Source organism: Hemiscyllium ocellatum, chromosome 45 (genome assembly GCF_020745735.1).
Source record: "Hemiscyllium ocellatum isolate sHemOce1 chromosome 45, sHemOce1.pat.X.cur, whole genome shotgun sequence".
Taxonomy (NCBI): Eukaryota; Metazoa; Chordata; class Chondrichthyes; order Orectolobiformes; family Hemiscylliidae; genus Hemiscyllium; species Hemiscyllium ocellatum.
Window position 1 is genome coordinate 2,692,054 of NC_083445.1, and position 112,779 is coordinate 2,804,832.

At 46.6% G+C, this 112,779-nt stretch overlaps 3 protein-coding genes and 1 pseudogene across 7 annotated transcripts in view; 2 read left to right on the forward strand and 2 right to left on the reverse strand.

Moving 5' to 3' along the window:
- Positions 1–18,119: 18,119 nt before the first annotated feature.
- Positions 18,120–46,811, forward strand: LOC132836064 (mitochondrial adenyl nucleotide antiporter SLC25A24-like). The gene is made up of 10 exons (XM_060855312.1): positions 18,120–18,609; positions 35,068–35,194; positions 36,568–36,655; positions 37,724–37,835; positions 39,897–40,055; positions 40,291–40,440; positions 42,148–42,255; positions 44,728–44,895; positions 45,524–45,674; positions 46,033–46,811. Exons 1-10 carry the CDS (start codon positions 18,412–18,414, stop codon positions 46,215–46,217), a joined length of 1,446 nt encoding a protein of 481 aa, XP_060711295.1. The 5' UTR covers positions 18,120–18,411; the 3' UTR covers positions 46,218–46,811.
- A 3,477-nt stretch (positions 46,812–50,288) lies between these two features.
- On the forward strand, positions 50,289–96,206 carry khsrp (KH-type splicing regulatory protein). Of its 3 annotated transcripts, XM_060855283.1 has the most exons (22): positions 50,289–50,668; positions 62,376–62,472; positions 68,670–68,708; positions 70,356–70,392; positions 71,066–71,115; positions 72,591–72,662; positions 73,655–73,669; positions 74,344–74,401; positions 75,011–75,182; positions 76,176–76,274; positions 77,852–77,959; positions 79,601–79,703; positions 80,708–80,808; positions 83,130–83,277; positions 84,549–84,709; positions 84,889–84,989; positions 86,678–86,775; positions 87,930–88,046; positions 88,462–88,545; positions 89,767–89,847; positions 93,166–93,353; positions 95,738–96,206. In XM_060855283.1, the coding sequence occupies exons 1-22, from the start codon at positions 50,528–50,530 to the stop codon at positions 95,744–95,746; spliced, it is 2,079 nt and encodes a 692-aa protein (XP_060711266.1). In that variant the 5' UTR covers positions 50,289–50,527; the 3' UTR covers positions 95,747–96,206. The 3 variants fall into 3 exon arrangements, with proteins under 3 accessions (XP_060711266.1, XP_060711263.1, XP_060711264.1); XM_060855280.1 differs by having other exon boundaries at positions 93,166–96,206; XM_060855281.1 differs by lacking the exon at positions 73,655–73,669 and having other exon boundaries at positions 93,166–96,206.
- LOC132836046 (large ribosomal subunit protein eL42-like) lies at positions 58,371–58,689 on the reverse strand (annotated as a pseudogene).
- A 6,925-nt stretch (positions 96,207–103,131) lies between the features above and the next one.
- Positions 103,132–112,779, reverse strand: part of LOC132835900 (adenylate kinase isoenzyme 5-like) — an 88,574-nt gene continuing 78,926 nt past the window's right edge. For 2 of the 3 annotated variants that reach the window (XM_060854996.1, XM_060854997.1), the window contains exons 11-14: positions 111,690–111,853; positions 107,483–107,599; positions 104,269–104,460; positions 103,132–103,389 (exon numbers count right to left, since the gene is read on the reverse strand). In XM_060854996.1, coding sequence (XP_060710979.1) covers positions 103,324–103,389; positions 104,269–104,460; positions 107,483–107,599; positions 111,690–111,853 — 539 coding nt within the window. In that variant the 3' untranslated portion in view covers positions 103,132–103,323. Of the gene's footprint in view, positions 103,390–104,268; positions 104,461–107,482; positions 107,600–111,689; positions 111,854–112,779 lie in introns of those variants that run through there. The other variant, XM_060854998.1, reaches the window with a different exon arrangement.

A 112,779-nucleotide genomic window follows, 5' to 3' on the forward strand; every position in this document is an offset into this window, starting at 1 on the left:
TGTGTGTGAGTGGGAGATGGTGATCAGGGATTGTGTGAGTGTGAGATGGTGATCAGGGATTGTGTGTGAGTGGGAGATGGTGATCAGGGATTGTGTGAGTGGGACATGGTGACCAGGGATTGTGTGTGTGTGTGTGAAATGGTGATCAGGGATTGTGTGTGAGTGTGAGATGGTGATCAGGGATTGTGTGTGTGTGTGAAATGGTGATCCGGGATTGTGTGTGAGTGTGAGACAGTGATCAGGGATTGTGCGAGTGTAAGACAGTGATCAGGGAGTGTGTGAGTGTGAGATGGTGATCAGGGATTGTATGTGAGTGTGAGATGGTGATCAGGGATTTTGTGTGTGTGTGTGTGTGTGTGTGAAATGGTGATCCGGGATTGTGTGCGGGTGTGAGACGGTGATCATGGAGTGTGTGAGTGGGAGATGGTGATCAGGGATTGTGTTTGTGGGTAAGTTGGTGATCAGAGATTGTGTGTGAGTGTAAGATAGTGATCAGGGAGTGTGTGTGTGTGAGATGGTGATCAGGGATAGTGTGTGTGTGTGGGATGGTGATCATGGATTGTGTGTGGTAGTGCAGGATGGTGATCAGGGATTGTGTGTGAGTGTCAGATGGTGATCAGGGAGTGTGTGTGAGTGTCAGATGGTGATCAGGGATTGTGTGTGAGTGCAGGATAGTAATCAGGGATTATGTGTGAGTGCGAGATGGTGATCAGGGATTGTGTATGAGTGTGAGATGATTATCACCATCTCGCCCTCACACACAATCCCTGATCACCATCTTCGACTCACACACAATCCCTGATCACCATCTCACACTCATACACAATCCCTGATCACCGTCTCGCACTCACACACAATCCCTGATCACCATCTCACACTCACACACAATCCCTGAACACCATCTCACACACACCAACACACACACACACACACACTTATCACCGTCTAACGCTCACACACAATCCCTGATCACCATTTCACGCTCACACACAATCCCTGATCACCATCTCATACAATCCCTGATCACCATCTCACACATACACACAATCCCTGATCACCATCTTGGACTCACACCCTATCCCTGATCACCATCTCACACTCACACAATCTCTGATCACCATCTCCCACTCACACACAATCCCTGATCACCATCTTGCACTCACACAATTCCTGATCACCATCTCACACTCATACACAATCCCAGATCACCTTCTCCCACTCACACACAATCCGTGATCACCAATTCACACACACACACACAATCCCTGATCACAATCCTGCACTCACACAAAATCCCTGATCACCATCCCACACTCACACACAATCTCTGATCACCGTCTCACACTCGCACACAATCACTGATCACCATCCTGCACTTACACACAATCCCTGATCACCATCTTGGACTCTCACACAATCCCCGAACACCATCTCACACACAACACACACACACACACCCTTATCACCGTCTCACACTCACACACAATCTCTGATCACCATCCTTCACTCACACACAATCCCTGATCACCATCTCACACTCATACACAATCCCAGATCACCATCCCGTAGTCACACAAATCTCTGATCACCATCTCACACCAACACACAAACCCTGATCATCATCTCACACTCATACACAATCCCTGATCACCATCTCGCACTCACACACAATCCCTGATTACCATCTCAGACTTACACACAATCTCTGATCACCATCCTGCACTCACACGAAATCCCTGATCACCATCTCACACTCACACACACAATCCCTGGTCACCATGTCCCACTCACACACAATCCCTGATCACCATCCTGCACTCACACTCACACACGATCCCTGAATACTATCTCACACTCACACACAATCCCTGATCACTATCTCACACTGACACACAATCCCTGATCACAATCTCACACACACACACCCTTATCACCGTCTCACACTCACACACAATCCTTCATCAGCATCTAACACTCACACGCAACCCCTGATCACCATCTCATACTCATACACAATCCCTGATCACCATCTCACACTCATACACAATCCCTGATCACCATCTCACACCGACACCATCCCTGTTCAACATCTTCAACTCACACACAATCCCTGATCACCATCTCACACTCACACACACTCCCTCATCACCATCTCACACTCACACACAATCCCTGATCACCATCCTGCAGGTGTGTGACTGCAGGATGGTGATCAGGGATTGTGTGGGATTGCGAGATGGTAATCAGGGAATGTGTGTCAGTGTGAGATAGTAATCAGGGATTGTATGAGATGGTGATCAGGGATTGTGTGTGAGTGCAGGATGGTGATCAGGGATTGTGTGTGAGTGGGAGATGTCGATCAGGGATTGTGTGTGAGTGTGAGATGGTGATCAGGGATTGTGTGTGAGTGCAGGATGGTGATCAGGGATTGTGTGTGAGTGCGAGATTGTGATCAGGGATTGTGTATGAGTGTGAGATGGTGATCTGGGATTGTGTGTGAGTGTGAGATGGTGATCAGGGATTGTATGTGAGTATAAGATGATGATCATGGTTTGTGTGTCGGTGTGAGATGGTGACCTGGAATTATGTGTTAGTGTTAGATGGTGATCAGGGGTTGTGTGTGAGTGTTAGATGTTGATGAAGGATTGTGTGTGTGTGTGAGATGGTAATCAGGGATTGTGTGTGAGTGCAGGATGGTGATCAGGGATTGTGTGTGAGTGTGAGATGGTGCTCTGGGATTGTGTGTGAGTGCAGGATGGTGATCTGGGATTGTGTGTGAGTGTAAGATGGTGATCAGGGATTGTGTGTGAGTGCAAGATGGTGATCAGGGATTGTGTGTGAGTGGGACATGGTGATCAGGGATTGTGTGAGAGTGAGATGGTGATCAGGGATTGTGTGTGGGTGTGAGATGGTAATCAGGGATTGTGTGTGAGTGCGAGATGGTGATCAGGGATTGTGTGTGAGTGCAGGATGGTGATCAGGGATTGTGTGTGAGTGGGAGATGTCGATCAGGGATTGTGTGTGAGTGTGAGATGGTGATCAGGGATTGTGTGTGAGTGCAGGATAGTAATCAGGGATTATGTGTGAGTGCGAGATGGTGATCAGGGATTGTGTATGAGTGTGAGATGATTATCACCATCTCGCCCTCACACACAATCCCTGATCACCATCTTCGACTCACACACAATCCCTGATCACCATCTCACACTCATACACAATCCCTGATCACCGTCTCGCACTCACACACAATCCCTGATCACCATCTCACACTCACACACAATCCCTGATCACCATCCCATACTCACACACAATCCCTGATCACCATCTCACACTCGCACACAATCCCTGATCACCATTCTGCACTTACACACAATTCCTGATCACCATCTTGGACTCTCACACAATCCCTGAACACCATCTCACACACACCAACACACACACACACACACACTTATCACCGTCTAACGCTCACACACAATCCCTGATCACCATTTCACGCTCACACACAATCCCTGATCACCATCTCATACAATCCCTGATCACCATCTCACACATACACACAATCCCTGATCACCATCTTGGACTCACACCCTATCCCTGATCACCATCTCACACTCACACAATCTCTGATCACCATCTCCCACTCACACACAATCCCTGATCACCATCTTGCACTCACACAATTCCTGATCACCATCTCACACTCATACACAATCCCAGATCACCTTCTCCCACTCACACACAATCCGTGATCACCAATTCACACACACACACAATCCCTGATCACAATCCTGCACTCACACAAAATCCCTGATCACCATCCCACACTCACACACAATCTCTGATCACCGTCTCACACTCGCACACAATCACTGATCACCATCCTGCACTTACACACAATCCCTGATCACCATCTTGGACTCTCACACAATCCCCGAACACCATCTCACACACAACACACACACACACACCCTTATCACCGTCTCACACTCACACACAATCTCTGATCACCATCCTTCACTCACACACAATCCCTGATCACCATCTCACACTCATACACAATCCCAGATCACCATCCCGTAGTCACACACAATCTCTGATCACCATCTCACACCAACACACAAACCCTGATCATCATCTCACACTCATACACAATCCCTGATCACCATCTCGCACTCACACACAATCCCTGATTACCATCTCAGACTTACACACAATCTCTGATCACCATCCTGCACTCACACGAAATCCCTGATCACCATCTCACACTCACACACACAATCCCTGGTCACCATGTCCCACTCACACACAATCCCTGATCACCATCCTGCACTCACACTCACACACGATCCCTGAATACTATCTCACACTCACACACAATCCCTGATCACTATCTCACACTGACACACAATCCCTGATCACAATCTCACACACACACACCCTTATCACCGTCTCACACTCACACACAATCCTTCATCAGCATCTAACACTCACACGCAACCCCTGATCACCATCTCATACTCATACACAATCCCTGATCACCATCTCACACTCATACACAATCCCTGATCACCATCTCACACCGACACCATCCCTGTTCAACATCTTCAACTCACACACAATCCCTGATCACCATCTCACACTCACACACACTCCCTCATCACCATCTCACACTCACACACAATCCCTGATCACCATCCTGCAGGTGTGTGACTGCAGGATGGTGATCAGGGATTGTGTGGGATTGCGAGATGGTAATCAGGGAATGTGTGTCAGTGTGAGATAGTAATCAGGGATTGTATGAGATGGTGATCAGGGATTGTGTGTGAGTGCAGGATGGTGATCAGGGATTGTGTGTGAGTGGGAGATGTCGATCAGGGATTGTGTGTGAGTGTGAGATGGTGATCAGGGATTGTGTGTGAGTGCAGGATGGTGATCAGGGATTGTGTGTGAGTGCGAGATTGTGATCAGGGATTGTGTATGAGTGTGAGATGGTGATCTGGGATTGTGTGTGAGTGTGAGATGGTGATCAGGGATTGTATGTGAGTATAAGATGATGATCATGGTTTGTGTGTCGGTGTGAGATGGTGACCTGGAATTATGTGTTAGTGTTAGATGGTGATCAGGGGTTGTGTGTGAGTGTTAGATGTTGATGAAGGATTGTGTGTGTGTGTGAGATGGTAATCAGGGATTGTGTGTGAGTGCAGGATGGTGATCAGGGATTGTGTGTGAGTGTGAGATGGTGATCTGGGATTGTGTGTGAGTGCAGGATGGTGATCTGGGATTGTGTGTGAGTGTAAGATGGTGATCAGGGATTGTGTGTGAGTGCAAGATGGTGATCAGGGATTGTGTGTGAGTGGGACATGGTGATCAGGGATTGTGTGAGAGTGAGATGGTGATCAGGGATTGTGTGTAGGTGTGAGATGGTAATCAGGGATTGTGTGTGAGTGCGAGATGGTGATCAGGGATTGTGTGTGAGTGCAGGATGGTGATCAGGGATTGTGTGTGAGTGGGAGATGTCGATCAGGGATTGTGTGTGAGTGTGAGATGGTGATCAGGGATTGTGTGTGAGTGCAGGATAGTAATCAGGGATTATGTGTGAGTGCGAGATGGTGATCAGGGATTGTGTATGAGTGTGAGATGATTATCACCATCTCGCCCTCACACACAATCCCTGATCACCATCTTCGACTCACACACAATCCCTGATCACCATCTCACACTCATACACAATCCCTGATCACCGTCTCGCACTCACACACAATCCCTGATCACCATCTCACACTCACACACAATCCCTGATCACCATCCCATACTCACACACAATCCCTGATCACCATCTCACACTCGCACACAATCCCTGATCACCATTCTGCACTTACACACAATTCCTGATCACCATCTTGGACTCTCACACAATCCCTGAACACCATCTCACACACACCAACACACACACACACACACACTTATCACCGTCTAACGCTCACACACAATCCCTGATCACCATTTCACGCTCACACACAATCCCTGATCACCATCTCATACAATCCCTGATCACCATCTCACACATACACACAATCCCTGATCACCATCTTGGACTCACACCCTATCCCTGATCACCATCTCACACTCACACAATCTCTGATCACCATCTCCCACTCACACACAATCCCTGATCACCATCTTGCACTCACACAATTCCTGATCACCATCTCACACTCATACACAATCCCAGATCACCTTCTCCCACTCACACACAATCCGTGATCACCAATTCACACACACACACACAATCCCTGATCACAATCCTGCACTCACACAAAATCCCTGATCACCATCCCACACTCACACACAATCTCTGATCACCGTCTCACACTCGCACACAATCACTGATCACCATCCTGCACTTACACACAATCCCTGATCACCATCTTGGACTCTCACACAATCCCCGAACACCATCTCACACACAACACACACACACACACCCTTATCACCGTCTCACACTCACACACAATCTCTGATCACCATCCTTCACTCACACACAATCCCTGATCACCATCTCACACTCATACACAATCCCAGATCACCATCCCGTAGTCACACAAATCTCTGATCACCATCTCACACCAACACACAAACCCTGATCATCATCTCACACTCATACACAATCCCTGATCACCATCTCGCACTCACACACAATCCCTGATTACCATCTCAGACTTACACACAATCTCTGATCACCATCCTGCACTCACACGAAATCCCTGATCACCATCTCACACTCACACACACAATCCCTGGTCACCATGTCCCACTCACACACAATCCCTGATCACCATCCTGCACTCACACTCACACACGATCCCTGAATACTATCTCACACTCACACACAATCCCTGATCACTATCTCACACTGACACACAATCCCTGATCACAATCTCACACACACACACCCTTATCACCGTCTCACACTCACACACAATCCTTCATCAGCATCTAACACTCACACGCAACCCCTGATCACCATCTCATACTCATACACAATCCCTGATCACCATCTCACACTCATACACAATCCCTGATCACCATCTCACACCGACACCATCCCTGTTCAACATCTTCAACTCACACACAATCCCTGATCACCATCTCACACTCACACACACTCCCTCATCACCATCTCACACTCACACACAATCCCTGATCACCATCCTGCAGGTGTGTGACTGCAGGATGGTGATCAGGGATTGTGTGGGATTGCGAGATGGTAATCAGGGAATGTGTGTCAGTGTGAGATAGTAATCAGGGATTGTATGAGATGGTGATCAGGGATTGTGTGTGAGTGCAGGATGGTGATCAGGGATTGTGTGTGAGTGGGAGATGTCGATCAGGGATTGTGTGTGAGTGTGAGATGGTGATCAGGGATTGTGTGTGAGTGCAGGATGGTGATCAGGGATTGTGTGTGAGTGCGAGATTGTGATCAGGGATTGTGTATGAGTGTGAGATGGTGATCTGGGATTGTGTGTGAGTGTGAGATGGTGATCAGGGATTGTATGTGAGTATAAGATGATGATCATGGTTTGTGTGTCGGTGTGAGATGGTGACCTGGAATTATGTGTTAGTGTTAGATGGTGATCAGGGGTTGTGTGTGAGTGTTAGATGTTGATGAAGGATTGTGTGTGTGTGTGAGATGGTAATCAGGGATTGTGTGTGAGTGCAGGATGGTGATCAGGGATTGTGTGTGAGTGTGAGATGGTGATCTGGGATTGTGTGTGAGTGCAGGATGGTGATCTGGGATTGTGTGTGAGTGTATGATGGTGATCAGGGATTGTGTGTGAGTGCAAGATGGTGATCAGGGATTGTGTGTGAGTGGGACATGGTGATCAGGGATTGTGTGAGAGTGAGATGGTGATCAGGGATTGTGTGTAGGTGTGAGATGGTAATCAGGGATTGTGTGTGAGTGCGAGATGGTGATCAGGGATTGTGTGTGAGTGCAGGATGGTGATCAGGGATTGTGTGTGAGTGGGAGATGTCGATCAGGGATTGTGTGTGAGTGTGAGATGGTGATCAGGGATTGTGTGTGAGTGCAGGATAGTAATCAGGGATTATGTGTGAGTGCGAGATGGTGATCAGGGATTGTGTATGAGTGTGAGATGATTATCACCATCTCGCCCTCACACACAATCCCTGATCACCATCTTCGACTCACACACAATCCCTGATCACCATCTCACACTCATACACAATCCCTGATCACCGTCTCGCACTCACACACAATCCCTGATCACCATCTCACACTCACACACAATCCCTGATCACCATCCCATACTCACACACAATCCCTGATCACCATCTCACACTCGCACACAATCCCTGATCACCATTCTGCACTTACACACAATTCCTGATCACCATCTTGGACTCTCACACAATCCCTGAACACCATCTCACACACACCAACACACACACACACACACACTTATCACCGTCTAACGCTCACACACAATCCCTGATCACCATTTCACGCTCACACACAATCCCTGATCACCATCTCATACAATCCCTGATCACCATCTCACACATACACACAATCCCTGATCACCATCTTGGACTCACACCCTATCCCTGATCACCATCTCACACTCACACAATCTCTGATCACCATCTCCCACTCACACACAATCCCTGATCACCATCTTGCACTCACACAATTCCTGATCACCATCTCACACTCATACACAATCCCAGATCACCTTCTCCCACTCACACACAATCCGTGATCACCAATTCACACACACACACACAATCCCTGATCACAATCCTGCACTCACACAAAATCCCTGATCACCATCCCACACTCACACACAATCTCTGATCACCGTCTCACACTCGCACACAATCACTGATCACCATCCTGCACTTACACACAATCCCTGATCACCATCTTGGACTCTCACACAATCCCCGAACACCATCTCACACACAACACACACCCTTATCACCGTCTCACACTCACACACAATCTCTGATCACCATCCTTCACTCACACACAATCCCTGATCACCATCTCACACTCATACACAATCCCAGATCACCATCCCGTAGTCACACAAATCTCTGATCACCATCTCACACCAACACACAAACCCTGATCATCATCTCACACTCATACACAATCCCTGATCACCATCTCGCACTCACACACAATCCCTGATTACCATCTCAGACTTACACACAATCTCTGATCACCATCCTGCACTCACACAAAATCCCTGATCACCATCTCACACTCACACACACAATCCCTGGTCACCATGTCCCACTCACACACAATCCCTGATCACCATCCTGCACTCACACTCACACACGATCCCTGAATACTATCTCACACTCACACACAATCCCTGATCACTATCTCACACTGACACACAATCCCTGATCACAATCTCACACACACACACCCTTATCACCGTCTCACACTCACACACAATCCTTCATCAGCATCTAACACTCACACGCAACCCCTGATCACCATCTCATACTCATACACAATCCCTGATCACCATCTCACACTCATACACAATCCCTGATCACCATCTCACACCGACACCATCCCTGTTCAACATCTTCAACTCACACACAATCCCTGATCACCATCTCACACTCACACACACTCCCTCATCACCATCTCACACTCACACACAATCCCTGATCACCATCCTGCAGGTGTGTGACTGCAGGATGGTGATCAGGGATTGTGTGGGATTGCGAGATGGTAATCAGGGAATGTGTGTCAGTGTGAGATAGTAATCAGGGATTGTATGAGATGGTGATCAGGGATTGTGTGTGAGTGCAGGATGGTGATCAGGGATTGTGTGTGAGTGGGAGATGTCGATCAGGGATTGTGTGTGAGTGTGAGATGGTGATCAGGGATTGTGTGTGAGTGCAGGATGGTGATCAGGGATTGTGTGTGAGTGCGAGATTGTGATCAGGGATTGTGTATGAGTGTGAGATGGTGATCTGGGATTGTGTGTGAGTGTGAGATGGTGATCAGGGATTGTATGTGAGTATAAGATGATGATCATGGTTTGTGTGTCGGTGTGAGATGGTGACCTGGAATTATGTGTTAGTGTTAGATGGTGATCAGGGGTTGTGTGTGAGTGTTAGATGTTGATGAAGGATTGTGTGTGTGTGTGAGATGGTAATCAGGGATTGTGTGTGAGTGCAGGATGGTGATCAGGGATTGTGTGTTAGTGTGAGATGGTGATCTGGGATTGTGTGTGAGTGCAGGATGGTGATCTGGGATTGTGTGTGAGTGTAAGATGGTGATCAGGGATTGTGTGTGAGTGCAAGATGGTGATCAGGGATTGTGTGTGAGTGGGACATGGTGATCAGGGATTGTGTGAGAGTGAGATGGTGATCAGGGATTGTGTGTAGGTGTGAGATGGTAATCAGGGATTGTGTGTGAGTGCGAGATGGTGATCAGGGATTGTGTGTGAGTGCGAGATGGTGATCAGGGATTGTGTGTTGGTGTGAGATGGTGATCAGAGATTGTGTGTTATTATGGGATGGTGATCTGGGATTGTGTGAGTGTGAGATGGTGATCAGGGATTGTATGTGAGTTCGGGATGGTGATCAGGGTTTATGTGTTAGTGTTAGATGGTGATCAGGGGTTGTGTGTGAATGCAGGATGGTGATCAGAGAATGTGTGTGAGTGTCAATTGGTGATCAGGGATTGTGTGTGAGTGTGAGATGGTGATCAGGGATTGTGTGTGAGTGCAGGATGGTGATCTAGGATTGTGTGTGAGTGGGACATGGTGATCAGGGATTGTGTGTGAGTGCGAGATGGTGATCAGGGATTGTGTGTGAGTGTGAGATGCCGATCAGGGGTTGTGTGTGAGTGTGAGATGGTGATCAGGGATTGTGTGAGTGTGAGATGGTGATCAGGGTTTGTGTGTGAGTTCGGGATGGTGATCAGGGATTATGTGTTAGTGTTAGATGGTGATCAGGGGTTGTGTGTGAATGCAGGATGGTGATCAGAGAATGTGTGTGAGTGTGAATTGGTGATCAGGGATTGTGTGTGAGTGCGAGATGGTGATCAGTGATTGTGTGTGAGTGCAGGATGGTGATCAGGGATTATGTGGGATTGCGAGATGGTGATCAGGGATTGTGTGTGAGTGTAAGATGGTGATCAGGGATTGTGTGAGAGTCCAAGATGGTGATCAGGGATTGTGTGTAAGTGCAGGATAGTGATCAGGGATTGTGTGTCAGTGTGAGATAGTAATCAGGGATTGTGTGTCTGTGCAGGATGGTGATCAGGGATTGTGTGTGAGTGGGAGATGGTGATCAGGGATTGTGTGTGAGTGTGAGATGTCGATCAGGGTTTGTGTGTGAGTGGGAGATGGTGATCAGGGATTGTGTGTTGGTGTGAGATGGTGATCAGGGATTGTGTGTGAGTGTGAGACGGTGATCAGGGATTGTGTCTGAGTGCAGTATTGTGTGTGGATGTCAGATGGTGATCAGGGAGCGTGTGTGAGTGTGAGATGTCAATCAGGGATTATGTGTGAGTGCGAGATGGTGATCAGGTATTGTGTGTGAGTGCAGGATGGTGATCAGAGATTGTGTGTGAGTGTGAGATGTCAATCCGGGATTGTGTGTAAGTGTGAGATGGTAATCAGGGATTGTGTGTGAGTGCGAGATGGTGATCAGGGATTGTGTATGATTGTGAGATGATGATCAGGTATTGTGTGTGAGTGTGAGATGGTGATCAGGGTTTGTGTGTTGGTGTGAGATGGTGATCAGAGATTGTGTGTGACTACGGGATGGTGATCAGGGATTGTGTATGAGTGTGAGATGTCAAACAGGGATTGTGTATGAGTGTGAGATGATGATCAGGGATTGTGTGTGAGTGCAGGATGGTGATCAGGGATTGTGTGTGACTGTGGGATGGTGATCTGGGATTGTGTGTGGATGTCAGATGGTGATCAGGGATTGTGTATGCGTGTGAGATGGTGATCAGGGATTGTGTGAGTGTGAGATGGTGATCAGGGATAGTGTGTGAGTGTGAAATGGTGATCAAGGATTGTGTGTGAGTGTTAGATAATGATCTGGGATTTTGTGTGAGTGCAGGATGGTGATCAGGGATTGTGTGTGAGTCCAAGATGGTGATCAGGAATTGTGTGTGAGTGTAAGATTGTGATCAGGGATTGTGTGTGAGTGCAGGATGGTGATCAGGGATTGTGTGTGAGTGCGGGATGGTGATCATGGATTGTGTGTGAGTGCAGGATGGTGATCAGGGATTGTGTGTGAGTTTCAGATGGTGATCAGGGAGTGTGTGTGATGTCAGCCGGGATTATGTGTGAATGTGAGAACGTAATCAGGGATTGTGTGAGTGTGAGATTGTGATTAGGGTTTGTGTGTGAGTTTGGGATGGTGATCAGGGATTATGTGTTAGTGTTAGATGGTGATCAGGGGTTGTGTGTGAATGCAGGATGATGATCAGAGAATGTGTGTGAGTGTGAATTGGTGATCAGGGATTGTGTGTGAGTGCAGAATGGTGATCAGGGATTGTGTGTGAGTGTGAGATGATGATCAGGGATTGTGTGAGAGTCCAAGATGGTGATCAGGGATTGTGTGTGAGTGTGAGATTGTGATCAGGATTATGTGTGAGTGTTAGATGCTGATGAAGGATTGTGTGTGAGTGTGAGACGGTGATAAGGGTGTGTGTGTGTTGTGTGTGAGATGGTGATCTGGGATTGTGTGTTGATGTCAGATGGTGATCAGGGATTGTGTGTAAGTGCAGGATGGTGATCAGGGATTGTGTGTCGGTGTGAGATGGTAATCAGGGATTGTGTGTGAGTGTGAGATGGTGATCAGGGATAGTGTGTGAGTGTTAGATAATGATCTGGGATTTGTGTGAGTGCAGGATGGTGATCAGGAATTGTGTGTGAGTGTGAGACTGTGATCAAGGATTGTGTGTGAGTGTTAGATGTTGATGAAGGATTGTGTGTGAGTGCGATATGGTGATCAGGGATTTTGTGTGAGTGCAGGATGGTGATCAGGATTGTGTGTGAGTGTGGGATGGTGATCAGGGGTTGTGTGTGAGTGCACGATGATGATTAGAGATTGTGTGTGAGTGTGAGATGTCAATCAGGGATTGTGTGTAAGTGTGAGATGGTAATAAGGGATTGTTTGTGAGTGCAAGATTGTGTATGAGTGTGAGATGATGATCAGGTATTGCGTGTGAGTGTGAGATGGTGATCAGGGTTTGTGTGTTAGTGTGAGATGGTGATCAGAGATTGTGTGTGACTACGTGATGGTGATCTGGGATTGTGTATGAGTGTGAGATGGTGATCAGGGATTGTGTGTGAGTGCAGGATGGTGATCAGAGATTGTGTGTGAGTGTAAGATGATGATCAGGGATTGTGTGTTGGTGTGAGATGGTGATCAGAGATTGTGTGTGAGTGTGGGATAGTGATCATGGATAGTGTGTGAGTGCAGGATGGTGATCAGGAATTGTGTGTGTGTGTGAGATGTCAATCAGGGATTATGTGTGAGTGCGAGATGGTGATCAGGGATTGTGTATGAGTGTGAGATGGTGATCAGGGATTGTGTGTGAGTGCAGGATGGTGATCACGGATTGTGTGTGAGTGTGAGATGTCAATCAGGGATTGTGTGTAAGTGTGAGATGGCAATCAGGGATTGTGTGTGAGTGCAGGATGGTGATCAGGGAGTGTGTGTGTGTGTGTGTGAGATGTCAATCAGGGATTATGTGTGAGTGTGAGATGGTGATCAGGGATTATGTGTTAGTGTTAGATGGTGATCAGGGGTTGTGTGTGAATGCAGGATGGTGATCAGAGAATGTGTGTGCGTGTGAATTGGTGATCAGGGATTGTGTGTGAGTGTGAGATGGTGATCAGGGGTTGTGTGTGAGTGTTAGATGTTGATGAAGGATTGTGTGTGAGTGGGAGATGGTGATCAGGGATTGTGAATGTAAGATGGTGGTCAGGGATTGTGTGTGAGTGCAGGATGGTGAGCAGGGATTGTGTGTGAGCATGAAATGGTGATCAGGGATTGTGTGTGAGTGTGAATTGGTGATCAGGGATTGTGTGTGAGTGGGAGATGGTGATCCGGGAATGTGTGTGGGTGGAGGATGGTGATCAGGGATTGTGTGTGGATGTCAGATGGTGATCAGGGATTGTGTGTGAGTGTGAGATGGTGATCAGGGATTGTGAATGTAAAATGGTGGTCAGGGATTGTGTGTGAGTGCAGGATGGTGAGCAGGGATTGTGTGTGAGTGTGAATGTCAATCGGGGATTGTGTATGAGTGTGAGATGAATTTCACGGATTGTGTGAGTGTAAGATGGTGATCAGGGTTTGTGTGTTGGTGTGAGATGGTGATCAGAGATTGTGTGTGTGACTGCGGGATGGTGATCTGGGATTGTGTATGAGTGTGAGATGGTGATCAGGGATTGTGTGTGAGTCGAAGATGGTGATCAGGTATTGTGTGTTGGTGTGAGATGGTGATGAGGGATTGTGTGTGAGTGCAGGATGGTGATCAGGGAATGTGTGTGAGTGAGGGATGGTGATCAGGGATTGTGTGTGGATGTCAGATGGTGATCAGGGATTGTGTGTGAGTGTGATATGTCAATCAGGGATTGTGTGTGAGTGGGAGATGGTGATCAGGGATTGTGTGTGAGTGTGAGTTGGTGATCAGGGATTGTGAATGTAAGATGGTCAGGGATTGTGTGTGAGTACAGGATGGTGAGCAGGGATTGTGTGTGAGTGTGAATGTTGATCGGGGATTGTGTCTGACTGTGAGATGATGATCACGGATTGTGTGAGTGTAAGATGGTGATCAGGGTTTGTGTGTTGGTGTGAGATGGTGATCAGAGATTGTGTGTGAGTGTGGGATAGTGATCATGGATTGTGTGTGAGTGCAGGATGGTGATCAGGAATTGTGTGTGTGTGTGAGATGTCAATCAGGGATTATGTGTGAGTGCGAGATGGTGATCAGGGATTGTGTGTGAGTGCAGGATGGTGATCACGGATTGTGTGTGAGTGTGAGATGTCAATCAGGGATTGTGTGTAAGTGTGAGATGGCAATCAGGGATTGTGTGTGAGTGCAGGATGGTGATCAGGGAGTGTGTGTGTGTGAGATGTCAATCAGGGATTATGTGTGAGTGTGAGATGGTGATCAGGGATTATGTGTTAGTGTTAGATGGTGATCAGGGGTTGTGTGTGAATGCAGGATGGTGATCAGAGAATGTGTGTGCGTGTGAATTGGTGATCAGGGATTGTGTGTGAGTGTGAGATGGTGATCAGTGATTGTGTGTGAGTTCGGGATGGTGACCTGGGATTATGTGTTAGTGTTAGATGGTGATCAGGGGTTGTGTGTGAGTGTTAGATGTTGATGTAGGATTGTGTGTGAGTGGGAGATGGTGATCAGGGATTGTGAATGTAAGATGGTGGTCAGGGATTGTGTGTGAGTGCAGGATGGTGAGCAGGGATTGTGTGTGAGTGTGAATGTCAATCGGGGATTGTGTATGAGTGTGAGATGAATTTCACGGATTGTGTGAGTGTAAGATGGTGATCAGAGTTTGTGTGTTGGTGTGAGATGGTGATCAGAGATTGTGTGTGTGACTGCGGGATGGTGATCTGGGATTGTGTATGAGTGTGAGATGGTGATCAGGGATTGTGTGTGAGTCGAAGATGGTGATCAGGTATTGTGTGTTGGTGTGAGATGGTGATGAGGGATTGTGTGTGAGTGCAGGATGGTGATCAGGGATTGTGTGTGAGTGAGGGATGGTGATCAGGGATTGTGTGTGGATGTCAGATGGTGATCAGGGATTGTGTGTGAGTGTGATATGTCAATCAGGGATTGTGTATGAGTGGGAGATGGTGATCAGGGATTGTGTGTGAGTGTGAGTTGGTGATCAGGGATTGTGAATGTAAGATGGTCAGGGATTGTGTGTGAGTGCAGGATGGTGAGCAGGGATTGTGTGTGAGTGTGAATGTCGATCGGGGATTGTGTCTGACTGTGAGATGATGATCACGGATTGTGTGAGTGTAAGATGGTGATCAGGGTTTGTGTGTTGGTGTGAGATGGTGATCAGAGATTGTGTGTGTGACTGCGGGATGGTGATCTGGGATTGTGTATGAGTGTAAGATGGTGATCAGGGATTGTGTGTCGGTGTGAGATGTCGATCAGGGATTGTGTGTGAGTGTGAGATGATGATCAGGTATTGTGTGAGTGTGAGATGGTGATCAGGGATTGTGTGTGAGTGTGGGATAGTGATCATGGATTGTGTGTGAGTGTGATCAGGGATTGTGTGTGAGTGTGAGATGGTGATCAGGGATTGTGTGTGAGTGCAGGATGGTGATCATGGATTGTGTGTGAGTGCGAGATGGTGATCAGGGAGTGTGTGTGAGTGTGAGATGTCAATCAGGGATTGTCTGTGAGTGTGAGTTGGTAATCAGGGATTGTGTGAGTGTGAGATGGTGATCAGGGTTTGTGTGTCGGTGTGAGATGGTGATCAGGGATTATGTGTTAGTGTTAGATGGTGATCAGGGGTTGTGTGTGAATGCAGGATGGTGATCAGAGAATGTGTGTGAGTGTGAATTGGTGATCAGGGATTGTGTGTGAGTGCAGGATGGTGATCAGGGATTTTGTGGGATTGCGAGATGGCGATCAGGGATTGTGTGAGTGTAAGATGGTGATCAGGGATTGTGTGTGTGTGTGTGTGAAGTCCGTTGTGTAATGGACTATCCCTGACTGAGAGCTGCTGACTCTGTGGCACAGACACCCTGCCCAGTGATGTTGGGGACCCTGCAGCCAATCTGCGATTCTGGGAGAATGTCTCACCATGTTAATGTATTCAGGCCAGGAGGCAGACTGGTCTGTGGACAGACCCCCAATTCTTTCTGTCTTGGTCACCTGGCCAGGAGGTATGTGTCTGTTCACAGCCATCCAGATTCAGCATTCATCCCTTCTCAATTCAGGCATTTCTCCCGAAATCAGTCCAGTCCTGAAGCTGATGATTAGCTCCAAGATTCCTCTTAAACTGCTTCGAGTTATCCAGCACGGAAACAATCCTTTCCATTCAACTCATCCATGCTGATCAGATATCCTACCCATTCACCAGCACCCGGCCCATATCCCTCCAAACCCTTCTGATTTATATCCCCATCCAGATGCCTTTTTAAATGTTGCAATTGTACCAGCCTCCACCACTTCCTCTAGCAGCTCATTCCATACACGTACCACCCTCTATGTGAGAAAGCTGACCTTTTAAAATCTTTCCCCTCTCACCTGAAACTTATGCCCTCTACGTTGGGACTCCTCTCCCCTGGGGAAAAGACTTTGCCTATTTACCCTATCCATGCCCCTCATGATTTTATAAACCTCTATAAGGTCACCCCTCAGCCTCTGATGCTCCAGGGAAAACAGCCCCAGCCTGTTCAGCCTTTCCCTATCGCTCAAACCCACCAGCCCTGCAACATTATTGTAAATCTTTTCTGAACCCTTTTAAGTTTCCCAACACCTTTTCGATAGGACCAGTGCCCTGTACACACGTAACATGGCCTCGCAACTCCTGTACTCTGTGCACCGACCAATAAAGACAAGCACCTTCTCTACCCTGTCTACCTGCAACCCCTGTTTCCAGGAACCGTGAAGCTGCACTCCAAGGTCTCTTTGTTCAGCAATACTCCCCTGGACCTTCCCATTAAGTCCTGCCCTGATCTGCCTTCCCAAATTGCAATCCTTTATCTTCATTCAGACTTTGGTTCACTGTTCATTCAGCTTCTGGGAGTGAATTAGTTTGATCCCTTCCCCTTCGCTGTCTGGAGCCTCCTGACTGCTCCCATTCCCCTGTCCAGCCTCCCCCCCCCCCCGTCCCTCGCCATCTCAGGACCCTCCTCCCTCCCACCCACACGCCCAATTCCTTTCCAGTCCAAATCCTTGCCCTTCTCGCCTGCCTTTGCTGTCTGTATTTTTTTTCCCCAAACATGGGGATCTTTGATGAAACCATCAGTGGCTCAAGGTGGTTGTCCACAACAGGTGCAGGCTGTCTGCCCTGAGAGGGTGAAGCTGGAAGCTGATGTTGTGTGGTGTGTTTGAAATGAAGCAGGTGGTGACATGAAACAGCAGATTGAGAGCTGAGCATTCCCGGCTGGTGTTTTAACTGGACACACGCAGCTCTCTCCCGCGGACTGAGCAGTATTTGGTAGCTCCAGTGCAGGGTGTGAATCTTTGTCAGATGGATGTGCTTTTGCTCTGATCATGCCTGTCGGGGCTGAGGGGGAGCCGGGACCCTTCTCATGTGAAAGCGGAGAGCTTCCCTGTTGAATGCGGATTCTGCCCCAGCGTTCAGCTGCAGAGCTGTGAGCAGCTGCACCCCCGCCAACATGAAGAAACCTTCCTGCCGGTGGGCAGCAGTGTCTACAGAAGGGGCCGGACAGGAGGAGCAAGAGGAGGACAGGGAACAGAAATGGGCAGAGCTGTTTCGGCAGTTTGACACCAACAGGGACGGGCGTGTGGACGTGACTGAGCTGGGAGAAGGGCTCCGATCAATGGGCCTCTTAACACAGGCTGACACTGAGAAGGCACGGTAGATTTCACTTTGCTTTCCTGTTCCTCCCCTCTGCCATGCACTTTCACCCCACACCATCGGCCTGACCTTTCTATTCCCTTGTGGAGACCCCTCTGTCAGTGTCAGGAACCTGCTCAGTGTTTGATCAGAAGCAGAGGCAGTGGGGACATGCCCACACCAGGGCTGGGCTGGTAAACACCCCGGCTTCCTGCCCAACCTCCCACCTATTTACCCAAATCCCACTCCCTAACTGACACCAAGCCCTGCTCACACATCAGCTGCTTCCCTGAGTCCAGGAAGACCGCTGTCCCCGTGTCTGGAACCACCTCCAGGAGACAGATTTCACCCCCCCCCACCATTCTTCCCTGAAACTCTCTGCCCACTTCCCCGCCCTCAGAAACTCCTTGAATCCTAGCCCTTTCACCAATCCTTGCACAGCTGTCTTCCTCACTTCCCCACATGTCTCAGTGTCAGGTTGTAATGGCTAACTCTTCCGTGAAGCCCTTTGACATGTTTAATCCAGTAAAAATACAATATCAATGGCCCACCTTGGTGCTGGACCCTGACATCTCGCCGGGCTGAACGATAGACAGTGAATGGGTGAGAGATACAGAGGGTGGGTCATTCTCTGGGTCCTTACTAACCTGCCTCAGATACCTGCATCTCCATCAGCACAGCTCACAGGACAGCACTGAAATCTGTTCATCATCAACACAACGCTCACCTTCTCACTGAGTCAACTCACTGTCCTCACTAACGGGGCAAAGGTTTGAGAGAAAGTGCTCTCCTGAGTTCAAAACAACAGGTCGATGTTGCATTTCCAATTAATTGGTTATGGAAATCAATGCAATTGCCCATCGCAGATCTGAAAGGAACTCCCACTGAGGGATTCAATACAGAGGGTGAGTGCTGAGGGAGTGCCACACTGTCAGAGGGTTACTGCTGAGGGAGTGCCATACTGTCGGAGGGTCAGTGCTGGGAGAGTGCTGCACTGTCGGAGGGTCAGTGCTGAGGGAGTGCCACACTGTCGGAGGGTCAGTGCTGAGGGAGTGCCGCAATGTTGGAGGGTCAGTGCTGAGGGAGTGCCACACTGTCGGAGGGCCAGTGCTGAGGGAGGGCCGCACTGTCAGAGGGTCAGTGCTGAGGGAGTGCTGCACTGTCAGAGGGTCAGTGCTGAGGGAGTGCCACACTGTCAGAGGGTCAGTGCTGAGGGAGTGCCGCAATGTTGGAGGGTCAGTGCTGAGGGAGTGCCACACTGTCGGAGGGCCAGTGCTGAGGGAGGGCCGCACTGTCAGAGGGTCAGTGCTGAGGGAGGGCTGCACTGTCAGAGGGTCAGTGCTGAGGGAGTGCTGCACTGTCAGAGGGTCAGTGCTGAGGGAGTGCCGCAATGTTGGAGGGTCAGAGCTGAGGGAGTGCCGCACTGTCAGAGGGTCAGTGCTGAGGGAGTGCCGCGCTGTTGGAGGGTCAGTGCTGAGGGAGTGCCGCGCTGTCGGAGGGTCAGTACTGAGGGAGTGCCGCACTGTCAGAGGGTCAGTGCTGAGGGAGTGCCGCACTGTCGGAGGGTCAGTGCTGAGGTAGCACCGCACTGTCGGAGGGTCAGTGCTGAGGTAGTGCCACACTATCGGAGGGTCAGTGCTGAGGGAGTGCCGCACTGTCAGAGGGTCAGTGCTGAGGGAGTGCCGCACTGTCGGAGGGTCAGTGCTGAGGGAGCACCGCACTGTCGGAGGGTCAGTGCTGAGGGAGTGCCGCACTGTCGGAGGGTCAGTGCTGAGGGAGCACCGCACTGTCGGAGGGTCAGTGCTGAGGGAGTGCCGCACTGTCGGAGGGTCAGTGCTGAGGGAGCACCGCACTGTCGGAGGGTCAGTGCTGAGGGAGTGTTGCACTGTTCGGAGGGTCAGTGCTGAGGGAGTGCCGCACTGTCGGAGGGTCAGTGCTGAGGGAGTGCCGCACTGTCGGAGGGTCAGTGCTGAGGGAGCGCCGCACTGTCGGAGGGTCAGTGCTGAGGGAGCACCGCACTGTCGGAGGGTCAGTGCTGAGGGAGTGTTGCACTGTTCGGAGGGTCAGTGCTGAGGGAGTGCTGAGTTGAAAAATGTGGTGCTGGAAAGACACAGCAGGTCAGGCAGCCTCCGAGAAGCAGGAGAATCGACATTTCGTGCATAAGCCCTTCTTCAGGAATGAGCCTGGTGTGCCAAGCAGGCTGAGATAAAAAGGTGTGGGGGGGGGGCGCTGGCAATACGATAGGTGCAAGGAGGTGAGGGTGATAGGCCGGAGTGAGGGTGGGGGCGGAGAGATTGGGAAGAAGATTGCAGGTCAAGAGGGTGGTACTGAATCCGGGGGTTGGGACTGAGATAAGGTGGGGGAAGGGGAAATGAGGAAGCTGGAGAAATCTACATTCATCCCGTGTGGTTAGAGGGTTCCGAGGCGGAAGATGAGGCGCTCTTCCTCCAGGTGTCGTGTGGTCAGTGTCTGGCGATGGAGGAGGCCAAGGACCTGCATGTCCTTGGCCGAGTGGGAGAGGGAGTTAATGTGTTCAGCCATGGGGCGGTTGCCAATGTTGGAGGATCAGTGCTGAGTGAGTGCTGCAATATCGGACAGTCAGTGCTGATGGAGTGCCGCACTGTTGGAGGGTCAGTGTCGAGGGATGGCAGAACTCCTGAAGTTTTGGCCAGGATTATTGTGCTCTGGGCTGAATAAGAACATTCTGACTTAGAGAGGGTTAACTCCTGAGCCACAACTAAACCTATCTGAACATTCAGCTGTGGACGGATCTGAAGTGAAGTGAGGGTTAATTAATTAAGGGGGATGTGTTTGGTGAAAGGGCCCTAAGTGTCTGACAGACAATGGTAATGTTGCTTCAAGTAGTTGCTGTAATCTCAGAGATTGGCAGAGTGACAATAACAGGAAGAGAATCACTTTACTGCCACTCTTATTTTAGCTCTTACCAATGACTGACTGAATGCTATCAATGTTTAGTTGCCAGTCCTGAAGTGTTCCTGAGATTTGGAAATGTCAGACAATGTGGTGGGCCATGTCAGACCTTGTGCCATTATCTGGGCAGGCAGTATAACTGCAGTCCATGGTGCAACAGCAGCGAGTGTTCACTGACACAGGCACCATCTTAAACACAAACATCGACAAGGTCTCTGCCTGCCCTCAGTGTCATGTTCCTAACCACAGGGATGGATCTTCATACCGAACAAGACACCCAAGGATTGTCCAACTCTGCTTTCTGAAATCAGGCTGCTGGGAGGCTGCTGGGAGGCTGAGCAGGCGGACTGTTTGGAATGTTCCACTTTGTTAGAATCGTGTTCGACCTGGAGTTGCTCAGCAACCCTCCGGACCCACCCATCCTCCCCTCCTGAGCTCCTCCCCTTTGTATTGCCACACTCCCAACCCGTTTCTCTCCCCCTTTATCCAGGTCACACCAACCAAGCCTTCCCACTGCTGTCAGGCTGTCCCAAACGTTTCCATAATGTGATGGCAGGTCCAACCACCTCAATTCCTGTTCATTCGTAACCCCTCTCTCATAGCCAGGGCTGCTCAGGGGAGGGGGATACACAGAAACCACTCCCAGTGTGGGAAACTGGGCAGCCTCAGAGGATCACTCACACCCACACAGGACAGTGAGGCGGGAGGGGGGGGGGAGGGTATCACACCCACACTGGACAGTCAGTCAGACGGGAGGGGGAGGTATCACACCCACACTGGACAGTCAGCCAGACGGGAGGGGGAGGTATCACACCCACACTGGACAGTCAGCCAGAAGGGGTCACCACTCCTGAAAGGTCAGCACTCTCTGCTCAGGTACTGACCCAACTCACTGACAATCCAACTACTCTCCTTAGTCCTGAGTTACACCAAACAGATTGTCAAATGGAATAGTTTGGATTGAAACATATCAACATTAGAAATGAAACATCAAGTAGGTTAATCTACACAAAGCATTAAGATTCCTGGAGGAGTTGCTCGATTGATGTGGAGAGAGCGTTTCCCCATTGTGGGACAGTCGAGAACTAGAGGGAATATTCTCAGAATAATGGATCACCCAGTTAGGACAGAGATGGGGAGGGATTTCTTCTCTCAGAGTGGGGTGGGGGGGGGGGGGCAGGGGGGGAGGGAATCTGTGAAACACCTTTCTGTTGAGAATAGATCAGTGAATACATTCAAGGCCAAGATAGGCAGGTGTTTAACCAGTAAGGGATTCATGGGTTATAGGGAAAAGGCAGGAAACTTGAGTTGCGATGATCGGATCAGCCATGCTGATCTTACTGAATGGTGGAACAGAATTGATGGGCCGAATGGCCCACTACTGTTCTGATGGCTTATGGCTTTAAAAATAAGACAGGATTGCCCTCTGGTGGCTCCTTCAGTAACAGCAGAGTCTATTTCAGAAAAGTGTTGCAGCCACCAACACCCAACAGCAGTCATCGAATCAGAGAGGTATACAACACAGAAACAGACACTTCGATCCAACCCGTCCATGCTGACCAGATATCCTCAATTAATTAGTTCCTTTGCCAGCACTTGGTCCATATCCCTCCAAATCTTTCCTATTCGAATACCCATCCAGATGCCTTTTTAAATGTTGCAATTGTACCAGCCTCCATCACTTCCTCTGGCAGCTCATTCCATACACGTGCCACCCTCTGAGTGAAAAGGTTGCCCCTTAGGTCTCTTTTATATCTTTCCCCTCTCACCCTAAACCTATGCCCTCTAGTCCTGGACTCCCCACCGCAGGGATAAGACTTTGCCGATTTACCCTATCCATGCCCCTCATGATTTTATAAATCTGAAAGGTCACCCCTCGGCCTCTGACGCTCCAGGGAAAACAGCCCCAGCCTGCTCAGCCTCTCCCTATAGCTCAAATCCTCCAACCCTGGCAACATCCTTGTAAATCTTTTTCTGAACCCTTTCAAGTTTCACAATATCTTTCCAATAGGAAGGAGACCAGAATTGCACACAATATTCCAACAGTGGCCTAACCAATGTCCTGTACAGCCACAACATGACCTCCCAACTCCTGTACTCAATACTCTGACCAATAAAGGAAAGCATACCAAACGCGTTCTTCACTATCCTATCTACCTGTGACTCCACTTTCAAGGAGCTATGAACCTGCACTCCAAAGTCTCTTTGTTCAGCAACACTTCCTTGGACATTATCATTAAGTGTATAAGTCCTGCTAAGATTTGCTTTCCAAAATGGAGCACCTCTCATTTATCTGAATTAAACTCCATCTGCCACTTCCCAGCCCATTGGCTCATTTGATCAAGATCCCGTTGTAATCTGAGGTAATCCTCTTCGCTGTCCACTACACCTCCAATTTTGGTGTCCTCTGCAAATTTACTAACCAGACTCCTATATTCACATCCCTTTAGCTTCATAACTGTTAATCATATAACGTGATTCAGAGTCAATGAATCCCTCGAAATAGCAGCAACTGTTGCAATGTACGAAGTTAAATTAAATCATGTAATTGTGGAAAAATTAAATCAAAGCAGAAAATGCTGTGAATTCACAGGCAGACGATGTCACCAAGGAGAAAGTGTTAGTTTAGCATTCCATTTTGACCAACCACAGGAGAGATGGGAAGTTTAGTGAACGATTTATCTCCTGTTTATGATGGGGCTGCTGCAGGGCACACACTCCCAGTCAGTCTCTGGGCAAAAGGTGAAGCAAATTACAGGAATGGACAGGATGAGCAAAACAGGGAAGGGGAACCCACCGTCTGGAAATAAGCTAACTACTCAGTGCAGAAGTGAACCCTAAATTAATACTGAGGCTGTTTTGCAGTGACAGATGGTGAGGGCTGAGGGTCACAGGCAGGCAGTGTGGGGGTGGGAGGTTGGAGGGGGGGGGGGGTAGGGCACCAAAGGTGACAATGAGAACTAAAGGACACTGTGTACTGACCTGGTTTTACACTGCAGCCTCAGGCTCACTGCTGTTGTATTGAGTTAAACACCAGGTTACAGTCCAACAGGTTTACTTGGAAGCACACTAGCTTTCAGAGCATTGCTCTTTCATCAGGTGATAGCGGAGAGCTCAATCCTAACACACAGAATTTATAGCAACAATTTACAGTGTGATGTACCTGAAATTATACATTGAAAAATTGATTGTCTGTTAACCCTTTCATCTGTTAGAATACAGTGATAGTTTCACTTCTTTCATGTGTAAATCACAAAACCTGTTTTTAAAAAGTTGCATTCTCGGGTTAGCTGATAACAATGGGTGATAGCTAGACAATATGTTGAAGGTGTTAGCCCCCTGTGTTCTCTGTCTATGCCATGATGTTTAGATTGATTCTAATCTAAAAAGTGAGATCACGGAGTTTTACATAAATTCATCCAGTTTTTGAGCTCAGAGTTCGACATGAATGTATGCAGTTTTTGAGCAAAGTACAATGTAACTCTGCAAGTACAAATTCACCCCACACAATGTATGTGTGTGTATATCGGTCTTTGTCTGTGTGTGTGTGTGTCTGTCTGGGGTGGGGGTTGTGAGTGTGAGAGAGTGTATGTGTGTGTGTGCAGTGAGTCTTAAGTCTGTGAGGGGGTGCATGTGGGAGTGTGTGTATCTGTAAGGGTGTGTGTGGGTGTCTGTGTGCGCGTCTGTTACAGTGTCCATGTGTATGTGTGTATAGGAGTGCCTGTGTGTGTGTAGGAGTATCTGTGTGTGTGTATGTGTGTAGGAATGCCTCTGTGTGTGTGTGTAGTGCAATGGTGATCACCTGTAATGTGACATGAACCTAAGGTCCCGGTTGAGGCCCTCCCTATGGGGACCGAACTTAGCTATCAGCCTCTGCTCGGCCACTTTCCTCTGCTGCCTGTCCCGATGTCTGCCTTGGAGGATGGTCACCCGAAGGTCCGAGACTGAATGTCCTGGACCACTGAAGTGTTCCCCAACTGGGAGGGAGCCCTCCTGTCTGTTGATTGTTGTGCGGTGTCCATTCATCCATTGTCGTAGCCTTTGCTCGGTTTCCCCAATGTACCATGCCTCTGGGCATCCTTAGACAACGTTGGCTGAGTCACATGAGGACCTGCCATGTACAAGGTGGGAGGTGTCCCCATGCCTAATAGTGGTATCTATGTCCACAATCTGACACGTCTTGCAGTGCCCACCGTGACAGGGTTGGATGGAGTTGTCCTGAGAGCCGGGCAGCTTGCTATGAACAATGATCTGTTTGAGGTTTGGCGGTTGTTTAAAGGCAAGTAGTGGAGGTGTGGGGAAGGTCTTGGTGAGGTGCTCGTCCTCATTGATAATGTGTTGCAGGTCACGAAGAACATGGCATAGTTTTTCAGCTTCTGGGAAATACTGAACAACGAAGGGTACCCTGTCAGTTGCAGCACGTGTCTGTCTCCTGAGGAGGTCATTACGGTTCCTTGCTGTGGCACGTCAGAACTGGCGGTCGATGAGTTGGGCATCGTACCCTGTTCTTGTGAGGGCATCCCTGAGTACTTCCAGGTGTCCGTCACGTTCCTCCTCATCTGACCCATGGCGAGGAGTCACTGATAAAACTACACAATGACATCAACAAGTTTCATCCCACCATCAAACTCACCATGGACTACTCTCGACTGTCTGTCTCATTCTTGGACACATGCATCTCCATCAAGGATGGACACCTCAGCAACACACTCTACCGCAAACCCACAGACAACCTCACAATTCTACACTTCTCCAGCTTCTAACCAAAACATATCAAAACAGCCATCCCCTATGGACAAGCCCTACGTGTACACCGGATCTGCTCAGATGAGGAGGAACGTGACGGACACCTGGAAGTACTCAGGGATGCCCTCACAAGAACGGGGTACGATGCCCAACTCATCGACCGCCAGTTCTGACGTGCCACAGTGAGGAACCGTAATGACCTCCTCAGGAGACAGACACGTGCTGCAACTGACAGGGTACCCTTCGTTGTTCAGTATTTCCCAGGGGCTGAAAACTTACACTATGTTCTTTGTGACCTGCAACACATTATCAATGAGGATGAGCACCTCACCAAGACCTTCCCCACACCTCCACTACTTGCCTTTAAACAACCGCCAAACCTCAAACAGATCATTGTTCGTAGCAAGCTGCCCGGCGCTCAGGACAACTCCATCCAACCCTGTCACGGTGTCAGATTGTGGACATAGATACCACTATTAGGCATGGGGACACCTCCCACCTTGTACATGGCAGGTACTCATGTGACTCAGCCAACGTTGTCTATCTTATACATTGCAGGCAAGGATGCCCTGAGGCATGGTACATTGGGGAAACCGAGCAAAGGCTACGACAATGGATGAATGGGCACCGCACAACAATCAACAGACAGGAGGGGTCCCTCCCAGTTGGGGAACACTTCAGTGGTCCAGGACATTCAGCCTCAGACCTTCGGGTGACCATCCTCCAAGGTGGACTTCGGGACAGGCAGCAGAGGAAAGTGGCCGAGCAGAGGCTGATAGCTAAGTTCGGTCCCCATAGGGAGGGCCACAACCGGGACCTTAGGTTCATGTCACATTACAGGTGACCACCATTATACTACACACACACACAGATATTCCTACACACACACACACACACACACAGGCACTCTCTCTCTCTCTCTCACACACACACACACAGAGGCATTCCTACACACATACGCACAGGCACTCCTACACACACACACACACACACACACACACACACAGATACTCCTACACACGCGCACACACACAGGCACTCCTATACACACATACACATGGACACACATATAGACAGACGCGCACACAGACACCCACACACACCCTTACAGACACACACACTCCCACATGCACCCCCTCACAGACTTAAGACTCTCTGCACTCACTGCACACACACACACATACACTCTCTCACACTCACAACCCCCACCCCAGACAGACAGACACACACACAGACAAAGACCGATATACACACACATATATTGTGTGGGGTGAATTTGTACTTGCAGAGTTACATTGTACTTTGCTCAAAAACTGCATACATTCATGTCGAACTCTGAGCTCAAAAACTGGATGAATTTATGTAAAACTCCGTGATCTCACTTTTTAGATTAGAATCAATCTAAACATCATGGCATAGACAGAGAACACAGGGGGCTAACACCTTCAACATATTGTCTAGCTATCACCCATTGTTAACAGCTAACCCGAGAATGCAAATTTTAAAAAAAAGGTTTTGTGATTTACACATGAAAGAAGGAAACTATCACTGTATTCTAACAGATGAAAGGGTTAACAGACAATCAATTTTTCAATGTATAATTTCAGTTACATCACACAGTAAATTTTTGCTATAAATTTTGTGTGTTAGGATTGAGCCCTCCACTATCACCTGATGAAGGAGCGTCGCTCCGAAAGCTAGTGTGCTTCCAATTAAACCTGTTGGACTATAACCTGGTGTTGTGTGAATTTTAACTTTGTACACCCCAGTCTAACACCGGCATCTCCAAATCAGTGCTGCTGTATTGGTTACACTGGGAGCACAGACAGCACCAGCTAGGGGAAGAAATCCTGATTACAGCCACACACAGGACACAGGCATTGCACCGAGGGGTGGGAAAACTGGGATGGCAAGTCTTTCAGTGACTGCGGAAAGCTTTTTGGGAAGGCAGCAACGAATGGCTGGGCTGAATATCTCTGGGAAATCCACAATACTGCAGGAGAGAATATCCAGTTTTGCGTAACATTCAAACTTGGTGTTCCATCCCACAAACCTTCATCACCCAGACAGATACGAAAGGGAGAGAAAGGGTGATTTATCTTTGCTGCTTTCTGTGCATCAGATGTTGAGAGAAGGAGAGAATACGGTTGGAAAACTACCTAACCATAATGACCAGTATTAAGCTCCCAATGAGTTTCAGCTTATAACTACAAGGGTTCAGTAAAGGGTTATGTAACCATTCTTCTGAAAGGGAACCAGATAAACACTGATTCATCACTCAGGCGAGACATCAGAATTATGTTCGCATCTCCTGAGCAACTTCACAGACAATCTCCTTCACTTTCTAACTGGGTTTCTCAAAGACAGGGTCAGCAAGTTCCATCTGGGCAGTGAGTTACAGAGACCACAGTGACAGGGCAGTGAGTTACAGAGACCACAGTGACAGGGCAGTGAGTTACAGAGACCACAGTGACAGGGCAGTGAGTTACAGAGACCACAGTGACAGGGCAGTGAGTTACAGAGACCACAGTGACAGGGCAGTGAGTTACAGACACCACAGTGACAGGGCAGTGAGTTACAGAGACCACAGTGACAGGGCAGTGAGTTACAGACACCACAGTGACAGGGCAGTGAGTTACAGAGACCACAGTGACAGGGCAGTGAGTTACAGACACCACAGTGTTAGGGCAGTGGGTTACAGAGACCACAGTGACAGGGCAGTGAGTTACAGAGACCACAGTGACAGGGCAGTGAGTTACAGAGACCACAGTGTTAGGGCAGTGGGTTACAGAGACCACAGTGACAGGGCAGTGAGTTACAGAGACCACAGTGACAGGGCAGTGAGTTACAGAGACCACAGTGACAGGGCAGTGAGTTACAGACACCACAGTGTTAGGGCAGTGGGTTACAGAGACCACAGTGACAGGGCAGTGAGTTACAGAGACCACAGTGTCAGGGCAGTGAGTTACAGAGACCACAGTGACAGGGCAGTGAGTTACAGAGACCACAGTGACAGGGCAGTGAGTTACAGAGACCACAGTGACAGGGCAGTGAGTTACAGACACCACAGTGACAGGGCAGTGAGTTACAGACACCACAGTGACAGGGCAGTGAGTTACAGAGACCACAGTGTCAGGGCAGTGAGTTACAGAGACCACAGTGTTAGGGCAGTGAGTTACAGAGACCACAGTGTTAGGGCAGTGAGTTTTAGAGACCACAGTGTCAGGGCAGTGAGTTACAGAGACCACAGTGTCAGGGCAGTGAGTTACAGAGACCACAGTGTTAGGGCAGTGAGTTACAGAGACCACAGTGACAGGGCAGTGAGTTACACACACCACAGTGTTAGGGCAGTGAGTTTTAGAGACCACAGTGTCAGGGCAGTGAGTTACAGAGACCACAGTGACAGGGCAGTGAGTTACAGAGACCACAGTGACAGGGCAGTGAGTTACAGACACCACAGTGACAGGGCAGTGAGTTACAGAGACCACAGTGTCAGGGCAGTGAGTTACAGAGACCACAGTGTTAGGGCAGTGAGTTTTAGAGACCACAGTGACAGGGCAGTGAGTTACAGAGACCACAGTGTCAGGGCAGTGGGTTACAGAGACCACAGTGTCAGGGCAGTGAGTTACAGAGACCACAGTGACAGGGCAGTGAGTTACAGAGACCACAGTGTCAGGGCAGTGAGTTACAGAGACCACAGTGACAGGGCAGTGAGTTACAGAGACCACAGTGACAGGGCAGTGAGTTACACACACCACAGTGACAGGGCAGTGGGTTACAGAGACCACAGTGTTAGGGCAGTGAGTTTTAGAGACCACAGTGTCAGGGCAGTGAGTTACAGAGATCACAATCACCAGGTCAGTGAGTTACAGACACCACAGTGACAGGGCAGTGGGTTACAGAGACCACAGTGACAGGGCAGTAGGTTACAGAGACCACAGTGACAGGGCAGTGGGTTACAGAGACCACAGTGACAGGGCAGTAGGTTACAGAGACCACAGTGTCAGGGCAGTGAGTTACAGAGACCACAGTGACAGGGCAGTGAGTTACAGAGACCACAGTGACAGGGCAGTAGGTTACAGAGACCACAGTGTTAGGGCAGTGAGTTTTAGAGACCACAGTGTCAGGGCAGTGAGTTACAGAGATCACAATCACCAGGTCAGTGAGTTACAGACACCACAGTGACAGGGCAGTGGGTTACAGAGACCACAGTGACAGGGCAGTAGGTTACAGAGACCACAGTGACAGGGCAGTGGGTTACAGAGACCACAGTGACAGGGCAGTAGGTTACAGAGACCACAGTGTCAGGGCAGTGAGTTACAGAGACCACAGTGACAGGGCAGTGAGTTACAGAGACCACAGTGACAGGGCAGTAGGTTACAGAGACCACAGTGTCAGGGCAGTGAGTTACAGAGACCACAGTGACAGGGCAGTGAGTTACAGAGACCACAGTGTCAGGGCAGTGGGTTACAGAGACCACAGTGTCAGGGCAGTGGGTTACAGAGACCACAGTGACAGGGCAGTGAGTTACAATAACTTGTGCGAAGCCCCATGTCCATCACACCCACACACCAGCACTCGCTGTGAAATAACTTGAGACAGGCCGGTATGCTGTCACCAAGTCTGCCTTTCTTTCCACGGGGAGAGTATATGGCACTGACCCGGCTGGCACCGAGGCAGCTCCAACACTGACCAGAACCCTCGAGCCTTCTGTTTGTGTTTGCCAGCCAGGGCTTCCTGATTGGACCCAGGTAACAGCCCCAGTCAGGGAACTCTGACTCTATCAGGTCCACCTGGCTGACATTGTACCATTCACTGCAGCCCTCCTGGGTTGAAATCCTGGAGCATCGGCCCTTGCTTGTTCCTGTAACTTCTGGGGAGTTTTTGCCCCAGGCCTGGTTTCTCCAACTCTGGCCTGGATCATGGCCGTATGCCGACTGCCTCTTGCCCCACAGCGTCTCACCAGAAATTCTCAGCAAGTAACAGCCTACATGTCTATCTCAGACTGTGAGGTGTCTTTAACTCTCAGCACAGGTTCGGACAGCCTTGCTGGATGTTGTGAGGGCTCGGGTACATTTTGCTCCTGCCCCATCTGCGGATTATAGCTTTCATGCGGTCTCTCCTACCCGCACTCTTTCCATCCCGGGACCTGACCTCACGTCGACCATGCCTCTCACCCATGTCGGGCCACCCCCGTGGTTTCTACAGCAATCTTTGACCCCTGAAGTGAACGGCTTCTCTTGCCTAGAGGAGTCTTGTGTCCAGCATTGGCATTCCTGATGCCGTTTCAGCCTCTCCCCTAGGTCTGGGAGGATTGGGTTTAACTTGGGGTGGAGTCATCTCCCCATTAACAACTCTGCTGGAGTAGCCCCTGTAGTGGTGTGAGGGGTGTTTCAATAATCAAACAGAAACTGGGCCAGTTTGGTACCAAGTGAAGCTGGAGGCTGTTTCTTTAAGCCTGCCTTCAAAGTTTGGACTGCTCTTTCCGCCAGATTGTATGGACAATGGATAGTATGGAGTTGTCCTTACATGCTGAATGCTGACTGACTTTAGAAAATAATTCAATTCCCTGCAGGTAAACCATGGCCCATTGTTTGTGCCAACTCCCCCGGGAGTCTGTGTATTGCAAAAGATGTTTGCAGCTTTTCAATTGTCATCCCCATGTTTGACAAATGTGCTCTTTGCACACCCAACCATTTTGAATAGATTTCACAATGACTAAGAATATAGACCCCATGAAAGGACTGGTGAAGTCGACGAGTAACAGAGTCCATTCTCATGAATGTGGGGGAGCTGCTGGTATTAATTCTTGTCTTTGTTGGTACTTTGGGCACTGCCCCACCATTGCAGCTATGTTGGCATCCAATTCTGGCCACCAGACATAACTTCTTGCTGACATCTTCATTTTGGAAACCTCTGGATAATCTGAATTGAGTTCAGCCAGTAGCTGGCGGTGAACTTTGTTCAGGACAATTATTCTTGCTCCCCATAATAATATGCCATCCTCTATGGCGACCTTGTCTCGATGGGTGCAGAAAGGAATTAGTTCTGGTTGTGATGGCCCTTTTGTTTCCCCAATCACCGCCAGCTGTTTTGGTTTTGTCAGGGCGGGATTGCTTTGTGCCTACAGTCTGATATTGTCAGTGGTGACAGAAAGGGTGTCTGGAGAGCTTAAAAGCAGAGTGGATGCTCTTCTAGTGGCAGTAGTAACAATGGAGTATCTGCCAGAGGGAGGTGGCTCTAGGCATTCATATTTGCCACTTGGCCTCCCGGACAGTGTACCAACATGTAACTGTCAGCACTCAGAATACGAGCCCACTGCTGAATTCGGCCTGAAGCTATGGGTGGCATAGCCTTGTCCTCTTTAAGTATACTTAGCAGGCGTTTGTGGTCTATTCCTATTACAAATGTACGGCCATAAAGGAACTTATTCACACCAAAGATGACCATCCAACCTTCCTTCTCTATCTGGGTATATCTTCGTTTGGCATCATTCGGGAAGCAGACACTATCGGGTGTCCCTCTCCATTCCTGATGAAAGGCTTATGCCTGAAATATCGATCTTTTTGCTCCTCGGATGCTGCCTGACCTGCTGTGCTTTTCCAGCACCAGACTTTTCCACTCTGACTCTCCAGTCCTCACTTCCCCCTCCTCACTGTAACCTTACGGCGAAGCCTCTTCCAAAAGGATGCCCACCTTGAACAAGTTCTCCTTCTCCCTCCATCAGTCCGTTGGGGTGCCTGGAACACACATTGTCCTCTCCTAAGGTGTGCCCCTGCCTCCGAGAAATGTTTGGGCACAATGTCCGAGTTCTCTAAATGCTCTTTATTGGTCATCCCGGTTATGACCAGGTCACTCAGATAAATGGTGACCTGGGGTAGACCTTGTAAAGTATTCTCCATGGTCTGCTGGAACATGGCACAGGCTGATCATGCCCCAAAAGGCAGCCTTGTGTCCTGGTACAAAACGCTATGGGTATGAATTGTAGCATATCCCTGGGGATCCTCATCTCTCCACAATTGCAGGAATGCATGACTGCTGCCCTGCTTCCTGAAGGACAGCACCCCCCCTTCCCCAGCCAACTTGGTGAAGAAATCCTCCCTGTGAGGGGTTGGGGGTTAATCGAGCTCTGCAAAGCGGTTCACCATTTGTTTGAAATCCCCACAAAGGTGAACCAACCTGTTGGGCTTCCAATGGGTACAAGTGATGTTGCCCATCCTGCAGACTGTCCTGTCATGCTTCCTTCCCTTTCCAGTGCCTCTCCGTTTGCACAGCAGACCCAACAGCCCTGGGTGGCCTTGCAGGGTCGTGGAAATGCTTGTTGGTCAGCATGTGAAATGGCCATGGCCCCTTTGATAGTCCATAGACCTCACTGAACAATTTCCAAGTATTTCATTAGCAGTTCATCTCAGACAGCCATTTCCGAAATGAAAATGTTGAGACAACCAAGTTGAATCTTTCTCAACCAATTTTGCCCCATCAAGCTTGGGCCCAGGCCTTTCACAACAATCAATGGGAACGGAACCAGCTGCTTCTCAGAAGGGGCCAGAACCAGAGTTGTTTCCTGAATCTGCAGGGGCTTCCCAATGTCGGTTCTCAGCCTGGCCAAGGTCTTCCCCAAACTGAAAGGCTGGAGTCCAGAATTAATGTTGGTAAAGGCTGGTTCCACAGTCACTGACACAGCCGTACCATTATTGCTTTCATGGGTGACCACTGAACCCATTTATTTTGATTCATTTTGATTTAGATATTGCTCAGTAATGTAACTGTTCCAAACCATATGGAGGTGGCCTTGCCAGGGTATGCTTTCGCCTGGATACCAGACAATGAATTCCCATACTCAATTCAGGCTGAGCAGGACTCTTTCACTGTCTCCAGTCCATGTCCTGGCAGCAACTACTATGGCCTGTTGGTCCAGATCCTTGAGAAAATTGTAACCCGTTTGGCCAGAGCTTGGCTTTGTTTTGGGGTTTGGCTGTGGACTGACCTTGGGTCCCTTTGTTCAGGACATGTCCTGAGTGAGGCTGTGTCATTGCTTTTAGTCACGTGGTGTTGCCCAAGCTCAGTGGGCCTGCCGATGGTGTCCACTTCCATCGGAGTACCCTCTCACTCATAAGCCCCATGTGCTGCATTTCTAATGACAAAGCCAATTGAGTTGCCTGTTTGAAGCTCGTAGATACTTTTGCATGGTCCTATCGTTAACTCTCCCATCGTCACTGCTGAAATAACTCCACAAAGGTTGGTATCCTGTCACCAAGGAGAAAGTGAGGACTGCATATGCTGGAGGTCAGAGCTGAAAATGTGTTGCTGGAAAAGCGCAGCAGGTCAGGCAGCATCCAAGGAGAAGGAGAGTCGACATTTCGGGTATGAGCCCTTCTTCCTGAAGAAGGGCTCATGCCCAAAACATTGATTCTCCTTCTCCTTGGATGCTGCCTGACCTGCTGCGCTTTTCCAGCAACACATTTTCAATCCTGTCACCAAGTCCCCCTTTATTTACACATGCATAGTCCATGACAATGACTCAGCTAGTACAGAGCAGGCCCACGCAGTGAGCAGAATCCCTGACCCTCCTGTTTATCTCTGTCAGCCAGGGCTTCCTGATAGGACCAGGTTAACAGCCCCAATGAGGGAACTCTTATTCTCGGAGATCCGCCTGGCTGGCCTTGTTGGAATCACTACAGCTGCACCTCCATCTAACTGAGTTGATGTGAAACGCTCTCTGACCTTGCTCAGTGATGGTCATAATAGTCGCTGCTCATTTCTTTCATCTTGCCTTCTCTCAATGCTTCTCTTTCAGGAAATCCTCCGAGCTGGTGATACCAATCACGACGGTCAGCTCGACCTGGCAGAGTTCATCGAGTATCTGCGGCAACATGAGAAAAAACTCAAGCTTATGTTTAAGAGCCTGGACCAGAACAATGATGGTATGGATGACGTTACCTCATGGCCAAGAACCCCTGCCCATCATACTCTTCCTCAAGACCCCCAGCATATAGTTCCACTTAAATTATCTATTTAATCTGAAGAATTGTAATTGAATCTGCTCATTCTTTTTTAAACATTCATTTTCAGGTCACTGTTAAGTCCTGGCATTCTGTGCCTGCTCTCAGAGAGTCGAGTCCTGGGTTTTCCTGTTGATCTGCTGCAGACCGTGTGGTATCAGTTGAGACACAGTGCTGTTACACAGGAAACCCCGAGGTTTTCACCCAGTGACGATGATAGCGATGAGCAGGGTGGTATTCCCATGGTGACACTGCCCTCTCAGTTGTCAAGCTTGTGTGTTTACAAGGGGGTGCTGGAGGTGCTTGGGTCGGTTGCTTGTCATGCATCTTGTTGATGGTACACACTGGTGTAACTGCACTTCGGGGCTGGTGGAAGGCACAATTGAGTTCAGTGTTTGATCAGCATTCCAATTTGTATTCACTACTCAGTCAGACTGGTCCCTGAGCCGCAAGAATAGTCCCTCACTCCTGCAAACAATAGGCACCAGATGGAACACAGCCTCGTCCCAGATAAAGTCAGTTCCTCAACTAGCACAAACTGACCCACAGTTGGAAGAAACTCAAAATGAGAGCTGGGAAATCTTCCTAACTCAGTCCGATTAGCCATGGTGTGAAGGTGTAAGTGTTGGACTAGGGTGGACAAATTCAGAAGGTACATGATACCAGGTGACAGTCCAACAGGTTTACTTAAAATCACAAGCTTTCGGAGCGCTACACCTTCGTCAGGCAAAGTGAATTGGTTTTGATGTTTTTGTAATTACCTCTCAACCTTAATCAATCAGATCATAGATCACCCCTTTGTTTGCTGTAGAGCTGTTGACACTTTACTCACACCATTGGACAGTTTTGATCACCTGCAAAGACCTGTTATTCAGCCTGTCGACACTCCACTCACACCATTAGTATCATCTTTACATGTTCTTAATTCCCTGGAATTATCTTGCAATGATCTCTCTGCCTATAAATTCTGTACCTGTGCGTTTCCCTCCACTTCCCTGAAGAAGGAGCAGTGCTCCAAAAGCTTGTGATTTCAATTGAATCTGTTGGACTATAACCTGGTATCATGTGCCTTCTGATTCAGTTTGATATGGTAATGCCAAAACTAAAATGGGCCAAATGGCCTACCAGTCCTTGATGGGACAAAGTGTGTCAGTTATGGAATCTCCACTTGAGAAGTTCAGGGGGACACAATAGAGTCCTTGACAGATAAACATTTGAAAGATCTCGGAGGCTCTTTGACATTGTCTCGTCTGACTCTGGTCTGTGTTGATTTTTGTCTCTGCATCTTGAATCAGGTCAGATCGATGCCTATGAAGTTCAGCACACACTCTCAACCCTTGGAATCACAATCACACTGAAACAAGCAGAGAGGATCTTGCAAAGGTGAGACACTGTGCGTGCAAAAACATTCCTTCTGCTGCTTTTCCAGGAGAACCACTCCACAAGTGGCTATACGTCATGTGTGGGAATGGCAGCAGGTACTGCATAACATAGATCTAAAACCACACTGACAAACCATGCTGTTTCATACAATAAATATGGGAAAATTCATCTCACCCTTTCAAAGTGTTTCCCACCTTGGCTGAAAACTAACACGTTAGACAGTACAGCACTCCCTCAACACTGACTCTCCATCAGTGCAGCGTTCCCTAATAGTGACCCTCTCTCAATCTGGTGCTCTGACAGTACTTACCTTCTAATAGCACCGGGAGTCTCAGCCTGGGTTTAAAGTTCAGGTCTCTGGAGTGGGACATGAATCTCTGACCTAAGACACAGCTAGATGCATGTTCTTGGACAAGGAGTGTTGAGGCAGGGGCTGGAAGACTGGCTGAAAATGTGTTGCTGGTTAAAGCACAGCAGGTCAGGCAGCATCCAAGGAACAGGAAATTCGACGTTTCGGGCCAGAGCCCTTCATCAGGAATGAATTCTGATGAAGGGCTCTGGCCCGAAACGTCGAATTTCCTGTTCCTTGGATGCTGCCTAACCTGCTGTGCTTTAACCAGCAACACATTTTCAGCTCTGATCTCCAGCATCTGCAGACCTCACTTTTTGCTGGAAGACTGGGGCAGGGGCTGGGAGACTGGGACAGGGGGAGGATAAAATAGGGGGATGGAGTGCAAGTGAATGAGCATGTTGGAGGGGGGGGGAATTGAGGATTGGAGAGGCTAAGTGTGGGCTGGTGAGTACAAATTGGGATATTGGAGGAGGGAGCAGTGAATGGGGGAAGAGGTCCAGCATGTGCCGTCACTTTCACAATAGATCCATGGAGATCAAGCAAATAGTGACAGGTCGGTGAACTGGATGAGTCCTTCAATTAAAACCTTGAGCATGTAGCAGAGGCAGTGGTTTGGAGCAGGAGCTGTCTGTGGAACATGTTTTGGGAAAGTCCTGCAGGGCCAGGGCAGAAGATTAACCTCAGCTTTCACAATGATTCTCCTCTGCCTCACTCAGCATGGATAAAGACGGGACAATCACTGTCGACTGGAATGAATTTCGAGACCATTTCATCTTCAATCCATTAACCAACATGGAGCAGATTGTTGAACATTGGAAACATTCAACGGTAAGCCTATCCACAGCTTATAGACAGCCTATACACAACTTATAGATAGGCTATAGACAGATTATACTTGGCCTATAGATAGATTATACATAGCCTAGAGACAGCCTATAAACAGTGTGAACAGATTCATGAACAGCTTCTTCCCCACTGTTATCAGAATCTCTCAAATGTTAATGTTGGTCTCGCTCTCGCTCTCTCTCTCTCTCTGCACCCTCTCTGTGGCTCAAACACTGTATTCTGCACTCTGGTCTGCTACCCTGATGCATTTGTATGGTACTATCTGCCAGAATCGCACACAAAACAACACTTTTCACTGTATCTCAGCACATGACAACAAGAAATCTCATCAAATTCAATAGTCCCACAGTGCATTGACTGCCAGAAATATCCATCACGAAAGGTTGGACAAGGGTTGGGTCTTTCCTCTTGGAGGACAAAGGGAGACCTAATCCAGGTCCTTTAAAACGATGAAAGATTTTGACATAGCAACATGGCAGATTGGAACAAGGGTTGACCATTTGGTTGTTCAAGCCTGCTCTGCCTGTCAGTATGATCGTGGCTGGTCAACTCAATGGCCTGCTCCTCCTTTTCCCCATACCCTTTGATCCCTTTAGCCCCAAATGCTGTACTCAGTGTAGATAATAGAGGGAATGTTTCATTGTGTGAGAAAAGTGAACTAAGAAACCTGATTGGGAATTCAGGAGAAGCTTATCGATATATTTAAGGGAAACTCTACCAGGAGATGAGGAGAAGGGAGGAGAAGAATACAATGGGAGATTTAGATGAGCTGATGCTCGAGGAGGCCCAAGGGGCTTGGAAACACAAGCATGGGCTGGTTGGCTTGCTGTTGGGTCGTATGTTCTGTGTAATCAAGTTGCCAAACTAATTCACATGATCCATATCCATCCTCCCATTGATGTGTCCATCCAGCAATTTCCTGGATCCCACAGATTCCATTCCGAGATTACTGGCTCCATGCTGGCAGCACAAATTCCACTCAGAGCACTGGTTCCAGTCTTAGAGCATTGTGTTTATTCAGAGCACTGGCTCTGTGCTGGGAACACTGGCTCTGTGCTGGGAACACTGCCTGTACCTTGAAGTGCTGACTGTGATCTTTCTTATACGCAGTAAATGAAATAGGCAAGATCACTTCATCGGTCATCACAAACAGGCCCTATATTGGTTCATCACATTGTCTGGCGTGTTGGGGGTGGGGGGAATGTCTCAGCATCAGCCATCCTGTATTTTGATTGGTGTGAGGGCATAAAGGGTGTGAGGTAAACATGTGATTATAAATTAAACATCTTGTTCAGGATTGATCAAGATGGGGGCCTTCACATCTTTGGCTCTGGGCGTCATGTTGGCATTGTTCTTGCACAATAATCAATGGATAATCGGGGGAGACGACGGAACCTGTTAGGATCCAGTTTATGATTAAGTTGGGTCGTGCTGTGTGGTGAACTGAGCATTTTTTAAAAGACAAACAGAGACCATTCCAAATCTCTCCATCACTGGGGTCTTCCTCACCATATCTGGCTCTGTTGTGTATTTGTTGACAGAGAAGCGTTGCTGTGATGAGCAGGGAGGTGGAAGGTGAACTCTTGGATCTCTCTTTGTCCAGTAATCACTCAGGTTCCCCTGCAGTGATCGAATCAGCCTTCCTCAGCGAGTGGAGGCCTGTTAGCTGTGCAATGATCCTTTCACTGTGAAGTCACAAAGTATGTGTGAAGACAGGGCAGGGTGTGTTTCTGATCAGCTGATCATATTCATCAGCAAGATTCAAAGTTCCCAGAATCGGACGAGACCATTCAGCCCTTAAAGTCTGTCCTGCTTTGCTGTTACCTCCAGTTTCTTAATTTGCTTCCATACTTCTTCATATTCTCTACCAAACATTGATCTCTGTACAGACAATTGCCATTGACTCCAACCTCGAGAGGCAGTTGCAGACTTAAACCCGGCACTGGGTTCATTTCCTTGGCTATGACCTGTGAGCTTTCCAAGGCAGTCTCAGAGAAAGAAAATGTTGTCCTGGTCTTAAACTCTGCTCACTTTGATTTACAGTTCATGGACATTGGGGAGTCCCTGACCATTGTGGATGAGTTCTCTGAGAGTGAGAGGAAGACTGGCTCGTGGTGGAGGCAGCTCCTGGCAGGAGCTATGGCAGGCGCAGTGTCACGCACTTGCACTGCTCCCCTGGACCGACTTAAAATCTACATGCAGGTACAATTCACACCGTCGCTGACAGCAACAGCTAAATGGGCAGGTGATCTGGGACTAGTGAGAGTGATCTGGATCTAGTGACCCAGCTCCTTAGCTTGGTCCTCTCCCTCTGGAGAAACACTTGGTGTCACTTCATAATGGGGAACTCACCATCGGTGTCCATTGCGTTACAGCCAATCCAGCCCAAATGAGGCAACGGTTGAAATTCACTGATAGTCATTCTTTCTCCTTCCAGGTCTTTGCAGCCAAGCAGAAGTTAAACATGCCTGGCGTGTGGATGATGATGGTGAGAGAAGGAGGTTTCTTATCTCTGTGGCGAGGGAATGGAGTTAATGTCCTGAAAATCACTCCAGAGACAGGCATCAAGTTTATGGCTTACGAGCAGGTACTGAGGAAAGGAGAGGGCCATTGCCAGAGTTTTTACCTCAAGGGCAACATTCCTGGCTTTGTTTATGTATAATGTGCAAGTCAAATATCATCAGGCAGTACCAGGCTCATTCCAGTGTCCCAGGCAGACTTTCAAATGCAAACAATTTCGCACTGAGCCACACCTCAGAGCCCGAAGGCTGGCGTTTCAGTCCCTCGCCATACATCTGAGCATAAACAGTCTCAGCTGCAACTTTCCACACCAGGGCAATGGATGTACAGCCTAGGGCTATCATCCTGATCCATCCAAACAATGCTCCACAATGGATGTACAGCTCAGAGCTATCATCCTGATCCATCCAAGCAATGCTCCACAATGGACATTCAGCCCAGGGCTATCATCTCAGTGTGAAAAAGTTGCCCTCAGGTCCCTTTTATATCTTTCCCCTCTCATCCTAAAGCTGTGCCCTCTCATTCTGTACTCCCCCCACCCTAGGGAAAGGACTTTCTTCATTATCCTATCCATGTCCCTCATGATTTTAAAAACATCTATAAGGTCAAGCCTCCGACACTCCAGGGTAAAAAGGCTCCACTCTATTCAGCTTCTCCCTATAGCTCAAATCCTCCAACCTGGCAACATCCTTGTAAATCTTTTCTGAATCCTTTCAAGTTTCATAACATCCTTATATATACAGGAAAGTGATTAATTCCCTCCTCATCTGGAGCTGATAACTCTCATTAGGATAATTTCACAACTGCCAACAGCTCACAAGGTTCAGCATGCATCTATGGACTTTGTGAACATGAAGGTAGAATATTGACTGAGTGGGTCACTTGACAGTCCCACCAGCCAGAAGGCATATCATTTGAACCTTCAATTTCAGCAGGAAAATCCTCACTCCATTTCTGAGGGAACTGAGTTTCATTTAATGTTGCTGTTGGTGCCTAATTCTGAATAGCTAACACATTGCAGACCACAGAGCTAAACCCAGGATCTTTATGCTGCTTTCCAAAATACACCAACAAGATCAAAGAGGGCAATTCCATTGGAGTTAGTGCTGAGGGAACACCGCACTGTCGGAGGGTCAGTGCTGAGGGGGTGCCGCATTGTCGGAGGGTCAGTGCTGAGGGGGTGCCGCATTGTCGGAGGGTCAGTGCTGAGGGAGCGCCGCACTGTCGGAGGGTCAGTGCTGAGGGAGCGCCGCATTGTCGGAGGGTCAGTGCTGAGGGAGCGCCGCATTGTCGGAGGGTCAGTGCTGAGGGGTGCCGCACTGTCAGAGGGTCAGTGCTGAGGGAGCGCAGCACTGTCAGAGGGTCAGCGCTGAGGGAGCGCAGCACTGTCGGAGGGTCAGCGCTGAGGGAGCGCAGCACTGTCGGAGGGTCAGTGCTGAGGGAGCGCCACACTGTCGGAGGGTCAGCGCTGAGGGAGTGCCGCACTGTCGGAGGGTCAGTGCTGAGGGAGTGCCGCACTGTCGGAGGGTCAGTGCTGAGTTGTTTTGCACTGTCCAAGGTGTTGGTCTTCTGAGGTAAGGTTAAATCGAGGGTCTGTCTGCACTTTCAGGTGAAGGTCATTCGGCCCGTCATGCTTCTATCGAGTTTTTGAAAATTCTGTCCAATCATGTCCCTCTCCTGCAGCCCTGGGTTTCGCAATGATCAGGCTTGTAATTAAAAAAGGTATGTGATGATACCTCGTGGCTAAAACTTTCTTTTTTAAATTCCTGAACAGTATAAAAAGTTATTTACGACCTCACACTCCACACTCGAGGTGCACGAACGCTTTGTGGCAGGTTCACTTGCTGGTGTCACCAGCCAGACTCTGATCTATCCGATGGAGGTAAGCAGTTTGTGTATCACCTACAGTCAGCATGAGCACTCAGAGTTATCAGGAGGATTCTCTATCCCCAAGAGTATAGAGGCTGTTTCATTGAGTCATACAGCACAGAAAGAGACCCTTTGGTTCAACCGATCCATGCCAACCATATTCTTAAACTAAACTAGTCCCACCTGCCTGCGCTCAGCCCATATCCCTCCAAATCTTTCCTATTCATGAACATGTCTTTTAAACATTCTAACTGCATCCGTTTCCACCACTTTCTCTGGCAGTTCATTCTGCACACAAACCTCTCTCGGTGTAAAAATATCACCCCTTATATCCTTTCCAAATCTTTCTTCTCTCACCTTAAAAATACACCCGTTGGTTTTGAACTCCCCAACTGTGGGGAAGAGACCCTTGTCAGTCAGCCTATCTGTGCACCTCATGATTTTATAAGCCTCAGTAAGTTCACCCCACAACCTTCTACACTCCAGTGAAAAGAGTCCCAGTCTTTCCAGTCGATTTTTATACCTCAGAGCCTCTATTCCCAGCAACACCCTTGTTAATGATTCTAGAGTTTTGAAAGGAATTAATGGGGCAGTTGTGAAGATTGTTCTTTCCAATAATGGGGAGAACTTATCATACAACTCATCAACTGAAAATGAGTGCCAGGTTATTCTGGAGAGAAGCAAATAAACATTTTTACATGCAGAGTGTGGAAATGTCCCTGACAGTAATAAATAGATGTTGATTTAATCAATAATGTAAAATTGGAGACTGATGGATTTTGCTGAGACACGACAATTGGGGACCTACAGTGTGCACATTGAGTCAAGGATGGGCAGCAGCACAGGCTAGATGGGCTGAAAAACCTCTTCATGCCTGTGTAATTGCTTATCGATCAGTAACTGCAGCTTTCCGTGTCTCCATCACACACACCCAGTAATAGGATAGGAGCATTCCACAGACCAGTATTTCACAAACAGCACCAATCTGCATGTGCGACCACACCCTGATCCAAATGCATACTTCACTCTCTGTAAATAGTTCCTGAGATGACAGGTACCAAAGGTTTGTTGAGTAACCTTGTGAGGTGTTGGGAAAGACACTGGTTAAAATGCTGCTTAGAATTTGGTCAATGTATTCGATTCCCATTGTGGAAAGATGTTTCGATCACTTCGTGAGAGGAAGGCTCATGAGTGAACCCAAGAAAGCAGCAGCTAACGCACTCATTTCCTTGCTAAAAGAATGCTGCTCTCCATTTACTAGCACAATCCAGTCGCAGTCTGAACTGGACAAGGTAGAAGGTACTGTCACCTGATCGACTAACAAAAGGCCTAACTTCAACCACACAGGAGCAGAAGGCTGCTCAGCCCTTTGACTGTGTTCTGTCTTCATTCAATCAGATCATATCTCAATTGGATCTTAACTAACAATAGCTTCCTAAACATATTCAAATATTTCAACAGCGGTTTCACTTCATTGAGCTTGCAAGGAATTTCGAGTACATTGCATTAGAAAAAAAATTACATATAGGAAAATGATGAAGTACGAAAGTGCACAATCACAAAAATTTAACTTTAACTGAATGTGTATTAAAGTCAGAGTTACATTTCTTCTGAACGCTCAAAGAAAACCCAACTATAGGATTCAGAATGAAGAGACAAGGCTAAAAATCAAATTATTCCTCAATTGTCCTCAACACCAGTCATGAACTTTCCTGGTGAAATGATGCTGGGATTTAATGAGCCAGGATACTCATCAATTAATCTGCAAATATTCTACAGTCAAACACCATTCTTACCTCTCAGATAAGATACTGAAACAAAATCCCACGTTCTATCAGGTCATTTACTTTTCATTCTTTCAAGGGATGTGGGTGTCACTGACAAAACCAGTAATTATTGCCATCCTAATTACCCTTGGAAGTGAATGACTTGTTGGGACCATTTCAGAAGGCAGTTAAGAGTCAAACCACACATAGGCCAGACCAGGTAATGTCCCTAAAGGACGTTCATGAACCAGAAGGGTTTTTACAGTTGCCATGGCTGTGATTATCTTAATATCCCAGATTTATGAATGGGATTTAAATTCCATCAGGGGCTGTGTGAGATTTCAGGATTACTGCACCACTATCTCCAAGCTCTCGGGATAAAAGAGCCCACAGCAGGGAAGAGCAAGAGATTCTCCCTGATATCCCGGCGAATATTTAACATTCGACTGACATCACTCAAGCAACTATTCGCTTATTTAACACATTACCGAGTATGGGAGCTGTACTAAGAACTACCTCTACATCACAACAGCTCCACTTCACAAAGTATTTCACTGGTTGAAAAACACTTTGGGATAACTTGAGGGTATGAATGGTACTGTAAGAATGCAAGTTTTTTTCTCTCCTTATTCCTCCTAAATGTCTCCCTAAGCCTGAAAGCTGTTATCTTCACTTAACAAGGAACCCCTAGTCCTCACGACCAACCTTTGATCCTTTAGGTGCTGAAGACCAGGATGGGTCTTGGAAAGAGTGGCCAGTATATGGGAATCTTTCACTGTGCCCAGAAGATGCTCAGGACAGAAGGCCCACGTGCATTTTTCAAAGGATACATCCCAAATGTTATTGGAATCATTCCTTATGCCGGGATTGACCTTGCTGTCTATGAGGTAACTCTCAAAAAGAAAGTGATTGTGTGACTTGTGTGATACTTTCTTGAATGTTCCTTGGGCCAGAATCGGATATTTTCTTCTGATTCGGGTGTGCGTGTGCTACATTGTGACCTTGTCCACACTGCCTGGGTTTTAATGGAGATTTGCTGACACCACTGATGACATTTCAGCAGAGACACTAATCCTTTAAAAAGAGCACGAGTATCTGTGGAGAATGAGGAATGTAGTGAGAACTCACAGTTGACCAGCTAAGATGACCAGGCACTGGGTGAAAAGCTGCTTTTCTGCCTTCAATAATAGAAGGCCATTCTGTCCATTAAGGCTGTGCTAACTTTTCAAAAGAGCCATCCACCTCCATTCCTCTTTTTCCCAGAACTCTGATTTCTTTCATTTTCCAGTATTTGGCCAATTCCCTGATGTAAGTTATGACTGATTCTGTTTCTCCCACCAATGCAGCCAGGTTTTTAAAAAGCTACATCTGCCTGTGATGCAATGTGGGACAACACATCCTGAAGTGGCAGAGCAATTGGCAGCTGCTGTTTTCCACAAACTGTGGGTAACTCAGTCTCATTTCCAGTTCTGTGCACTACTTCCCATTCATGAAGCTCTTTCTCTTCAATGGCAGACCGTGAAGAACAAATACTTACAAACCTACGGCCATTCCAGTACTGATCCTGGAGTCTTTGTGCTGCTTGCCTGTGGCACCATCTCCAGTACTTGTGGTCAACTCGCAAGCTACCCACTGGCACTCATACGGACCAGGATGCAAGCACAAGGTTAGATTGAGAGGTTCCTGCACTATTATGCTAACAGTGAGGATGTGCGACACTGAAATGGGAGCTGGGGCTTGTGATCCCCAAGCTGATGTAATGAACTCAACAATACTTATGTCAGAAGATGCTTGATAAAGTTCAAGAGCTCAGGGTATAAGGAGTGAGGGCCAGAGAGGGGGCCAAGGACTGGAGTTGGGGACATGATCGCGGGGTCGGGAGTGGAAGCAGGGCAGGGGCAGAGTGGAGGCCAGCATAAGAGGGGGACCAGACTTGAGAACAGAGCGTGCTGAATAGACGGTAAGACAGTTAGCAGGAGCAGCGTAATTAAAAACCCCAAATATTTTATATTTTCGTCCCACAGCTGTCATCAAAAATGAGCCCCAGCTCACCATGATCCAGCAGTTTACCCGGATAGTGCAAGGAGAAGGCTGGTCCGGCCTGTACCGAGGAATTACCCCCAACTTCATGAAGGTGATCCCTGCTGTGAGCATCAGCTACGTTGTCTATGAATATATGAAATTCTTCCTGGGTGTTACCTCGAAGTAATGGGGTACCAAGACCCTTGGCTGATGGACAATTCTTCTCTATTTTGTTCCTGTGTTCTCTCTAAGCAAAAAGAACTCCAGAAAATTACCGCATGCTAGCCAAACTGAAGATGAATGTCCTCTCTGAACTCAACAGTTACCTCCAGTCTTAAATCCTCCTTTTTATTTGATTGTGCAATTTTCCAATCACCAAAACCTCACTGTATTGTTCTCAGGGCAGCTTCCCTGTGCATTGCTGCCTTCGGTCAAATCAGGGAGATGATCTTCAGCCTGCTTGAAGATCGCCATGTAGGGACTTGGATTGGATTCCTAATTTTATCCTCACTTGAGGTGCACTTTTTAACAAAAAACACTGGGTCAGCAAAGAGCAACCCCAGCTGAGACTGACCAGCAATGGTATTCAGAATCTCCTCATCCCAGTGCTGCTTTCAGGAAGTCTTTCAATGGAAAATGGTTTCTCATGCGATGTCTTGCCAATGCAGCTGGTAACCTGGTAATGCATGAGAATTTTACTGCAGAATGTGATGTCAGAACACTGTATGTACATAGTGATAGTTTTAATAATTTAATAAACGCACTTGCTCTTAATTCCTCACTGCTGTTCATTGAGGCTGATCTGTGAACTGAAGGGACAGTCTGAATCTCTGGCTGCTATGTGATGCCCTTTAACTTTCAGATTATTCTATCCTTTGGAGCAAGTTTGCAACATAAGATTCATTGTCGCATCATTTTACATTTGTACAGTTCCTTTGATATGGTAACACATCTCAAGATGATTCACAGCTTATATCAAACATAGTTTGACACCAAGTTACTTAAGGAGATTTTGGTGCTTACAGGAGTGTCTTCAGGTAGAACAGAGAGAGAGCGAGAGATTGAGTGAACCGAACCCCAGAGACAAGGGAGCTGAGGGATTGCCTATTCGTGGTGCAGCGACACAAATGACAGATGTCATCCTCCCACTTAATAAAGCGTAATGTGGACAGCCATTTGACTTGGAGAGGATTGGGCAGGAGGGTGAGGCTTTGTTCAATCAGGGGCAGTAGTCATGACACCAATTTTTCAAGTACACACTGTAAAACGGCAGAAACAAAAGGTCAACCACACTGAGTCAGTCATATTCCTGTCTCAAAATCTAGAGTTCTGAACCCATCCACATGGGTGGAACTCCAGTACAAAGTGAATGGAATGCAGCACTGTCTGTGGTTTTCCAAGTCTAATGAGAAGAGCAGACAAGTCCCATTACTCCACATGCCATACCAAGCATGAAAATGTCTTCTTCAGTCACCAAAACTGATCAATTTCTTTCTTTTTAATCACAATTAACAAGAGCAAGAGAGACTTTCACCAGCCCTTTCAATGAACTAATTTATTCTCAACCAGCTTATTCTCTAAGTTGCAAAACTGGTTGTCAACTGAGTTCATACACAGAAACTAAACCCTATCCCCTGAATCCCAAACACACAGACATTCATACACAGACTGGACACAATTCTGCAGTGGTATTATGAGAGGAAAAGTTAAGAGGGAAAATTAACCTAAATCTTTGAGATTAAGTTAACAGTTCAACTTTAAGAGCTTTTGAGGGAGATGGGAAATGCTAATTTCTGGAACTTTCTCTGATTCCCATAAGATATTTAATTAAGATGTATATCTCTTCAGCTGGTTTTCTTTAGGGATTACTTAGAGTGAGAAACATTTTCTCTCCTGCCACTTTTCTTCCAACTGTCACAAGTTGGTGAGGACAGAAAAAGCAACTTGAATTAAAAGGCTGTTGGAGACAACCTGTAGTACAGAGGGGCATGAAAGATTCCATCTCACCAATTGGTGATGATCAGGGCAGCTTCCCCCAGTATCTTGGCTAACATTTATCTTTCAACTGACATCACAAATACAGATTATTTGATCATTATTCTAAACTGAGCTTAAGCTTGCTGTCATTTTACTGACACAACAGAGGTGACTACATTTCAAAAGTGCCCCCACTTTCAAAAAATTCCAGACATTCAACAAACTGAAAGGTGAAATCATTGAAACAAGCAACAAAGGAAATGGATTAATCTCTTTAGTACAGCTAGCCTATTAATCACACAATATTGTCCTTACTACGTTACCATGCAATTTTCTCAACTTCCAATATTAATATAGTTTTCTTTCAGAAATCATTGCCAAATCTGCTTCTATTGTCTTTCTAGATAACACATTTCAGATCATAACTGTGATAATTTTATCTACTTTTGCCAGAGGAAACCTATTTCTTTCTCTTTGCTCTTAACAAATCCACTTGATTTTGAACCGCAAATAAATCTCTATTTAACCAATCTGAAGAAGGGCACTGGATCCAAATCTGTTTTCTCTCTGCTGATGCTGCCAGATCTACTGTATTTTTCTAACAATTTCTGTTTTTATTTCTATTTAACCATCTCTGTTCTAAACTATCCATGTCTTAGTTATACAACCAAAATCTCTAATCCTAGGCACCATCAAAAAATCTCCTTTGTTTCCTTGCTTCTTGAAATACAAAAATTGGACAAAAGTATTCCAGCCAGAGAATTCTAACTAAACACTAAATTTCTAAAGGTCAGGGAATTTGAGCTAAGTGCTAAATTTCTAAAGGTTTAACATAACTTGGTTACTTTTTGGACTCAATTTCAACAGCCAAGGATTCTATCCATCTAGCTAATGATGTATAAATCTCTTGAATAGCTCATTTGGGTTTAATAGCTTATTACTGTGTGTATATTATCTCTAAATTATATTAAGATAACTCTTCCAACAGGAACTATCTAGGCAATAAGTTACTGTAGAAATTGTTCTTCAAGTCGCATGTGGAACTACGAACAAGCAAGGCTCCTCAGCTGACCCTGGTCCACTGCAACTTTTCTCACTCCATCCAGGTAGTGTTTTGCTTTTGGAGGCAATCCTCAAAGGTACTGGCCGAATGTTTTTTGGTCAGCTCCGTCTTCTTTTCCAACCTGTTGGTGTCCACTTAGCTTCGAATGACGGGGAGGCAGTCTATATGTTTTCCCAATCTCCAATCGTCTGTTTCACAATGCCTTCGAGGCACCTCCGTCCTGTGTAACATGCCTTCATTGGGTAATGATGCCTCTTTCAGTGATACCTAACATTTTATTCAGGCAAGGCTGGCAGAAGAGATCTAACGAACTAACTCAGGTTCAGGTCTACCAGATTTTTTTATATCAGTAAGAGTTGTGAGGTAAAGGCAGGAAAGTGGAGGTGAGGATGTTCAGATTAGTCGTGATTTCATTTGAACTTAAAGTGACATCGTTGTGCCCTTCAATGTGTCAATGGCAACAGATTGCAGTTGGCACCACAGCGATATGTTAAAAAAAGGAAACTATTTTCTAATCTAACCTGTTCACATATGTTATTACTCACCGCTGGAACAGGTAGGACTTGAAACCTATCCTCCTAGCTCAAAGGTAGGGGCACGACCATGGAACCTGCTGAGAGTGCAGCCTCAGAGCTGTATTGGTGCCAAGGCCATGGGGAGCCAATGGAAGACAAATGGAGCATTGCCAATCCTTGTATAGCCCTCATTCACCACAAAACCCTCCCTGACGGGTGAGGCCGTCCACCAATTTCGCGGAACAAGCATTAAATGTCACACAGATACTGAATATCTACATGGAAAAACAAGGAGGTGACATTTTCTCCTCAGCTTTCATCCAACCTGCCCTCCATTTTTTTTTCTTTGCACAGCATGACATTGCAGACCGCCCTCCGACCATTCCGAGCGGCCATTGGCGCCGCCGCCCGCCAACCAGAACGCACGCTCCGCCGCTTGGCCGGCCCCCCCGGTGATGTCACACGCACCCCAGGATCCCACTGCAGCACATGTCCGCCAATCACAATGACGTCGAAGACATGACGCATTGCTATTAGGTAAGCGTGCCATCAATCAGGCAGGCGTCAAACGCATACTGCTTCTCCATTGGAGAACAGCCGCGTCCATCACGACGGTGGGGCCAAACGTCGCTCGTCCATTGGACGAGGGAGCTGTCAATCACACCGTGCTTTCAGGCCCTCCCCTTTCCCCGTCCCCCCCCCCTCCCCGTCCGTCTCTTGGCGGTGTCGAGGCGGGAGGGTTGGAAGCCATTACTGGGCCCGGGCCTGCGAGCGGCGAGGATTAGGAGGCTAACTGGAACCGGTGCCCGGGCGTCAGGCAACGAGAGACCGGGTGGCGGGAGAGAGAGAAAAAACCCAACCAGCGTAATCCCGAGCCGCGGATCCACCCGCCGGGCGAGCGATCGAGCGAGTGAGTCGGTGCAGCGGCGGACCCAGCTGGAAATGGCGGACTTCGCGGCAGCGGCGCCCCCGCACGCAGTCGGGGCCGGCACGGCCGGAGCCGGGGCCGGGAGCGGGGCCGGCGGGGGGGCGGCTTTCAAAAAGCCGGACGCTTTCGCGGACGCGGTGCAGCGGGCACGGCAGGTCAGTTACCGGGGGGGCCGGGGGGGTGTGTGTGTGTGTGAGAGAGAGAGAGAGCAGGTGGACGGGGAGGGAGGGAAGCCTGAGCGAGTAGGCCGCGCCAGGCTTCTACATGGAGGGAGGTGGGGGCTGGTGTGTGTGTGGGGGGGGGGGACCCTGTGTTCTCTCTCCCCCCCCCCCCCCCCCCCCGGGGGAGAGGAGGGGGTGGGTGGGGAGGGATGGAAGGGGGATCCGCCACCCCCCCCCTCTCTCCTGAGGGTCTGAGAGGCTTCCTCCTTGCAGGCCGACCCGCCTGGAAATGGGTTTTGAAAATTAACGTCCTCGCCCCCTGCCTCAAATCCCTCTGACACGCCGACCCATCACAAAAGGATCGTGGGTGCACCATTGGGAACCTCCACAAACCGACTGACTGTTGGGATTTATTGTTCATCAAAGACATGTGGCTTCACATCAGGCGTTTTTAAGCAATGCAGGGGGAGCCTCTGGAACAGGTTGAGTGACTTATAGGTAACTCAGCCTGCATGAGCCCTATTTCCCCTTTTAAATGGGAATCTACTCATTTACAGTCACTGCCACTAACTTCGAATTGCACTCTCTGTAATGCAAGATACCAGTGTTAGCTTTGTGCCTGTCCATGAAAGCATGGTTTTGGAGAATGGAGTCCATTGTATTTCTCTTTGAGCAGGCGTATAATTCGTGCGTTTTCGAAAAAAAATCACTTTCCAGAAGTTCTGTCGTGCCCTGAAATAAAAGGTAATTCATTCTGAAATCACCCCCAAAAGGAAATGACAGTGCTCGATCTTTAGAACAGGTTAACTTGAGTCTGAGGTCAAATGGCAGTGCGTTGCAGCCAGTTTCCAATTCTTGCAACAATTTCACAGTTAACTTTTTTTTCCCCACAACTTGTTAATCCAAAACACGCACTGTTTAATGTAAAATTGACAGTGTATAGTTCTGAGCAGTGTGAGAATGGCTTTTTTTGTGTGATGCCTTCCTTGGATTTTGAAATCTTCTGTTTTTGGAGGAATATTGTGCAGAGCTGTGAGCACTGCTCTAGCTGAAGTGAGAGGGATTGATCATGTTGGAATCCCAATGTGGGATTTTCCAGATTCTGAATCCCTTAATGTTGCTGATCATTGGTGCGGGTATAATTGGGCAGGGTGGCTGTAAGTTATATTTTGGGGATGTGTAGGGACAATGAAGTTCAAGTGGACCACATTGTCCTTTCATTTAACAAAGGATGTTGATGCATTGGAGGTGATTTGGAAGAGGTTAATAGGGTTGACACCAAGAAGGAGCAGCTTGTCTTGAGGAAATATTGGATAGGTTCTGAAGAAAGATCCCATCTGAAACATTGACTGTACTTTGTCTGCTGTCAGACCTGTTGAGTTTTTTTTTACAGCAATTTCTACTTTTTGAATTGTTGCCACTGCAGTTTTGAAGATTGAAGGTTAACTTGATTGAAGTTTGTGGTCCTCAATGATCTTGTTGAGGTGGATGTAAAAAGGAAATTTGCTCTTAGGGGTCAGTGCAGAGCCTGAGGTCCGTGTTTAAAACTTAAAGTTTAACTCTTTGGATCAAGTTGAAGGAAACTTTTTCTGAGGGATGTCCAACTTGGGAACCCTTTTCCCCCTAAGGTGGTGGAGGAGTTGTATATTTTAAAAGAAGAGTTTGATAGAAGCTCCTTTCTCGGTTTTGACCCAATTTGTGACAGTGCAGGCTGTTGGAGCCTGAGGAATGACTAACCCTAACGCTGTTCCTCTAGCATTAAAATACACCAACAGCAAAGCCATTTAATTTGTTTAGACAGTTCTGGATGGCAACTGACTCTAAAATGAAACATGATTTTCTGCTCTGAGAAAGGAAAATACGTCACTGAACTGAGTGATTCTTTCCCAGTCTGGAATGTTGCGTTCAGATCTGGACACTGACCTTGAAGGTCACAATGACACAAGGTGAGTCTGTGTGTGGGGGCAGGCTGCATAACTGTAGCTTACATTTCCATAACAATGGAAGATCAGGGAATGAAGTGATCAAAAATCATAACATGAGAGACATCTCACTCTGGGGAATTGACAACAAAGACAATAGACTTGAGGGAAAGCATTCATTGAATCAGGAATCACTTTCTCAAAGGTTAATGTAATCTGAAGCTCTCTGTCCCAGATGGTGATGGATGCTATCGGTCTATTTAGTATTTTTGAGAGATTTGACAGCTAAGGGCATCACAAGAAATGGGGCAAATACAAGTAAATGGAAATGAGACGTAAATCAGCTAATAATGTGATTTCTGAAACTGTATGTTTCTCGTTTTTCTTCAGGTTGTCTCCCTTTAGCTTGTTGAATCCTTATTAAGGCCCAGTGATGCGCAAACTTAAATACAAAGCTTTTAATCGTGGACTGGATTCCCTTCTCAACTACCATCATTTGTGCAACACAACAGACAGCATGATTATAGTCTTAGCATCTCACTTTTGCTCTTTCTCTGCCATTCGTTGTGTTTGTGGCTGATCATCCAATTCAATAGCCTGTTGCTGTTTCTCCCCAAGTACTTTGATCCCTTTGACCACAAGTGCTATGTCCACCTGCTTGAAAGTTGAAAATGTAATGTTTGACCTCGACTGCTTTCTGTGGTAGTGTATTCCACAGGCTCACCTCTCACCATCGTGTCTTGTCCAGTTTGCAGTTCACAGGTTTTTAAGATCTATCCTCATTCTTCTGAACTCGAGCGAATATAATTCCAACTAATTCAATCTCTTGTATGTCAGTCCCACCAATCCAGGGGCAAGTCTGGTAAACCTTTGCTGCATACTCTAGGTAGCAAGAGCATCCTTCCTCCGATAAGGAGACCAAAACTGCATATGATAATCCAGGTGTGACCTCACCAAGGTCCCTGTAAAATTGCAGCAAGACCTTCCTGCTCCTGAACTCTAATCCCCTCACTCTGATGGCTAACAAAAGTGTTTGCTTTCTTCACCACCTGCATGCTTAACCTCAGCAACTGGTGTACAAAGGCACCCATAACTCATGGCACATTCCCTTCTCTCAATTTATAATCATTCAGATTATTTCTAATTTAGAAATACAGTTTGTAACCATTCCACCTTCCTGGTTTTGCTACCAAATTGGATAACCTCTATTCATCCTCGTCATACTGTCTGCTGTGCATTTCCCCACTCACTCAGCTTGTCCACATGAAGTACTGAAATGTCTGCCTCCTCCTTACAGCTCACCCTCTTTTTAGAAAAGTTCAAAAGCGCTGACTTTATTGATGTTTCCTCGGTTTCTTTGTTAAACTTCTTTTTGTCATTTTTATTGCCTTTTGAAACTTTCCTCTAGTTGAGATATTTTCTAATTAAATCGTATAATGATGTCATTACCCACCTCTGGAGCAGATGGGAATTGAACCCAGGCCTCCTGGCTCAGAGCTAGGGACACTACCACTGTACAACAAGCACCCTGATCCTCTGGTTGACCATTTAGTCTTTACCTCATTTTTTTCAATTGAGCACTATCCTAACTTCCTTGGTTAACTCGTTTGTTTATCCCTTTCCTAGGATCCTCCTTCCTTCCTTGTTGTGATTCATGAGCTATTTTTGTAAATGTCTGCCATTGTCTTTTCTGTCAACTGTTGTCTCAAAATCTTTTTCCCAGTCTATTTCAGCTAACATTTTCCCTCATCCCTATGTAATTGCGCTTTTTAAGTTTTGCACAGTTGTTTCTGATCCAAGTTCCTCATTGAAGTGGAATGCCAAATTTTGTTTTTCAATTCTAAGATTTCTAAACAAACAGACAGGTGCCATATTCTACCATTTTATGGTCACCGTTCCCTCTGGTATCTTTTACTCCAATCGTTTATTAACCCTGCCTCATTACACGTTACCAGATCAGAAATAGCATGCTCCTTGGTTGGTTCCCCATTGTACAGCTTTAGTAAACTGTTCTGAATATACACGATGAATTCTTCCTAGTGGCTACTTCGACCAAGTTGATTGTCCGAATCGATGTTAAGATTGAAGTCATGCTGCCTTTTTTTTTAACGTGCTGTCATGACCTCCTGACTTATTCTCTGCCCTACAGAACAGCTACTGTAGGGGCCTATGGACTGCACTCAGCAGTGTTGTCTTCCCCTTTTTGTTTCTTCTCTCCATCCACAAGGAACTCTACAGCATCTGATCCAAGATCCTTTCTTGCAATCATATTTAAATCTCATACTCGCAAAGATCTGTCACCAGTCCAACCTTTGGAAAGGTCATACTCCTGAATACTTAGTTCCTAGCTTTGATCTCCTTGTAACCACTGTACATCTCTAGGACTCTGTCATGGCTATAAGATTGTTTGATTTCTATTTATGCCATTGGTTCTTTTATTTTGATATAAATTCATTTTGTTTTTATGTTGCTTGCCTTTAACAGCTATTAATTTTGGCTTTTTACCATTGCTTTTCCCCATCAACCCTGTTTCCTAATTTTTTTAATGCTGTGACATTCTCTCCCTGGGTATCAGTTATCAAAATAGTTACAGTGCCTTGTTGCCATTTACTGTTGCTTTGTAGGTCTACATTTTCCCCCATCTCATTATTTGACAGCCACAACTATCCCAATTTACCATAACACCAGTCCCAGCATAATTCAAGCATAGCCTGACCTACTGGAACTATGTTAGCTTAGCTCGGTTATTCATTCTGGGATAATGCAAGATTCTTATTTTGGTTCCCATGTTCATTCTGAACTATTTAATTTTGTTTCACATTTGTCTTTGGTACATTATTTTTATGTAACCAACAGTTAAGGAATTTGAATGTTTCATGATATTCAGTTTTCTGTGCAGTCCTCAATTGCATGGTCATAAATGTGTTGACCATCTTTTACACTGAAAAATGCAATTGCTGAATTACTTCATATGCTGATTTGGTGAGCAACTCAGGTGGGAGAATGGGATGAGATGCATGAAAAGGTATGTTTTGAACTATTCAACTAATTTGGAGCATTTTCAGAACCAGCCCTATTTCTCATTAGCTTCCTTCTGCACACACTCTAGTTGAAGTGATTTTTGCTTTGGTTCCCCCAGTGGGACAAAAAACCCTCCCATGAGGACAATCTTAGGGATTAACACTGTACCATGTGTTGAATTTATCTACACTCATTGAGCCCAGCCTAGGTATAGCACCTAGCTAATGTGGAATGACCAGAATTAATCTCATTTCAGGTTGCTGTGAGAGCTTTGAACCTCCACAGTGAAATTGGTGCCTTGAGGAGAATGATCTTTGTCTCACAGCATAAAGTTAACTATGCTCTTGAGCACCAGCTTGCATTTTGGAAGCGTATATAGGGTAAAACATGTCACAGTCAATAATGAAATGTTAAGCTCAGCACCATCTAGGACTGTACCTGTTTGGCTGTCCCATGCAGTACTTTTAACATTGACTTCCTTCCGACTCCATGCCTCTCCTTCAGAGTCTCTGGGTCAAAATCCTGGAACTCTTGCCCTAACGGCTCTGAATGTACTTAGCTACCATGGACTACCGCAATTTCAAACTGTGACTGTTTACTACCAAGAAACAGTCGCATTGTCCACATTCTATGAACACATTTATTTTTAAAATTGCTGCCTTCATTTGGAGTAGCGATGTTTCTTTCTGAATTTGTTTTCTCCTGTTAATTCTGCATCATTTTCTCCCCTTCCCGACTGCCACACCGTGCTGCTGAAAGCTGTGCCTTCATTGGCTCAGTCCCAATTATTTGGAATTCTAGAAGCCCATTTCTACTTAAGATGCTCTTTAAATACAATTTTTTGGTAAAGCCTGTAGCCACTCTGATCATTTATTGTTGTCTCATTATGACTCTGGATGTTTTCCATGATTTGGGGCGGGGAGAGGTTCTGGTGTCTAATTGCAGAGAAGTTAGAACAGTAGAAGCAGCATAAATGGGGTTAGGCTCCCACAGAACCAGGGTTTTAGTTAAGTTTCAGCAGTTGTTGGAGGTTTGAAGATGATGACGTTGAAGCTGCTAGATCTTTGTCTTTCTCTCCAGCGAAATGCTTGGCTTCTCTTCCTGCTGTCAGAATTGCACGTGAGACAACCTCCTTTACTGAATTTGCCTTTGTCAGGGATGTATTTATGGGATGTTACTATATTGGAATGGTTGCCGTTTAGTAGTTGAATACTCTAATATTCTGTTAAGTTTTCTAATAGAGGAAGGCAGGAGACTGGAAAAACATAGCAAGCCAGGCAGCGTCAGGAGGTGGAGAAGTTGATGTTTCGGGTGTAACCCTTCTTAGGACTTCTCCACCTCCTAATGCTGCCTGGCTTGCTGTGTGCCTCCGGCCTGTCCCTCCTGATGCTGCCTGGCTTGCTGTGTGCCTCCGGCCTGTCCCTCCCGATGCTGCCTACTTGCTGTGTTCCCCCAGCCTCCGGCCTGTCCCTCCTGATGCTGCCTGGCTTGCTGTGTTCCCCCAGCCTCCTGCCTGTCCCTCCTGATGCTGCCTGGCTTGCTGTGTTCCCCCAGCCTCCTGCCTGTCCCTCCTGATGCTGCCTGGCTTGCTGTGTGCCTCCGGCCTGTCCCTCCTGATGCTGCCTGGTTTGCTGTGTTCCCCCAGCCTCCTGCCTGTCCCTCCTGATGCTGCCTGGCTTGCTGTGTTCCCCCAGCCTCCTGTGTGTCCCTCCTGCCTGCCTTGCTGTGTTCCCTGAGCCTCCTGCCTGTCCCTCCTGGTGCTTCCTGGCTTGTGTCCTTCCAGCCTCTTGCCTGTCTGTTTTGCTTTCCAGCATCTTCAGTATTTTGTCTAGAACTAAGTTTTTCAACAGAGTCAGAGTTAGACCAATGCTTTCTTTTGTATTTTCACTGTACAGTAAGAATGAAGTGTTTCTCTTAAAGCTGAGTTGTGTAACCAATCAAATTATGTCTCAAACACAGCACCTTATGCTTTCCTTTAAATCTGAAAATGTTTGGGTCTGGGCCTATGTCCTTGATATATTTGAAGCAGGTGTGGTCTGGTCCATTACAAAGGTGACATGACCCTGTTCTTACTGAACTTAAAGTGAAATAAAAAGAATTTGAGGAGTGCAGCAGGTATGGCAGTGTCTGGAGAAAGAAATTGTTTTAAGTCACCGTGGATGCAATTTTCCTTCTATTTCCATCTCACGGATGCTGCCTTGCTCTTTGTTTTTCCAGCATTTTATGTATTTATTTGACTACCAGTTTCTGCAATGTTTTGCTTTTATTTGAGCCTGAAATGAAACTGGGCCACATGTTCCTTTATTCTAACACCACCTGAGGAAGGGAACTGCCAAGACAAAGGGTCAGTCTGATTCAGAAACTGGCAAATGAAAACTGGGAAGTATCCGTGATTCCTGACAAACCGATGGTTCTTATGTACCATGCAGCTGAGTGCTGCTAGCCAGTATTGTCCAGAAGTAACCACGCTTAACTTGATGTCCAACAGAATGTTGAATTCATGCTGTGACCAGAGTCTCTGTAAATTTACTTGATGCACAAAAGGAAGTTCAGTTGTTCATCACGTGAGTCTTTGCCCTGAGCAGGGGACAAAACCAATCACGACGTCGATTCACAAATACCAAGAATACGTTTAAATAATGCTTGACGATTTCTAATATACCTTCTTGAATTCAAATTACAGTGGCTGTATATAAGGCAGAAAGTTTTGTTTAAACTTTGTAAATTTCTACTCAAAGAACAAAGACTGCAGCTTAGAACAGGATTACTTGGTCCTTCCTTTTCTTGTCTCCTCCCAGCTCAAAGCTTTTGTGCCTGTTGATAACCAGCATTCTTTTCTGATCAAAAAATGGGCTCCAAACTCTCAAGTCTCAAATCAATCTTTATGGTCTTAGCCTTTTCTTGAAATAGAGGCTTTGGCTGCCCACTATAACCACTTTGTTTTCTGCCATAACATCATGGATCTTCTGCGCACAAAGAATCCTTTCCTTTTTTGTACTGGATAACATTACGTGGCTAGTGCCTGCAATATTCCTCATACTAGATCCTCCGACTCTTTTTTACGTTGACCATTTTGCTGTCTTAGCCCTGAGCAGAGAGGGGGAAGCGTAATGGTGGTGGCTGGAGAGATTGCTGGCATCTGTGCGACGGTACTCGGGCAAAATTTGCAACTTGCAGAAAAGGAGGGGAGAAAACAGCAAGCAGAAATGAGACTGAATCGCAGGCATGACAGTTGCATTCTGATGTAGTAGGTGCTGCAGCCCTAATGTTTTCCTATTTATATCAGTGACATGGGCGAGAGGAATGGAGGTGTCGTAGCTCGTTTTGCAGATGATACGAAGATAGAAAAGCTTGTCATGAAGAGGATATGAGGCTGTAAGTTCAATCATGTGTTGGGTGTGTGGTAAGAATTTTAGCAAACTGATTATCATGTGGGAGAGTATGGAATTTTGCCTTTTCATAGGTGTTACGGAGATGCATTATATTGTGTTGTTCGCAGGACTTGGGCTTTGGAGGATTGTGGCAAGTTGGTTCATTTATGTTTTGTGAAGATACCTGGAAAAGGAGAGGTTATCGAAAGTAAATTCACAAATAGAGATTTTTAAGAACAAGAATAGGGATAACTTTGTTTTATTTTGTTAGGGTTTGTTTGAACAGTGAGTAGCTTAGAAAGGTGCTTATTGTATTTGGTGGTTTTGAAGGAAAGACTGCTAAGAACATGCTGCCCAATTAGTCTGTCCTTTCTGAAAAGAAAACTCTCCTGTGAGGTCAGGGTGAAGCCGATTTTTCTTTGGAAAGAGTAATTGCTCAGGCTCATATATTCTGAGCATGGTATGTCTGCAAGACTTCAGAAACAACCATGTGTGGTAGTGACTTGACTGCACTCGCCAAAAGATCAGAGTAACAGATTCTGGAACATTCTACACTTTATCATAGAAATGTACAGCACAGAAACAGACCCTTTGGTCCAACTCATCCATGGCACCCAGATATCAAAAATTAATCTAGTCCCATTTGCAAGCACTTGGCCCATATCCCTTTTAAGCTCTTCCTATTCATATACGCATCCAGATGCCTTTTAAATGTTCCAATTGTACCAGCCTCCTCCTCTGGCAGCACATTCCACACACGCACCATCCTCTGAGTGAAAAGCTTGCCCCTTAATCCCTTTTCCCCTCTCCTCTTAAGCCTCTGTCCTCTAGTATTAGACTCTCCCACCCAAGGGGAAAGACGTTGTTACTTAGGTTTTCCATGGCCCTCATGATGTTAAGCCTCTGTAAGGTCACCCTTCAGCTTCCGACTCTCCTTTGCCTTGAAGCATCTGTTAGCCTGAGTGTATCTTTTTACAAGCCAACCTCTGCAAAGGAATCATTTTTCCTCAAGAGTGTGTGTTTGAGATGTTTAGAAGGATAAGCATTCACACCTGCCTATTCCTGACCACATATATTCATGTATTGTATTTCATTGAGTAAGTTTAGGTAATAAACTGACGGTTGTATTAGTTGAAACAACGAGAAAGTTGGACCAAGTCAGCGGGTGTGGCAGCATCTGTGGAAAGCTAAGGTGTTAATGTTTCAATTCTGGTATGACACTTCTCAACTGGTTGTATTGGTTGGTCTTTTTGTTTTAACACCTGATACAGATCAAATTTTTAATTGGAAAAAGTAATGCATTTTGATGTTGTGATATGTGGATCAGTTTAGATTAGATTAGTTTCCTTATGTGTGGAAACAGACTCTTCAGCCCAACAAGTCCACACTGACCCTCTGAAGAGGAACCCACACCCTCTCTGTATAATGCACCTAACACTACGGGCAATTTAGCATGGCCAATTCGCCTGACCTGCACATCTTTGGACTGTGGGAGGAAACAGGAACACCTGGAGGAAACCCACGCAGACACGGGGAGAATGTGTAAACTCCACACAGACAGTCACCCGAGGCTGGAATCGAACCTGGAACCCTGGTGCTGTGAGGCAGCAGTGCTAACCACTGAGCCACCATGTTGCCTTTGAGCAACAGTCTAAGGACTGGAAAGGTGAAAAAGCAGAATGTTAAATTGAGAATTACCATAGAATTCCAAGATCCAATTTTAAATCCACCAATTTCTTGATCGAATCCCCTGCATTTAAGTCTGAATCATCAGTATTCACCACAAGCAGAATGGGTCCCAAAAAACACATCCTGTGGAACTTGACTGACAGACTTCCAGTCTCAAACATTCCTTTGAATCCAGTGTGCCACTCTACCTTGGACAATAAGAGTCCATAGTATCCACGATCCTAAGCCCACTCATGTCTCTTCTGTTACTGTTCAATTCTTATAATATTTCAGTATTCCAACCTGACGTCTGTACCTGTGCTGAGCTTTGTCACTGTGCAGACTGATAGTGTATTCATTGAGGGCACTGCCCACGTTTTGAGTCCACACACAGCGTGTGGATTGTAACAGGCCCGATTAGGGAATTCAGACTGTCCTATCTACTGTTGCTGGTGCCACATTTTTATACCTTCTGTGTGGGTGCTTGCTGATGTGATATACCATGTGTGGGTTATCAAGGGAGTGGAACACAACAGGTGCAGCTTGCCTACTCAATATAGCAATGTTATGTGCCTCTTTACTCTCTTGACAAGCTTTGGCTATATTGAATCCTGAACTCGCCAGATAATCCATGCCATGTATATTTATGATAGTGCATAGAAAACAGAGATTACTTACACGCTCAAAAGCTACTGCTGTGTTTAGGATCAGAACTCAAAATGAGGTTCTTATTCCATTTGTCTCAACCAATGACTGAATGGAAGTAGTGAACTAGTACATTTTAAATGACCAGATCAGTATTTTTCAAATATTTGGCCCTCAGTATCAGCATTTTAAATTTCTTCAGTCTTTCCCTTTTAAAGGAGTTTTTTGAGAATTCAAATTTTCGCCTTCTGTTTTGTGGACAATCTCTTTCTCATTTTTCCGCCAGGTCTGAACAATGATTGCAAATAAAAGTATTTTCTTTCCCAGTCTTCTGTCTCGCATGTTAGCTTTACTGTCAGCCTCAGCTGAGACCATTGATGGTGCTTGCACCTTCCTGACTCGGGTCTGCCTCCTGGACCATAACAAGAAGGCTTATGCCTACCCTAGAGATGAGTGAGAGGAGAGAGTTTAGTGTGTGATTTTTTTTTCAAAGGTTGTGGGCAATTGACAGTGAGTTAACACTTGGATTGTATGAAGGAGTTACTTTGCTTTGAAAAGGCCCCCTTGAGACACAGTGATAGAGTCGTGGGTTCAAGTCTCATCTGCTCCAGGAAAGTGTGTATGAATATCTCTGAACTGGTTGATTGGAAATTCCAGTTTTATTAGGCTAAAAGAAGTTACCTTGAAATATACCTGAAAAATCATAGTGTTTGTCGTGATGCAGTGCTGCTCTTTGAGTTGCTCTTTCCTGGTTGGCGTAAACATTTTGAAGCAAATAATTATTTAATACTCATTTTTATTATCATTGTCTCGTGAAGATGCACTCAACTGAATTTAACTCACTGGAAATAGTTTGCATTGACACAGTGACTTAAAGCATTCGACATTGTCAGCTCATGTGTCCTATGATAAACCATTGAGTTGGTTCAGCTGGCTAACCTTGCTGACTGGGAGGTGTAGGTTTTGACCATGTGGTTTAAGGCAGGGTCAAGAGAAAACGTTCTGCAATGCTTCACTTCCAAGGAATAAATGGTCTTTCTATGTGAGTAACTGTGACTTTTAATGAATCTGCAGATAGCTGCTAAAATTGGAGGTGACACTGCAACAACAGTAAACCACAGCACACCAGAATTTGGATTTGTTGGTCAAAAGAGACAACTAGAAGATGGAGGTAAGACAATCAGAATAATGGATTTCTTCAGTTGGTTCTGAAGTTTATGTAGTTAGTAACAACTTTTTCTTGGTAACTGACAGTACCAGTGTGCAATATTACAATCACCTTTTTGACCACTATTTGGTTTGATTTGATTTATTACAGTCACTTGTACTGAGACAGTGACAAACTTTTTGTCTTAGGTGCTTTACAAGCAGAATTCTCCCCAGAAAGTGTTCCTGGGTAAGAGAAGAGTGCAGGATAGCTGCTGAGTAAGTGCAGAAAGAGACCAACATCAACGTTAGAGAGGTCCATTCGAAAGTCTGTCAACAGCAGGGAAGAAGCTGTTCTTGAATCTGTGTATGTGTATACAAACTTCTGTTTTCAGCCCTATTGAAGAGTGTGGCAGACAGTGTAACCAGTATGGGAGAGGTCTTTGATTGCTTTCCTGATGTAGCAGATGGATTGAGTTGTATTCACAGCTCTCTGTAGTTTCCTGTGGTCTGGGGAGGAGCAGTTGCTGCACCACATTTACGGTGCATCTAGATAGGATGCTTTCTGTGGTGCATCAGTAAACATTTCAAAGAGCCTTTATGGACATGCCAAATTGCATTCTACTCCTGAGGAAGTAGAGGCATTGCTGTGCTTGCCGTGGGTGCTCCAGGACAGGTCGGTGATCGTCACTCCCAGGAACTTGGCGCTGTCAACCATCTCCACCTGTACATTATTGATGCAGATGTAGGCATGCCCTTAAGATGGTGCCTACCATTGATGTGACGTAAACTAATTCAGTCTCGGCCTGAGGTGACTCTAGATGCTAAAGTATTAAATAATTGAGTTGAAAACTTGACTGGTGATGCATGATGGGAGCCAGTTACCATTCACATGAAAGAGTATCAGTGTGTTGGTGTGCATCTGCTGTGACAGATGTACACGGTCAAGTGGAGCCCAGAGGTCAGGAGCCTTCCTCTGGATATTTGTTGATTTGAGTCTAGCTTGTCCATTGTTGCCTTGGAAGACATTTTGAAGGTGACCTTCCTTTCAGGTGCAGGTTTGTCAGTGAGAGAAATCATTATCCACTCCACTCTGATTTTGAGGTGACACTGTTTAACTCTGGAGAACTGGCTGAGTAATTTATTTTCACTTGAATGAAGTGTTCAAAGGCCAAAGCATGAGCTAAAATGAGCAAGAACTCAAATTTGTTTTGCAACGAATTGTCATGGAATAAATCTCTGGGGAGGTTGTTGAAGCAGATGGTATAAATCTGTTCAAAATTTAATTGGGCTGTGTTGTGAGACAAGGATACAGTGAAACGATAGAAAAGAAGTGGCATTAGGAAAGCAATATATTTGGCTAGTTATCTTTCTTTTGTACTGAAGTTTCTTGGTTTTCTTCAAACCTTTACTCCATTGCATGTGTGCAGAAGAAGATCTTAATGCATTGTGTGACACAGATAATGAGCACTGGAAAAGTGTCTTCCTCTTGTGCTCACACTTCCACCCTCTGCCATATGCTTCAATCTGAGCAGACTGGTTTTTTGAAGATTATCATCTCAAAATATGTGCTGCAACGTGTGGGAGGGTGAGGCATCAGAAATCATTGTACACCGTTCTGAGTACAGTTTTCACCAACTGCATTGAAGTGAAATGTACTGGAAACCTATTTCACATCCTGGAAGTGTGGCACTTAACTGGAGACCTTTTGTGACATTGGTATTGGTTTTTAGTGGAATCTGCCTTTCTCTGGGTCTGGTCCAGTGAATTTCAACCCATTTTTCACTGTGGATGTAGGTTTGCTCACTGGGCTGGAAGGTTCATTTTCAGACATTTCGACACCATACTAGGTAACATCATCAATGAGCCTCCGGTAAAGCACTGGTGTTGCAGCCCACTGTCTTTTCACGTTTTTAGGTTTCCTTGGACTGGTGATGTCATTTCCTGTCATGTCATTTCCTGTTCTTTCCATTTTTGTTTCCAAATGGTGGTAATTGGGGTGCACCTCGATGTGTTTGTTGATGGAATTCCAGTTGGAATGCCATTCTTGTGGAATTCCCGTGCATGTCTCTGTTTGGCTCGTCCTAGGATGGATGTGTTGTCCCAGTCGCAGTGGTGTCCTTCCTTATCTGTATGTAAGGATACTAGTGAGAGAGAGTCATGTTGTTTTGTGGCTAGTTAATGGTCATGTATCCTGGTGACTAGTTCCCTGCCAGTTTGTCCAATGTAGTTAGTGCTTGTTACAGTTCTTGCAAGGTATTTTGTAAATGACATTAGTTTTGCTTGTCTGTATGGGGTCTTTCATGTTCATTAGCTGCTGTTTTAGTGTGTTGGTGGGTTTGTACTATGATGCCAAAGGGTCTGAGTAGGCTGGCAGTCTAAATGAAACAAATGAAAGGAAACCTTCAAGACCATCAATAATATCCTGACTGGCATAAAATTCACCAAAGAGGAAGAAAACAGTAACAAACTGCCATTCCTGGATATCAGAGAGCGATCAGTCAGTCGGGAACTTCAAACTAGTGTCCACAGAAAAACAACACAGACGGACCAAGCACTGAACTACAGCAGCAATCATCCCATCACCCAGAAACAAGGCTGCATTAGAACATGATTTCAACGAGCCACCACACACTGCAGCACAGAGGAAAATCACCTATACAGGCTGTGCCCAATGAACATCGTCTGCCGATTTCTCAGCAACAAACGCAAGCAAGCAGACAAAACACGTCCAGAAACCCGGGTCACTCTCCCCTACATCAGACATCTTGGAAATGACTGCCAGCCTACTCCGACCTGCGGCATCATGGTAGTCCACCAACACACAAAAACAGCAGCTAATGAACTTGAAAGGCCCTATACAGACAACAAGCAAAATGCATGGTATTTTGTAAATAACATTAAAACACTGGGACAAACAGACAGAAAATGAGCCATCAGGATCGATGATCATAACTAGCCACAAAGACATGACCCACTCTGTCAAGTGTCCTTGGATACAGATGAGGAAGGACACCATTTCAACGTATCCCATCCAAGGGCAAGCCAAACAGAAACACGCACTAGAATTCCTAGAAGCATGGCATTCCAACAAACATATCGACTTGGACCCCATTTACCATTCTCTGAGAAAAAGAACAGGAAATGACACCACAACCCAAGGCACCCTCAACACCCAAGTTGAAAACAGGGCATCACACCAATGCTTCACCAGAGGCTCACTGATGTTACCCAGTATGGTGATGAAGTGTGTGAAAACAAAATGGCCAGCTTAGTGAGCCAACTTGTATCCAGAACCTCCACCTGAGCTACAGATCTTCTGAAGACTCGTGAACGTTTTTTTGCTGTGCTTCTATCCCAAACTAATACTTGAGATGTGAATAAAGAGTTGGTTTCTGGCCTTGTGCTGTACAAAACATGAGCCTACTGTGAAACCAGAGGGGACAGCTCTCCAGTTGACTTTAGCTTTCTCCTTGGCGAATTGATCTTATATTAAGGTAGAGCTTTTTGCCATAGGATATGCAGTGAGTGGTAACAGGCCATGTATGCTATTACAAATATGTTTGTGTGCAGAAACTCCAGAGTGTGGTTTAATCCAGCACAACACGTTGGGCAATCATTCTAACTGAGGCATTGTGGATTGATTCCATCTATCTGCTTCATGTCCGCCTAGGGCCTGGACATATTATTTTAGTGTCATATTGGAAACTTGTTACTGTAGTCAGAAACAGGTATTATTGTAAATTTGAGAAATTGAAGTGAAGAATGGGATAAAATAGAAACTGTTTAAATTGAGTTGTGGTGTCCTTGCCCCACATCTGTCCGAGTTATTGTGATGTTTTGATGCGTATGCATGAAGCTTTCAGTTCATGTTTGTGTTTTAATTTCTCTTTGCCTCTGTGACCATTAAGAGCTGGCCCCATAGTTCTCTGGTTGACATGTCAAATGATGCTCAAGTAATTAGATGATTTGGAATTGAGATATCAAATTGAAATCAAGTTTGTGGCTTGAGACTGTTGGTCCTTCCCAGCTGTTTCTTCGGTTGTTTTGAAGTGTCTTTGTGGATGTGTTCATGTTCACCTCCCTTTGTTTGACCTGTACCAACTCACCAGGTCCAGTTCTCTTGATTAATTAGGTCAGAAATATACTAGAAAGGGCTCACATTTTTCAGCACAAACTACCTCTCAATAGTACAATCACAATTAGCTTCAACTTCAATGACATTTTGCTGACTTGAATTTGGTGTATGTGCTGTTTGTGTTTGATTCTGCATTGAGGTGTGTTTGTTTGGCACAGTAGCATGTGCTTGCATAGCAACTCCTGTTTTTTTGTCTCTTAATAATCTTACAGGATACCCAGTTCTCGCCCTAACCTCCCCTGTGTCCTGACTTTTGTGTGTCTCATATTTTCATGCATCCTTTTGTCAATGTTTATCATGAAATTACCACGTTAACATTGCCAGTGCACTGTTTCTGTTATCAGTTAGTGTAGTTGCACACTTTGTCCATTAGCTGATGCTATGAGGCAGGTTTTTGTAACTTTCTTCTTTGTTCTCATTTACATTGGATGGCATGGTGATTCAGTGGTGAGCAATGCTGCCTCACAGCATCAGGGACACTGCTTCAATTACACTCTCGGGTGATCGTGTGGACCTTACATGTTCTCCCAGTGTCTGTAGGTTTCCTCTGGTTGCTCTGTTGTCCTCCCACAGTGCAAAGAAGGATTGGCCATGGGAAATTGCCTGTAGTCTCCAGGATATGCAGACTGGGAGAATTTTCCATGGAAAATGTAGGGTTTCAAGGATCGGGTAGTGGTGTGGATCTGTGTGGCATACTCAGAGGGTTGATGTGGACTTGATGGGCTGAATGACCACCTTCCACACTACAGGGGTCCTGTGATTCTAGGTTGAGTGTGTTGTTGGAAAAGCACAGCAGATCAGGCAGCATCCGACGAGCTGGAAAATCAACGCTTCGAGCTGGAGCCCTTCATCAGGAATGAGGCTGGGAGCCTTGGGGGTGGAGAGATAAATGGGAGGGGGTGGGGCTGGGGAGAAGGTAACTCCCATCCCACCTCGACCTCCAGGTTCTAGCTCTCATCTGTGCCGTGTCTTAACCATTCCCCAGAGACCTCCCCCTCGCTGAGGACGAACATTTACACCTCAGTAAAGGCAAGAGTCTTCTCCCCAGCCCCACCCCCTCCCATTTATCTCTCCACCACCGAGGCTCCCAGCCTCATTCCTGATGAAGGGTTCCAGCCTGAAAAGTTGATTTTCCTGCTCCTCGGATGCTGCCTGACCTGCTGTACTTTTCCAGCAACATGATCACTACTCTGATTTCCAGCATCTGCAGACCTCAGTGTCTCCTTTGAATCTAAATCAACTGTTTTGGCCTCTGCCTTAAAAATAACTTCTTTGTTTGTGTTAACTGTACAGTGCTCTCACAGTGTCTCATTGATGTCAGCATGTCATAGTGGGAAACGTGCCAACAGGTCCTCAATGTAATGACTGATCCCCAGCTTTCAAATTATTCCTTCTTATTGACTGGCTTTGGCTCCTCCTGAACTCAGGACCAAGCAGGCACGACCCATCCATGTTCATCTGTGTGTATTTTCAGACCAGAGGATCTTCACTCAGCTGAAACTGAGCAGCCCCATCTCAGTGTTTCTAAGCCCCATTGTATCCCATGAGGATATAAACTAAGAATTTTTTAAAAATCACACATACAGGAAAACTTACAGTAGTCCAGTAATTGTTTTCAGTGAATCGTGGAATTCAGTCTGCCAAGTATCTGGAAAATTCCCAAATTCCAACTCTTCGAGGAATTTGACATTGCCACTGAATCACCCCCCAGTTGACCCCACATGCAGCGATTTATTTACAAATGTAGCAAATCCAGAATGAAACTTCCAGTAATGCTGCAAGATCAGTTTAGAGCAAAGATGTGGTCATGTCAGCTAAGTTTAAATTTAGCAGCTTGCATGATCATTCGAGAGACCAGATATTAGCCTTGTGTACTAGCAACGGCAGGGTGTCAAATGTTAATGGTACTCCAGCAATATTAAACTCCTGCTCCTGATGTGTGCAGTATTGATCAGGGTGTGGGGAAATGTGTGAAGAACATCTTCAGAATATGACGTGAGTGTTTTTATATTTCTGTGAGCAGCTGCTTGAATTTCTTAACCTTTCAGTTGTAAAAAGAAAAATCTTCAATTTCTCTTTTACAGATCAGCCGGATAGTAAAAAAATAGCCGCACAAAGTGATCGTAAGTAGTCCATTTGTTATGTACACTTAGAGAAATGATTTGGCCACTGTTGTCACTAGGATTTCAGTCAGACCTGATAACTGGGGCAAGTGAAATCTTCGGGTGCTGCAGGCAGCTGTTTCATGCTCGTATTTTAAATGTCTGGAGCACTCGGTGTGTCTGACTGTGCCATGACAGAGTTACAAATTCTGCTCTTCAAAAGTTGGGTTTTTGGCAACAGTTATTTTTAAACTGTGAAATTTTCGATTACCAGTCAATGAATCATGGTGAGGGCAGTTTGAGATCAGAGGGATTAAGAGCATCAACACACTACTAGCTAGCTATGAAATTGACTCTTCACAAGAAAATAAACCCATTATCAACACTGCAGCACTGGATTCGGTTCACAGTCAGTGATTATTATGCTGAAATATTAAAGTGGCTACTTTTGATAAAATAAGTTTCTTAAGTTTTGACACGAGCATGAGAAGAAGATTTTCACGAATTATTTATAACATTTGAAGAGGGAAATCTGGTGAAATTAGCCTAAACGGTTTGGAGGTACATTCGCCTTGTCTTTTGGGCTCTCAAAGCTTCTTCTAAATAAATGAGGTAAAGAAACACATTGAGTGGAGTAACTACTTTGACACAATGCCAAGCAAAATATCATTGAATTTTACCAAACTGGACAGCAGATTAAACTGAGCCCTGCATTTAGTTGCTGCTGGTATAACATCCACACACGGAAGGGAGACCTCGAATATGGTGCATCCGAAATGAAGGTCCGGGAGCCCCAAAGATCACTTTACAACAAGGTTCAGCTTACGGCAATAGAGACAGGTCTTGGGTACTTGCAATACTTAAGAAATCTTTGTGAAGATTACCCAAGTATTGCAACCAGTCATTTGAGAGAGGCCTGACTGATATTTCCATAAATTGGGGAAAGAAAGATTTCATTTCTCTGCTGTAATTTCGCTGTGGTTGTGGAGCAAAGGAGTTCTTGATTCACTCTATCGACTGACCGGTTGTATTGGTATGTCTAGTTTTGTGTTGTTTTGTGCCTTTGATTAATTGAAAAGAGCCATTCACTATAGCTTGGGTTTGTGCACTTGAGTGCCAGTCTTTGAGTTGCTCTGGTGAAAGCTGTGTAGTTGACCTCCACTTTCTCACTGTGAGAGAAATAGTACAAAGGGACCATTTTTTAAAAAAAAACTGCAACTGAGAGTCAAAAAAGTGTAGCATCGTCATTACCTTTCACTGCAAACTGGTGGCCCAACTGAGGAGGAGTGTGGTATTTGCAGTATTCTTGCATTCCTCCATTGGGGGGATCAGAAACCTGCGTCTGTGACTTAACTCAATATTCCAGCAGTTTAGGGACAGTTTGCTTGAATACTTGTATAGATTGAGCAACTAATCATCATCATCACCTCCCCATTCCTACTTAAAATATGTTCTCCTAACATGAAATGTGTGCATTCTTTGCAATGGAAGTGCTGTTTATTTCAGTCATATTATAAAGCTCTAGAGTATGTGTGCAGTTATGCTGATGAGATTTGAGTGAATTTGATAGCAATCTCATACTTCTGGTACAGGAGTATTGCAACTTTGTCTGTTGCATTGCATTTGAAGATATGTAGTCTTTAACTGTGTCCGTGTTTTCTTCCCCAGCAATCGGAGCTCAACTTGCAGCAATACACCAGCAAAGGTAAGCAGAGCTTAATGTTGAAGGTCGGTCTGGAGTTTATCTCCTCCTCTGTCCCCATCTCACAGAAACCAACACTACCATGCCACAGATGAGGAGTCCAGCCCTGAGCTTTCCTGATGATGGTAACACAACATTGCATCAGCCAATCTCAGTTGCAGGAACATTGAGATGCAGCGAGCCCCTGACAATTGCCAAATTATAACTCTTGTCAGGAGCCTGAGTATGATGTCTTGAGTCTGAACACCATATCCACTCTTGATCCAAACTCATGTGATTAGTGTGGCACTTCACTCATGTTTGTGAGGGTGTCACACCCCACAGGAGCTGAAATCCAAGAGTCAGCCCGTTAGGCGTGGAAATGAAGAGAGATGAGTTTTAACCAAGGATCCTCAAGCACAAAGTATTTAACAATTTAGAATTAAATATGCATACAGTGTGCTCACAACATGTCGAGTCAGCAGTCCTGTAGTGTGGCAAGTCGTGATGTATGCAGTTTGTCAATATGGTATTGTTTAAAGGCTTGAACAGTTTGTCATAGTGGCGTTTAAGTTTATATCTGACTACCTAAGAACCAGTTTTCTAAATGGAAAATTGGGATAAGTGACCCTTGGGTTCTCTTGTATATTTTATTTCTGTCAGTTTGTTTGGTTTTGGCATCTATCTTCTTTTCCAGGGCAACCCTTACAGAGGATTACAGAGTGCCAGATGGGATGGTTGGTCTTGGTAAGTCTTAATGGAATAACAAATGGGCCCAGTTTTATGTTTTTATTTTCAGTATGATCCTCCTCATGTCGCTGAATGCAACAACTCCACTACCTTGTCCAATTTACCTTATGAGACCAGACAACTCATGTCCTAATCCAATCCTGTGTACATACACAGAATGAGCTCCTTCAGTTGCATGTTAAAATGAGAGGATATGGGACTCGAAGCAAGTGGTCCTTTTACTGTTTCTGTATTCTGAATGACAAAGTTGCAAAAATGATGTCTTATGTTGATGTGTGAGATGTTCAATGTTTAAATAACAAAGAGCGATACGTCTAAATCTGTCAAGCTTCTAAAGTATGTATAATATGTAAAAATGCTGGATTCTTTTTGATTCTCTCACTCTTGCATTCTAATGTTACTGCTTGATGGAGAGAAGTGCTTTTAGAAATTGTCTCTTTGTTTATATACTTGTACATTCTCAACCACAGTCGGGACACTGGTAGGTGAGATTTAATTCCCAATGTCATCTCCTCCTCCTCTACAGGTGGTGGTATTGTTTTCATTAAAAATTGGTTGCATATAGGACCCTATTTTGTAGTTATTATAATGAACCTGTTCAGACATGCTTGAACACACCAGCGGCCCAGGCAGGACTTGAACCTGGCCTTTCTGGCCAGAGGTGGGGATGTGAACCCCTGTGCCAGAAACCTCTTAATTATGTTCAGTTACCCACTCTGACACATCTGCAGACAGATGGGTCTTAAATAATCTTTGGGCCAGAGGTAGACACACTGGGCCACTTTCAGTTGAAAGTTATTCTTTGAAGGAATGGAGAAAGGCACCATTGAGATGGATTTCCAGCTGGTAAAATGGGCACATTAACCCACCAAGTCCATTTGTACCTTTTTTTTTCCTGTTACTGAAAAGGATTTGATTGACCTGAATCTATGCAAAGAATGTTAATTTCTTACAGTGCTGCATTTGTTCCCAAAATTGCAAATTTGAGGTGCTGTATTTGTCAGGGTTTCTACTTAGAGTTGTCTTGCAGATGTTTTTTGAGCATGAAGATGTTACCTTGATCCATAACCCTGTCATCCCACAAATCACTCAATGCTCAGCTTCCAGTTACATTGCTGCTAAGTGGCCATTTGACTGAAGGGCTCTTGTGGAACTATATAAGAGACCCATTGTTGTCAAGTATGGACTGGGGGTGATGAGGTGTGATTGTTTTCAGTTAGATGAGGGGGTTGCAGTACTTTGGTTATACTCGTATATACATTTGCCTGTTGTTTGTAACATGCATGCTTAATTGGGGAGGTTTTGCAAGACTGTCATAAGCTGGTCTGATTTCAAAAACTTGCACTAAATTACATTGATCTGTACTGTCAACAGTGTTGAAAGGTATTCAGTGTCCCTGTGTCGATGCCCAAGATGTGTTGTCACCTGATGATCTATTCCTGCCCAGTTTGTGAAATGTTTATTTGTTTTAGTTATAGGCAGAGGTGGAGAGCAGATAAACCGAATACAGCAGGAGTCTGGGTGCAAAGTACAGATTGCTCCAGGTATTTCAGCTTTTTAACTTGGTTTCTTGATTTCACATTTTGATGCATTTGTTTTTTTTGCTTAATATTAAAAAGTTAATTGTAGCTACACCATGTATGCATAATGTTGAAAGTTAATTTTAACTATCTTTTTGGAAATGAGAGATAGGAATTTTTGGGCTGTTCTGCTAAATCTAGGCTTGATGTTCTTGATAGTATATAACTTCAGTATAGGTACTGATCTGTTTAAATGGTGTTTAGTTTGGGATTTGCTTGAAGTTTTTGTGTCTTTCCACTCCACTGGCCCCCGCCCCCAACCCTGCCCCAGAAAGTGCAGTCTCCAGCTTTGAGCTGTACTCTGTGCTGACTAGGCTAATCTCAGCCTGGGCTGCAGCTGATATGCCACAGGCAAATGTAGCACCACACTTGGTCATGGGACCTCCGTTCCAGTTGTCCGATTGTGTTTGGTTGGGAGCAGATATTGAGCAAGGACATGATTTGGCCTTGTGTCTATGATTCCAGTGGTCAAATAACCCTTCGCTGCTTCCTGTTTAGATTGTTTTGTAAAGAATGGTCACTTGGCTAGATACCAGCAAGCTGTTGGCACCCATGACCTTTACCTAATGAAACATTGCCAATAACCAGAAGAGATCTTTGTCTTCAAAACAACTGGTTGAAGGATATGTATGTTTTGTAATTGGTGACGGACTCCCGATAGAGTAATTAGATTGCACATTGCCAATTCAAGTAATGTCAGCCCTGAGATTCATCAGCTTGCTGGGCACCTTTTGGAATTGTTCTTCCTCACCCAGCTCTTGACCTTGAAGGGAAGTAACAGCTTTCAAGGCGTTAGAGTCGGGAGGGGGGGTGGGGGTGGAAGAAGAAGAAACCCCTGGGCCCTGTTCTGGCCATTGCTAAGGTAGCTCCACGCACAAAACAAAGATCCAAATCCAGTGCCAGCAGCTTGCGTTGCTGAAAATCAAAATAAATTGTGATTTTTCTTTCTTCCTCAGGGCCAAATTCTGATGGTGAGTACAACTATGTTTTGTACTCGATCTGTGACATAACATGCACAGTTTCCATTTTTATCTTTCCCTTGTTGTGATTTGCCAGTATTATCCAGAAAATCATTTGCAACATTTTTATAATGTCAAATAGATTCCTTGTGTGATCCCAGCCAAAATAATAGCAACCTTCTTTCCCCAAAAATAATGCTGCTGGTTGAACATATGCAACAGTTGGTGCCACATTCACAAGTGGAGAACAGTGCAGTTGGTATCTCTCCAAAATTACCTTGACTGCAGCACAATTCTGGATGCTGTGCCAAGCTTCGTCTACTCCAGCTTGGAAAAGCATGGCTTTTTGATGGCCTTCAACCATAGCATGTTGTGGATGTAGACTTCTCTGCTTAACTTGAGAAAATTGACATTTTATTTTGATGGAACTGTAGAGATATACTAATCTACTAAAGTGACAGACTTTGGTCTGGCTGCAAGATCCATTTCTAGTTCTTATCTCTCTTGTACATCAGGAGGCTTACGCTGTTGCACATACAGCAAGCTGGTAAAATTCAAGTCCTTGAGGGGCAAGTCTTAAAAAGGCTTATTTTCATTTATTACTTTATACCCTAAAGCATGTTTTTATCGAATATGTTGGGAATTTGTGTTTTAAATGAATTTAATTAGAAATTGTTTTCTCACAGAAAGTGGAGGTTTACCAGAACGATGTGTCTCATTGACAGGAAATTCGGAGTCAATTCAGTAAGTGCAGATGTATGTCTGTTGTATAGTCAAGACAAAGAAGACTCTTCCTTGTGTTGGAGTAACATGTTGGGTTTAGATTCTATTGAAAGCAGGAGGCCAAGCCCAGCTGGGCAATTGAGTTCCCTTCCTGGGGCCTTTTCGGCCTGAGTTCCTTCGATGAAAAACTTGACAAGAAGACCTTTCTTGGGAATCATTGTCTTCAGTAAATCCTTTGATGAAAAGAGGAAAGAGAGAGCACTAGAATAAGGTTTTTGGCCCCTTCAGTCTGAACAGTGGTTCTGGATGGTGGCTGATCTATCACCACGTCTCTCCAGGCGCCTGTACAGCAGTGATCATCCAGGTCTGGGCACCCTGTTGCAGTTTTCAACTGCTGGGAATGGACCAAAGATCCATGTCAACTTCTGTAGGATATTGTCAGATACAGTCTTGAAAAATTATCATTTATAAATGTTTGAGAAGGATTTTCTTCCAACTCAGTTACCACTGTAACTGTTTGTGCAGGATTTCTCAGGGACTAACTTCAGAGCAAGAGAATTATTTGCCAATAATTAAAATGACAATTAAACGCTTTATATCAATTTACATTTCTGTGCATTGTGTTTGCAGGACGGCAAAAATGCTGCTGGATGAAATAGTTTCTAGGGGTCGCGGTGGGCCTCCGGGTCAGACCCATGATACCACGAATGGACAAAATGGATCCATTCAGGAGATCGTGATCCCAGCAGGAAAGGCTGGGCTCATTATTGGCAAAGGAGGGGAGACCATCAAACAGCTTCAGGTACAAAATGGAAAATGAGAAAGGAACGTGTTGACTTGAAATCTAGAGGATCAGTTTATTGAGAAGAATGGCTTTATTCAGGATATCAAATGGAGTCCAGCTAGACAGGAACTGAACCTAAGCATCCTGGTCAATTAGATATCCCCCTTTTACTTCGAGTTCAGTCAACCCGTTCCAAGACCTGAGAATCACAAAAGGCCATATCACTTGTTTGAGTGAATTGTTACTTTGAGGACTCTAGGATCCTGTGGACTTAGTTTAACTTAGTATTTGAGATTCCAATCAGGATGGACTCATATTAGTATCTATTCTATTGTCACATTTTACAAGAAGGGTGAAGCAACTAGAAGCACTTAAGACAGCAGTGGGTGGAAAACAGCAAGAGGCAGCCAGCTCCAGAGAGATCAGAACAGAGAATGTTTGGCGATTCTCAGCAGGTCAGGCAGCACCCTGGGACAGAGAAACTGTTCATGTTGCTAAATGTTCCCATTTTGTTTCTCCCTCTCTAAACACTTTTAACTGCTGAGTATTTCCAACATTTTCTGTTTCCAGTTCAATTTCCAGCATCCGCAGTGTTTTGCCTTTTATGCAGTTTGAGAGAGTTAGATTAGTGCCTGGTGGAAAATTTGAAGGAACCTTGAAATTCCCAAGGTTCCTTGTCTGTTTTGTACTTTCAACTTTGTTCTTTGATCAAACGGGAGAAGCTGTCTCTGGTTTCCACCCTGTATTGTACAGGTTTGGACAGGAGGCTGGGTGGCTCTTAACTGATAGCGAAGGGAATGAAATGACTGGCCTGAAGCAAAATGATGCACTCATTGTACACGTGTTTGATCCTTCACTTGCTGATTGCACATTTAAAAGAATTTGTAATGAGGTTTGCCAGATGCTAGTTTTTAAGGTAAAAGTTAGTTCCTGAGTTTTCTGAACCAGGATCCTTCCATTATTCTTCCCTTTGGACGGTCCTCCTGAAGTTTCTGTTGTCTTTGTAAACAGGAGCGTGCTGGAGTGAAGATGATTTTAATCCAAGATGGTTCGCAAAATGCTAATGTAGATAAACCACTCCGAATTATTGGTGATCCTTTTAAAGTACAGGTATGAACCTTTATATTATCTGAAATCAGACTGTATCATCTCTGTACGGTTCCTCAACCTCTAGTCCGTTCCCACGATTCTTACAATCATCCTAATGAACACAAATATTCCTGACTCTTTCTTTTCCCCCACCATCTCCTTGAGTACCGTTTCTATGCTTTCACCTGTCACTGAGGAGCTTGTCAGTGAAATGGAGACCAGTTATCTGTTGTTTCCCTCTGCTGACCAAAGGACCTTCCCCAGCCCCAGTGCTGGTCCCCCTGTAGTCCCTCTTCCCTTGGCCCTGCCCTCCTTCCCCAGCCCCAGTGCTGGTCCCCCTGTAGTCCCCCTTCCCTTGGCCCTGCCCTCCTTCCCCAGCCCCAGTGCTGGTCCCCCTGTAGTCCCCCTTCCCTTGTCCCTGCCCTCCTTCCCCAGCCCCAGTGCTGGTCCCCCTGTAGTCCCTCTTCCCTTGGCCCTGCCCTCCTTCCCCAGCCCCAGTGCTGGTCCCCCTGTAGTCCCCCTTCCCTTGGCCCTGCCCTCCTTCCCCAGCCCCAGTGCTGGTCCCCCTGTAGTCCCTCTTCCCTTGGCCCTGCCCTCCTTCCCCAGCCCCAGTGCTGGTCCCCCTGTAGTCCCTCTTCCCTTGGCCCTGCCCTCCTTCCCCAGCCCCAGTGCTGGTCCCCCTGTAGTCCCTCTTCCCTTGGCCCTGCCCTCCTTCCCCAGCCCCAGTGCTGGTCCCCCTGTAGTCCCCCTTCCCTTGGCCCTGCCCTCCTTCCCCAGCCCCAGTGCTGGTCCCCCTGTAGTCCCTCTTCCCTTGGCCCTGCCCTCCTTCCCCAGCCCCAGTGCTGGTCCCCCTGTAGTCCCCCTTCCCTTGTCCCTGCCCTCCTTCCCCAGCCCCAGTGCTGGTCCCCCTGTAGTCCCTCTTCCCTTGGCCCTGCCCTCCTTCCCCAGCCCCAGTGCTGGTCCCCCTGTAGTCCCCCTTCCCTTGTCCCTGCCCTCCTTCCCCAGCCCCAGTGCTGGTCCCCCTGTAGTCCCTCTTCCCTTGGCCCTGCCCTCCTTCCCCAGCCCCAGTGCTGGTCCCCCTGTAGTCCCTCTTCCCTTGGCCCTGCCCTTACTTGCATTGATCCTGTTATCAGTAAACTGCTTTCTTTTGCATTGCCCTTATAGATCATGATGCTCATTAATTGGCGTTGTCGTGGATTTGCTGTTTTAATTGCTGTTCACTTTGTTTACAAGTCATTAACCCCTCCCTTGGTCCAATTTCTGCATTTCTAAATTAACACCAACTGTTTACAAGAGTTTCATTTCTTGTGTGGATTGCCCTGAACTGGGAAGATTTTGAGTTTTAATAAAGCGCGGAGTTACTAGGGTGTTTATTGTTCAAATTAGTGAAGTCCCAGAATGCTGGAGCTGATTACTAAAGCAGCTTGCTCTCCTCATGTTTACAGTGTGTTGCTAACATTTCCAATCGGAATCTCGGTTGAAATTGAGGTGAAGCAATTGTGAAGTAGAGTTCTGAGCCTACCAAGAACAGTTTTGCAGCTGCTCTTTGAGTTGTAGTAACTTTATCTGGTTAACCATCTTTGCAATGGCTGTTGTAGCAAGCACGGGACATGGTGATGGAGATTCTGCACGAGCGTGACCAAGGAGGATTTGGGGATAGGAATGAGTTTGGCAACCGAGGAACTGGTGGAGTCGGTGGTTTAGATGTAAGTGTTTGTTGTTCCCTTCTGATTTGGTGGATGCTTTAAAACTGCAATTTAATTTGTATGAAGCTGCACAGGGCTTCTAAAATTAATCTGTTCACCCTGTTCTGTAAAACTCACTGGTTATAGTTCTAGTGGGTGCCAGTACTCATTCAAATAATCTTCCTGTGAGAGGTCTTATCCTTACCATGGAGGTCACAATAAGTGAGCCCAAGCTGTCCTTGTTGGTGTGTGCCCACTGCAGGCCAGGGTCACTGGAGTTCTTGGAGAAAGTTTCTCTTTGCTTAACCCAGCTGATTTCTGGTTAAACTAACCTTATTGACTTAGTCCTGACCTTCTGATCTGGGCCATGGGTTAGCCGCTAGTCTCACGATGCTGGAGCCAAGGCATAGGTATAGGTATGGAGTGTGTTTCTGGTTGTGGAACAACCCTGCACTTGGCATCTGAAATAGAAAGCAGATACATCAGTTTTCCCCCTCCTCCCCCATAGCAATAGAGTTTAGCAGCTGAAAAAGTGGTCATTTCATTGGCCCAGTCGAGATGGCAAGAAGAGAATATGCGAGACCCTGCTCATTTTTGAATCCTTTCTGGCTAAAAGAGAGCTGCCAGAGGACTGGAGGATTGCAAATTTCAATCAGTTATCAAAGTGAAGGAAGGGTGGATCATGAAATTCCAGGCCACTCTAACCTTTGGGGAAGTTATTAACAAATTCTGAGTGATAGAATATATCTGCAGTTGGAGAGAGACTGGCTTATCTGCACACGTCAGCATGGATTTGTTATGGAAGGTCCACATTTGACCAACTAGATCTAATTTATGGAGGTGGTAAGACCATAAGACATAGGAGTGGAAATAAGGCCATTCGGCCCATCGAGTCCACTCTGCCATTCAATCATGGCTGATGGGCATTTCAACTCCACTTACCAGCGTTTTCCCTGTAGCCCTTAATTCCTCGAGACAACAAGAATCTATCAATCTCTGCCTTGAAGGCGTTTAGCATCCCGGCCTCCACTGCACTCTGCGGCAATGAATTCCACAGGCGTGGAACTCCTGTAACCTGGAGTGTTGATGAGGGTAACGCATCTGATGTCTGCATGGACTTCAAGGCTTTTGATAAGGCCTGTCTGTGCAGACTGGTGAAGAAACGGAGTCTGTGGGATCCACAGCATTGATGCAAAATGATCTGAGACACAGAACAAAGGTCAATAGTAGGAGCATTGCTTCTGTCCCTCAGAGTTACTCTTCACGGGGCTCCGCAAGCGCGTTTCCCACTGGGGCCCTAGCTGTTTGCGGTATTTATTAATGATTTGCACTTCAATGTAGTGAGCATGGTCAAGATGTTTGTGAACAACATGAAAACTGATAGGAGGGGATTAGTGTGAAGGACAGCTCTTAACTGCGAGAGGATATCAATGAACTGGATAGTTGGGCAAAAGGAACACTCCAGAGAAGTGTGAGGCACTGCACTTGCTGAGGGGCTAACAAGGTTACCCAGTGAATAGTCAAGATCAAAGGAGTCTCGGGGGGGCGGGGTGTGCACGTGCGCAGGTCCCTGAAGGTAGTGGGAAACGTGGTCGGGTGTTGTGTGAATGTTTGAGAAGGTATAAATGCAGTGATTTTTATCAATCAACTCTTACATTCTAGGTACCAGTGCCACGGCATTCGGTGGGAATTGTGATCGGACGCAGTGGGGAAATGATCAAGAAAATTCAGAATGATGCTGGAGTGCGAATACAGTTCAAACCAGGTCAGTCCCATCACCCCCATGGAGTCCCTGAAACCTAAATATCAATCAGAGACTCCTCCAGATGGGAATGTGTAGGCCCGTGTGAGTGTGAAGATACTGAGTTAATGAATTGTCCGAAATCACTCACTGTTAGCACAAGTGAATACTACTTTCCAGGCCCAAGCTTCTGCACACCCCTTGTTGCAGTAGATGGAGACCCACTAGTGTTAAAGCTGCTTATGGGGAAACAGACACTGCCTGGGAGGTTGTTATACAGAGAACCACTGGAATGTGTTCAGAATCAAGTGGACACCTTGTAGATAATTTGGGTTGGTCTGAGTGGGTGTGGAAGGTGCCAATGTTACTGTTATTTTTGTCTTGGGGTGTAATGTTTTTTGTTGTGGCTCTCCTCTCCCTTGCTTCCCTCCCCTAGCTACTTGACTGGGAGCTGAAGGTTAATTATAAGCAGTACTCCTCAATTCAAAACCCCATCCAGAGAATGTTGTTGTGTTTTGTTTTTGAGCTGCTGGCCTGGAATAATGTGAAGATTGAGCAATGCAGCAGGGATGTTCCGAGGTTTATTCTTGTCAGTACAGGCTTATTCTGCTGTTGCCTGCACTGTCAGCTGTAACAGATCCAGGGGCCCATTGAGTCACTATCTGGGAACTTGCCCCCTCCCCTTGAGCAGGAACTGATGTATGGTGAAGAATATAGATTCCATCTCTTTACCACCCCCTGAGAAAGCCATGATACTCAAGTTCTGAGTGCATGCAACAATGTTGTTGAAAACATTGCATCCACTGGGGTGTGGTTGAGCTATAGAGTCAGCAATGAGGGTGAATATGACAGTTGGCTCTCTGCAGCCCCTGGCTTAAATACTTGGGGTTTTTTTTTTTGCAAATTTGGTTCATTGTTTCAGGTGCTGTCTGTTCCATTTGGACTGATTTCTGTGATGCATACTGCGGCTGCTCTGGATCTGCTAACTTTCATCTTTCAATAAAGTCCTTTTCCTTTTCATCCCGTAGATGATGGGTCTACGCCAGATAAGATAGCACATGTAATGGGGCCTCCAGAGAGATGCCAGCATGCTGCACAAATAATAACTGACCTTCTGCAGAACGTGCGGGTATGGAGTCGAGTTTTATTCTCACTTTTTTCTTCCTTCCTGATTTCCTGCCCTTTTACTCTCCATGCCTAAAGGTGGAGTGTGTTCAAAGGAGAGTTCGGCCTCTCCTCTTTAGCCCTTTTTTTTCCCAAAGGATGGTGAGGCAAATCAGCAGAAAGGCATCCATGTTGGCATTTGAAATCAGTGTTGCACGCTGATTTTATATAAAATTAAAGTGCAGTCCTAAATCTCAGTAAATTGGTTTTTCTGGGATTCCAAGCTAACTTTGAGAACCTTTTTCAGTGAATTTCATGCTGTGCAGTCCATTTTGTAGGCTGCTCCTTCATGCATGGTTCATTCTCCGCGCTTTACATTCCTGTGCTTCCAACACAACCGATGCCTACCTGTCTGAGACGATTCTGTGGTTCAAATCAGATTGTGGCTGCCTGATGTCTTTTGGGAGGTGTTGTCAAGATGACCAATGGACCTTCTAAATTGTCTTTGTTACCTGTTCTTTTCACCAGATGCTCTCTTTAAAGTTTCCACTCGGCACAGCCGGTGTGCTGCTGCCTGTGATTGGGTTATGCCAGGGCACACAGCTAAATAGGGATCTATGGTGATGAACACGGCGAGTGGCGATACCTGCCCTGAGATCTGGACACTCGTCCAGTTCCATTACATGGGATGAGAGTTGTTGTTCCATCATGTTGAAAGAAATGTTTTCAAATCAGCAATAGGTTTATGAAAATTGGTGACCTTGCATAATGTTGGTCTGATCTGTGTGGGGACGAGTTGAATTTCTAAATAGTTTTGAGGAGTATGTTTGAAATTGGCCTTGAGCTTCTGTTCCCACTTGAATGCCGAAAAGAAAATTTAATATGAACTTGTGCAATGGTACAACGAGAGGACAGATGCTCAGCTTTTCAAATTCCAACGTGATTGAACAGACTGAAAGTCAATAACTCAATTATTTTGAAATAAATAAAACAAAAGTTTTAGTTGTATTACTATGACTGGAGGATAGCTTCCTCTTCGAAGATAGTTTGTCTATTTTTAAATAAGTACAAGTTACTAATTGGTTTATTGTACTTATATAATCAATTTCACCATTTCCACACCAATTTCTTGTTAAAATCTCTTTTTGGAAATAATCATTGTCTTAGGTCAGGAGAAGGAGGTTAGATTGATGTTTCCGTTTGTGATCTTTTGTTGGATTGGATGAGCCAGCTTCTCTCTGCACATGGATTGACCCAAATGTTTCCAGCCGTTTCCAATGTGCAGATTTGTAGTTGCTACATCTTTGAGCTGAAGTTTGACCATGCAAGATGTTGTTAACAAAAGTGTTAACCTGATTTTGTTTAGTGTGAACGGGGTTGTGCTGCCTCGTGATTAATATTCCCAGCCACGTTTGCTGTGCAAAGTGTCAACTTTATTTAGATTCAAGTGATGGAGTCACAACTGCAGCATGGTGCCCATCGCACCTTCCTCCTCTGCTCCCCCACCCAGACACCCATTTGCTCCTGTCCACTGTGCTGGATCACTTCCCACAACGCTGCCTGCTGGATCTCTCTGTCTATGAAGTTTCCAGTAGCATGCCGGCTTGTTGTAAGGAAGGGATCTGGAGCCACAACGCCCCTCCAAGCGTGTTGGAGTGTTCCCACAGCAGGGAGAGCACCATGTACACCAGGGAATTGTCCCCACAGGAAAGCTCCATCAGTTTGACAATGTCTGAGAGCTGAAGTCATCATTGAAATTACATTCCCTTTCTACTTTTGCCACTTGGCAGTGGGGAGGCTCTGATCCAATCAGACGTAAAGATGTTGGAGGAAGTAGAAATGTGGAATTCTTTGACCAAACAGCTTTAGATAACGGGACATTGGAAGCTTCCAGAACTGAGTCCACTGGAGCTTTTTAAAACCTTTTTAAAGGTGTTCAAGAATATACATGAGAGTTGAGTTACCAGTCAGCAATGATCGAATTGCTGTAGATTTAATCTTCCAAATAGTTTCCTTATCTTGTATTGAGGTCATTCTTGTGAGAAATTTGGGAGCTGGCTTTAATTGGCCAGTTTTTGTTTTCAGCTTTAGCGAGCCAGGGAAAGCATTGACCACGTCTAGTTTAAGATAGATACTTTGCTCCTTTTGGGGTGCTGCTTGTTTGACGTGCTGAGTTTATGACTGTGGATGCTGCAAACCACTTTTCATGTTTCATTCCACTGCAGAATACCTGAATTAGCAAGTTCACCCCGGTGATCCAGCTCCGAATGTGTTCTGAATTGTCATGTGATGTGAATGTTCGGTCTTATTCTCTGACTTGGTGTTGTAAATTGTGTGCTTATGCAGGCTGGTCCCACTGGTCCTCCCGGACCTGGTATGCCTGGGCCTGGCCGAGGAAGGGGAAGGGGACAAGGCACGTGGGGGATGGGTCCCCCTGGAGGAGAGATGGCTTTCTCCGTCCCCAGCCACAAGTGTGGATTGGTCATTGGCAGAGGTCAGTAGTTGAGATAGAATGATTTTTACGTTACATCCTTGTGCACAAATTTGTTTTGTTTTCTTTCCATTGTGTGTTTTCACTGCACCTTATTTGGTTTGATTGATTCGAGGCACTGTGGGGGTGCTGGGGAGCAGAAGGCAGGGGAAGGGATGGCTTGGGACAGAAATCTAAAGTAGTACAGCTATAATGAACTAATCTCACTGCAAATGTTCTGTATACCTCTACAAAATTATTAATAGAGGAAGTTCTATCTTTTGTTTTATATAGAGAGCAATTTGGTTACGTTGCTGAGTTACAATTAATTCAAGTCATAGAATGCACAAAAACAGACCCTTCGGTCCAACCCGTCCATGCCGACCCAGATATCCCAACCCAATCTAGTCCCGCCTGCCAGCACACGGCCCATATCCCTCCAAACCCTTCCTATTCACATGCATCTTAAATGTTGCATTGTAACAGCCTCCACCACTTCCTCTGGCAGCTCATTCAATATATGTACCACCCACTGTGTGAAAAAGTTGCCCCTCAGGTCTGTCTTATATCTTTCTCCTCTCACCCTAAACCTATGCCCTCTAGTTCTGGACTCCCCCACCCCTGAGAAAATACTTTGTCTATTTATCCGATGAATACCCCCTATGATTTTATAAACCTCTATAAGGTCACCCCTCAGCCTCTGACGCTCCAGGGAAAACAGCTCCAGCCTATTCAACTTCTCCCTGTACCTCAGATCCTCCAACCCTGTTAACATCCTTGTAAATCTTTTCTGAACCCTTTCAAGTTTCACAACATCCTTCCGATAGAAAGGAGACCAGAATTGCACACAATATTCCAACAGTGGCCTAACCAATGTCCTGTACAGCCGCAACACGACCTCCCAACTCCTGTACTCAATACTCTGACCAATAAAGGAAAGCATACCAAATGCCGCCTTCACTATCCTATCTACCTGCGACTCCACTTTCAAGGATCTATGAACCTGCACTCCAAGGTCTCTTTGTTCAGCAACACTCCCTAGGACCTTACCATTAAGTGTATAAGTCCTGCTAAGATTTGCTTTCCCAAAATGCAGCACCTCGCATTTATCAGAATTAAACTCCATCTGCCACTTCCCAGCCCATTGGTCCATCTGGTCCAGATCCTGTTGTAATCTGAGGGAACCTCCTTCACTGTCCACTACACCTCCAATTTTGGTGTCATCAGCAAACTTACTAACTGTACCTCTTATGCTTGCATCCTCATCATTAATATAAGTTGTTGGAACCTTGCAGGTGGAGAGAATGTGAAGGCAATAAACCAACAGACCGGTGCGTTTGTGGAACTGCAGAGACAACCCCCACCTAATGGTGATCCTAACTTTAAACTTTTCACCATCCGAGGGTCACCTCAACAGATTGACCATGCTAAACAGCTCATTGAGGAGAAGATTGAGGTAACGACACCATTCATTAGGTTTATAACAGATTTAAAACAGACACTCCATTTGCAGAAATTGATGCAAGTTATTTTATCAAGTCATCTGCCAGCATCTCTGCTTGCAAGTCCATGACTGAAGATCAGGATAGAAGTTTACTTGACTCTGGACTGAAGCAAAAAATGTTCTGTTTTCAGGGTCCTTTGTGTCCTGTCGGACCTCCAATGCCTACTGGTCCGATGGGACCCTTCCAGCCAGGACCCTTCACCCAAGGACCCCCAGGAGCTCCACCTCCTCAGTAAGTAAACTGTCTGTTTGTGTAATACGTGTTCCCTGTCCCTTTGCCATGTGATTGAGCTGGGATCAGGATCGTCTTCTGAATGGAATGGTGTGTGGGTGAGCAGGGACACTGCTTTAAAATACAGGACGTGTGGGAATGCTTCCATATTCGTTGCTACATGGTGTTTGGTTACTTTCAGCCCGGAGGCTGGCAGTGTACTTGGTGATCTGAAGTGCTCACTTGGTGTCAACTATGATGGCTTTCCTGTTAACTAGCAGGAAACTGGGTCACAGCAGTATCCCAGCACCATGGCCAGGATTCCATTGTATCTGCTTTTGAGATAAGCTGCCCAACCGCGTTTGGAGTTATCTAAAGTCAGGGTTCATGTAACTTTCGGAGAACGTTTGTCGGATATGGATTTCCACTGCTGGAGATGTGCCTGTGTTTTTATTAGCATTTCCTGTCAAATGATCATTGATTACGGATGTAGGTTTGCTCGCTGAGGTGGAAAGTTCATTTCCAGGCGTTTTGTTACCTTACTGGTAACATCTTCAGTGGGCCTCAGGCAAGCAATGCTGAAAATTCTTGCTTTCTATTTATATGTTTGGCGTTCTTTGAGTTGGTGATGTCATTTCCTGTTCCTTTTCTCAGGGGGGTGGTAGATGGGATCTAATTCGATGTGTTTGTTGATAGAGTTTGGTTGGAATACCATGCTTCTAGGAATTCTCGTGCGTGTCTTTGTTTGGCTTGTCCACAAATGAAGCTGCATCAGAACATTATTTCAATGAGCCAACACACACCAGCACAGAGGAAAATCACCGATACAGTGTATTCAAAAAGAATGGGTACCCAATGAACACAGTCTGCCGATTTCTCAGCAACAAACCCAAACGAGCAGACGAAACACGGCCAGAAATCCGAGCTCCTCTCCCCTGCATCAAAGACATGTCGGAAATGACTGCCAGCCTAGTCAGATCCATTGGCATCATGGTAGCCCACAAATACACCAAACAGCAGCTAATGAACATGAAAGACCCTATACAGGCGACAAGCAAAACTAACGTCATTTACAAATTACCATGCAAGGACTGTAACAAACACTACATTGAATAAACGGGCAGAAATCTAGCCACTAGGATACATGAACACCAACTAGCCACAAAAAGACATGACCCTCTTTCACTAGTATCCGCACATACGGATGAGGAAGGACACCACTTCATCTGGGACGATACATCCATCCTAGGACAAGCCGAACAAAGACATGCACGAGAATTCCTAGAAGCATGGCATTCCAACCGGAACACTATCAACAAACACATCGAGTTAGACCCCATCTACCACCCCCTGAGAAAAGGAACAGGAAGTGACTTCATCACAGGAAATGACATCATCAGCCCAAAGAAAGCCAAACATATAAATAGAAAGCAGGAATTTTCAGCATTGCTTCGCCTGAGACCCACTGAAGATGTTACCTAGTAGGGTATTATCTGCTGCACTCGACCCTAGTTACAGAAGGGTTCCACTGAAAGGGCTGTACTGATGCAGGCATTGGGTGTCATCAGTGACAGGAGTATCAGTGGTTCACACTCTTTCACTGTAAGTGCACTTCCAATCAGATGTAGAAGGGTGTGGATGAGATGAGAGGCTTGAGGATCTGTAACTGTTGTGAGCTGAAATGTCTAACCACCATTCTTCCCTGACAGTCCTGCTGCTGGTGGGCCACCTCCTCCACATCAATATCCTCCTCAAGGTTGGGGCAACACGTACCAACAGTGGCAGCCGCCTGGACCACACGACCCAAGTAATTACTCACCTTTTCTGGCTTCCTTCACATTGTTTTAGCCACACTTTCTCAGAATCTGCAAGTACTGAAGCATGCTGGCTCAGTCAGTGACATGGCCTGGGCTGCCCTCGGAGCTGCTCGTTCATCCCTCCCTTTGTTCACTCCTAAACGTGAGTCGGGTGTTTCTGGAACTGGACTCGTGTATAGGCCCAGGTCGGGTTTCCTTCCCCCTCGTACATGTCTAATCCAGTTCCAGTCTAACCACAATCCTGTGGGTTCATGCTCACTTACAGCAGTATCCATTTCCACATCTCTCAAACTGAATTCTCAAAGTCATGTACAAAAATAAACGAGTATAAGTTGGACTGTTAGCTCAGTTCTCTGTAAGTAACCAGCTATACAATTGCTTCATTGCCATTCCTCTCAAAGGGTCCTCCTCATCATTCTCATGGAACTTCCACCTTGAACAAGTCAAGTACAAATCTTTTTTATTACCTGCACTATCCCACCAGGGTCCCTGTCCCAATCTTTATAACTTTCTTATGAAACAAAGATGTCCTTTCTTCACTATGAGTACTTAATATGTTGAGTTAGTAATAGGGTGGCCATTTCACTTCTCCCATGCAGCAGAACTGCAGCAGCTTTTGTGTTAGTAATCCTAGTTCCCCGCCCCGTCACATTGCTTCGCTTTCCAAATCAGTCTCCCTTAAATTATCCACCATTCGTCATCAGTTTTTGATTTTAGTTAAATTTGATATTTTGATCCCTATATTCCAAATTTCCCTGCAAGAAGCAGTTGTTTGCTATTGATAATTGTAATTCCTTACCTGAGTTTGCCTCATTTAGATCTCCAGTCGGTCAGTGATTGGGCTGCCAAGAGTACTTGTTGAATCTGTGTATCATTGTGCTTTCTGGTACTTGACTGTCTGCTGAGACCTGACTGCTGAAACTTTCTAACAACTGCTTCCAGAGCTTGAATTCTTCCTGTTCACCATTTCACGAGCTCTTGGTGTTTTCCACAAAACTGTGCTGATGCCTTTCATTATGCATTTCCAAAATACCTTTTAATACCTGGCCTTGGTCATGCTGATGTAAGTTTTTGGGGTGGGGATGAGAGTTACTGGGGGTCTGTTACCTTCTCTGGAATATGAATGCTGTGTTTTGTGGTGCAGGTAAAGCTCCTGGCGATCCGAATGCAGCTGCCTGGGCTGCCTATTACCAACAATATTACCAGCAGCCTCCTGCACCTGTACCACCCCAGCAGCCAGCTGCTGCCCCACCAGGACCAGGTAAGATGGTGGCTGTGTTGTTTGCCATGGCGAGCATCTTAGATGACCCAACGTGAGCTTCTGCGCTCGTTTAAAATCAGCTCAGCTTCAGTAGATTCATGTGCAGTGTCAGTGTAGATTTTTTTTTACTCATTCTGAGTAGGACTCGAACACTCTTACATCCTGCCTTCGAGATCATTCAGCCAGATGTAAAACTGTGGAGAGAAACTAAGTTCACATTTTGAACCTAGAATCTAAATGTACGTTCTGAAGGTGGGTCACTGGGCTCAAAATGTTCACTGCTGTCTCTCCACAAATGCTGCCACATCAGAGTTGCTGTGGCAATTTCTGTTTTGTTGTAGGTTTGTCAGTGTCTGCAGGAAGGTTGCTGTTCCCTATGATGCTGTTTTAATTGTCTTTCGACTGTTTTAAACAGACCCAACTCAGCAACCTCCAGTTCAAGGACCAGGAGGACAGCCTGATTACACTAAAGCATGGGAGGAATACTACAAGAAGCTAGGTACCTCTCTTGGTCTGCGTGTCACCCTCTCTCTCTCTCTCTCTTTCTGTCTGCGTGTGTGTCTCTCTCCCTCTCCCTCTCCCTCTCTCTGCGTGTCTGTGTCTCTCTCTCTCTCTCTCTCTCGGTGTCCCTGTCTCTCTGCGTGTCTCTCTCTCTCTCTCTCTCTCTCTCTCTCTCTCTCTCTCTCTCTCTCTCTCTGCGTGTCGCTCTCTCTCTCTCTGTGTCTGCGGTAAGCTTGTGCCCGTGCTAAGTGTACGGTTGATTTCTCTTTGTAAGCGAGCTTGCTACAGCATTGTTTGTGCTTTCTCTTTCTTCTCAAACCACCACTACTTCCCCCTCTCTTCAAACCCCACCCTGTGTTAGAGTCGTTTATCACCCAGTTGGATTGGAATGGGCTGGTCTGAGTATTGCTGGTTTTGATGTTGAAGATCATAAACAGGAGCAGGAACAGATTAGAACAGCCTACAGTCTATTTGTATAGATGCTTCCACTTAAGGCTATAAAACATAGGAGTGGAAATTAGGCCATTCAGCCCATCGCGTCTGCTCCACCATTCAATCCTGGCTGATAAGTTTTTGAACCCCATTCTTCCACCTTCTCCCCGTATACCCTTAGAACATAGAACTATACAGCACAGAACAGGCCCTTCGGCCCACGATGTTGTGCCGAACATTTGTCCTAGCTTAAACACCTGTCCATGTACCTATCCAATTGACCCTTGATCCTCAAGAACCTATCTGCCAGTCTTAAATATACTCAGTGACCTGGCCTCCACAGCCTCCTCTGGCAGTGGGGTAATGTAGAGCAGTTTACAAATAAATGAGTTAATTTTAAACCTGAGATTTTCTTTTTAAAGTAATTCTGGAATGAGTGTGTTGCTGGCTGGGCCCAGCGTTTATTGCCTGTCCCTAGTTGCCCCTTGAGAAGGTGGGGGTGAGCTGCCTCGAACCACTGCAGCCCACCTGCTGGAGGGTAGACCCACAATGCCCTGAGGGAGGGAATTCTCGGGTTTTGACCCCATGACAGTGAATCAAGGGTGTAGCCCTGACCAGTCTGTTTTTCTGATCCTCGAATCCACTTGCTAATTCAGCTCAGTGAGCAGTTGAACTTGCCTCTGCTTCCCATTGGTCTTTCCCTTGGTCTAGAAGTGCCTTTCTTCAATGCTGTTTCTCGTGTCTGGGATATTCTCTCGGGCTTATTTTTTTGATTTCCCTTTCTCAGGTCAGCAGAGCCAGCCTGGCCAGCAGCCTGGTCCCCAGCAGGATTATACAAAGGCATGGGAGGAGTATTATAAGAAACAAGGTCAGCACTCATTCCTCACAAGTCTGCTTCTTGCACTGTCGGTCATTAGCTTTGTTGAGCTTTAACTTTGGGAGCTTTATAATTAAACTTGGTTTTGTTCTCCAAGAGCTGAACTCCGAGACAGAATCACCACTCGAGCCTACCCAGCTGGCTGCAGAGTGACGCTCCTCCTTCAGGGCTCTGGCATCTCCAAGTTACAGCTGTACCAGGAACACCACAACCTTGCATTCTGTAGCACCTTTCACCAAAACTCCTTCCAACCAGCCACATGCTTTTGAGTTCAGTTACTGGTGTAATGCAGCAAACATAGCTGCCCTTTTGTGCTCAGTAAGATCCGACGAGAAAGCAAAATAATAATGGCCAATGATCTGTTCTCTGGTTGGCCAAATTACTACAGTCACAGTGGCTATGGGAACGTACATACTTCTGAGGAGATAGGCAGGGCCTTGGTAATTTGTGTCTGTCCTGACAGTGCAGCACTCCCTCAGGTCTACACTGGCATCTGGATAACTGAGACATGTTTCAGTTTCCCCCTTTTGCTGTCCAGCAGCCGGCTGTGTCTTGCTTCCAGTGTATTCCATCTGATGCTAGTGTCCCATGGTCAGCCACAGAATGGCTAAACTTGACCACATGCATCCAGGGCATTTTAAGCCAAGCATTAGAATGAAGGTTCTGATTTGACTGGGTTCAGAGCTCCGATCCAGTACTCAGGGGTGAACCTTCAGCCTTTCTCCTGTTTTCCCACTTAGCATCAACCTGTTGGTGTTCTGATCCCCATTTTGAACACTGCAGCCAACATTCCCCTTGTAGTGCACGACAGAAACATGGAGGTTGTTTCGGGAGCACTTGCAGATAGTGTTGGATTGGTTTGTTCCGCTGAGGCAAGGTAGGGATTGTAACGTGAAGGAACCCTGGGTGACAAGGGATGGGGAACATCTAGTCAAGGGGAGGAAGGCAGCTTGCTTAAGGCTGAGGAAGCAAGGCTCAGTCTGGGCTCTAGGGGGTTACAGGGGAGCCAAGAAGGAACTGAAGAATGGGCTAAGGAGAGCAAGAAGGGGGCATAAAAAGGATTAAGGAAAACCCCAAAGCATTCAACACGTGAGAAACATGAGGGTAGGACCACTCAAGGATAGTGGAGGGAACTTGTGCACGGAGTTAGGGGAGGTCCCTAATGAATATTTAGCTTCTGTATTCTCTACTATGATACCATAGTTTGATGAGAGATAGTCAGTATGGCTTGGTGAGGGGCAGAATTCTTTGAGGATGTGACAAGACACATTGAAGGTAGAGCAGCAGTTGTGGTGTATTTGAATTTTAACAAGGCGTTTGACGCAGTTCCCCTTGGTAGGCTCATTCAGAAAGGAAGGAAGCATGGGACACAGGGAAACCTGTCTGTCTGGATACAGAATTGGCTGGCCCATGGAAGGACAGGGTGGTAGTAAATGGACAGTATTCACCCTGGAGCTCAGTGGCTAGTGTTGTTTCATAGGGATCTGTTCTGGGATCTCAGCCCTTCCTGATTTTTGGAAATGAATTGGATGAGGAAGTGGAAGGGTGGATTAGTAAGTTTGCCGATGACATGAAGGCTGGAGGGGTGGTGGGTAGGATGGAGGGCTCCTGTAGGTTGTAATGGCACTTTGAGACGATGCAGAACTGAGCTGATAAGTGGCAGATGGAGTTCAACCTGGAAAACTGTGAAGTGATTACATTTGGAAGGCCAAATGTTGAATACAGATTACAGGGTTAAAGGCGAGAGTATGCTGCAGCCCCAAAGCCCTGCTTAGACCACACTTGAAATATTGTGTTCAGTTCTGGTCACATCCAAGGAGCAGGAGAATCAAAGTTTCAGGCATGAGCCCTTCTTCAGGAATGAAGAAGAACTCATGCCCGAAACATTGATTCTCCTGCTCCTTGGATGCTGCCTGACCTGCTGCGCTTTTCCAGCAACACATTTTCAGCTCTGATCTCCAGCATCTGCAGTCCTCACTTTTTCCTTAAGTTCTGGTCACCTCAGTATAGGAAAGATGTGGAAGTTTTAGAGAGAGTGCAGAGGAGATTTACCAGGATGCTGCCTGGACTGGAGGGCATGTCTTATGACGAAAGGTAGAGGGAGCTAGGACTTTTCTCATTAGAGCGAAGAAGGAGGAGAGGTGTATAAGATGATGAGAGGCATCGATAGAATAGTCTGAGAATTTGTCCAAGGGTGGAAATGACTGTCACAAGCAGGAATAATTTAAAGTTGATTGGAGGAAGGTATGGGAAGATGTCAAAGGTTTTTTTACACAGAGTGGTGGGTGTGTGGAACATGCTGCTGGCAGTGATAGTGAAGTCAGATACACTAGGAACATTAAAGTGACTCTTGGCTTGGTACATGGATGAGAGTAAAATGACAGGTATGGATGTTGGTATGATGGTAGAGTAGGGTAAAAGTTCAACGCAACATTGAGGGCTGGAGGATCTGTACTGTTCTGTGTAAATGTTCAGTGGAGCAACTGTAATAGGGCGGCACGGTGGCTCAGTGATCAGCACTGTTGCCTCACAGCACCAGGGTCCAAGGTTCGATTCCAGCCTCAGGTGATTGTCTGTGCGGAGTTTGCACATTCTCCCCGTGTCTGCGTGGGTTTCCTCCGGGTGCTCTGGTTTCCTCCCACAATCTAAAGATGTGCAGGGTAGGTGAGTTGGCCATGCTAAATTGCCCGTAGTGCTAGGGGCATTAGTCAGAAGGAAATGGGTCTGGGTGGGTTATTCTTTGGAGGATTGGTGTGGACTGGTTGGGCCGAAGGGCCTGTTTCCACGCTGTAGGGAATCTGTCCTGCAACTTTTATAATCTAGGGTTGGTCAGCCTGGGCAGTGCTGTAACCAGGCAGTTCCATGTCGAATGTGGGGCCTTTCCAGCTGAGGGGGGTGCCATTGGGTTAGAGGGTATTGGTGGTGGTGTCAGAGTCACTGTTTCTCACCCTTCCTTAAAGCTGTTGTGATGAGACTCATTTCTCTGCTTTGAGGTGTTACATTGATTGTACGATGCCTTCAGGGCCGTCTTAATTAGTGGTACACAAGGCCAAAAGCTGGGATCGCTCTGCAGACCTGCCAGGGTGTAGAGAGAGAGAGGTCCATGTTCTGAAAGGTGCCCTCAGTTAGTCGTCTTGGATGCTGCCTGATCTGTTGAGTTTATTGCTAAGTGCTTAGTTGTGGAATACTGTTGTTGAGCAGGCTTTATGAAGGAGAGTGAGGTGGATGTCACACTGGGCTGGCATGTATGTTGTACTGGGCCTGGGTTTTACAGTGGCTGGTGCTAAGTGTCCCCAATCTGTTCCACAGCTCAGAATGCCCAAGGGGCAGCAGCAGCAGCAGCAGCGGCAGCAGCAGCAGCAGCACCACAACCAGGAGCCCAACCGGATTACAGTGCAGCGTGGGCTGAGTACTACAGACAGCAGGCAGCTTACTACGGGCAGCCTGGGGCCCCTCAGCCTGCCCCCCAGCAGCCACCTGCACAACAAGGGCAACCGGTACGTCTGCACCCCCCTCCTTCCTACAGGTTTTAACTCCTTCCTCTCCTTATGGCAGGGGTGCCTGCTGGACACGGCTCTGCCTTCACCCACCATCGTGATGCTCTGGCTAAGAACAACTCAACCTGGCCTGCAGTAAACACACACCTACACACACACACACACCCATGATCTTTCTCTTTCTCTTTTTCTACCTAAGTGGTTACACACTCAATGGAACCAACATGTGGGATGGTTCCACCTTCTGTGACGACTCAGCGGAAGCGTTTATGGTACAACTGATTGCTGTGACGTTTCCCCAAACCTTTTATTCCTGATCACTGCCCAGTGGCATTTTCTAGATGCAGGTGACGCCACATGAATTGAAACCTGCCTCTGTTTCTCTCTTTCTGTGTGCTCTTCCTCTGCCTGTCTCTTTCTGGCCTTCTCAGTTCCCCCCCCCCCCCCCCCAATCACTTCTCAACCCCCTCATTCCTCCTCTCCCTCATCTTCTCTCTCACTCCCCCCCCACCCCCCCAAACCTGTCTCTCCCCCCAGGTATGTTAACATATTCCGTTTTAGCCATTGCCGCCCAGTTGTGCTGGATCATGTGGGATGTCCTACCATGTACTTTCATCACCTCAGATGGAATGTAATACGTGACCAAACCAATGCGTATCAGCAACAGGTGAAAGGCAAGGTCACAAAGATCCTTACATAACTATCACCAAAGTTATCCGACACATGGACTGGCTTTCCTGAGAGAAGATTGAGACCTTGCAGTAAATTCTTGAACACAGTTTTCTATCCCTGCTCCTCGTGAAGGTTCAAATGAAGCAGAAGACTTTAAGACTGTCACATTTGAGTCTTTCGGTGATGAGATGTACTTCGATGTTAAAGCAGACCCGTTGAAGAATTTCATTAACGGGCATTAGAGGATGCAACACATAAGAGACTCTGGAAACAAATCTCTCTTGTCTTCATCGTCCCAGTCAAAGTGAAAATTGCTTATTCTGTTTACGTGATGGATTGGAATTAACATTTGAAATGCTTTTCCCCTATTGAAATAATCTGTGAAGCAATTAATTTGCAATCAGGGCCTCTGGGCTCTGAACGGTGGTTAGTTTTCACACAAAGTGAAGAGATGCTGTCTTAAGCTGATCCTAGAATTGTAGAGCACAGGAGGACGCCACTGGCCCATCATGCTTGTGCCATCTCTCTGAAAGAGCCGTTCAGTTAGTCTCTTTCCTCAACCTGACAGATTTCTCTTTCAATATTTTTATTCATTTTTCCTGAAACAAAGTTTCAGTGATATCAGTGGTTTTTCGATAAAGCTAGTTTCTGATCAATGTAGCCTGATTATGAATAAGCAGATAAACTGCCCCTAATCCTAACAGTTTATAAGTCTCCTCAATTAGCTAGCAATCTGTCCATTCAGAGTAGTGAGTTTAGATTAAAGTTGAAATGTTGGAGGTTAGGACTATGTCCCAATCCATGAGCAATGTGGAGAGATGAGCTTGTGTTTGGAACACGTAAAGGTTACAGAACAGAAGCAGGCCACTAGGTTCATGTGGTTCCTGTTGGAGTTCATCTTCCCTCCAAGCTCCCTCCCACCGTGCTTCATCTCAGCCCCGATTTAGCATATCCTTCTCCTTTCCCCCTCATGTACTTGTCTAGCTTGCCCCTCATTGCATTGCTGTCTGCTTCAGTGCAACCTGTGATAGTGACTTCCACATCCTCAGCATCTTCGGGCTCCAGAGGTCTCACCTGAATTCCTTTGTGACTTATTACTGACTGTCTGTCTTAGATTTTAAGCCCCTACTTTTGGTCTCCCTTACAAATGGATGCACTTTCTCTACATCAACCCTATCAATCCCACTCATTATCTGAAAGATCTCTATTTGCTTGCCCCTTCTGTTTATTGAAGAAAAGACCCTGTGAACTGTTTCGTTTTTTTTTCTGGTAGCTAGAATATCCTCAGATTCTTTGATCTTTCTCCACCTCCTTTATATCTTAGCGTTTGGAGACCAGAATTGCGTATAGTACTTCCAATGTGGTATAGCCAAGGTTCTATAAAATTTTCATAACTGCTCCTCCGTTCTGTTGCTGTAGAAAGTAGCCCTAATGCTGTTTTTTTTTTGTTGTAGCCTTACTAACCTGCATCACTACTTTGTGACTTGTGTATTTCTCCCACCCCTTCCCCCAAGATCCCTCTGTTCCTCTTCCCTCATTTAGACTCATTATCCAGTCAGTATGTGACCACCATATTCTTCCTCCCAAAATGTAATACCTCACACATCTATATTGAAATTCATTTGCCATAGAAATGAATCTATCTGATGGCACGCAAACCCTATTGTGTGACCCCACTAATTTCCACATTAAATATGTTCTCTCTCCCACAGACACAGTGAAGCAAACGGGGGATGATTGCAGTTTCGTCGGGAAGAATATTCCTTTTAACAATGATGCAGACTGATGAAGATTCGTAGGCTTAGGTTCCCTATCACTGTTTAAAGATGTTCATATTGAGCCAGTGTAGGAGATAGAGTAATCTCAGCTCCATCTTCAAATTCAGTCCGTCTATAGGAGGAAAAAAAAACAAAAAAAAAACATGGAGAGGGAAAAAGTGAAAAATTCAGGGTAATACTCTTTGTTTTATTTTAAATATAGATCACTCGGCTTTTAGTTGATGATAGTTGAACATTCCAGACAATGTACGGTTTTGAAATCAAATCCATTACACTGAAAATGGCTGCTGGTCTGTTTTTGCATCTTGTTGTCTGTTTAAGGTTTAAAAAAACAAAATGTAAGCTTGGTTTTTACTTTTTACCGCTTGTTTTACACTTCACAATAAATGATATTAAAACGGTGGCTCTGTTACTATAATGCTTCCTCAAATATTGAGCTTGTTCCCCCTTCTGTTTTAATTCCCTTTCTATCCTGAAGGTACTGGCTTTTCCTGAGGAACAATCGGCATCAGGAAGCGACTTCCCAACGCCCCTCAATTGTTGCTTGTCTGTGCTCTCTTGTGAGAGAAGGGAGTACGGGGCTTGGCTGAGCCTAGTCTGAGTCATGCTGGGAGTGATAGGTCACTCTGCAGGCTGCGAGTTACTATGACCAAGCACAGCAGGATGCGGTTTCCTCTGATACTCTGTATATCTGGCAAGGTTTGTCATTTTAGCTTTGTTGCTCCTGGTTGCACTGGTTAACTCGGGTTGTTTTTCATTGCATCTTTGTTCCATTCGTTCAGTCCAGGAGCTTGTGACAAATTATATGAATTGAACCTTTTGTGTGCAAGAAGAATTTAGCCTGCTTGACTAGCTGAGTCAGTGAGGCAGGAGGCTCTACAGTTCAGGGTGTTCGGATACATGCACACCACCTGAGGGCTCATGTGGTTTAATGCTGGGGTCTCTGCTCCTGGTCCAAAATCACAGGATTCTGCCTCAGGATAGTGGGGACCACAGGGATTGTCAAATCAGATCCAAACAAGTTAATTAAATCTCAGTTTTTTTTTGTTTAGGAACAAGACTTGAAATTGAGACCTGCTGGTTAGCACGGCGTTAGTCATGTGTGCCTATTGAAGCTATGACTCCTGCAATCCAGCCTGGAAACAGGTGCATTGGACCCGATCTCTTTGACTCCACTTGCCCCCTCTGCAAAATGAGCTTCCGTTCCCCCGGAAACGTAATCCCCTTGTGTCACTGCTACTTTACCTGTGGTCACATTGTTGGCCTGAGTTCTGGAACCATTTACCAGTTTAGTTGAAGTACAGCAACTCAGGAGGAAGTCAGTGTGAATCGTGGTTTGATCAGCTTGCCTTGATTTCTGTCCCCTCCATATTGTAATTTTAGTAAAATCTCCAGCCTTAACAAGAATTTGGAGGAGAGCTGCTCCTGATCTATTCATACATCAGTCCTTAAACAGCCCAGTTTGACTGTGTCCCTTATTGATGGCCCTTCCCAAGAAGGTTGACAGTTCTCTCCTCGTGCCTCTTACTCCTTTCTGTCTTTGTTCATGAATTGGCCGTGGGCCACACTGGCTGGGCCAGTGTCTTGTGCCTTTCCCCTGGTTGCCCTGGAGAAGTTGGTGAACTGCTGCAGTCACTGACTGGCTGTGTCCACAGAGCTGTTGGAAAGGGAGTTCCAGGGGTTTGACCCAGTGCTGGTGAAGGATGGTCATAATGGTGGGTGGCTTGTTCAGGAACTTGGAGGGAGTGCTCCTATCCAGCTTCCTTTGCTGTTCTAGGTGGTAGAGTTCCTGTGCTTCGAAGGTGGTGTTGAATAAGCCTAGAGCAGGTACTGCTGAACATCCTGTAGATGGTGTACAGGGCTGGCTCTGTCCATCAATAGGGGAAGGTGGCAGGTTGGGACCCTATTAAGTGGCTGCTTTGTGGTGCTGAGTTTCTTGTGTTTGAGCTCTAACTATCAGGGCAAGTGGACATTGTTGCTTTATATTCCTGACTTGTAGATGGTGGCTAGGCTTTGGGGAGTTTGGAAAGGAGTTACTCATTGCAAAATGCTCCGCCTCTGATCTGCTGTTTTAACCACAGTATTGGTGAGGCTAGTCCAGTGTAGCTTCTGGCATATCGTGACCCCGAGCAGGACATAGAGTCATAGAGATGTACAGTAAGGAAACACAGACCCTTCGGTCCAACCCGTCCATGCCGACCAGATATCCCAATCCAATCTAGTCCCACCGGCCAGCACTTGGCCCATATCCCTCCAAACCCTTCCTATTCATATATCCATCCAGATGCCTCTTAAATGTTGCAATTGTACCAGCCTCCACCACTTCCTCTGGCAGCTTATTCCTTACATGTACCACCCACTGTGTGAAAAAGTTGCCCCTTAGATCTCTTTGATATCATTCACCTCTCACCCTAAACCTATGCCCTCTAGTTCTGGACTCCCCGACCCCAGGGAAAAGACTTTGTCTATTTTTCCTATCCATGCCCCTCATAATTTTGTAAACTTCTATAAGGTCACCCCTCAGCCCCTGACGCTCCAGGGAAAACAACCCCAGCCTGTTCAGCCTCTCCCTATAGCTCAAACATCCTTGTAAATCTTTTCTGAACCCTTTCAAGTTTCACATCTTTCCTATAGGAAGGAGACCAGAATTGCACGCAATATTCCAACAGTGGTCTAACCAAAGTCCTGTACAGCCGTAACATGACCTCCCAACTCCTGCACACTAGTCTGTGCAATAAAGGAAAGCATACCAAACGCTGCCTTCGCTATCCTATCTACCTGCGACTCCAATTTCAAGGAGCTATGAACCTGCACTCCAAGGTCTCTTTGTTCAGCAACACTCCCTAGGACCTTACCATTAAGTGTATAAGTCCTGCTAAGATTTGCTTTCCCAAAATGCAGCACCTCGCATTTATCTGAATTAAACTCCATCTGCCACTTCTCAGCCCATTGGCCCATCTGGTCTAGATCCTGTTGTAATCTGAGGTAACCCTCTTTGTTGTTCACTGCACCACCAATGTTGGTGTCACCTGCAAACTTACTAACTATTCGTGTTATGCTTCCGTCCACATCATTTATATAAAAGACTTGTCAATGAACCCCCTTCAGTTCTCACCTTATGGTGAAGGGCAGGTTTTTGATGTCCTCCATACTTCAAAGAATGAAACCAAAGCTCAAAGGAGATGAGGGGCATGGTTTTATCCACAGTGTGGTCAGAGTCTGGAGTACACTGCCAGGGGTGATGATGGAGGCACTTGGGTATTTGAGATTTTTCAATAAGTATGTGAATATGGAGGGATATGGACTAAGGGCAGGCAGAGGGATTACTTTAATCTGGTGTTATGTTTGGCACAACATTGTCGGTTAAGGGGTCTGTTTCTGTGCTTAACTGTTCTATGTCTATGTGACCAACCCCCTCAATGAGAAACCTTTTAACATCAGTGATCATTCTGGGGTCTGTGCTCTGCACCCACTCTGAGGCCAGGGTTTGTCATGGAAGGGTGAAATGCCAGAAAGAAGGTTCCCTCATTGCCTCAGATTGTGATTCTGATTGGAGGGGAATGCATTCATACAGACCCCGTTGTGTTGTCCTGACCTGGTGTTGAATTTGGAACCATCTGTATCTGTTTGGGACACTCTGCGCTCAGGGACGCCTGTGGTCTGGGCTGCAGCGCCAACCTGGAATCTTCATGCACTTCCAATCCTGCAGCATTCCGAGAGGCTGAGCCAGTTCCACGTTGTTGAGCTTGTGGGTATTTTATTTCTGCACCGATTCCACGTGCTGCTGAAACATAAATAACTGCCGCCTTGTTAGACGATCCTTGTGTGTAGATGCTGTGACCGGTGGTTTAGTCCTGTATTTGGGACGTTGTGTCTCAGAAATTGATGCATTTGTATCGTTCCTTTTGCAATCTCTACATCCCCAAAGCTCGTCACAGCCATTGTTAATGTAAGTGTTAAAAGCGCATGGTGGTTCTCTAGTTTATCACCTCCATTTTCTTTCATAATAACTGGCTGTTTATTGTCAGGCTAACAGCTGATGGGTTGGAGCTTAACTGCAGCATGACTTATGGCACTTGTGGATCTATTTATGTATTAATGTGAACAGGAATGACTCTGCCCCTTCATCTGTCTCTCATCTATTTAACACTAGAATAACTATGGTCCGAAAAGTTTCATGTCCCAAAATTAGCCAAGCTTCAAATCTCTCTCTCATCAAACTGAGCCCTATTAGCAGGTGCAGCCCTTTTGCATTCAGTTTAAGTACTTCTGATGTTCTGAATAGAAAACGTGCAAAACTGAGTCAGTCCTCACTGAGGGTCATCTTGAGCCAAGGTTGTGGTCACCACGTGATCATTCCACCACCGTACATCTGATGCTGTGGGATGGAGCCATCCCAGCTCTGGTAGAACACAGATGAAGCAATGGGTTTGTTGTAGAAGTGATGCCCCTCCGTGTGTATCTCTGAATCGGGGTCAGGTTTTGAATATGTCTAATGGTAAAACTGACCATTAGGTAGGAGAATCCATGCAGATTGGTCCTCAACCTTGCTTCCACGGTCTGGAATGGCTATAAAGGGCAGCATTTGTCTGTTTGTGACATGCATCCAGCGCACTGAGTTGAATATGGACCTCTTGACCCACTGTTAGGGACGCTACCACTGTGCCATATGAGTTTTGTCAAATGGCAGTTTATAGTTGGCTGTGTGAGCTGTCTCTGTCACTTGTCAGGATCATGGCTAATCTATTTGTTTCTAATTCTGCATTCCCATTTGCCGTGGATCTTCAAAATGTTCACTGGCCCTGCCTCTGTCACCTTCAGAGGCACTATTTCAAAGATGCAGTCTTCTGAAACTTACACGCTCTGTCCACTCTGCTAAAAGAGCAATCCTTCATTTTCTAGCAGTGCCCTGTTGCTGAGGTTAGCAGTGATAGCTGTGTGAGCCAGTCACTCTGTGATAATCAACCAACACGCCAGTATTTCTCCCCCTGAAGTAATGGGCTGGCACTGTACCGAAAAGCTTGGAGATGTGCCTCTTGGGCTATGTTTGAATGGCATGTATAGGTTCTTAATGATGAAGGTGGTCATAGATCTGTCTGGTGTCTCTGTGTTCCTGACATTGGGTCAAGAGGTCCATATTCAACTCAGTGCGCTGATGCATGTCACAAACAGACTAATGATGCCCTTTATAGCCATTCCTGAAGAAGGGATTATGCCCGAAACGTCGAATCTCCTGCTCCTTGGATGCTTCCTGACCTGCTGCGCTTTTCCAGCAACACAATTTTGTCTCTGTATTCCCCCTGTACTTGTAGGGGAGGGGGTTGTTGGTTGCTCCGGAGGGACAAGGTTGGTGATGTGTCTTAGAGAGCAAATATACCATGGGCCAGGTTTTCAGGTACTGCCCTGGGGGCATCTCCTGGATCTTGCATCTGGCAGAGCAGGGAGAGTTGCTTTTGCCACTTAAAAGGTATTGCTGCAGCAGGTAAGATGTTCTTGGGAAAGGCTGGGGCTTCTTTCCATGGACAGTCAGAGGCTGAGGGCTGACCTTAAGATTGATAGGCCATGAGGAATTGCCATATCTTTTCCCCAGCGCACATATTTAAGGTGAGGGCAAAGATTTTAAAAGGACCTAATGGGCAATGTTTTCACGCACAGGATGGTGTGTGTGTGGAAGTGGTGGAGGCTGGTACAATCACTGTGTGGAGTTTGCATGTTCTCCCCGTGTCTGCGTGGGTTTTCTCCGGGTGCTCTGGTTTCCTCCCACAATCCAAAGATGTGCGGGTCAGGTGAATTGGCCATGCTAAATTTCCCGTAGTGTTAGGTAGGGGTAAATGTAAGGGTATAGGTGGGTTGTGCTTCGGCGGGTCGGTGTGGACTTGCTGGGCCGAAGGGCCTGTTTCCACACTGTAAGTAATCCAATCTAATCTAATCTTAATGGATGGGGACAGGAATAGGAAGGGTTTACAGGGATAGGAGCCAAATGCTGGTAAATGGGACTAGATTGGGTTGGGATATCTGGTAGGTATGGGCGAGTTGGAGCAAAGGGTCTGTTTCCATGCTGTATAACCCTGTATTCAGATCCCAATCATTTATATAGATTGTAAAAAGCAGTGGGCCCTACACTGATCCCACTGGCACAACACTGGTCTAGGGGCTCCAGTCTGAAAAAAAAAACAACCCTCCACCACCATCCTCTGTCTCCTACCGTCTGGTCAATTCTGTATCTAAATGGCTCGTTCTCCCTGTTTTCTATGTGATCTAACCTGCTAACCAGTCTACCATGAGGAACCTTGTCGATAGCTGTGCTGAATAATGTCCACTACTCTGATTTCCTCAATCTTCTTTGTCACTTCTTCAAAAAGGATTACCTTTCCGAAAGAATGCTGTTGTAAAGTCCGTGCATCTTCAACTTGTTGCTAATAGTTGTCATGGTCACCACCACTAGCATTAACTTTATAATTCTGGTCTTTTAGAAATTAAACTGATTTGGATGATGGAATTTATGTAGAAATCCTTGACGATTTGTCTGCGTCTCTGAATTTCTAAAGTCCCTAATTATTCCAGCCTTGGATGGCAGAATGGAATCTAAGCTCTGAACCACTTACTGCTGCTCCTGTGCGTTTGTAATTATCACCATCCCTCAACACCCTCCCCCACCCCCCCCAAAAAAAAGGTCCTTTTATTGTGCAGTGGCAGTGTCCTCACCACTGAGCCAGCAAGTCTGAATTCACATCCCACCTGCTGTGGAGATATAATATCTCTGGACTGATTGATTTGAAAAATCTCTACTTGGTTCAGTGGCTGTGTAACATGGCTGCAGGAACCATAATGAACAGTATATGATGTTAGAAACAGCTGATGTACAGCAACCGTGAGATGTTACACACAAACAAACGCCACACTGCTGTCCTGGGGCGTAGGTGAAGCAACAGATGCATTAACCAAGCTTGTTACATGTTGGATACTACAGACAACAGTGTCACACGTGACATAAGAGCGACAGCAGTGTGCTCCAGTCAGGATCGCACGTGCAGATGTGTATGTTACGCTGTCGAAACTCTTGGCTGTAACAGTTTGGTGACAATGTACACTTCCATCGAGACTTCCATTGAGTTTCTCTGCATTGAGTCTCTGGCTGATATGTTGGACCCTGGGACTACAATCTACAAAGCTTTAGACTGTTCCCTGATCAGATCTCTGCTCCGTGTCATTGAAATAGTTTCTGGGTACATTTACGCATGTGTATTTTATATAATATTTTTTTTAAAAAGGTTCTGTAATTTATCCCTCCTGTTTATAAAGAACGTATACGCACAAAATCACTGGCATAGAACATTCATTTTGTAAAGGGCTGTGGGTGAATGGTATCCAGGAGTTTTTAACTCTCATTTTATTGGTGCTGTTGATCCTGGTAAATCCTCAGAAGCAGCCACGAAAACAAAACTCGATGCAAACTGTGGGTAATCTGATCCCAGGGCACTCCCTGTTGGGGGGGATTTCCAACTCCAGCCTTAGCCTTGTTAAAGTTCATCAATAACTCCACTGACACTCTCGAAAACTTCATCCTCTGTTCCTTCTCCTGGGATCTAAAAAAAAATAGACAAGATCCCAGATGTGATCATTCGTGGTCATCGGAAATGATCATATATCAGTTATTCAACAGAATATCATTCAGTCTTGCAGGAGTCTTCCCATCCTCCAGTCTCAGCCTTTACCTTAACTCTTTAATACAACTCACATGCAATTATCCATCTGCAGAAGATGAGATGGAGGGATGATGTACATCAGTCTTCATCTTGACATCAACATCCCAAGGATGAAGATCAAAGCACTGAAAGGACATCGTCCCTGAACTGACCCCTATGAACCTCACTGTTTCTCAAAGTTAAACCAACTCTCAATGGTTAAAACCCTCTGATTAAACCCCCACCGATGTTCAGCTTGAGAGTCTAGAACACAAAGTCATAGTCTCAGAGTAAGGGGGCAGACATTTTAGTCATCTCAAAGGGTTTTCAATCTTTGATATTGCTTCCTGCAGTATCTGGTGATGGGATATGGTCGAGATTGAGGTTGGGTATCAGAGAGAGGGGGAGTGAGTGTACTGGGACAGGAAGGGAGTCACCAGGAAAGCTCAGCTTGTTCATGAATGTTTGAAGAAACTGTTCACTGTACACCAACCCTCCATCAACTCAGCTTCCTGGTTTCAGTTATTCAACAAGGAGCTGCAGCTGAAGAGAGTTGAACAAAAGCAACACTTCAGAACAGTTGAAAACTGAAGGGGCAGGTGGTGGATAAAGTGCTGCTAATGGTCTCCTGGAGGAAGGAGGGGAGGGATTGAGACCAGATTTACAATGACTCCCTGTTGTATTCCATCAGATCACACGATGCCTTGAGTGTGGATGGAAACCATGACCCTGACTTGTGGCCCAGTGCTGAAATTGTTTATCAAGAGGATTTGATTTTACCTTTTTCAGGAGTCCTTTCGTCTCATAATGTTTCACAACAGGTACAGAGTCGACAAAGTAAGATTCCACCCGCTTGGTTATTGTCACCTCATTGTCATCAAACCGATCACTGGTCTGACCACGGTTAATCAGCCGTTCCTTCATGATCTCAGGGCTGCAGTCAATGAGCAACACAACAGTGGGAAGTGTAAACTAGAGAGAGAGAGAGAGCTCCTTCAGATTCATCCATCTCATTTACTTCAACTTTCACTCCAGCATCCCCCCATCCAGCCATCGGTCACTGAACTGGGAAACTGAATGTCATCATCTGGTCAACTTCCCTCAAAACACTTCATTTAGACCAGGAAACACCAAATCCCAGCAGGAGTTGGGAATGAAGGACCTTGCAATTCCATTGTGCCTATCATTACCACTGAACCTCCCAAAATGCTGACCATCCAATGAAGGCCTACGTAAAGGTTTACATGTTATAGGAAACATGGCATTGTATGTACAGCAAACTCTGAGAAACAGCAATGTGGTGATGATCAAATAATCCCATTGACTGACGCTGGTTGAGGGGATAACTATTGACTGGGACACTGATGAGAGCTTTAAACTAGCGCTGTGGGATATTTTACAGTCACCTGAGAAGACACTTGGGAATCTGACAACAGGAACGGACTCACCGTATACACCAGGTCAGAGGCCAGGGATCCTGCAGTGACTATCTCACCATCCCAGGCTGCCCAGAGCCTGTACACCTCCTACAAGGTACAAGGCAGGAGTGTGATGGAATACTCCTCACTTGTCGGAAGGGGGACACCTCCAACAATGCTCCAAAGTTCAACACCATCTGCAGCCCACTTGAGTGTCACCACATTTTGGGCATGCGGCACGGTGGCTCAGTGGTTAGCACCTCTGCCTCGCAGCACCAGGGACCCGGGTTCAATTCCCACATTGGGTGACTGTGTGGAATTTGCTCTGGGTGCTCCGGTTTCCTCCCACAGTCCAAACGATGGCCATGCTAAATTGCCCATGGTGTTAGATGCATTAGTCAAGGGTAAATATAGGGTAGGGTAAGGGAGTGGGTGTGGGTGGGTTACTCTTCGGAGGGTCAGTGTGGACTTGTTGGGCCAAAGGGCCTGTTTCCATACTGTAGGGAATCTAATCTAATCCATTCTAATCCAGAACCGTTAATTCGCTGACACTCAGTCACAACAGTGTGTACCATCTAGAATATCCATTACAGAAATTCATCAGGGTTCCTGAGGCAGAACTTCCGATATTACATCCACCTCAAAAGAGAAGCACTGCAGATACATGGGAAAACCACCACCTTCAGAAGTTCCCCTCCAAGCCTAAGCCTAACCCACCATCATGACTTGGAAATATATCAATGTTCCATCACCGTCACTGAGGCAAAATCCTGAAATTCCTCCCCTCCGTCTATTGTGGGTCTACGTACAGCACACAGACTGCAGCAGTACAAGAAGCCAGCGTAGCACTGCATTCTCGTGTACAATTAGAGGTAGGCAATAAATGCAGAACCAGCAAGCAATGACCATTTCTCATGAACAAATTCAAAAAACTCTTTAATGATCCATCCATTAACCAATACCTGTACCCTCAGCACTGACCCTCCGACAGTGCGGCACTCCCTCAGCACTGACCCTCCGACAGTGCGGCACTTCCTCAGCACTGACCCTCCGACAGTGCGGCATTCCCTCAGCATTGACCCTCCGACAGTGCGGCACTCCTTCAGCACTGACCCTCCGACAGTGCGGCGCTCCCTCAGCACTGACCCTCAGACGGTGACCACTCCGTCAGCACTGACCCTCAGTGCGGTGCTCCCTCAGCACTGACCCTTGGAGAGTGTGAGACTTTATTTATGGATCATCAGGCAGTGATACTCACTCAGTCTCACTCACAGTAGGACAGGAGTGAAGCTGAAGAGGAAGTTATCCAAATGCAGACATTTTCTTTTTATATTAACATTGAGTGTTCCACTTTGAACTTTTTAAAAATGATTAGATTCCCTCTACTATTGGCCCAACAATTCCACACTGACCCTCCAAAGCCTAACCCATTTCCCTCTGACTTATACACCTAACACTAGGGGCAATTTAGCGTGGCCCATTAACCTAACCTGCACATCTATGGACTGTGGGAGCAAACCGGAGCACCCAGAGGAACAGACACAGGGAGAACGTGCAAACTCCACATAGACAGTCACCTGAGGCTAGAATTGAACCTGGGACCCTGGCACTGTGAGGCAGCAGTGCTAACCACTGAGCCACCATGCTGCCTTAATAGAGGATATGTTGTCTTTGGTGATTGTCCTTTGCTCTGGAACTGTCTCTTTCCCAGTGACTTGAATCTGGTTTTGTCAGTGATTTCGCTCGGGGCAGTGGTGAGTGTGGATTGAAACCAGGAAACCATGGTACATCCCCAGCATCTTCCCCACTCCACATCAAGAGGGAGGTTCCAGGGGGTAAATCGTGAGCATTTATTTTTCTCAAGTAGTTATGGTATTTTAAACTGAGTGCTCAGGCACAGGAGACCCACACATGACCAAATGGACATTACACACGATTATGCATGGATGTGATATTAAGGCAGGACTGTATCGATATACATATGTCCACCCAAGTCCAGTGCAGCACATAGACACATGAACGTGGACCTGCAGGTAAATACACAAGGATTTTTAATGAAGTCCGTCACCCAGGTTTGCACTTTGACTGGGAGGGTTTTCAAGAGACACGGTGTTTGGCCTTTCTGCTGTCCTGATTAAAGCACAGTAGGTTAGGCAGCATCCAAGGAATAGGAAATTTGATGTTTCAGGCATAAGCCCTTCATCAGGAATGAGATGAAGGGCTTATGCCCGAAACGTCGAATTTCCTATTCCTTGGATGCTGCCTAACCTGCTGTGCTTTAACCAGCAACACATTTTCAACTGTGATCTCCAGCATCTGCAGGCCTCATTTTTTACCTTTCTGCTGTCCTCCCCATCACACAATATCTCCGTTTGGTTTTGCTGTCCCTCCCACTGGCTCAGAGCCTGTGATGTGTCGCTCTGACCTCGGGAAACGTTCACTCTGCTGCTCTGTTCAGGCACGGCCTAGCCCCCAGTGTTGCCATGGTCTCCATTGTTTTCAAAAAAACGTACAGATTTTCGCATGTACAGGATTTTGCGTTTGAATATTGAGAGTAACCCGGCCTCCGTACTTACAGATTTATCAAAGGCTTCAGCCTGTTTTAGAGTTCGAGGGTACCCGTCAATCATGAAGCCTTTGGTATCCTGCAGGTTTTCCAACATGGCGTCTTTCAGAATCTCCAGGGTCGTTCCCTAAGTGAAACAACACAAGGTTTTGGATCAAATTAGAGACAATTGTGGTGGGCAATGTCAATCCCCAGTGCCTAGAAAGTGATTGCTACAGTTACCCACATCTTCTGTCCCTTTGAGAGAGATATATCCATTCTTAATTTTTCCTATTTCCTGCTTTCACATTTCTGATAATGTTGTATTTATGTGGAAGTATTGAAAGGAAATGTGAAACCGACACCCCTTCCTTTAGCAGCCCCTGTGCTCATCTTTGTCCTTTCCCTTAGAGTCCGCAGGAGATGACACCCAGTTTCGGTTTAATGGTGTCTCTCTCAGCTGTCTGATTCGAGTTGGACTGAGGAACACGCATCAGGATCCTGGACAAAAGGTTGATTTCTGTCTAAGCTCAAGCTCTGAAAGGCAGCGTTTGGTGCTGGGTCTCATCGGAAAACAAATGGCTGGGCCAGCAGCAAGTGAGCAATCTCACTTTGGGACGTTTATACTACTTATGCTTTATTCTTCATCTGCACTCGGAAATAAATCAGTTGGGGCTGCGTGAGAGAGAGTTAGGTCAAACGCTGACATGAGGGAGACCCTGAGACACAGTCTCCTGGAGAAACAGTTCCTGCTATGATTGGATGGATTTGCTGGCGGTTTGCAAAATCATGAGGGGCATGGATAGGGGTCAATAGGCAAAGTCTTTTCCCTGGGGTTGGGGAGTCCAGAGCAAGAAGGCATAGGTTTAGGGTGAGAGGGGAAAGATATAAAAGAGACCTAAGGGGCAACTTTTTCACACAGAGGGTGGTACGTGTATGGAATGAGCTGCCAGAGGATGTGGTGGAGGCTGGTACAATTGCAACATTTAAGAGGCATCTGGATGGGGATGTGAATAGGAAGGGTTTGGAGGGAGAGGGGCCAGGTGCTGGCAGGTGGGACTAGATTGGGTTGGGATATCTGGTCAGCATGGACGGGTTGGACCGAAGGGTCTGTTTCCATGCTGTACATCTCAATGACTCTATATCAGCTCCAAGAAAGGAGGGACAGAGATCGAATCCCAGCCCGACACTCTCAGTCTGTTAGTCAGACAGAATGGCAGTGTCTTCACTGGGAACCTACAACAAGGCTGGGTCAGCGGTGAGATCAGGTCACTTCCCAAACAGGATTTCGGAACTGTCTCCCTACGCCACCCTCCCCCCAACTGATGGTGGGCAATTAAAGATGACAAAGCTGAGATCGGGTGATTAGGGGCGCAGGGTTGGAGCAGCCCTGATCTAACTGGGTTGGTGTGAGGGGTGACATAGCCTCTGTCCTGTTACTCTGGTCCAGCTCTGCTGCAGTAAAACGCTGGGGCCATCACGGAGGTTGAGAATTTACGCCATGTCCTCTGGTCCCTGTTGACAGGGCTGAGGGAGAGCATCTGAAAATGGTCTCACTCCCATCGTCGTCAGGCTGCTGGGAACATGCAGGGAGTGCGGAAAGGCAGCTTTGTGCAAATAAAAGGCCCACATCCGCTGCCAGATTGTCACCCACTGGATTACCGCAGGAGTTCCAGACCCGGTCTGTTCCTAACTGTGCAGCCAGTCCCAGTGCCAGAGTCCATCACTGGCACCCTCCCTTTCTAGAGCACTAGCTGCTATCTTCCAAGACCCTCAGCATCTTTGGGATGTTAACATTGTTTGGTGTATAGAGTCAACGCAAGGATTAGCTCAGAGGGTAGGACTCAAGAAGGAGGGCCAGGGAATGGGAATAGGGGAAGTCAGGATCCAGGGAATGGGACGGTGGGGAGTTATTTGAAAACCATGCTGGGAATGGGTAGAGGAGAGTTGGACGCTCTGGGACTGCAGGGTTACTGTGGGAACGAGGGGTTTAGCCTGTTGTGTTACCCAGGATTTAGACATGGCATTGGACTATCCCTCACACCCTGGGTACTCTCCACGGGAACACGTCGGAACTCTAATTCAGAGCCAGAGGCATCGCACACAGAGTCCCCAGGAGCTGGGAATATTGTCTGCTGGAGGTTTTGGGGAGGAGTCACTGTGTGGGTGGGGGAGGGAGGAAGGGGAGGAGTCACCGTGTGTGGGTGGGGGGAGGGAGGAGGGGTAGGAGTCACCGTGTGTGGGTGGGGGGAGGGAGGAGTCACCGTGTGTGTGGGTGGGGGGAGGGAGGAGGGGGAGGAGTCACCGTGTGTGGGTGGGGGGAGGGAGGAGGAGGAGTCACCGTGTGTGTGGGTGGGGGGAGGGAGGAGGGGGAGGAGTCACCGTGTGTGGGTGGGGGGAGGGAGGAGGAGGGGGAGGAGTCACCGTGTGTGTGGGTGGGGGGAGGGAGGAGGGGGAGGAGTCACCGTGTGTGGGTGGGGGGAGGGAGGAGGAGGGGGAGGAGTCACCGTGTTGGGTGGGGGGAGGGAGGAGGGGGAGGAGTCACCGTGTGTGGGTGGGGGGAGGGGAGGAGTCACCGTGTTGGGTGGGGGGAGGGAGGAGGGGGAGGAGTCACCGTGTGTGGGTGGGGGGAGGGAGGGGGAGGGGAGGAGTCACTGTGTGTGGGTGGGGGGAGGGAGAAGGGGGAGGAGTCACCGTGTGTGGGTGGGGGGAGGGGGAGGAGTGTGCAGTGTCTGCGACTCTCAATGGGGAAGGAAATACATTTCAAAACAATGTTAAGAGGTCTATTCGGGACATTGATGATGGTGCCGCCGGCCAAAGGAATGGAAAGAATGATAGAATCCCTAGTGTGGCAGCAGGCCACTCGGCCCATCCATTCCTGTTAATAGCATCCTTCCCAGACCCATCCCCACCCCACCTTCGTTACCCCGCATTTCCCAATCCACCCGAACCTGCACATCCCCGGACACTGCAAGCAATTTCCCACGGCAAATCCACCCTAACCGACACATCTCTGGACTGTGGGAGGAAACCAGAGCACCCGGAGGAAACCCCACCCAGACACGGGGAGAGAATGTACACACCCCACCCAGACACGGGGAGAGAATGTACACACCCCACCCAGACACGGGGAAAGAATGTACACACCCCACCCAGACACGGGGAAAGAATGTACATACCCCACCTAGACACGGGGAAAAAATGTACACACCCCACCTAGACACGGGGAGAGAATGTACACACCCCACATAGACACGGGGAGAGAATGTACACACCCCACCCAGACACGGGGAGAGAATGTACACACCCCACATAGACACGGGGAGAGAATGTACACACCCCACCCAGACACGGGGAGAGAATGTACACACCCCACCCAGACACGGGGAGAGAATGTACACACCCCACATAGACACGGGGAGAGAATGTACACACCCCACCCAGACACGGGGAGAGAATGTACACACCTCACACAGACACGGGGAGAATGTTAATGCGACAGTGGATTGGGGGAGATTTTCAGGATAAATGTTGGGGTCTCCGTGTTTCTCTCAGTTATTTAAACCGATGTGAAGGGGCAAGGAGTAGGAGAGGGCCTTCCAGCCCATCTAACCCACTGTGGGGTCAGGAGTGAGAGAAGGCCTTCCAGCCTGTCCTCGGTTTCCCTCACAATAACCTGTAACATTTTATGAACGTGCTGAATTCCCGTCTGTACCTGTTCACCAGGTTGTGGGGAATCATACAGAGGACCCCCAGACCCCTCTGTGTGTGTCAGAGCTCTACAATTTCCAACATTGAAAGGACTCTCAGACAGTTACATGGAGAGGTGGAGTTTAGAGGGATAGGGGCCAAATGGGACTAACTCAGTTTAGAAACCTGGTCAGCATGGACGCGTTGGGCCGAAGGGTCTGTTTCCGTGCTGTGTGACCCAATGACTCACAATATTTATATAACATGCTTTCTTATTCTTTCTGCCAAAATAGAGAATACACATTTTCTCACCCCCTTCTCCTTTTCAAATCTCCTCGCCCAGTCACTCATTGGCATCTTTCTCTAAATTCCATTGGTGCCGTTTATAACTTACAGTTAAACTTGTGTTTCTATTCCTGTCAATGTGGCCACAGCAGAGGCTAGAGCCCTCACTGAGGGGCCGGTGTCCATGCTCTCTGACCCTATGACCCTATCACCCAATGACTCTATGACCCTAAAATCAGGGGTCAGAAGTTAGAACCACTCACCAATGGCACAAGGCCTCCCTCAAGCATGATCTTCTTGATCTTGTTTCCTCGCTCGGTTTCGTTGCTGATCTCCTTCCGCAGGAGGTTTCCGGTCGACAAATGCGTGAAGCCATATTTCTCCATCATCTTCTCACACTGACTACCTTTCCCAGAGCCCGGACCCCCTGAAAGGGTAGACCATCACAGTCAGCTGAGGAACAGCCTCTCCTACAGCAGTGAGGGCAATGCCACAGCCACTTGCGTCTCTATGACACCGCTGGGGTTACGGGGCAGTTTGCAGGACGCAGTCAACAAAGGGGAGCTGGGCACGCGTTTCAGGGGGGAGTACATGTACCTGCAACCCTGGGCAACATGGCAGACATGGAGGAGAGACCGAATGTGGGCAAGGTCGAGTGGCCAGCATTACAAGGTGGGGAAGTCTACCTCAGTCGGAAGAATACAGGCACAGACTACTTCCTAAATACAGAGAACATTCCGATGTCTGAATCACAAAGAGAACTGGGAATTCTAGTCCAGGATTCTCTCAGGCTAAGCGTGCAAGTGGGGCGTGCAGTGAGGAAGGGAAATGCAACGTTGGCATCCATCTCGGCAGGACTTGGTTAGAAAGGGGTGATGTACTTCCAAGGTCTGGCCCCTTGGCTGGGTTCAGAGGAGGGTCACCAGAATGATCCCAGCAATGAAAAGCTGAACATACGCGGGATGTTAGAGGACCCTGGGTCTCTGCTTGATGGGGGTTCAGAGGGATTGGGGTGGGGGTGTAGAGGGTGTGGGGGTGTGGGGGTGTGAGGGTGTGAGGGTGTGGGTGTGTGAGGGGTGGGGGTGTGGGGTGTGGGGGTGTGAGGGTGTGAGGGTGTGGGGTGTGGGTGTGTGAGGGGTGGGGGTGTGGGAGTGTGGGGTGTGAGGGTGTGAGGGTGTGAGGGTGTGGGGGTGTGAGGGGTGGGGTGTGGGGGTGTGAGGGTGTGGGGGTGTGGGGGTGTGGGAGTGTGGGGGTGTGGGAGTGTGGGGGTGTGGGGGTGTGAGGGTGTGGGGGTGTGAGGGGTGGGGGTGTGAGGGTGTGGGGGTGTGAGGGTGTGGGGGTGTGAGGGTGTGT

Coding starts and splice junctions, on each gene's coding strand:
- LOC132836064 (XM_060855312.1), top strand. CDS start 18,412: ATGAAGAAACCTTCCTGCCGGTGGGCAGCAGTGTCTACAGAAGGGGCC. Junction 40,441..42,147: donor AGTTTATGGCTTACGAGCAG/GTACTGAGGAAA, acceptor ATTCCTGAACAG/TATAAAAAGTTATTTACGAC. Junction 42,256..44,727: donor CTCTGATCTATCCGATGGAG/GTAAGCAGTTTG, acceptor TTGATCCTTTAG/GTGCTGAAGACCAGGATGGG.
- khsrp (XM_060855280.1), top strand. CDS start 50,528: ATGGCGGACTTCGCGGCAGCGGCGCCCCCGCACGCAGTCGGGGCCGGC. Junction 79,704..80,707: donor GCGAATACAGTTCAAACCAG/GTCAGTCCCATC, acceptor TTCATCCCGTAG/ATGATGGGTCTACGCCAGAT. Junction 84,990..86,677: donor CCAGGAGCTCCACCTCCTCA/GTAAGTAAACTG, acceptor CTTCCCTGACAG/TCCTGCTGCTGGTGGGCCAC.